General features: G+C 56.5%; 1 protein-coding gene across 1 annotated transcript; it reads left to right on the top strand.

Moving 5' to 3' along the window:
• The first annotated feature begins 4,249 nt into the window (after window positions 1–4,249).
• CDH22 (cadherin 22) lies at window positions 4,250–84,213 on the top strand. The gene is made up of 12 exons (XM_088154457.1): window positions 4,250–5,080; window positions 24,806–25,625; window positions 34,830–35,124; window positions 40,899–41,018; window positions 48,657–48,824; window positions 49,205–49,392; window positions 49,631–49,884; window positions 53,587–53,723; window positions 74,058–74,179; window positions 74,447–74,564; window positions 81,243–81,494; window positions 82,284–84,213. The coding sequence occupies exons 2-12, from the start codon at window positions 25,389–25,391 to the stop codon at window positions 82,796–82,798; spliced, it is 2,406 nt and encodes an 801-aa protein (XP_088010583.1). The 5' UTR covers window positions 4,250–5,080; window positions 24,806–25,388; the 3' UTR covers window positions 82,799–84,213.
• Window positions 84,214–124,462: the final 40,249 nt, after the last annotated feature.

Genomic DNA, 124,462 nt, shown 5'->3' with positions numbered 1-124,462 from the left:
ATACAGATATAATAAGTGCACTAAAAGAACATGAAACTACATACTACTAAAACTCTTGTTGTGTTTATCTGTTTGTCCCTTCAAGTTAACCCAAACGGTGCTTTATACCGCAACAGTTTTTGAATCAAGGTACCTAAAATCCGCTAATCCGCTAACCAAAATCTGCTAACTTAAAGAATGCGTAAAAAATCTGGGACCCATTATTCTTGTGGAATTGAAATTTCCATGATGTTCAGACCAGATTTGTTTGCAAAGCTGTGGCTGTTGCAACGTCCCCGCGGTCACGTGATTGTGATTTCCGACACTCCCTGCCAGCTTCTCACAAGCGAAGTCAGTGGGGAAGCCAGCAGGAAGTCGGAAATCGCTCCCGCTCCCCCTGCTTTTTCGCCCGCCTGTGGTCATTCTGCTTATCTGGTTAGGTAAGTAAATATTGACTTATTACTGAAGTTTGTTTGCCACTGCAATTATTTTTCTGTTTATGATATATACTCTTCTTAGATGACCACAGGACCGTCCAGCATTGGGGTAAAAAAACCGGGTCAGCCTGAAATTTAATGCTCATTCTGGTCCCATCAGACTGTGCTACCTTCCTCTCGAAGGATGACCACAGGGTTGTCTAGTATTCAATAAAATAAAAATAAAACATAAAAGGTGGGAAGGGCATTATCCCAACATCAGGCCTGCCAGAAGTCTCCAAAGTGCCCTCCAATTGCCATGGGCAATACAGTTTCATGGTATTTTGAGACAAGAAACTCAAAACCCAAGTCCTAAAATCGGCTTAATGTATTTTTAAAAGAACAGCAGGAAAAAGGACCCCAAAGATTCCAGCGGTGCCTCTCTTGCAGTATTGTCACAGCTGGAAGAGCTTCCTACAGATGTTCCACCCACACACACCCCCGGCCACGGAGTCCAATGAGCTGGGCCGGAGGAGGCAGCCACGGGCCCAGCCCTGGAAGGAAGAGGAGGAACTTCCTGCAGGTCCCAACCCCCAGGGAGAAAGGCAGTGAGCTCCCTGGGGCTTGGCTGGATGGCCCCTCACGGCCCTTCTCCCATCTCGTTCAGATGAGACACCCCAGGAAACTCCTCTGGACCCCTCCAAGCCTGAACGTGGCCTCCTCAAAAGGTGCCTGCTGGGCAGCCCCAGACCGAGAGTTCACAAACCCAGCCCACTGCCCCACAGAGCTGCACCCTGGCTCCTGAGCCGGCCAGATGTGCCAGACGCCTCAGGACGTGAATGAAGGCAAGGGCGAGGGCTTCCTGCCAAGTGCTGAGAGTCACTGGAGTATCACTAATTCTTCCCCTGTAAGCAGCGGCCGTAGATCAACAGATGACAGCATTACAGACTCGGCTGCCGGGGCAGGGGGCTGCTTCTGGCAGAGGGAGCTGCTGCACAGGCCCAGCTCAGGAGGGGGGCAGGGGGCAGTGCAGGAATCCCCTAGGCCGAGCAGGACCCCTGCAACGTGCCCAGCCACCCTCTGTCCTCAAGACAAGGGCAGGATGGGGTGCCAGACACCCCCTTCTGGCTGGCTGAGCTCCCTTCAGGGGAGTACCAAGCAGAAGGAGGGGCACTCTGATGGGCATCTCCTACTGCAGCCTCAGGCTCGGCTTGGCTCGGCTCTGGGAGCAAGGCAGCCACCTTGGAACCAGCTGCGTCTGGGCAATCTCATGGGCACCTCCACCACAGCCTTCATCCAGCTGCCTTTCAGGCCAAGACTGCACGGCCCTCGGGCCCACCCACCCACCCACCCAAGGGGGGAGGCAGAGGCAGCTATGGGGCACGAGGGATCCGTGCCAGATTCCCCAGGATCTGCCTGGCACGGCTCCCTTTCTGAAGATGCAAGACTGCAGCAGCAGAGGCGGCGGCGGCAGCACATTTTGCATAAAGTTCAATTAAATATTTGCTTTATAACTGCGCAACAAATTATTCATAAAGGCCCCAGAATCTAAGCACACATCTGCTCCAGAGAGTCAGGAAACTGCTTGGCCCTCCAAGGGAATAAAGGGGCACAGGGGAGTCCTCTGTGCAGAGCCCTGGGGATCTGCTGGCGGCCGGGCGTGGTCAGTCTTGGCATGGAGCAGGGGCAAAGCCCACTAGCACGAAGAGAATCTGCGCTGTTCTGGACAAGGCTGGAAATGGCCTGGCATCCATGGGATTATGATGCTTTTGCTGCGCCGCCTCCCCCTCACCCCACGCCCACCCCCTGCACAGAGTGCTTCATGGCCTAAGAGGCGGCCTGACTCCTTCCAGCTGCCACAGGGACCGTGGAACAAGAGTCCCTCAGGACCCACGGCTGGCTTGGCCGCTTAGCCACCCCGGCAAGCCTGTCAGGGCTCCCCCCAGGAGGGCTAGGGCGGGGCCGGGGGCTTGCATCTGCTCCTGGGCCTCCCCCACTGCAGTTCTGTGCTCTCCCACGGCTCGGCAGCCCTTCTCCAGCCAGGATACTGCCAGCCCTTTGACCTCTCATTCCAGGAGGCCGTAGCCGCGGCCACGACCATGGCAGGAAGCCAGCCCAGGGGGCGAGGCAGGGGAGGAGATGAGGAACAAGGGGATGCCTTGAAGCACCAAGGATCCTCTCCAGATCCCGGGGTCCCGCTCAGGGCCCCCTCCCCTCGTCAGCAGCCCAGCTGGTGTGGGGGTCACGCCAGGCCTGCAGGAGAGCTGGAAGCAGCCTGAGCCAAGTTGGAGGAGGCGTCTGGCTTTCAACTCTGGGGGGCAAAGAAAGGTGGGGGAGAGGGCAGGAAGAACCCAGCAGCCTAGCAAGTGTCCCCCAGGAGACTGGACCCCTGTTGCCAGGAAGCAACATGGGGGTTGGGTTGCCAAGAGCAAATGGCACCATCAGTGGAGGAAGAAAGGCAGGCGGAGGCCCCTCCAATGGGGACAGGCCCCTCAGGAAGCAGGGAGGGGCGGAAGGCCAGCCTGGCTGGAGGGCTCCAGCCAGGCAGGGGAGGGCACGCCAGCCAAGAAGGAGCCCCCTCCCCGGCCCCCATGGTACCCAGCAGTACCCTGGATCAAAGAGGGCTGCTTTTCCAGCGGGAGTCCTTCCCCCCAGGGGTCATCCCTGGAGATGGTTTCCAGACAAACCTCCCCTCCACCTTGCAGGGCCCGAACCTCGGCTTGCTCCTTCCCATCAAGTCAGCGGCTGCCTGGATGACCTTTCAACCCCCACGTGGGTCGACGTATCAGAATCTGCGGAGGCCTGAAAAAACCAGCAGAGACACCCCCCAGGCCCTGATGGCAGCCATCCAGCAGTGGGGCCCGGGTATTCTCCATCCCGCCCCAGGCCTGAATCCAGATGGACGAGCGTTCCTGCTTCCCAGTTATAGAGCCCCCCGATGATGCCCCTCTCTGGCGCAGAGCAGGGAAGGCTTCTGCCCGCCACCGAAGCCAGGCCAAGTGATGCTCTGGGTCCGGCTGGACGGGCAGCTTCCTGCACTGGTCTGCCCGGCTTTCTGGATGGAGCCGAGGGTGGGAAGTTGGGGAGGGTCCAGTTTCCACGGGTAGAGCCAGGATGAGGGCCTAGGCCACGGCTCCTCACAAGAGCCCCCCCAGTGCACATTCCTACCTTCTCCCAGCCCCACTCGGCAGAACCACTGCCCGACCCCACCGCTGCCCCTTTCCTTCATCCTGTCCCTCTCCTCCTCCGCCCCCCCTAACTGGGAAGGGCTGCCCGTGCTCCGACTCAGGCAAGGGCCCGCTTGGGCTTCTGTCGGCGGGTCCAGCTCTCGGCGGGCTCTGCTTCCTTTCACGCTGTCCAGAGCTGGCGGCTGCCTTGCACCAGGGCCGCACTGCCCTCCCCTCCGCCCTGTCTCCCGCGGCCGCGGCCTCCCCTTGCCCCCCGCCGCCCGCAGCAAGAGCCGTCGGCCGAACGGGCGGCGGGTCCTCCGCCTCCGAGGCTTTGGCCAGCGCTGGGAAGCCTCCCGACGGGGTCCCGCGACGGTTGCGGACAAGGCGTCAAGAGCCGTCGGACCGCGCGGAGGAGGCGGGTCGCTCCCCGCCGGCCCGTTCGCAGAAGCCCGCGAGGCTACCCGCGAGGCGCGACCCCAGAGCCCCGCAGCCCCCGGGAAGCGTCGGGCGGCGACCCGGCCCACGGTCGCCCCTCCTCGCGAGGCCTGCAGGGGGCGCTGCGACACTGGAAGCGAGTTGACCGCTCGCCAGATTTCCGACCTCGCGCTACCCCTGCCGGGAGTCGAGTCGAGCGATCCGGCCCGCTCACACGTTACGCAGACTAACTCCGCCGCCCAGCCCAGCGCGCCTCGCCTGCCCGAGAGCCCCGGCTTCCGCGCTTCCCGCTGCCAGAGGCGCCCTCTCACGACACGTGCCGCGCCCGAGGAGACCCGGCCCAGCGGAGCCCGTCCTCGCGGAGAGCTACTGGCGAGCGTCGCTCCTCGGGGGCTCCAGTAGCCTCGGAGCACAGAGGCCGTTTCGGGGGCGGCCCCTCCGGCTGAAGCAGCCCCGTTCCCCGCCAGCCTCCGTGGACGAAGCAGCGGGCCGGAGCCGCGGCGCCCGCGCGCTCCGCTGAGCCTCAGCGGCCGTCGGCTGCCGCCAGACGGGCGGACCCGAAGGGAGCTTTCCCGGGCACGGCCAGCGCCGGCCACCGCCCGAGGGAGACAAAGCGCCGCGGCTGGAACGTCGCCGCGGCCGCCAGAGGGGGGCAGCGAGCGCCCGGGAGCCCTCGGGGTGGGAGGCCCTCCGGCGGCGGCGGCGGGGAAAGCCCGGGCCGGGCTCGCGCACGTGAGCAGGCGAGGAGGACCCTGGCCGCGCCGGCCCATCCCCGTGGCTGTCGGCCGGGGCCGCTGAGCGCGCGCGCTGCCCGCGAGACTTCCTCCGCCGCCGCCGCCGCCGGGGCCGCGGGCGAGGCTGGGCTCTGCCGGCTCGCTCACCGCTTCGGCCGGGCGCCCGGCGCGCTCCAGCCGCGGCCGTCCTCACGCCGGCTAGGGAGCGCGCGCCCCCCGCCCACCTGCCCGCTCAGGCGCCGCCGCCTCGCCGCCGGGGCTCGGTCGGAAGCTCTGAACCGCCGGGAGATGCGCTTTTCGGGCGGTCGGAGCACCGCCGGCTGCCGCTCGCTCGCTTCCGTCTCAGGTAAGAGGCTCTGCGTCGCGCCAGACGGGAGGTGGGCGCCCGCCCCGTCGGACCGCCGACGAGCGGCTCAACTTCGCAAACTTTGTCGCCGGCTTCCTCGCCGGGGCCGCCGCGGGCCAGCTGCTCCTCTGGAGCGTCGCTCGCCCGCCGCGCCGCGCCGCGCTGGGAAGGGGCGGCCGGCGTCTCACCGGCCCGGGCGGAGTCCTGGCGAGGCCCCCGCTGGGTCGGCCGGGCGGGTCCTTCGGCTTCGGCGCCCTGGGGCTTCGGGGTCAGCCCGGGCCGGGTCCGTCCCTTGCCGGCGCTGCTTGGCTGGAGCGAGGCCCCGCGGCTGAGCCCCGGCTTCAGAAGCTCCTCGGTGGGCGCACAGGACTGTGGAGCCGAGAGCGCTTTCAGATCCGGCGAGGCCGGGCCACGAATCTCGTGTAAAGGGAGCTCCTCTCCAGATCTTGGATCGAGGGGCGTCTCTTCTGAGCCTCCTCGCGTCCTCCTGCCCAAGGCCAGTCCGCGGGGGAAGGCGGGGAGCCAGTTATTCAGCTGGGTGGCCAAGACGGCCAAGGTCTGAGAGGCGGGCAGTGGAGTGGCACCGCCACTCCAGAGGCCCCCTTGCCCCTTCCTTGCCGCCAGACCGCCCCTGAAGCAGCCTCAGCCTGTAGAGTCCAGCAGTGGACACCCCCTCCCCCCCGCCACACACCTTACAGGGCATTCTCCGGCTTTTGATGCTGGCCCTGCTCCCCAGTGCCTTTCTGAAGCGTGGGAACTGCACCTCTGTCGCCCTGGTGACTCCAATATCTGGGAAGGGGGCTTGAGGGGAGTGGGACGGGGCACCCATGTATGCAGCAGTGCAGTGCCCTTCCAGTGGCTGCCTGGGAGCAGATCTGCATGGCTCAAGGAAAGGGGAGCCCAAGGTGGGGCAGCCTTCCTGGCCGAAGGCTCATCCCCCGCCTGCCTGGCCGAGGTTGGCGTCCCTCCAAAGTCCTTTCTGTTCTGGATAGAAGACTGCGTGCATGCATGTGTGTGTGTGTGTGTGCGCGTGTTTGAGCCCTGCCATTCTTTCTGCTGCCTGCAGCAGCCTGAAAACAGCACCTTGGGGTCACAAAAGTCACTGGGCATCTCCTTTCTTTACTGGCAGCAATGGCAGGGCACGGCTTTGGCACACAAGCAGTTGAGGGGGCTTTTTACATGGCAGATCCAAAGCCCCCCAATGTGGAAAGAGCCCCCTTGGGTTCCTGAGGCTTGACCAAGGCTGCCCCAGACAGGTTTCTGCAGGCTGGTGGGCAAGTCTCCCAGGCTGTGCTGCAGGGTTGGAACTGGCCCCCGGGGCTCCAACTCTGCCGCCCTGGAGTCGGGTGGCCGAGGGATGGCCAAAGGGCACAAGCAGAGGCCAAGACTCCCCTTTCTACCTCCTGGGGAGGTCTGGCCTTGACCTTCTGGTAAGGATTCGTGGGGGGGGGGTTCCCTGTCTCCTGAGCTGAGAGGACCCCCGAGCTAGAATGGGGGAGGGCTGTGTGGACCAGGCTGCTCCTTCCAGAAACCACTGGTGATTCAGGAACCCCAAGGTGGCTGGGGGACCAGAGGCTTCTGGTTCCTCTCGCTGCCGTTGGTGCACCTGGGGGGCAACTCCTTGCTGCCTGGGCTGCTTCCCTGGGGAGAGTGAGTTGGCGCTGCAGGCTGGAGCTCTGCGTGCAGCTCCTCTCCTTGGGAGCACCGCGCCAGTGCCACCTTGGCTCATCTGGGCGGCAAGAGCGCCAGGGAGCCCTCCAGACCAGCCCCTCCTTTGGGATGATTTCAGTGCAGGAGGACCAGGGACGGGGCAGAAGCTGCAGGGGCAAAGGGTACCTCTGGGGTCGCATTCTGCTTTGGGGGGTGGAAGTGTAGGTCACAGGTTGAAGCGGGGGGGTCTCCTGGTTTGGGCTCTTTGGCGTGTCCGGAGAAGGCCTTTGGCTGCCCAGGACTAATTTTGGTCCCCAGAATGAAGCTGAACTCCTGCCCCATTTGAGGTGGCTGGTGGTGCCCTCCCGCCCCAGGGGCTGCTGCAGAGAATCTTTTCGGGACTGTGTGTGCGTGTGTGCATGCGAGCAAGCCCTTCATCCTCTTCGCAAGTGGGAAGAAGCAATAAGGGAGTCTACCTCTCCTTTGGCTGAGGGACTTCTGGGGGGGCGGGTGGGAGGGAGAATTAGATGCCAGGCTTGTCTGGCTTGCAAGCTTGTTCTTTGGCCTTGGCTGCTGGCATTTTGGCCCACTGTGGCACAGCATTTCGTTTTCCCTCCCCAGAGAAACCGCCTGGTGCCTTGAGAGCCAAGCCCATGCTGGCAGCGATGCTGCAGGTGAAGCAGGCATGGTGCTGGCATTGGAAGGGTTCTTGGGTCTGCCACTTCGCCCTGGGGCACCCCAGAAGTGCAGTTCCTAGGACTGGCATGAGTCTGGCCTGCCTGGTGGCTGCATGGTTTTGCTCACTCATGGCATTTCCTTCCTTGCAACTGGGCTTAGCAGTGCCCTCAGGGGTTGGCACTGCAAGAGCCTCTTGGGAGTAGCACGGGTGACAGATACCCAGGGAAGTAATGCTTTCTGGGGACTCGGACTGGGCCGATGCGGCCCTGGGAGAATCTCAGGAGCTTCCCTAAAGGAGAAGTTGATGGCTAGACACAGGGGCTGTATTTCTAGATCTGGGTGGCCAGGTGGAAGCCAGGGTGGCTCAGGAATTGGGGGGCTCCTTGTAGTCTAGATCAGTTGTCCGTCAAGGCAGGCTTCTCCTTTCTGGGGCCATCGGGCTTCCTGGATGCTGGGAAACTTGTAAGGCACTTGGTGCTGTTCCGGTTTAAATGCTGTGTGCTCTGGGGGTCTCTTGACCTCTGTCACGCAACAGAGTCACCAGCCTTATTTCCCAAGAGAAAAAGGCAGCTGAGCCAAAGATCACCAGAGCTCCTTTCCCAGCTGGACATCCATGTCACCAGGCTCCCTTTTCCCCCAGAAAGCAGCCATGGGAGGATTTGGGTGCCCAAGACAGACGCCTCCCTCTTTACCTACCTGGATCAGGAAGAGAGCCTGCAGGCCCCCAGTCCACCCTCACTGGGTTGGGGAGTGAGGATCCTACAGATCCACCAAAGGACAGCAGTGGGTTTTGGAGAGCTTGTCATGCCTGAATCACTTGTACTGGATGGAAAATGAGACCCCCAGAGCAGGGTTCTGGGTCTGAATTCTTTAATCCAAAAATGGGAGCAGGTCCGGGGAAGGGAAGGCTCGTTTAGTCACTTCTGGTGCTGCCAGAGGGAGCAAATAAGCTCCGCGACTGTCCTTGGTTGCGTGCAACAGCTGTGCTCCGCAAAGCCGTGCTTCCTTCGCTCATCCTTCAGCTATTCCGGAGAACCCGGTCCAGGCTCTGGCCTTGTTTTGTGCTTTCCGGATTCCTCCACTGCCTGCTCTAAGAAACCCAAAACGCTGCAACTTTCCCTCATTGCTGAAGAATCGTCCTTGTTTTATTAGTTGGCCCTTTGCTACCACTTTAGGCTTGGTTAGAGTGCTGTTCTAGTGCCCATTTCTCACTTCAGAGGGTTCTTTTTGGCGTTCTTCTGCCACCTTGTTTTTTTTAAATCACACTGAATGCAGTAATGGGATGTCATTAGCAAACTTGGCCATAGTCTCATTGATGAGCATCATAACAAGGAGTAATTTCAATTCTGAGGGGGTGGGGTGGGGGTGGTTATGCATTCTTCAGTGGTCCCCCCCCCCCCCATCTGACCTGTACTTGGTTAGGAGCTAATCTTTTATCCAAGGACTGCAAAGTTTGCTAGAAGTTTTAAAAAAGAATCTTCAAAAGCCTTTGGAAAGAATTCTATCACAGTAGTTGTTAACAATCTCAGAAGCTCTCAAATGCAGAGGGGCAAGGTTTATTTTTTTGAAAACCCCTCTGGTTATCCTTCCAGATTGCCAGACAAAGTCCCAGTGCCCTCTAATTGGCCAGGGCTAATGGCAATCCGCCTGTGGAAACTCACTCCCAGTTCTAGGGTTGAGCTCTTAATTCTCCCCTCCACCAAGAACTAACTGCCCTGTGGAACCTTTCTGAAAATTAGCATTTTATTGGCCGCTTTCCAGTTTTCTGGGAGGGAAGTTGATTTTGGGGACACATTTTTCTTAGCAGCCCAGCAACTTCTGAGTTCTTTCTGAACTCCTGGATGCATCCGCATCAGAATTTGGGTTTGGGTGGGTTTTTCTGCCTGAACTGCTGGATTTGGCTGGGGGGTGGGGGGGGGATGTAATGAGACCCAACCCAGTCTTTCAAGCACTCCTCAGTCACAAACTGAGCCTTGAGCCTTGAGTGCATTCAGTGTGAGCAGGCAGGAGAGCTGAACTGTGGGATTTCCTGCCAGCTGAGGAGTGGGGTGCCCAGGGAAGCCAGCTCCACAGGGCTTCCCAGCCTGTCTCTGGCCCCCCAGGCCTGGCTGCTGAGCTTCCAGCGAAACAGGAGCCAGAGAGCCTTGGGACTCTTTTTATGGTGTTGTATTGTTGCTCCAGGAACTCTGTGGAAGCTTTTGTTGCATGCAGTAATTAAAGGGGTCGTCTGATCTTTTTCCATGTAGAAGCAGCTTCTGTGGGCGATCCTGGGCCTTTGTGGCCATGGCATTTGCTTCAGGGGCCCTTGCTGGACGGTGCTTGCCCGTGCTGCTTCCTCTGGGCCAAAATGGCACTGTTGGCTCCAGGCCAGTCTCCCAGGAGATCCTGTGCATACGCACACGTCAGGCCACAGCTCTGTGTGCCTGTGTCCCGGGGAGCTGTGCCCGCCAGGTGCACAGAGCACCTGGGCTGCAGGCTCCCTGCCTTCTTCCATGGAGGCAACAGTTAGCGGTGGTCCAGAATTCAGTTTCTGGAGACCCTCCGCTGGGAGGAGCCCCGGGGCCATAGAATCCAATGCCCTGCTCTGCGCAGGCATCCCCACTGAAGTGTGGGGGGGCTGGACGATGCGCCTTCTCAAGGCTAAAGGTCAGACTCAACACATGTGGTGATTACATGCATGCATCCATGTACTTTTCTTGGCTGTCATCCAGAATGGGCTTACCCGTGCCCAGCTCCTCCAGATTCTTTAACTTGGGTACTAGTCCTTGGAAGATCCGTGTTACCCAGAACTGGACACAGGGCCAGTTCTGGCCAAAGCAGAATAAGCTGTTAGTTCCTGAAAGCTGGAAACTGTACTACTGGGGTAATTGGCATGTTTGTCCAGGGGTAGGACCCACATCAGAGAGCTGAGGCCTGCGTAAGGTGTAAGGCTTAAGGTCCCCCGCCACCCCGGGCATCAGAGGGGTGTGGCCAAGGGGCAGCTCCTCTTGGGTAGCTGTGGTAGCCAAACTTTGTGGAATAGGCTGGCTGCCACGGACCTGTCTGGCCCTCCAGGTTTTCAGAAATCACTCAGACCTGGTTGAAGGCGAGTTTGATGCCTCGCTGTGGAGTCCTTAACTGGTTGATTCTATTGATGGCCTTCGTTGGGGCTTTGAGTTACCGTTTCTTGTCGATCCGGCCAGAGGGGTGGCATCTACGTGCTGTTAGCCACCCGCCAGGCTTCTCCAGTGAGCTCTGGCCGGGTTGGACTGGATGGCCTCCGAGGTACCTCCGAGGTCGCCGGGACGTCTGCTGTGCTGCAGGTCGGTTGCGGAGCAGGGCAAGGCGGCGGCGGAGTCCCCGATGCTCGGGCAGCCGAGGACTGCGGTCTGCTGCCTCCGGCGCTGCGGGTCGCCCCTCGGTGGTGGGGCTTGCGTGGAGGGAGCGGGCAGGGCCGCGCCGACGAGGCGGCCTGCGGAGTGAAGGCGAGCGGCAGCGACCCGGCGCGAGGACGGAGGGCAGGGCGGCGGCGTCCCCCCCACGTAGTTGCCCCGGCCGGGCCTTTTCGGGCACGAGCGCTCCTCCCCCGCTGCCTGTCCGCGTCTGCGGGCTGCTCGGCGCAAGCCTCCTCCGCCGGCACCTGCCAGGCCCGGCCTTCGGGGCTCGTGGGCAGCTGGGCCGGGCAGCTCTTCTGGCGGAGGGAGGCGTCCCCACGCGGGCCTGAAGCAGCTGCCGCTCCGGCCGTCCCGTCCGATCAGGCCGGTGCTTCAGCGGAGCGCCTGTCCTCGAAGACGGCTGTGAGGCTGGGCCGGCCCTCGGAGGCGGTCGGTCTGCGTGGGGCTGCCCGGAGGCCTTCCTGCCCTTTCTCCTCCATACCGCGCGAGAATCGCCCCCGCCGCTCCCCCCCGCCGGTGGAAGGCCCCGGGGGCGTCTCCCCCCGGAGCTCAGTGCCCGCCCGCCCCGCCGCTGCCTTGTCTGCTGCTTCTCCGGGCGCTGTTTGCAGGCGGGCTTTTAAGCTGCTCCGGAGCGTCTCCTGCCAGGAAACCCTGCTTGCGGGCTATCTTCAGGCGCCAGCATGCCTGTGGCTCTTGGGAGGAAGGCAGGGGGCGAAGGTGCCCTATGTGTGGGGCAAGGGATTTTCTGCCACTCCCCCAAAGAGCAGTCCAGGACTGCCTGGTGCTGGAACGCCTCCATCCTCCCCCTCCCCCCTCCCCCTTTCTGAGCGCAGCACCCACCTTGGGCGACAGGCTCCCTGTCCTGCGCTTGGCCGGCAAATCCCTGCTGGTGACTTCCCGGGGAACCTGCTCATTACTGAGGAAGGGTGGGGGAGCCACTCCTTCTCTGCCTTGGGGGGCTGGAGAAATATCACAGAATCCTAGGGGTGGAATCCTTGTATCATCCTGGAGAAATGGCAGTCCAATCTTTTCTTGAAAGCCTCCAGTAATAAATGAATCGGGTCCGGTTGGGAAATCCTCCATTGCTCCCCCCCACCCGCCCAGCTGGAGCCCTCCTGCTCTCAAGGGAAAGGCTGCTCCAGGGCTCTTGGGGCCCTTGCTGTGCGCCATCTTCAGCGCGCCCTCCCTTTGGGGCCTTGGTTCTGTTCTGAGAGGCGGGGACGGGGCAGTGTGCGTCCTTGCAAGCAGTCCGCCGGCTCCTGCTCCACAGGCCTTTCTCCTTTTGCTAGTTGATAGGAGGGTTCGGTTTGTGGAACAGGCTGCACAGTTAATGCGAGGCTACAGTCATTCATTCTGACTGCAGCACTCGGGGGTTCTACCATTCTGGGGACTGGAAGCGGAGGTTTTCTGCTGGGAATGAATGTCACAGCACAGTGGACACAGAAATGAAAAGCTATTAATAATGATCCTGGGACTTCACTTCCATCAGCTGTTTATTTAAAGGTGCTCCGTATTCAAAGCCACCTGATTTATGTGGGCAATAACAGGCGTAGGCCTGGGATCGCTTTTTTAAGCAAGGCTAATGGGGTGAAACCATCACACTGCGACAGCAGAGATCAAGCTGGGAAAATGATACTGGAGAGAGAAATAAGCGATTGCTTGTATTATCCAGGATCTGTGCTGGAGAAGGAGCTGCGTGCGCGTGGGCAGGCGTATGTGCGGGCACCTCCGCTTGGCTGCTGGCAGCATTTACGAGGGCTTTTATGCCCCTTCTGCCTCTTCTCTCCCAGCTGGATTTATTGGCTGTGAAAGGATATAAAAATTTGATTCTACTAGACAGCACGCTAAAAGCCTGTTTCTTGCATCATGCGTGAGCAGGACTTCTCTAGTGAGTGGGAAGAGGGAGGGCACTTGTGCTGGGGGGGGGGAGGCGGCGTGGCTGTTCTGCTCCAGAAGAAGGGGGGATCCTTGCTTGCCCCATCAGATCATCGGCGCGTCCACAGTCTACAAATGAGGCTGACGCCCAACCAGGGAACTTGCCTGTTCCGCTCCAGTTCTCTGCTCTGACTGACCTGCTCCAAACAGGGTCTCGGACAGGGCTTCTTCCCATCAGCTGCTGAGATCTCTCTAGAGAGCCCAGGCACTAGAGCCAGCACTGCCCCCCTGCCCCCCCCCCCCCGTTATTTGCAGCACCCTGGCTTTGCTTTTCTCCTGCCCCATCATTTCCTCCAGGGCATTCCACATTCCCCTTCCAGAAGCCCACTGCACTGGTCCTGCTTGGCCCTGGGGCAATGACCAGAATCCTAAAGACGTCTGTCCAAGGACTGGATCTGACTTTGGAATGCTTCAGTGCTTTTATTGTACACTGTGTCATGTTAATGATTTTGCGCACTGCCCTGGTATCTGTAAGGACAAGGAGTGATTAACCGTGCTTTAATAAAGAAGAAAGAGAAAACCGTGCCATTCCCATGCAGCTGTCCTGATTTCTCAAGCTGACACACACCCACACCCACACACTTCTTCCCCAGTTTGCAGTTGTACCTTTGGGGTTTGGGTTTTGAGGACCTCCCACTCATCTGGAATGGACAGTGTGAAGCCACAGTTGGAGGCCAGTGTCCAGTTCTGGGTGCTGCATTTAAGGAGCTGATCACACGGTGTCTGTCCAGAGAAGAGCAACCAGGGGCTGAGTATACTGCAAAATGTCCCTTGCGGGAAGGATGAAAAGGCAGAGGGCGTTTCGCCCACAGAAAAAATGGCCAAGGAGTGGCCTAATCATGTTCTTTGCATATCAGGAAGGGAGAAAAGCGGTTTCTTTGCTGCGGGGAGCAGGATTGGAGACCCTCGGGGTGGAAATTGCAGCTGAGCTGATTTTAGCAAATCCTAGGGAAAGGGGCCGAGGCCAAGAGCTGCGTGTCACAGGGTTGGTCTGCCCCAAGGGAGGGGTCTCTGTGGCCGGAGGGCTTCAGCAGAAGCTGTGGGGCCACTTGTGTGGGAAGCCAGAGCCTCATCCTGCCTGGAGGTCTTGGGGCTGAGCAGGGAACAAGCCGCCAGGGAGAGTAAAAGAAGCTTATAGAATTACTCTAAACCACTTTTCAGTCTTGGAAGTGGGTGGCATGCAAACTCTTCTATAATAAAGTGTATATAAATAAAATTGTGGGTAGTGCAGAGAAAATGCACATCCTCCTCCTCCTCCTCCTCCTCTTTGAGGAAAGGAGAAGGACCAGAGGAAAGTTCCCAAGGTTTCGGATGGTGCAGAATTCGTAGGAGTGTTGCCAGTGGCCGAGGCCCCTTGAGTTCTGTGCAAATGCTGAAAAGCAGGCAATTGAGGCAATTGAGCTCCTTCTGTTGCTGCAGAAGGCAGTGTTTAATCGTACCATGGACAGAGCCCTGGGGTGGCTCCTCTTGATGAGCAGCTGAGTGGGGAGGAGATGACAGAGAACTGGGGGACCAGAGGGGGTTCAGCTGTGTCCTTGGAGGGGCTTTGAAGGGACCAAAGAGGGAACAGGCAGCCTCCTAAAGGCTCTGAAAGTGGCAGCCGGTGTGTAAAGCACCAGGAAGACTCCAGGGAGTCACAGTGGGGCAGCGGCAATCCTCACGTGGCGACTGAGCCCTCTCTTAGCTGACCAGGAAGACAGAGATGCCACGAATCCGTCCTGGACTGGCCGGGCTGGCCCAGCATCTGGCGGGTGCTGCAGGGAGACAGGCAAAGAGGACTGTCCCTTGGGGGCTGCAGGGGGGTTGGATCTCATCCCACTGAGATTTCTCTCCTGAATGCAGGCGGAGGACAAGGCAAGGTGGGCTGAGGAATGGGGAGCGGGCAGAGGCTGCCCCAGCTGGCACAGAGGCGCTGTCTCTACTCTGGAAGCTTTGGGACAAGGGCTGAAGAGGCCTGTGCAAGAGCACTCTGCACATGCTCATTGTCCTCTTGGGGGCCCTGCCTCTGACTTCCAGGTCCACAGCTGCCGCCTCCTTCCTCCTGATGGAAGCACCAGCCCGTGGGCAAAGCCGAGACTTGCTCAGCTGCCAAAGTGTGTGAAGGGGAGGGGCCTGGTGGCCGAACTAGTTTCCTTATCTCCTATTCTATCTGGTTTCTAATTCTTATTTAATGAGTTCCCCTGAAAATAAGAAAATCATTGGAACAATTTTCTTAAGTGTGAAAGATTAGTCTGCAATTGGCATTAAAGGGGCTAATTACCTCCATTCTTCCACAACCCTGACGGGCAGGCAGGCAGGCAGGCAGGCGGAGGGGATCCTCTGTTATTCCATCTGCTGCCTGGGCGGGTGGGTGGGAGAGCAGTGGGCTGGCTGCTGCCCTTCCCCCTCTGGGGAGGGAGGGGCTCCCTTGCCTGCCCTGCCCACCCAGATGGGGCGAAGCAGAGGCGCCACCAAGCATCATCCCTGTAGCCTGGCTGCTGAGGACCCCAGGTTGTGAGCTGGGAGGCAGGGCCAGCCTTGGCCCCAAAGGGTGGTGGGGAAGCACCACGTGTACCCCAAGAGACCTGCCTGCACCCCACTGGTGGGGCCTCACTTCTAGAAGGTGAAACCATGCAGAAGACCCTTGGGAAACCAGTCCAAGGAGGACTAGCCTGGGCCCTGCCCTCTGTCAGATTGACAGGTGGGGCCTGAAACAGGGCGACCTCCTCGTGCCCCTGCAGCCACTGCTGGGTGGGGGGGCCGAGCCACGGGCCCTCCCAGGTGGGGGCTGAGCAAGGCGAGGCCCCCGCAGCCACCACCAAGCCGTCCTGCTGCACTGCTGACTGTCCCTGGCTTTCGGCCTCTGTGGTGCTAGTAGGAGGGGGACTGTCACCTTCATGAGGCAGTGGGGAGCAAAAAGGGGGGAGGGTTGTTTTTTAGCCAAGGGCTGTTCTCAAAAGGGTCCGTGTGGGAAAGGCAGAGAGGGCTGAGGGTGTCCAGATGACCATCTTTCAAAGCAATAATGCTAATGGCGGATTTCAAGTGTCTGGACATCAGCTGGGAATCTGTCTACCAAGAGTCTGAGGACCAGCCAATTCCTGGGCTCCTTTATTGACAACTTCATTTGTTAGTATGTGAAAAAAGGGACGAGGGATCTGCTACCCCGGACCTGATCCTCACCAACAAGAATGACCTGGTTCAAGAAGCGAAGATGATTGCCACCTTGGGGGAAAGTGATCAGGTTATCCTTGAATCTGTGATATCTAGAGGAGGAGGAGATGCACGTGTCAGAACAATTTTGATGGAAGATGCCAGTCTTGGAAGGGGGAGACCTGGTTTGGCAGTAGTGCCTATGAAAGGGGTTTGGATGTCTGGTGTGGGTCTTCTGGGCTGTGTGGCCGTGTTCTGGAAGTTTTGTTTCCTAATGTTTCGCCAGCATCTGTGACCGGCATCTTCAGAGAGCAGGAGCAGAGACAGGAGCAGTTCTCTCTGTGCTCAGGATGAGGTGACCCTTTTGTGGGTATTTATAGAGATCTGAGGGGGGGGGGATTGGGGGTGTGTGGTGGGGGGGTTAGGGGTGTGGGGGGGGTGTGGGGTTAACAAGTGGCTGCTTGTTTTGGTGTCAGAATACGTGTGTATCTTCCTGGGGATTAGGCAGGGTTTTTGGATGTCTTTGTCAACCGCAGTTGAACATGAGCCAGCAGTGAGATGCAGTCGCTAAACAGAAAAATGTTATCTTGAGAAGAGTAAGAAGGAGCACCCAGTCCACATCACGGTCAGAATTGTCCCCCTTGACTTGGATCCCACTTCGAATACTCTACCCAGTTGTGGGCACCACAGTTCAAAAAGGACAGTGACAAGTTGGGGCAAGGTCACAAGAGGGCTACTAACATGGCGAAGGGTCTGGAAACCAAACCTTGTGAAGGCCTCATCCTACAGAAGAGATGGCTGAGGGGAAATCGCGATAACCAACTTCAAACTTCTGAAAGGTTGCCACGCAGAAGGGGGAGTGGGCTCTCTTTCTTGCCCCAGAGGGCAAGGCCAGAGCCCAGGAAGGACTACAGGGGAGGAGGTTCAGGCAGGATGCCAGGAGGACCTTCCTGCGTGCTTGAGCCATCAGTCAGTGGAACAGGCTGCCACGTGAAGTGGTGAGCTCTCCTTCACCGGAGATCTCCAAACAGAGGCTAGAAGGTCATCTGTCATAAGTGCGTTAGTGGATCCTACATGCAGCTAGGTCTTCTTCGAGGATCCTTCCAACATACGCTGTTGTGAACTGTCTGGATGCTCCGGTGTTACATTTGCCCCCAGCAGCTAATATTTTTTTCCTAACGTTCGAGCGAGCTGCCACCTCTATTGTCCTGATGGAGGCAGAGAGGCCGAGCTGTGACAGCAACTGCACCACAGCCCACAGCTCGCATTGCGGAAGAAGTTGGGCAGGAGGGTCCAAAGTAGAACCATTCAAGAAATCATCCTGAAGAAGGAGGAGATGGGGCCACCCTTTCCCAGCCCCCTCCAGCCCCAGCCTGGACCTTTCAGGCCTTTTAGGGTTCAGCGGCGACTCCACCTTTTGGGCTGGGCCAGAAATCCAGCCCCTGATCCAGAAGATGACCTCCCCACCACTTCCAGGCAGGCACAGAACGCAGCCCATCCTATCCGGGGCAGAAGTGGGAGTGAAGGAAAAAGGGCATTTTTTAAAATGCAGCGCCGTGGAGCCGTTGAAGTCCCCCCTCCAGTTGAGTGTGTCCAGGGAAGGGGAGCCCGGTGCCCCTCTTCCTTGGGCCCTCCTTTTCCTAGCCGTCGGCCAGAGTCTGCCTCCCTGGAGCTCCAGCCCTTCATCCCGTTGCGGTGTTGGAGCAAGAGGCGCCTGGGCCCTCTCAAGCATCTCCAGGTTCCTGCTCAGTCTTCCTTTTTCAAAGCTGAACGCGCCCACTCCTTTCGTCTTCCTTGGTGGAGCTGGTCTTCAGGTCTCTTGCCTTCTCCAGTCTCTCTTAAGCGTGATGCCCAGACCTATAAGGGATGTGCCAACCATGCTGTTGCTTCCTGTGGTTGGGCAGCTGTGCCGATACAGCCTGAAGTGACATTTGCCCCCTTGTTACCCACATCCCACTGCTGGCTCAGTTAGGGCAACAGCTTCGATTCCAAGGTCCCTCCTCCTACTGCACGCTGGTGCATTTTCCTACAGGAAGAACTTTGCATACCCTTAATTTTATGATTCATTAGATGCTGTACATTTTCCAAAATCCCCGGAAAGTTGGGCTTTCAGCAACTTTTTAATATTTAAAATGTCTTTCATTCCAGGAGGCTTGGGGTCTCCTCTTCCTCGGCCCAGAAGCCAGTCCTGTTCTGGCTTTCCCCGTAGCGCAGCAGACTGGATGGCTGGCCCTCGGAGGCCACTCTCTCGGAGCAGGGCGGCAGGGCTGCAGCGGTCTTCCCCGCCACCAGCCTCAGCCCGAGCCTCGGTTTGGCCTGCTTCGGCCGTTCCCTCCCTTCCATGCTCTGGGTGGAAATCTGAGGCTGTGGGAAAGGGGAGGAGGCAGGTGGGTGGGGGGAATTGTGCTCGTGGTCCATTTTCCATTTAACCAGCCATATTGAGTGATAAATAATTCATATTTCTGCCAAACATTTGATTAAAAGAAGCCAATTCCTTCTCTGTTTGTCAGGGGGCAGAAAATCCATTTGATGTTTTCATTTTAATCGGTCCTGTTCACTCTGAATGCTTTAGTGTCCTTGCGGTCCCGGTCCCGCTGCAGCAGGAGCCACGGCTGCCATCTCCCGTTTCTGTGGGGCTAGCCGCGGGTGCTGAGCTTGGCTGCAGAAGCCCACCCCGCCCTTTTGGGGAAGGGGATGGTTGGCTGCAGGCCAGGGAGTCTTGGCGTTCTGTTCTCCTACTCGTTCAGCAGTCCTGCTCCCCTAGGAGCAAGGGCGAGGCCGCGCAGCCTAGCACTTATCCTGGGGGGGGGGGGGGCGTGGCATGTGGGTAGATGGGGGCGTAGTGTGCTTGCCATTGTCCTGGAGAAGGAAGCTTTGCAGGACAAAGTCACTAATTTCTGCCTGTGGCGGGTTGCAAGGGGTGGGCGTGTCAGCCCCCAGCCCTTCAGCTTTGGGAAATGGAGGACTTTGTGGGAAGATCATGCTGGCTTTCACACTGACCAGCACCCACCAGTTTCTCCCAGCTGACCCTCACCCTGATCAGGGGGCGGTGCGTGTGTGTGCATGCACACGCACCCAGTGGCTGGCTGGCTGGCTGTTTATTCCCTGGGGAAATCTCGCCTGTGTTGAGCTGCCTGCCCTGGAGGCAAACTTTCCTCCACCCGAACTTGGTGGCCCAGGTTGGCTTCAGGCTTCCCTCCAAAACCCGGCTCCCCCAGGAAGGTGGGGTCCTCACCCTCTTCCTTGGAGGCTTTCCCAGCTTCTGGACAGGTGACATTTCTAGGAGGTGCTTTGCTAGCATTTTCCCTTTCTTCTTCTGTCCATCTTGAAAGGCCAATTAATGCTTTGTATCCGTGGAGCTGAAGCATGAAACTTCCCTGTTTGGTGAAGAATTATTGCAGAGCGAGACGGTTCTGGTTGTAAAAGCCCTCTTCCCCGAGGGAGACACTGAGATGTTCTTTGCAATTAAAATTTCTTTCAAACTCGGACCAAAGAAGATTTGGAAAAGAAATATTTTGAGTTGCAAAGACCTTTCCCAAACAGGGACTGTGTGTGAGTTTTAACAACACCCCTTCCTTCTTCCCCATCTCCAAAGGCATTGGCCAAATGTTGGTGGAAACCATCAACCTGCTGATAATTAAAATTTCAGTGTGAGGAGGGGAGAGGGAAGTTCTGCCCCCTGCAGGCTTCAGCAGCCAGTATTTGGGAGGGGGGAGAGGTATCCTTATTTCCTCCTCCCCCCCAACTTTGGTGTGTTACAGCCCAACTGAGAAGAAAAGCTGTGAAGAAGGTCCCCCACCAGGAAAGTAATTCCAAGAAGCCAGAAAGAGGAAGCTGGCGATTTACTTCAAGGACAGAAAGATTACACTTTTAATAAGTATAATGGCTTTCTGGTCCCTTTATTATTAAAACTGGAGTGTGGTTGGGATTATTAAAGGGGTCTTTTGCTTCTTGTGTTGCCTGCGGATCCAGCCCACTCCTGGGCAGGACACAAGAGCTCTCAGACCTCCGTCTCCTGCCCACCTGGGATGGGGTGCATCTCGAAGGGGTGTGGATGCTCCACCCGGGGAGGAGTGGGCTGGATTGACCTGGGAGCCCCTTCTGGAGACGGGGGTGTGGCCATATTTTCCTGGGCAGCCATCTCTAGCCAGTAGTTTGGCTGCCTGGCACAGCCACCTTACCAAGAAGGATCAAGACAGGGGCTTTATTTTGAAGCCACTGGTGGGAGCAGGTGCCCACTACTTCAGGCCCATGAGGGATTAGTCAGTCATGGGGAGGCACCACCTGCTTGCTCATCATCTCTTGGAAGAGTTGGGAATTGGCCCCTATTCCTACAAGAGAGAGGAGATGGGGGGCAACAGCAGCAGACTTCCAGCTGGCCAGGTGCTTGGAGGAGCAAGTGGTATTCAAATTTCCCAAGGTGCTTACTCCGGTTGCACGCTGACTCCTGCTGACTCCTGCATAGCAGATCCTGGGAAATGAAATGGTGGTGGTGCTCCTTCTCCTCCTCTTCCTCCTCCTCCTCCTCCTCCTGCTGTCTCCCACCCCCGCCCGAAAAGGAGAGTTAAGTGGAATTGAATCTTGTTTAAGGAGAGAAGAGCCGTTCCATAGCTCTGTAATTTTCTGCGCTGGGAGAACCTGGAAAGGAATTTGCGGGGGGAGTAATCACAGGCTCACTGGCCCATTGCAGCAGGATCTGTCCAGGGCTGCCTCTCCGTGCCAGGCCCAGATGAGATGCCCGGCAGGCAGTCTGATCCTGGGCCAGTGCTCGCCACGCTTCTGGGGGGTTGCTGAGCCCAGCCGGGAAGGGGTCTCTCTCTAGGGCATCCCTCCTGGGGGTTGGTGCGGGGGCATGGATTATCCGTAGCCTTTCCTGGCCGAACTGGGCCGTGTCCTGCCTGGAGGGTGCAAAGCGGGCGGTGGCTGCTCCTCGGGTCAGGGACCGCCCCTGCGTTGCTGCTACTGGCCCTGGCTGGGGGGGAGGGGGCCGAGCCCCGGCCAGCTGTGGCTCCCGTGGGGGGGGTCTGGCTGCCCACCCCCTCCCTGCTGGACAGCCCCCTCCTCCCTCCGCCACAGCCCCAGGAAGAGGCCCCATGCCGCGCTCGCGAGGGCTGCCGGCGGCTCCCCTTCTGCATCGGTAAAACGAAATAAATATCGACACGGACGGGATGCTATTCAATTTGTCCTGATCACTGGGCTGCGGTGAGTTCTGACAGGGCAGAGTGTAAAACATAAGCTCAGGATGTAATTTCTACTGTCAACATGATGTACAGTACAGTTCTGCCAAACACACACTGACAAAGCGGAGGGAGGGAGGGAGGGAGGGAGACACGTGCCGCCGCCGCCGCTACCACCAAGCCCGGGGAAATGTGGGGGCGTGCTGGGGGGGCTGGGTGCCAGGCTCCAGCCCTGACGGGCCGGCCAAAGGGGTCCCGCGAGGTCGGGAGGGGAGCGGCCCCCCTCAGAGGAGGCAGTGGCACGGAGACAAAGGCCACGCTGGGGGGAGATTCCCCAGGCAAGTTCTGGTTCCCACAGCAACCGTTGCCCAGGCCTGGCACGTGTAGGGGGGGACACACTTGCTTGAGTGGTCTGGATGTACACGTGCGTTGGCTGCACCCAGAAGGGCCTGCCCAGCCTCCCGGGAGCAAGTGGCCCTGAGACAACCCTGGAGGTTGTCTGCAGACTTCTGAGGGGCCCCTCAGCCCCAGGCCAGGCGCCCGTGAGGAAGCTGCCTGGCTTAGCCGCCTGCTCCGTCCTCCAGCGGCCTGGTGCCCCCTTGGCTCCGTCGGAGCCGAATGCCACCACTGTCCTCTCGGCCTGCTCCCCATCTCAACTCCCAGGGAGAGGCGGGGATCCTCTCTGCCGCCCTGGCCCGAAGGAGGCAGAAGCGCGGAGGGGCACCCCCTGACCCCATCAGCTTCTACCGCCTAGAAGAGCCATCTTCCCTCTCCCTGGGGACGCAGGCAGCCCTCCCCACTGCCAGGTACCAGTCCCCTCTTGGCAGCCAGCAGTCAGCCAGGCACCTGCCCCCTCCCCGCCGCATGAGGTGCCACTTCCCCAGCCTCCAGCAAACCCTCCCCTCCCGTGGTAGAGACCACATCAGGAGGCTTACGGACAGCAGGGGCCCCTTGTTCCTTGGGAGCGGGCGTCTTCTGGTAGGAGAGGCAGGACGGCTGCTGACGGGCGTGTCTTGGAAGATGGCACCGGAACCGTTCTTGAAGGAGGGGGCAGCAGCGGCCCTCCAGGCTGCCTCTGGAATTGGAGGGCAGGCTGCCTCCCCAGGCTTTGGAAGGTAGGACAAGGGACTCTGGTGGCACTCCTGGCTGCCCTGCCCTGCCCTGCCCTGCCCTGCCCTGCCCTGCCCTGCCCTGCCCTGCCCTGCCCTGCAAGTCCATCTGTCTGTCCAGCGTCCGGACTTCCATCCTCCCCACCACCCCCTTGCTGAGCACCTCAGAGCGGCTGGGTTCACCCAGTCTGCATGACTGGGCTAAAATGGGGCTGTGTGGGTCGTGGCTCGGCACATGGCAAGTAGCCGTTGTCTTCGTGTTTGGTGTGATCCAGGCCTTAGCTTTAAGCCCAGGTCATGCAAATGCAACCATTGTATTCTCTTAACCCAGGTTTAGGGTTCAGCACGTGGTTTAAGCAAGCCTCTTTAGTGCGGATGACGACAACAACTCTGGGCCGAACACTGCGCTTGATGTGGCCAGGTGGGAGGTGGGCTGGTGGAGTTGCTCCTGCCGTTTCCTGGGTCATAAATCCTGACTGCCCTGCCGTGCCCTGCCGTGCCAAGCTTGCCAAGACAAGGACTGGCCTCTGCGCTGTCCAAGCTCACTTGCCCTGAGGTGCTGGGTTCCCAGCTGCGGGTTTGAAGGTCGGTCCTCTCGTGCCTTGGGACGCATTTGTCTTTCCTGGAGCACATCTTCGATGAGGCGTGGCTGAAGAGGAGAGGGGAGCAGCCTGGCATTGGCTCAGAGGCCTAGAAGTCGAGGCGGCTGTTTTTTGAAAGCCACCATGCTTCTCTAAGGGAACAAACCTTACAAGGAACGAACCATTCCTTCTTGGCTTCTTGGAAACCATGCCAGCGCTGCCATCAGCATGAGGAAGGAAGCCTCCAAGTCGTGGCGGCCAGATTAACCATCTCGCCTCCTCTCCAGCCTGGAGGAGCAGCTACGCCTGGCATGACTCGCTCGCCTGGAAGCGCCGGCTCCCTATGTGCCAGGCCTGCCCCCTGCTCCCCCCCGGCCTGCCTCGGGTCTGCCTTACCAGGCCTCGCCCGAGAGCTGTGGCCGTGTCCTGCACGTGGCCCTCTGGAATGCCCCGCTCGGGGGCTTGCAGTTCAGCAGCTACGCCCAGCTCTAGTCAGGCTGGCGCGGGTGCCGCTGCCGTGCTTGCCAGAATTAGCACAGCAGGAACTCCCCAGAAAAGGGGGCTAAAAGTATAATGGAATAAAGAACAAGCGGTCGATAACTCCCGTTCCCTTAGGATATGGGCCAGGAAGGGAGGCTGCAAGGCAGCACCCGGGCATGGAGTCGCACGGGCCGAGCGGCTGAGGCAACACTGGTTCGGTCTGCTGGGCTGAGTCTGGGGTCAGCCACACTCTCTGGACCCGGCCACTGTTGGGATCTGAAGCAGGGGATACCGTGCAAGAGAGAGACCTGAGGAGAGAACGTCCTGAACCTAGTGCCTGGGCTTCTTGGACAGCCCTGCTTTGGGACACGGGCCGGAGGCCCGTCAGAACCAGGAGCCGAGAGGAGGCGTCCAATCCGCCCCAGCCCGGCCCTCCTTCCACAGGAAAGGGCTGGAGGGGTGGGTTTCACGCCAGTCCAAGTAGGCGTTTGACTGGATCGCTGAGAGGAGACCGTGGGATGGAGAAGGGGCGGAGGAGGAATGCAGCGTGCGAATCGCATGAGGGTGGGGGGAGCGTGCAAAAGCCTCGCACGGAGAGGACAGCGGGGAGGGTGGGGACCACCAAGGGCAGCCTGCCGGGTGCCGCTGTCTTCCTGGAGATCTTCGCGGGCTTAAAGCGGGCTGAACAAGTTAATCTGGGGCGCTGTTTATTTCACGTGCCGACTTTCCAGCAAGGGGCAGGAACAACTTTTTTCTTGGGCTCCATTTGTAAATCTCCAACAGTTCAATAAAGCTAAGAAATTATCTTCAAATGTATGCCTGGAAATGAAAGAAATGTGTTTGATAGTGTTTTCATTTTAAAAAGGATTATTTATTTTCAACAGCACAGAAAGCTACCCGTTGCATCCCTGGGCAACAGGCGCGTGCAGAAGATGTGCTTTCTCTCTCTCTGGCATCTGGTGAAACGGCCGGAGAAAACGTGTTTCTCCGATGCAGGGACAGGGAGGGCCCTCGGGGTCTGCCCTCCGACGCTGCCGCGGGTTGGCTGGCCTTACAGTGCGCGTGCGTGCGTGCGGGTCTCCCAGCCCTCCCCTTCAGGAGGGGGCAGGACACCCCTGCTGCTCATCAGCTCTGAAGCAGCCCCTTGGTGGGCGCAGGAGTGTAGCCGGTCAGCCGCTGCCTTCCCTCCCCCTCCCCCTCTCCCCTGCCCCCCCCCCGCCTCCAGTCGCGGCTTCAGCAGAACTCCATCCGGTTGCCGACACAAGCGCGCACTGCTGCCTCCCTCCCCGCCGCCTCTGGTGACCGGTTACGAAAGTTTATGCGCTGGACGCTTTATTCTGTGAATAGTTCCCAGGCTTTGCCGGATCCTCTGTCTGTGGGGGAGTGCCAGGAGGAGGGGGGCGGGGGGCCCTGGGAGGGTCCCTCCGGGTTTCCGGTTGTGTTTGAAGAAGCAAATCTGCAGGTGGGGCCCTCCCTGGCACGGGAAGCGGGGCTCTGGGGGGCCTCCAGTAAGGGGGCGGTAGGAGGACAGGGTGCCTGCTTGAGTCCTCAGGAGGAGGCGCTGGCCCGGGCCTGGCATGCCTCCGCAGACGGTGCTCTGTCTCTTCCCCAGGTGCCGGGGGAGGATGCTGCTGCCCTGTGCCCCCGTGACCCAAGGAGAACGGGGGCTGGAGTGGCCCGGCCAGCGGAAGCCATGAAGCCTCAGCGGTCCCCCTGCAATCAGCAGCTGTAGCCTGGCCGTGGCCTGACTCTGCTCGGCGCTCCAGACAATTGCTCTGATGGGGCTCTGTGCCCACCGGCTGCCTGCGAGGAGTCAACTGCGGCTGGAGCCCAGAGGCTGGCGCGCACGTCCACCCCCCTTTTGGGGCAACGCTGGGCCGGTTTGGAAGTAGCCGCCCGGTGGCCGGTCCCAGGCGATCTTTCGGCGTGGAGAAAGAAGGGAGTCTCCTCTGCACCGTGCGGAGCACGTGGCAGGCTTCCTTCTGCCCTATGCCCGCCTGCTTGCCTCTGCCCGGAAGAAGGGATTGGGGCCAGCCTGTGATCCTCCCCATTTGTCAGCCTGAGAAGCGGAGCTGCCCCCAAGACTGCAGGCCCTGCCTCCTGCGGATGACTGACCCACGGCGCTGGCTGGGGGCTCCCCTTTCTTCCCCGAGGATGCCCGCGGGCCCCCTCCCTGCTCCCGGGACTCTGCAGTGATGGTGCCCCTTCGCCCCTCCAGAAGTGGCCTCTTGCTGCTGCTGCTGTGCCTTCTCTGTGCCCCAGACCGTCCGCCCACAGCCCAGTCCCTGCTGGGGGCATCTGGGGGGTCCGGCCTGGGGACATCTGGGGACGGTGGTCTGCCAGGCACTGGGCGTGTGAAACGTGGCTGGGTCTGGAACCAGTTCTTCGTGGTGGAGGAGTACACGGGCACAGAGCCACTGTACGTGGGGAAGGTAAAGGCAGCGGGGGGGCGGGGAGGGGGAGAGAGCCACCGCACTGGATTCAGATCAGGTGGCGGGGAGGGGCGTGGGCCCCACGTTACTGGGCTCGGCTTCCTCCTGTGCAGCCGGGCAAGGTAGTTCCAGCTAGCGCCCAGCTCCCCGGGGGGTGACTCGAAGTGTCTGGCCTCAGCAACTTCCAGAGGTAGCTTAGCAACCACCTCATTTCCTAAATGAACCCGGGGACCCAAAACTCACCCATTTTGCAGCCCTCTCCACGTCATTTGCCGCAGCAGCTGCAGCCCCCAGAAAACACCCAAGCTGTGCAGAAGACGGGGGGCAGCGGAGCACGGGGAGCGCTCCCCCGCTTCTGCTGGCAGGACCAGGAACAGCCTTCCCCTCCACTCCCCCCCCACTGATCAGCACGCCCCCTGCTGGAGGAGCCTGTCACCCGCCCCCCTCCCACGCACAGGCTCAGCAAAGAGGGCCGGTAACATTTTCATAAAATCTGGATATTCACGCTAATCCTTTTTCTGAAACAGAATTTCCCTGGAGGGCCCCTGTCAGTTGGATGCGGATTTTTGTGTTTTTAAAATAGAATTATGGGGTCAGCATGAGTTACAAAGTTGTGCTTGTTGGACAGATCTATTTTAGATAGAGGAGGGGATTAAAGGGGAAAAACAGATTTAATTAAGTTGCTACTATTTAAAAGAAATTGATGAACTTGGGCTTTATGAGTTGGAGCAAACACCAAAGTGCCTTCATTAAGGACGAGCTTTTATATGATTGCTTTTCTCTCTTCATCCCAAGGTTGTTCTGTATTTGTGAATCTCTGCATTCTGTTTAATCATCTTAAGGAAAGCACACCTCTGCTCAAATTTAATTTTGATTTAATTAGCAGGAGATAATTAATGGCCTCACAAAATCCCAGGTAGCTGGTCCTTTAGGGTAAGAACCAATTTCACTTGGCTGGAAGAGTGGAGGCCCGCGGGGACGGCGGGCCCTGGAGGGCGGCGGCAGCAGCAGCCCCGGGAGGAGCTGGTCCTGGTCTGCTCCGGCGCTGACCCGACCTCCCTTGGTCCTGGCGGAGAGCTGCGGGCGGGTGAGCGGGCGGGGGGCATCCCTGTGCGGTCAGTGCTGGCTGAACCGGGGCGTCTTTCAGCCCAAAGGGGAGAGGGCCAAGGGGCAGCTGTGCTGGGCCCTCCTTGGGGTGGCTGGTCGCACACGCCCACCTCTGCTGGTGGCAAGGAACCAGCCTGCTGAAAAAGAAGCAAAAACTAGCGAAGCATTTGGATTCCATAAGGAGAAGAGGAACAATCTTTGCCATTCCCACAGGGAAGGTGTGGATGTAAAGATGGATTGCTACCGCGAGCTCCTCAAATTTTGAGAGGGACGGCTTCCGGAACAATACATAGCACCACCAAAATTTCTGTCCAGAAGTAACCTCCCAATAATAATACTTAATAAAAATCTATTGGGTTTAAAAGGTTGCCAAATCAAGGGACGAAGCAGCACATCATGGAAATGCAAGTACATGTGGCAATCCACTGTTGGTAGTCCCCGCTGGGGGGGCCTCCCTGGCTGGTCTTAGTGATCGTGCGGGGGGGGGAGAAAATGGGGTGGGACCCTGGCTGGGGTCTCAGTTTGGCTTTTCAGGCTTTATATGCCAGTAATAAAACCTGGAAACTGGCTGCGGTGTGCATAGGCATGTGCCAGACCAGGTGCTGCATTCTGGACAAGCCCCACATAGGCCACATTTCAGAAATCTAAATACGAGGGGATGAGCGCCCATAAGGCCGACATCTTCTCAGGCTTCATCTTAGCTTATTGGCCCCCCTCCAACCCATCATTAAATCTAGGCGCTGGTTCAGGTCGTGCACACCCTTTCCTGACTGAGATGTTCTGGAGGAGCTGGGCTCATCAGCATATTGGTGGTACGTTATTGCCCTTCTCCTGAGATCAATTTCCAGTGGCTTCATAAAGAGTATCATGGAGAAGGAAGCATGCAGATCTTCAAGGAAACTCTCGCGGAGTTCTGTGCTCCCCAAAACTGTTTTGCAATGCAACCTAGCCTCTTCTCTTCAAAGATCAAATTGAAACGCCACGATGCTTCACTTTGCTCTGCTCTGCAGGCCCTTCTGTAACTTCTTGCGCTGGAAAACCTGAGAGGTTTCTGCACTGAACAGTGGTTGCACCAAGGTCTCTTCCAGCTTCTGTGTGGTAGTAGCCGAGAGGGAAGAGAGGTGTGCGAAGTGTGAGAGTATCATCAGGGCTGATTGTGCTTCCTCTTTCCTTCCATGAAGAGATTCACCTGGCTTCTGCAGTGTGAAGCTTTTCCGTTAAGGCAAATCTAAATTTCTTTGTAGAGGCCTACAGTAATTCCCTATGGCATCCCATAATATTACTACCAGGGTGAGGAGGCTCAGTCATCCCATGCTTCTCTCTGAGACCATCCCTGACATGAGAGTGGAGTGTGCTGATCCTCCATCCCACGAAGGCATTTTAGAAGAGCACCTTGTCCCGTAATATCAAGGATGCAGGGAGAGACGTCCAAGCCAAAAGGGTTGTCCTCCACTGTCTCTTCCCTGCAGGAGGGCATCCATCAGCATAACCAGAGAAGGTCAGGTCCCTAAACTAGGCCTGAACCTTGATGGAAATGGGCTGAAATGAGCCCAGGCAGTGCTCTTTCTCACATCTGGCTCCCAGAAGTGGTACTGTGAGTGGATGGCATTTGATATGATGCTCTGGATCCAAGGAGGCTTCTTAGGACTAGACACGTGATTGACGAGATGGGTTTCCTCATCCCTGTGTCCACCGAGTCATTCCCTGAATAAGCCAAGACTGGAAAGGGTCAAGTAAACATGTTGTAGGCCAGGTAGCTGTAAGAATCTTGTCTACATCCCCAGGCCTCAAAAATGGAAAGTGAGATCCCACATAACTGGACAACACTGGACATGTTACTTGATACTGTGTCAAAAGTGTACAAGTCAGCCTGAATCTGAGTAGTTTTATCCTCAAAGAGCTTTGTGTATTTTTAGCATGATCCCACTTACCTACAGAAGTTTCTGGGGGAAATGTCCCTGCTGTGGCAAAGTTTCTCTTCTCAGGAGCCCAACAGGCCAGGGAGGTCTTTCACAACGAGCAGTGGTAGCCTCGTAACTTGGTTCTGCTGTGGTTTCTCTCTTAAGCTGTTGTTTGAGTGAGCTCGCTGGTGACCCTTTGAGCTGCAACAATATAAGCACGGACATTTGGACAAAATGCAAGTGCAGCAGGTACATCTTGCCATGGCACTTCTGCTTGCTACATCTGAGCTGTTCAGGCCAAAAATAGCCCTCTCGGAATCCTCAGAAGCTGGAATTGGATCATCCTTGGTGGACACCATTCTGCATGTTGCAAGAGGGCCATTCCAAGAGGCTGCTTTCCACCCACAGTCTGAAGGCCGCCAGGGAGGAAGAGTGAACACCGCCATTAGTCTTATCATCAGAACATTATCCTACCACAACTGAAATCCGTCTTCCTGTAGCCTTTATCTAAGTTCTACCTCTGTGGAAGCCTGCACGAATGCTTTGCCCTTTCAGGAGCTGAAGAAAGCTCTCGGGCTTCCTTACAGTCTTCCTCCCTATGCTAAAGCAGACCCTGTTCCTTCAACCTTTCTCTGCCAGGTTCTCTGGCCATCTTCACTATCTTCTCTGAGGGGGAGTGGATTCTGGAACCCTGGCCCTTTACAGCCTCCTTAAGGTGCAAACCCAGAACTGGGTCCTGAGTTCCAGTTGAAGTCTAGGAGGAACAGGACAAAATGGAACATTTGTTTCTTATGACACAGCTTAGGCGATGCCACCTCTCAACATAGTGTTCCTAATCCCTTTCCCCTCCATTTATGGATTTTCTGTTACACAAGAAAACACAGAAGGGTTCATGGTGGAAAAGTGACCTTGGTACCCCCCCTTCTGGGGAAGTTTGGTCAGTGAGGTCTGGTAATGTGACTGTGGAGGCCCCCTTAATTTTGCCCCCGGATCTACATTCCTCCCCACTTGGTAGCCTTCTGGCCAGTGAGCCGATTCAGTGTCTGCTCTAACCAGAACCCCCTCTTGCCTACTGCAGGAACCCTCATGCTATTCTGGACGAAGGCTGTCCAATCTTTTTTGAAAGCCTCCAGTTGTGGAGCACCCCCAACTTCAGAAGGCAGGCTGTTCTACTCACAGTCTCATAGACAGGAAATTCGTCCTGATTTGGAGCCTGGATCTCCCTCTGTAACCATCCACCTGTTGGTTCTTGTTCTGCTCTCAGGCACTGCAGAGAATAAATCCACAATGTCTGCCCTGTGACTTCCCTTCAGGTAGTGGAAGAGTGCTATAATGTCTCAGCTTTCTCTTCTTTAGGCTAAACACACCACGTTCCTTGCTCTTCGGGGGATTTAGCCTCAAACCCCCTCATCATCCTTGTTGCTCTTCTCTGCACTCTTTCCAGTTCCTCTGCATCCCTTTTGTAGTGTGGTGACCACAACTGGACACAGTCTTCCGGGTGTGGTCTGACCAGTGCAGCAGATAGTGGTACGATCACTTCCTGTGATGTCGACACCATGCCTCTGTTGATACACAGGCTCTTTTGGTAGACACTGCTGGCTCACGCTTGATCTGTGTCACCCGGATTCTTCTCACAGGTACCTTTGCTGAGCCAAGAACCCCCGTCTTGTACTGCTGCATCTGTTTCTTCCTGCCTAAGTGTAGAACCTTACATTTCTCACCGATGAACAACATTTGATGGGTAGGGACCAGCATTCAAGTCTGTAAGGATCTTTTTGAATCTTGAGCTTGTCTCCTAGGGTGTTAGCGATCCCACCCGGTTTTGTGTCACCCACAAATTCTATGAGCATCTCTTCTACTCCCCCATCTAAGTCATTTATGAAAGCTACTGGGCACGGGAAATGGGACTGTCCATCTCACACCGTTCCAGTTTATCAGGGAGGGGGCTGTAGTCTACTTTATCAAATGCCTTACTGAATTCTAAGTGCAGGGCCTCTACCTCGTTCCCTTGCCCTCAGGCACTGTAGAGAATAAATCCAATAGTACCTATAAAACTAAAATTAGGTCCACCAATTGGTCCACCAATCAAACCACACTGTCAAAGAAAGCAATAAGGTTTGTCTGGCATGACCTGTTTTTAACATAGTAATCGTCTTTGTCCCTTTCTAAGTGCTAAGTGCACCTTCTAGTAATCACCTTGTCCCTAAGCTCTTGCAAACCCACTGCTTTCTTATATTTTCTAGGATTTTCCCAGGTATTGATATCAAGCTGACTGGTCTTCGCTTCCTGGGTCCACTTTTTTCCCTTTTTAAAACATTGGAACAAGACTGGCTTGTCTCCAGTCTTCTGGCACTTCCCCCTGCTCCAGAATTTCTCAAATATTTCAGTCAGTTGCTCTGAGATGACATCCCTCAGTTCCTGTAATGCCCTGGGGTATAATCCATCCAGTCCAGGAGACTTGAATTCATTCAAAGCCTTGATGGCCTTCGCTCCTCATCATTCTGGATCTCTGATGTGTGGGAAGAAGCTGGCATCCACGCTGCTGGGAAGTTCATTGGCAGGGCAGGGGGCTGCTTGGTGTACTGGGTCTCAAGGGAATCCCGCCTTGGGGACAGGGCAGCAGTGGCAATTCACCGCAACGGGTCAAGGAAAGGGAACTGCAGCTTTGTGTGGGTTGGTGGTCGAAAATCAGTTGGGTGGGGATCGTATGCCTTCCAAGGGCTGTCGCCAGGGATGCTGGTGGGTGGTGTGTGTGTGTGTGTGTGTGTGTGTTGAGCCGAGCTTCCTCTCTAGGTCCCAGCAGTGCGGGATCCAAGCGGGAGGGGAGTCTCCTTGCTGGCCGGCTGGGCAGCAGCTGCTTTGGGCTTTGGGTTGCTGGGTGGGTGGGCATTTGGGCTCAGGCGGCACTCATCCTACCTCGGGGGCTTCTTTCCTCTCCTGAGCAAGGTAAATAGAAGCATAAATTGTCCCTAACAAGACAAATAGAGCAGGGGCCTCATAAAAGTGGCAGGTGGGCATAAATTCTGGCCGCTGCAGCCGTGTCTGAATCCAGAGGTAGGCTCTGGAATGGCTGTTGGGAAGATTGAATGGCCCATAAACATTTTCATATTTCATTAGCCGATTAATGGAAGACTCGTGTTTTTTTTGGCAACTTTGCTGATTCTCAGCAAAAATGGTGGGGAGCGAATGAGGGTGCCTGGTGAAGCCTTTCTGGGAGCTTGTCCCGTTATGGATCGTCCCAATTAATGCCTGCGTTGCCTCTTGCTGAGCATCCCCATTCAACCTGTCCATCTCCTCTTAATAGATTTCTCACAAGTGGCTGGATTGTAAAAGCCTCATGACTCAGTTTAATGCCACCAGCGAACTATATCCAGAGATTTGGCCTGGTGTCTGGGCACTCAGGGGTCAAGGGAGTTAACCTTTGCCTTTCCTTCCCTGCAAGGACTCACAACACTCACACAGAGGGCAAGGAGACCACAGGAGCTGCAGTCTGTGGCAGCAGCATGATTGGGGTGGCCCTTGGGCACAAGTCCCAGGAGTTGTGCGCTCAGTGGCTACTGCAACTGAGGTGTGCCCCCTCTGACCCTTCCCCTTCCTCACCTCTCTAGTGCAGAAGTCGCAGGCTTGGGGGACGGTCAGAATGCAGGGGCCGGTCCTCAGGCCTTCACCAGCTTCTGCCTGCCCAAGAGGCACGGCCTGGGAGAAGTCATCTGGCCTCTGGGGAACGAGAAGCGCCCAGCCAACGCTTCCTGGAGTGCCTTGTGAATGGTCCTGGGAAACCCAGGACATCGTAGACTTTTACGTAATTAAAGACTCAGAACTTAAGGATGGGCCTGGATTAGGTTTAGGAGAAGGATCCCATTTCCAGAAGGATATTGGTGTGTCAGAACAGATTTAGGCCCTGAATCAGGGTCTTGAGGAGACACGGTGGCCCTGCCAGGAGACACGATAGCTGCATTCAGGTCCATAAAGGAAAGATGGCCAGGAGCTGTTCTCCATGGCCACGGAAACTAGGACTAGACATAATTGGAACAAGCTGCAGCCACTTAGAGTTGGCTTAAACATAAGGAGAAACTTCCTGACTGTAAGATACGGCAGAGTCTCCCTATGGGCTCCCCATCTGGAGCCTTTGAAGAAGAGGCTGGACGGCCACCTCTCATGGGTCGCTTGCGTAGAATTGGACCAGATGAGGCTTGTCGTCTTTTTCAGCTCCACATTCTGTGATCCAGTGGTTCTGCAAAGAAGGCTTGAGGAGAAAAGCTAACCCATACCAAATCTGCAGATAATTGGGTGGGAGAACAGCAGTAAGCTTCAAAACAGTCATGATTAGAGAAATGGACTGAAAATTATAAGAGGAAATTTATAGAGACAAATGCAGTCTTTTTCATCCAGGAACAAATACAGGTGTGGTGTACAGTGTCTGGCTCAAGGTTGAAATAGTAATTGATTGCAAATTGAATGTGAGTGAGAAGTGTGATGTGATGGCAGAAAAGATAAATGCAGTTTTAGGCTGCAATCACAGAAGTATAGTATCCAAATCACAGGAAATAATTGTTCCACCCTGTTCTGCATCGGTCAGGACTCACCTCAAGTACTGGGTCCTGTTCTGGGTGCTTTAAAAGCAATTCATAGAAACTGGAGCAGGGTCAGAGAAGGGCAGCAAGGGCGATCAGGGGACAAGAAAATACATCTTAGTAAGTTCCAGAGTGCAAGATGCAAATAACAGGGCCAAGTCACAAAGGCAGATTCCAGCTGGGTTAGAGTGGAGGCTGGGGGGCTTTGATCTGGGCTTCTCTACTGAGCAGGTGTGGACCGATGGCCTCAAGGACCCCTTCCAACCCTAAGGTCTTATGAACTGAGAGCTTCCCGCCGTCCTTGGCTTGTCTCACAAAGCTTTTAGTGGGAGAGCTTTGCCCAGGACAACCACCTGGCTGGTTCCCTCTTCCCTCTCATGGACATCAGGCCCCATGAGTGGCCTAGGACTTCCCCAGAGGCCGCCCTGGTGTCTGGGACCAGGCTGTCTGATGGGCTGGAGATGTGCTTTGGAGGGTTCAGGCAGGGCTGAGAGTCTCCCTTGTCTGTAGAGAAGACCTAAGTCCCCTTTCTGCAAAAGGTGATCTGGGACGTGTGTGCTTTGCCTCTGGGCCACAGGGAAGAGGCATGTGCTGTGCACTTCCGAGACCCCTTAGGCTTAGCCCTGAAGCCTCTGGCCTCAGTCTGTGGCCAGAAGCCTTTTCCATGAAGAGGAAGCAGCAGTCCACCTGCGGGACAGCTGTGCCCTTCTTCCCTTCATCCAGAACGTCCCTTCCAGGGGTGGTAGCCTCAGACCTCCTCCCTCCCCATGGTCATTTGTGGGGAGGCCTACAGGCGGCCCCTGAAGCTTCTCAGGGGAGGTCCCAGACAGGCCACCCCCACACTGAACTAATGGGAAGCAGCCCGTGGCAAGAGAGGGCTGGGCTGGGCTGGGCTGGGCTGGGCTGGGCTGGGCTGGGCTGGGCTGGGCTGGGCTGGGCTGGGCTGGGCTGGGCTAGTGGGAAGCCTCCCTGAATGGCTTTCTGCAGCATAAATCTGCTCTGCCACCTGGCACCCAGGCGACCTAGACTTGCCTTTGGTGGCCTGGAAGGAGGCGGCCCTCTTGGGTCACCCTGACTGGTCTTTGTTTCCTGGGTCCACCCACTGCCCCAGGAAGGAGTGGGCAGGGTAAGGGGTGAGATCCTGCCTTCAAGAGAAGGCCCCAAGAAGAAGGCAAGTTCTAGCTGGCCAAGGAGACCAAAAGAGGCGGAACTCCAAGGTTAGGTTCTTAGGTAATTAAAGACTCAGAACTTAAGGATGGGCCTGGATTAGGTTTAGGAGAAGGATCCCATTTCCAGAAGGATATTGGTGTGTCAGAACAGATTTAGGCTGTTTCTGCTTCCTCAGAAGCAGCCCCCTGCCCGTCCAGCCCCTCTTTTAAGCATTAGAGTGGTCCTGAGAGTCCTTCCAATTGGGAAGCCCTGATGGCCAAACCAGTGGTGCAGGATGAGGGGTGAGATGGGGCTGCGTGACCCCATCTTCTCTGAGGCCTCCTTGCTGCACAAGGAGAAGGCGTTGTGGTCAGTCGCCCCCCCTGGCCATGGCTTTCCCTCAAGTGCTGGAGCCAGACCACAATCGTAGCTCTACCCCGTGCTCCTGACCTCCATCTGTCTGTCTTCTCCAGATTCACTCAGACTCAGACGAGGGGGACGGCTCCATCAAGTACACTATCTCTGGAGAGGGTGCCGGCACCATCTTCCTGATTGATGAGCTGACGGGGGACATTCACGCCACAGAACGTCTCGATCGCGAGCGGAAAACCTTCTACACCCTGCAAGCTCAGGCACGGGACCGCCAGACCAACCAGCTGCTGGAGCCCGAGTCGGAGTTTGTCATCAAGGTGCAGGACATCAATGACAGCGAGCCCCGGTTCCTGGGGGGCCCCTACATCGGGAGCGTGGCCGAGCTCTCCCCCGTTGGTGAGTCCCTGTGGCATGAGGCTGGGTCTCCATCCTGCCCCCAAGCTGGGCCAGGGGCCATAGAACCCCCTCCTGCTGAGTGGTCTCCCGGTAAAGCTGAGTGCTGCCCCACCTGCCGCTTCCCAGGGCTTGTCCTCCCGGTCTTCTCTTCCGGATCCCGGGAAGAGATGGGTCTCTGTGTGGCGCTGGCTTCTGTCGGGGCTCCGGGCCTTCCTAAGGCAGGCTGCAGGCTCCTCTGCCTGGCTTCTGCTCCTGCGGCGTTGGCTGCCCTAGTCTCCGCTCCTGCAGCTTCCTTTAGCCCACTTTTGCTGAGGCCTCCATAAAGGGCATGAGACGGGACTAACAAGATGCCCGAAGGGGAGTGTATGAGCCGGCCCCTCCCCCTGATTCCTTTAAAGTGGTCTGCACCCATCTTGGATCTGGCATAACATTTGCCACCTCCACTGCCAACCCCCATCCTGCCTTCAGCCTCTGTGCTGGGCTGCATCCTGAACATGGGAGAGGGGAGGGGAGGGGGAGTGCCTGCACAGGCCTGAAGTGTCCACTAGGCACCAGGCTCTCTTCAGCCCCTTTGCCACCAAGACAGCTGGCGAAGCATGTTGGATTTCGTGCACATTGCGCTGCCTCAGATAGGTGCAGCTTGAGGGCAAAGCCTTTCTTTAAAACCAGAAGAGCTCAGGAGGACCTCTTAAGGGCTGGAGATGCGATGAAGTGCTCCAGGACACGGCAGACCGGGTGTGCAGGTGGCGGCTGGTGGGGCAGTGTCAGTCTTTTCTCCAGGCCCACAGCCCCCCACAGCCCCCCTCCAGCGGCCGCAGCGGTTGCTGCTATCTTGGCCGGTCTGAGTCACTGGCAAGCAGCAGCGTCTGGGGGCAAAGGAGGGCGGGGGAGGGGCTTACAGGGGGAAGCAAAGGAGGACGCAGTGGTCCTGCTTCTTCTCCCCCAAGCAAATCCTCCGGGGTCCCGGTGCAAAAGCACCGGTCCGCTGCCCCCTTACGTGCAAGTTATGGGTTGATATATTCCCAGGGAATACGAGCCCAACCCCATTGCTGGTCTGCCAAGATTGGCATGATCCAGTTTCAGAGCCATCGCTCAGCATGCCCTGTCGAACCCAGGGATGGGGCCTTGCCAAGCCTCAACCGGATTCTGGAGACAAATGCCAGGGCACTGCTAGGAAAGGGAGCCGGTCGCTGAGGAAGCAGAGGAGGCGTTTTCCAGAAGAGTCCCAAGTCTGACAGCCCTGTAAATGCAATCAGTTAGTCAGTCAATCAATCAGTCTTACATGCCTGCACTGTACTGGGATAATGGCTTTTAGGACTATTTATCAATTGACTTGTATTGTTTTTCTGTGAGGAAACATTTAGTAACTAGTTGCTGCTGCTGTTGTTACGATTCCTCTTTGAGCAGGAACGGCTGCTCTTCAGGCGCCCCTGGGGCTCAGGCTCCTGCCCCAGACGCGGAGTCTTTTGGCACATATTCCTGAATCCTGGAGCTCCCTTGGCCCCCTCCTTGGCGGGGAACACAGGGCAGCTTGTTCTGGCGGTTTTCTGGGCAGCTGCTTGGCCCCTCTGGGGCTCTGGGGGGGTCTGAGCTGAGACTCTGAAAATGGCATGGATTCGGGAAGCGCTGGATCGGAGGATTCCAGGAACGTTGCCCATCAGAGGAAGCAGCGGCTGCGCCAAATAGGAGACCACGGGCAGGAGGGAGTGTGCTTCGCCAGCACGAAGCACGGTGATCTCTGCAAAGTAACAGGCTATTGCGTCATGCCATCTTTGAGGGACTCAGGAAGCGCAAAGCTGAGCTTGCAGGCCAACCTCGAGTAGTGTGTGTGGGGCATCTCTGGGGGCATCTTGCTGTGGGTTTCTTGCCTTCGTCTGTCTTGCTGACTGCAGCGGCACACGGAAGGGATGTGGGCCCAGCACGATGTCCTTGTAAGGTCTCTTCCTTCAGCGCTCACAACTTCTTTTGAGCAAGTCACAGCCGTGAGTGCTGTAGCCACGCCTGCGTGTGAAGGTGCTTAGCAGCAGGACCCCCCCACCCACCAGGCAGTTGGAGCCACCAGGAGCATCTTCCGTGGCGTCCCTTGTGTGTCTGGGTGGGGGCCACTTGCCAGGGACGGGGCTGCTGCCACTGGCCTGACCTAAACACAAACCCACGCTGGCAAAGCAGCACCATGGCTGGCAGGGAGCAGGATCCAGGCTGCCCAGAAGCTAGCCTAGAATGGAGGAGCCCTTCTGGGTCACCTAGTCCAGCCCTGCTCCATGCAGGAATCTACTCAACCATCCAGCCACTGCTGCACTGCTTAACAGCTCTTGCCAGCAATTTCTTGCGGGGGGAGGAACAATGGGGGGAAATAATGAAAGCGCAATTGGGGTGCAAGATCCACCCCTTTTGTATGTGTATCCTGATGTTGCACACAGGTTCGAAAGGGACAGAACTTATGTCTCCCCCTACTCCTCTCATTTGCAAGCTGACCGTGCCGCTCCTTGAACCATTCCTTGCAGGACTGGCCCTCCCTCGCCATGTTGGTAGCTCTCCGGCTTCTCCACGTCCCTTTGAGAGTGCGGTGCCCAGAACTGGACTCAGGACTCCCGGGCAGCCGAACCAGTGCAGAGTGCAATGGAAGGGTCTTCTGCAGATCTGACTGCATCTCTTCCCTCCCCTCTTGGGGGCCTTTTCAAAGCACCGGGGAGGGTGGGGCCCTGGGGGAGTCCACTCATGCCTCTTCGGGGGGTGGGGAGGAAGCCTCCTGGCATGACGCTTCGCCGGTTGCAGACCCATCCAGGCGCCGTTATCCACCTTGCCCCCAGGATGTCAGGAGAGACTCCGTCAGGTGGTTTGCTGAGATCAAGGTTCGCATGTGCACAGCTTTCCCCCAACTACCAAACTGGCCCTCAGCCATGGAAAAGAATACAGTAAGCTTTGCCCAAAGCAACTTCTTCTTGACCATCTCTGCTGGGTCCTGGGAATGGTAGCATTCACACAGGTCTCTTGGGTCCATCTTGTTAGAGTTTCATCCAGAACCATGGTTGGAAGAAGGTGCAGAGGAGTTCAAGATGGTGCCAAGAAATGGCTCTTCAGGAGAAGGAGATTTTGTAAGAAATAAACTAGATCAAAACAAGGAAATTAAAAAGTAGATCTCTGAATCGTTAGGACACACAGTTCAATCTTCCGAAATGGAGAACCAGCTCCTTGGATGCTGCACGAAAATGATGCTGTGAGGGAGGAAAGGAGAGCGGTGTGAGTCCTTCACCCAGGAGATGTTGGCAAGGGTACGTGCCTTTGTGGGGCAAAAAGGCCAAGTTGGGTTCTCAACTGGGCTGCAGGAATAGCCGAGATGGGGCACGGTGGCTCGCGCTCTCCCTAGAGCAAGGAGCTGGCTGCTGGGGCAGAAGTGCCAGGCCTCCTGGTTCTAAATCAGGGCTGGCCTAATCTTGGCTTAGACCAAGCTGGCTGCTTGTTCCCTCCATTACAGCTATGGCCAGCCAAGGCAGGACCTGCTCTGCTTCTCGGCTCCCAGCAGGCCCACTTGAGGGTTTCTGACAAGCCCTTCGTGGCTGGGGGGCAACCCAGGCCCATCTGGCCATGTTGCCAAATTTGGGATTCAGCCATCTGGAGAAAACGCAAAGCCATCATGCTAGTTTAAAGCTGGCTTAACACAGCTTCGGAAAGCAGAGAAACCCTAGCCCGTCCTAGAAAGGTCTGTCATGATTGGAGTGGCCTATAAGCCCTGGAAAATAAAATAAACTAGAAAAAAAGAGAAACATGGAAGATGTGGTCCACCCGTGCTGACCCAAGGAATCCTTAGAGGCTGCCCCAAGCACCAAAAGCACGGCGCATCCCCCGCACAGGCTGCAGGTCTTCCCCTGCGCGGGCACCGCAGCTCACGGTGCTGTTTGCGCTCAGTGGCTCCGTAGCAGAAGCTGCTCTGGGGGCCAGAAGGCGGGTTGAAATTGGACTGGAGTGGAAGGCCAGTTTGCAAGTCCTGGGTCCGGAGGGCATTCGCTGAAACTTCGTGAAGTCGATCCAGTGCCAACCCCCAGCCTCCTTCCAACCCTCGTGTTCCGCAGTCTGCTCTGATCCTTAGTGGTCGGCACGCCTGGCTCCCAGTTTCTCCTCGTCGCTCCCAGCTCTTTTCCAGGCTCCTTCTCCCTCCCTCTCTGGCCCTTCCTTGGAGCAATGCCCTCTGAAGCTGCCTTGCCCCAAACTGGACACTGGACTGCGCCAGAGCCACGGCCAAGTTGGCACCATGCAGTCACGGTTTCTTGCCCGCGCCAGACATCGCAGAATTGCACTGCCATTCAGTGCAGACCACGAAGAAACGGCCCTTCCCCTCGCTCGCCAGCTGGGACCTCCCCAAGGTTAGGAGTGGCTAGAGCAGGGTCGGATGGCTGGGAGCCCAGCATGTTGTGGGACCGGGCCATCCCCTCGAGCCGTAGTGGGTCTATTTCCTTGCGCATGTGGGCTTGGGGTTAAGCGTGTGATGCGACTGTCAGCTTGTGGAATTCATTCTCACGGGGAGATGGCTTCAAAAAAGGGAGGTGGAGCATCTGGATGGCGTCAGACCAGTTTGTGAGGAAGGGCAGAGCTTGGTGGGGCCTCTGCTCCAAGGCATCTAGCCCGCAAGGCAGGCAGCTGCCGGGCAGGTGCAGCAGGGAAACAGAGCTTGCTGGAGGGAGCTGGCCAGCCCTTATGGAGAAAGCTTCTTCTCAGAGCCACCTGCCTGGCAGGTTGGCCCAAAGTCTGTGGGTGGGGGGTGATGGCAGGTACCCCCCCTTCCAGCAAGGAGAATCTCGTCCTTGCCTGGCCGAGGAAGGTGGTGCGGGGCTGGGCCCAGAGGCTGGGGGTTTGTGTGGCTGCAGTCGCTGGGCCAGCCTCTCTGCCCGGAGGAGGGACAGCAGCTCAGGGTGGCGGAGGGTTATCCCAGGCCTGGTCGGTGCTGAGAGGAGGCCCATCCAATGGCTGCAGGGAGGCGGGCAGAGCGCCCGCTGCCCTGAGGGCTGGAGAAAAGCTCTCCTCTGCCAGGACTGCCCAGCACAGGGGTAGCATCTCTGTGCCCAAGCCTGCCAGCCGCCCTCGGCTCTCCCACACCCCACAGCTGGGGCTCTTCTGGCAGGCGGCCCGCTGGGCTCTGCCACGTTGGCCCCTCAGAAAGACTTCTCTCAGTGGAATTAAGGGGGCAGCTCGGAGCTGCCATCTCCCGTGGGATCGGCCTCAGTTCGGGGCAGCGTGGCAGGTGACTGAGGCGCCCTTGGAACTCCCAGCCGCGTGCCCGCCCCTGCGGCCCCTCCCCAGGACGCACCGAGGGGATCCTTCGTCCTGCCTGCTTTGGAGAGGCCTTGAAGTTCCTGCCGGCGATGAGCGGCGCGCTTGGCGCACTTCTTCACCCTGTGCTACTTAGAAATGCTCCGGGTAACGTGCTGGAGCTTTCCCAAGCGCCCGGCGGCTCCCCTCCAGCCCCTCGGCTTGGTCAGGCACTAAGAGGCCTCCTCCGACGCTCGTCACCATCGTCTCGGGTGCCCCCTTTGTCGGAAAGGCAGGATGCAGATCTCAGCGGCAGCCAGATGAAGCGCCCCTTTCAGGCCAGGGCCGGAGGGCATCACTTAATTGCAGCAACTGGATGGACCTTGGTCCTGTTTGTCCCCTTTCTAGGGGGGCCTTCACTGGAGGAGGTGCTGGGCTTGTGAGGGGGGAGGGGGCCGCAGCCGAGCCCTTGCAGTCGCTCACCTGGCCTTCCCCTCCCTTCCCTTCCCCTCCCCTCCCCTCCCCTTCAGGGACCTCGGTGATGCAGGTCCTGGCCTCTGATGCGGACGACCCCACCTACGGGAGCAGCGCCCGCGTGGTCTACAGCGTCCTGGAGGGGGAGCAGCACTTCACCGTGGACAGCAAGACAGGTAAGGGCCAGCACATCCGTGGCGCTGGGGCGGGGGGCTCAGCCACCAGGCCCCCAAGAGAAAAGGCAGGAGGTCGCAACGGCTTTGGGCGTGCTGGCTTGGAGAGGCAGAGGGTGCAGCCGGACTGCCTGGTCCTCAGCTGAGCCTCGGCCTCCTAGGCTGAGCCGGGCCCAGGGCTGGCCTTGTGCAAGTGCGTGTGTGGGGGGGGCGTGTGGCGTGTGCAATTGATGCAAATCCCTGGCCAGCTCCGCAGCCAGCCCCCCCAGGAGCGGGCTGGTTCTGGCTCTGGGAATCCTCCGGAGCAGTTCCCCCGGCCCCTTCTGGGGTGGGGGGCTAGGTGTGGGAGGAAGAAGGGAAGGAGCAGCCGCTTTCCTGAAGCTGGCTGGTTAGCATCAGGCCTTTGATTAAAGGTAACACTTTAAATTAAGGATTGCTTTATAAATGCTCTATTAATATTTAATGAACGAACAGTGGAAGCCGCTCCGTCCTTTAATAACTCCTAATAAAGCTGCTGTAAAATGTGTCTGTGATGAATCCCGAGCAGATGATGTCACCGCAGCAGCAGCAGCAGCAGCAGCGATTCCAAGGCGAGGGGGCTGGCCCAGGCTGCGGAGGGGGGAGCAGCCAGGGCGGGGCACTTCCCTCCCCTTGGCCCCTCAGGAGGACAGCAGGCCCCACCTCAGAATAGGCCCCCACCAGGAGGCCTCCCAGTTGTGAAGGTGAAGGGAGTGCCCCAGGCTGGAGAGGTTCCCGCAGGCGGGTGGTGGCTGGCCTGGCAAGGAGGGGGCAGCGACCTGCGTCAGCGAGGCACGTGTGGGGCAAACGGGGAGCCAGGTGGGTTCTCCCTCTGCAAAGACTAACCGGAACAACCCAGCCAGAGATCCAGAAGGACCAGAGACCCGGTCAGGTCCCGCGGTGCCAACCATTGTCAGGAGGCATCAGTTGGCTGTCAAGGGGAGCATGGGGCAGACAGGGGGGCTGAGGCCTTTGGCCTGCCCCGAAGGGCTGCGAGGGGAGGAAGCGGGGCTGGGGAAGATGGAAAGGCGGCGTCTGCCGCCCGCCCTTTCCCTGAAGGCTATTCCCCCTTCCATCGGGTGCGTTTCTTCTCCCTCGGGGCAAAGGCCAGTGCGGTCTTGGGGCTCTTCAGCTGCTGCTGGAAATGAAGCCGGCTTAAGAGGCTGTCCTCCGGGAGTCCGCCTGGTCTCCAGCTGGCCGGATGTTCTGCCCCGATGTCCCGTTGCTCTCCTTTCGGGGCGGGTCTTTGGTTTCCACCTTGGAGGGAGCCCCCTTGGCCTGCTCCAGGGAGACCCAGCCCAGCAGGCCGCCCACACAGCCCCACTCGAGCTGGGCCCGGCCAGAAAGCGGCTGCAGAGCTAGAAAGGGCGGGGGCTGCTTTGTGGGGCGCCTGGAGTGGGCCTGGAAGGAGGCGGAGGGTCTTCTCCAGAAGCGGCTAGAGGGCCGTCCTTGTGCCAGGCGAGCGGGCTGTGTGGACAAGCTCTCCAGACGACCGAGTGGGGCTGCTCAGCCAGCCTCCCCCCAACTGCCTGAGCCAGTCCAGAGAAGCAGGATGCAGCCACCTCCAAAATGGTCTGGGGCTGTGGGGGTGCTCCAGCCCCTCTCCTCCCAAAGCCTTCCTGAGATGTTGGCCTTCACCTCCCAGAACTGCCAGGCCGCAGGGAACCTCTGGGTATCCCTGACCTGCACAGCTGGAGAGCAGAGGATTGGGAAAGGTGGTTCTGGGATCAGGCATCCCCAGGCTGGCACTTTCTGCTGATCAGGATGGGAGGCCATAGGGAGAGTGCAGGTGCAACTGGCTGGGTTGGAGACCCCCTCTTCCTCCCTCCCTCTCAGGTTGGGGTCTTGGGCTCTGGCGAGTGGGGCTGCTTCCTCCTGGCTGGGTCCTTCCCTTCCTACCTGCAGGCTCCTCCCCTCTGGGGGGGAGGGGTGAAGGAGAGCATCTCCTCCTCCTCCTCCTCCTTTTCTGACCCAACAGCCAAGCAGGAGGCTGTGCCTGAGCGAGCTCGGCCCCCCGGGGCCCTCCGGCCCCCGTGACACCACTGAGAGCATATCCCGCCATGCACCAGGCAGTGCCTTCCTAGGCTGGGAGCTTAAGGTTTAATTGCCCAGATCGGCAGCTTAACTTGCAGAGCCATCGTGATCATTAATGCTGTAAAAGGAGCCATAAAATCTGGCACATTCATTTTTTGTAATATATGATAATGAGAGCTGTTTGCGTTTCCTTTTTGACTTTGACCTGATTTCTCTTCTCTTGCGCATCCAGGGAGGCCCAAGGGGGCCTCAGCTGCAGCCTTGGCTGCAGAGCGCTCTCAGGGCCAGGATAGGGGGCAGGGGCACATTTGCAGAAGGCAGGAAAGTGGGGGTGTTGGGAGGGGGTCTGTGCACGTACGAGATCTGGGCAGTGTGCCTGAGGCTTCCTCCATCGCTGGCCATCCTTCCAGAGGTGTTCCTGACAAGGCCGGAGAGTGCTGGTCGTGGGCAGTGGTGGAGAGCTGCATCCCCCAGTCCAGTCTTTGGACCGATACAGGGTGGCCATGTTCTGAAGGGCCCTTGGAGGGGAGTCCTGCAAGACCTGGGCAGTGGGCGCACTAGTGGCCAGTCTTGTCTTGAAAAGAAGGGAGGGAGGGAGGGAGGGAGGGAGGGAGAGGCCACCTGCCTCTGGACAAAGCCTGCCTCATTCCAAGTTCCCAATTTGCTGACACAAATTGGAAACAGGTATCTAATGACCAGACCACTTGGGGTTTAGCGTCAGGCCACCCCAGACATGCAAAGGAGGTTGCCCCCACCCCAGTCTGGCTCTGGAACAGCCACGGAGTAGGTAGCGTCTCCTGGATGTACCTACGGATGGGACCGAGGAGAGAATACACCCGGTGCTCCAAGCCTTCTGGTCTCAGGCAGCCTCATGGGTTATGTGGCCAGTGCTTCCTGGACTTCAGAAGGTGGGAAGCAGTTGCCTTCGCCTGGTCGGGTCCCTTGTCCACATAGGCCAGGGCAACTGCTCTGGCTGGAAGAGCAGCTCTCAGCTGCAGGAGGAGCAGATCACCTTGTTGTTCTTGGCCTTTCTCAGGCCAGTGACACTGCGGGGAAGCAGCGTTGGTCCCTCCCTTCCTGAAAGAAAGACTCCAGCCAGCAGCAGTCCTAGAAGAAGCTGCCCTCCCCACTTTTCCTCCTCCACATCTTACTTAATTTAAACATTTCTACCCGCCACCCACCCACTAACCAGAGGGTTTTGAGGCGGTTGAAATTCATGTTGACTGTGGCTGCCTGGGGAGGAGACCAACCCCAGGTTTTGCAGGGCCTTGGTGAAAGAACACGATGCCAAGGTGGCCCCGGGGTCGCCGCCCGCGCTGCCCGGCGTTCACAGGCTCCCGAGGCTGCCCTTCTTTTGGCAGAGCGACTGGGACTGCCTGCCCCCGTCAGTTGCGGGAGATCCAGGCGAGTGTCAAAACGTGGCCATCTTTATTTCTATTTATTCTATTTGTACTTTATGGTGTATATTGTACGGTTTTTATTTTTATTGTGTTTAGAGTTCTTTTATTCCTACCATGGATGTTTTAGCCCATATCTGTTCTATGCAAGCTGCCAAGAGTATTTTTGGATTGCGGTGGCATAGAAATATGTTTAATAAATGAGTAAATCAATAAAAGGAAAATACCCCAGGGTCTGGGCATGCACATCTGCCTGTGCCAAGGACAGGAGGAAGATGCCAGGCTGGCTCTGAGGGAGAAAGGCGCGGCCAGGAGTCAGCGGGGAGGAGCATCCTCAGCAGGAGGGGCCTGCTGGAGTCTGGGCTTCCTTGTGCCCTGGAGCTGGTGGAGGACCGTCCCACCCCTCTGCCTGCTCCCTCTTCTTGACACGGCCGGGTCTGGGCACCGCAGTCTCCCTGGCCAAGCTCTGACGGTGGTGCCAAGGGTGCCCCTCTGGACCCGTCAGAGCTCGGATGCCCTGCTGTGCGTCTCTGGCCAAGGCATCCAGCCGCTCCCCCCGACCGCACTTCAACTTGCCGGCGACCATGAGGCAAAGCCGGCTTCCTGGCCAGCTCCTGCATGTCTGTCAAGCCTTCTGTTGTGGCCGCCTTCGGAACCGATGGGCTCCAGCGAGGGAGGCTGGTTCCTCGGGTCCTCTGCCTCCTGGGGCCTGTGAGGCCCAGCGGGTAGGCTGCCTGGCTGGCCAGGTGAGGCCTTCTTCATTGAGCGGCCGGCATTGACGGACTGATTTCAACTTACCTGGCCACAGCTCGGATCCTTTTCCCTTGCTTTTACTGAACATCCCTGAAGTGCCTCTTTTTGTTATTCTTAGCATCCTGCGCTGGGATCCTTTGCCTTCCCGACTGCAGCTCCACCTGTCTGCGTTCTTCTAGGCAACCTGGCCCTCCCGCCCCCTCCTCTGCACGTCCTTTCCCCAAACTCTCCCCATTTCTCTGGGGCGGCAGCTATTTATAGCCAGAGTTCATCAGGCGGATCTTCGTTTTGATCTCACGAGTTAGCAAGCAGCTGGTGCTTCTCTTAGCTGATAAAGGAACCGGCAGCAGAAGTATCGCCCAGGACAGACAGGCTTCCTCAGGGGTCCAGGCTACAGCCCAGAGAGAGGCAGAGCCCACTCCTCCTCCCTTCCCGAGGCTCAGCAAAGTGACCCTGAAGCATGCCCCCTCCCGTGCCTGGCACCCAGGGGCTGCCAGAGGGGTTCAGCATGTTGTGAGGACCCAGCCGCTGCCTCAGCAGTGGTGTGACAGGCCATCCCTTTAAATCGTGACAGGGTTTATTTGGACGTAGCATGTCATAGGAGCACCTCGGTTGTGTCTCGTGTGTCTGGGCTTTGGTCTCCGCCCTTTGTGAGGATCCAGCCATTGGGTGGGACTGTTGGCCTCCCTGTAGTCGTCCCTCAGCAAATCTAGCTGGTTGAAGTGTCCTGTTTCCCAAGGGTCAGTGCTGAAGAGGCCTGAGAAGAGGGAGTGGGAGCAAGGCTGGGCTGCTTCCATCCTGGCCAAGTGGCAGGGCTGGGGCACGGGGACCAGCTACTGGTGTTTAATACCCAGCAGTGGCACGGGTCTTAGTCCTGGGAAAGTCTGTGATTATTCTTAACAAAATCACAAAGTCTTTGAAAAGCGTAAAGATCCAAACAACAAAAGTTGAAAGATCTTCAGCATCAACGTTCTCCCTACCAAACAGTGGGAAGGAGACATATCAGAGGGAACCAGAAGCTTGGAAAAAGCAGGTGAGTCTTTAGCAACCAGCAGAAGTAAAACACTATAGATGACAGATGCCTCTCTGCTGGGAGAGAGTCCCTTGTTTGATAGCATTATCGTCTGTAAATGTGTCCGATCCCTTTGTAAGACCATACAACTTGCTGGATATCACTGCATCTTGTAGCAGCAAATTCCACAGTTCAGCTGCCTTGTGAAGAAAGGTTTCTTTCACCCACCTGGAATCTCCCAGCATCCAGGTTAAGAGAATCCTTGCATGGAGACCATCAGTGGGTTTATTTTCTTCTGAGTTTGTCAGGAAGGTTTAGAAGTTCGTCTCTTGTCACCACCATCTGCCACATCCTTGGATCCTCTTCCTTGGGGGAAGAAGAGCTCTGGCACCTTCTGCCACTGGCTGGCTGGAGTGCCTTGTCGCCGTCTTCCATTAGCAGGCCATTAACCCCTTCTGATCCAGTGCTCCAACCACCATCCTAGCACTTTTCCACTTCCTTTTATAGTTGGTTGTAATGTGCCAGTGAGATGCTTCTCAGTTGCTTTATTCCATTACTTTGCTGTGAAGCTGTGTTCACTGGGATCTCTGTGCTTCACAAACCTGGGGACTGCACCTGTGCAGAACACCTTGGGAACCTCCTAGGCTGGCAACACGGTTTGGTGGCAGCCCCACCTCAGTCGCAGCTAAACTGGCTCTGATCGAACCCATCCATACTTCTTGCTTTATCCACATTCCTTATTTTGCCAGGCCACTTCCAACTCTTCCCCCAAACCTCTTAGAGTGGCCCATCAGGACATCTCCTCCTGTCACAGGGATCCACCCGTCAGCCTGCCTATCCTGCTTGGTCTTAGGCGACCTCATGGTTCCTTTGCTCTGCTGAAGGACGGATGGATTCACTGAGGAGGTGCCATCCGGTCATTTTCGACTCCTGGTGACCACAGAGACAGATCTTCTCATGACTATCTGTCCCTAACCTCTTCTTCCAAGTCTCCCAGCAGCTGCTCTGCTAGGTCTGTCTTAGGGCCCGAAGGGTGTGGCCGAAGCTGTGCCGTGTCGCGTGCTTTGCCCATTTTGTGGGGGGTGCTGCGTTCTGGCTGGCTCTGGGACCCAGGGTGGAAGGACGGGAGCCTGAGGGGCGCACCCAGTTCTCCCTTTCTTTGGCCGAGACGCCTTTCCCTAGCAGCTTGCCCTCAGTCCTCCTGGTTTTTTGCCAGCTCCATGGCCCACTGTTCTCAAGTACAGTAACTTAGAGTGTCTGAAAGATGTTCCCGTTTGTTGTGACCAGAAATCATATTTCTCTGGTCCACGTGGGAGTTTTAAACTTGCCTGCAAGAGCAGCGTTTGGGCTCCTTGATTTGTTAGCCCAACATTTTGCTGCAGGAGGGGGAGCGTTTCTCCTGGAACAGCCGACTTGGCAATGGCCCCGTTTTAGGGCGTCTTAAAGGGACCCTGCTGCTCAGTTGCAGGAGTGCAGACTGGCCTCCTCGAGGCACCGAGCAGCATCTCCCCTTATTCCCCATGCAGCTTGTGCAGGCCCGTATCCCACAGCTGGTCTCCGTCCCACGCAAACCACACAAGGAGGGAGCAGAAACACTCACGTGCCACCCGTTATTTCGTTAAGCGCAGGCGAAAAGGCAGGGGCACCTATGGCTGCTGCGGGTAAAGCACTGGCAAGAATCCCTGATGCCCGGCTCTGGAGGCCTCCCTGCCTTTTTCCTGTCTTTTCTTTCTTCCCTAAGCCTTTGCTGTGGCCAGCGTCTCTCAGAAGAGAGCACGGGCTTATGTTCTCTCGCCCCGAGCTGGAACTACGAGGAGCGGGTTCAAGCTGGACGTCAGGAGGGGCTTCCCGGCTATATGATCTGTCGGCCATGAAGCAGCGGGCTTTCCTCTGCTACGGATCTGTCCTCGTTGGGATTGGGCATGTCTGTGCACGCTGCGTACTCCGTTCCCATGCGGACTTCCTGGCTCCCAGAAGGAGGGGCATCGCCCTATGGGGAGGTTCCCCCCCTTCCATTTGGGTCCAGGCTCCTTTGCAGGTGTCTTCCCTCCAAAGGAGCCCAGGAACTCAGTCCCCATTTGCTGCTTGGTTGGAAGCTCCCCCTGGACAGAGCTTAAGATGCCCTGAGCCCTCTGGCCAGCTGAGGAGCCCCGCAGGGTCCCCTGAGCAGAAGCTGCCAAACGAAGTGGCCCCAAGCCACCGTCCCAGAGCTCCCTGCCTCTTGCCCTCCTCCAGGGGTCCTGTCGCCCCCTCTCTGATCCTCCCGTCTTACGAGGGAAGCCGCCCGCCGTGGCTGCGTGGAGCTTCTGGGCAGGGGTGGGATTGCTTGGAAGGGGAGGGAGACCAGCAAGGAAGATGGTGGTGCAATGGGGGGGCGTCCATTTGCACAGGGCCCTCCTCTCAGAGACCCCCAATGGCCTCTTCCAGGGGTGATTCGGACGGCCGTGGCCAACCTGGACCGGGAGACCCAGGACCGCTATGAGGTGGTGGTCCGGGCCACAGATATGGCTGGGCAGCTGGGGGGCCTCTCTGGCTCCACAACCGTCACCATTGTCATCACTGATGTCAACGACAACCCTCCTCGCTTTCCACAGAGTAAGGGCTCTTGCCTGGGGCTTTGGGGGGTGGGGGTCGCGGTGGAGTGAGAATGATCACAGCAGGGCTGGGCTTGGGGACTGGAAATGGGCTGCTGGCCTGGATTGGGGGCCACAGGTCCAGAGGAGCCTCGCCGCCACAGGGCCTGGTCACTGTCACCCATGCAAAGCTTGGTGGGGGCTGGAGAGACTGAGCCATCGAGTGGTTCTGGGAGCTTAAACGGGGGAGGGGGCCTTTGAAGGCTGCAGGATGCCCCGTGCCATTCGCCCCTGATCTCCTTCCAAGAAAGGGCAAGGCGGGCTGCTTTTAGAGGCAGGAACAGCCCCCTTTTGTCTGTCGGAATTCAGCTCTTCCATCCTCTTGACCCCCCCACCCGCCAGAGATGTACCAGTTCAGCCTGGTGGAAACGGCCCCGGTGGGCACGCTGGTCGGGCGAGTGAAGGCAGAGGATGCAGATGTGGGTGAGAACACAGACATGGCCTATCAGATCAAGGACGAGGGGGCCCTGGGACCCTTCCAGGTGGCCACAGACAGCCGCACACAGGAAGCGCTGATCTCCTTGCAGAAGGTGAGTCCTGGACATCTTCCCTCCCCGGGAGGCCCACGGGACTGCTGCAGCGGAGTTTCCCTTGCCTTCTGTGGTGGACTGAATCCTTTGGGGAGGGGGCTACAGGGAAGGTTTTGGCTGGGGACGGATTTTCCCCTGCCCTGTGTATGCCCACTTTCTCAACGCAAGGCATCAGTCACGGGGGGGGGGGATAATAGGGGAGTGCAACCCCCGCCCATCCACTCGTTTCTTGTTTCAGCCTCTGAACTTCGAGGCCCAGGCTGTCCACACCGTGGTCTTGGAGGCCCTGAATAAGTTTGCTGACCCCCACTTTATGGACTTGGGCGCCTTCCGGGATCAGACCGTAGTGCTGGTCTCTGTGCTGGATGTGGATGAACCCCCCGAGTTCCAGGCCCCCAGTGGCCTGCTGGAGGTACAGGAAGATGCGCTGGTGGGCTCCCTGGTGGGCGTGGTCACCGCGATGGACCCCGATGCGGCCAGCAGACCTGTTCGGTAAATCAGACCATTCCTCCCTCTTGGAGAAGGGTACCTTGTGCAGGGAGGGAGGGATGTCCCACGTGCAGGACACGGGTCGGAGGACACACGATGTGGGCTTGAAAAGCTAGAGGCTTCAGGGCAGAGCAAAGCTGGCAAGATGGCCGGATATCATCCGCTGCAGGACTTGCTCCTTGTGGAGAACTCGGTGGGCGCACCCTTCGCCCGGGTGGCCTTTGGTTTATGTTCCTGTACCAACCTGGCTCCTTTGCTTACTTCGAGGTTCAGGGATGGGACACACCCAGAGAACCCGGGAGTCCAGTCGCCAGCCCTCCATGTCTTCCAGAACAACAGCCACCCCCAGGACCCTCTGGGCCAAAGTGGGAAACTGAGGCAGTTGGTCACAGATCCAGGGCCATGATAGACTCCCAAGGGTGGGGGGGGACTTCCTGTGGGATTCAGGCTCCATGGAAAGGGTGCCTTGTGGGGGTGTGTCAAGGACAACACAAGGCCAGACAAAGGGAAAGCTCTCTGGGGTGACTCTGCACAAGAGCTTCAAGACTTCAGATGTGCTCACCCAACATGCCGCCACTGACATCTCGGAGCCCAAAAGCTCAGGAAGCCCCAAGCTGGAGAAGCCTCTCTTAGGGTGATCTTGAGGGGGAGAGTAAAATCCCAGGGAGCCCCCCCCCCCGCTTCCCATACTGAAAAGACAGGACGTGTGGAAGGAAGTGGGAGCCTCTCCAAAGTCTTTGCTGCGGCTGCAGGAGAGCACGACCAGCGCTGTGTGGCCTCCGTGGCCATCCGGATCATCGGGACTGGGGCTCACAAAAGGAGTCTGTTGATAGAGAGGGACAGTCGTGCGAATAGAGCCGGGGCTGGAAAAATGGGCCTCCTGGTGTCAGGAGGTAGGAAGACAGGAAACACGGCCAGATGAGCGAATTCCACCTTATTGTAAGGTTACATTAACAGAGTCTTGCAAGCCTGAAAGTACCTCTCTCCCCACATCCCCTTTACAACCTAAGAAGATAGGGAGGGTCCCTTCTGAGCCGCTTGCCCCACCCAGGTCCTGCTGCGGGCTCAGCTGCCTCTTATCTGACCGTTCCCTTGGCTGCGTCCCTTTGCCCTGTCTCCCACGGACTGTTACACCTGGCCACAAAGAGAGCCCGACCTGCGGATCCTTGTCTCTGCAGGACTTAGCCCAGAAGCCAGTTGTGGGGGGGTCTTCTGAGCAGATTAAAATCAGGGAGCCCAGGGCCATCACCCCAAAAGACTGCCAAGGAAGCCCAGGGTTGCCACATTTCATCTTACGTCTCGAAATAAGGAGGTCGGTGAAACGGAGTCTCAAAGCGCAGAGCAAGGGTGGGGGGAGCTCGCAGACCCCTTGGCGGATGTTCAGTCTCCAGATGGTAAAAGCTCAGCTGAAACGTTTACTGCAGGTCAGGAAAGGTCTTATGGAGTGAAAAGTCGGCAGCCTGGTTAAAAAGCCATTTCAGGAAGAGGACAAGACAGGCGTCCCCAGGACAGGAAGGCAAGCCAGCCGCAAGGGTATCTGGCCTCCGCTGGGTGCTGGGGCCGTGGGGGAGTGGCCATTGCTGTCATGATGTCACGAGGGGCGGAGCTGAAATGAGTTTAGCATTTGTTTCTGGGAAGCGTTGTTGGGCATGGAATTAATCAAGAGCATTGGGACTTTTATTTATTTATTTTTGATGTGTATAGCCACCCATCTCGCATGTGTGACTCTGGGCAGTTCAAGTAATTAAACAACCAAGCAACGAAACTACTAAACAAAACACACATATCAGTAAAAACAATAACCCCATTAAAGCCAGATTCAAACCAAATTGAAACCATAGTACATAATAAGCAGGCAAGCCGTGCATCGGTCGGGGCAACCCTCTAGCGGGCTCCGAACCACAACCGGATCTGCAGAGCCGTGTCGTGAGAGCCTTTCGGGTGGGGGGTGATGTTCCCAAGCGGAAAAGGCCCCTCCTGGCTCCAGTCAGATGAAGCTCCGTAACAGGCGGGACCCCCAACGTGCCTCTCCTGCCAGACCTGAGGGGACCGTGAACGGAGAGCGGACGCGGCTGCTGCAGCGGGCGGCGTCTGGCCTCGCAAGCCTTTCGAGTTCCTTAAATACGACAACAGACAACGTGGGGATGGCGAGGGGCCAGGTGAGGAACTGGGGACAGATCAGAGCGTCTTGGGCTGTAGGCGTGAGGCGAGGCACAGCCCCTGCTGTGGGTCTTCCCTGGGTGTCTCCACTACTTGAGGGGTTCCTCTTTCTGCCAGTTGTCCGTCTCCTGACTGCCACAGCCTTTTTGTGGAATGGGGGGGATGCCAAAGGGAGAACGGCCTGGGGCCGCGGCTGGGAGGACCTCTGGGGAGCCCTGCCTCTCCCTCTGCGGCAGCCCCTCGCCCGCCCGCTGTGGCATGCAGGCGAGGAGGCTGGGACTGCAGGCCTCCAAGTGACTTTTCTGCCTCAGGAATGCATGGCTTCCGGCCATTCCTCCACCGGTCAGTGGCCCTGGGAGCCCTCGTGCCAAGGACGCAGACAGGCTGGGGGGTCCCAGAGGGCCCGCCCGGCCCAGCTCAGCCCAGCTGGCCTGTGGCCACTGCTCTGGAGGCTGCGTGAGCTTGACTTGCGTGGTGTCCCCCGCAAGCGCCTCGTGGCCGTGGCCAGGGACAGCGCTGGCTCTGGCCCTCTGGGCGGCTGGCAGGGCGCTCCGGCTGCCCTCTGGTATCTTCTGCTACTGCTGCCTGCTGCTTCTCTATTTCAAGGTCATTTGAATGCGCATCCCAGCCTGGGCCTTATTTCCGATGCCTTGGTTTGTAATGTCTGCAGATTTGACGAGTGCCCTCGCCACTCCTTCCTCCAAGTCATTAACTTTATTGCAGTGGCACTTTGGCAGCGCAGGAGGTACACAGACGCAGCCTCCCTGCCCGCTGGGTGCTACCAGGCTGGGGTAGGCATCCAAAGAGCCAGCAGTGCCAGCTGGAGCTCGGTGTGTGTATGTGGGGGGCAGCTCTTCCCCACATGCTGACCTTCAGCTGATGAAGTCTTGGCAGGCCAAGCATTGGCTGTTGCTCAGCAGAGAGCAGTGAAGCCAAGAAGACCCCCCCGCCCCAATTTGTGGGCTGCCTGCTTATCTTACCTCCCTTGTCAATGCCTGGGCTGAGACCCCCCCCTGCCTGTCCCTGGGACTCCGGCAGCCGCTGCTCTTTTGAGATGAACCTGTTCTCTCTGGGGCCACGGGAGGGGGGCGGGAGGGGAGACCTGTGGCCTGGGGGCCGGGCCTCTATCCCCTTCTGTGGCTTTCGCCTGGCCAGGCTGGAAAGGAGCATTCCTTCCAACTTGTCCTACCGCCTGGGACACTTTGCTGGGGCATGACCCTGGCCCCCCCGGCTTGTGCCTTCTCAAGGTGAGGAAGGCACTCAGGTGCATCCTGCTTTGGGCAGGGCAGCAGCCATGAGGCACACTGATGTGCAGGGTTGTGGGAAGGAGCCCGGGGATCCCCTGTGCCAGGCTGTTGGGCATGTCCTGGGTGCCAGGCATCTCGTGCAAAGTGCAGGTCTCTCTCAGACATGGCTTTCCTTTGGTCCTGCATCTGACACCCAGAGCGGCTGCCAAGCCTGGTGCTGCCCGGCCCTTCCTGCCTGGGAAGTTCTGCCCAGTCCTGGCAGCGCCTCTCATAGCCGCTCTTTCCTCTTGGTGCCCAGGTATGCCCTCGAACACCCCAGCGACACGGAGCAGATTTTTGATGTCGACCCCCAGACCGGGGCCATCCTGACCAGCCAGGCCTTGGACCGAGAGACTGCGGGCTGGCACAACATCACCGTCTTGGCCATGGAGGCTGGTGAGTTGGGCTGGAGGCGCCTGGGGGCAGGGTTGCATGGAGGGCCTCGGCAGGGGAGGTCTTGCTGGAGCCCCGCCTGGGGCCTGCGGAGCCCCGGTGTCACCCCCCGAGAGGGTAAACCGAGCACAACTGCCACTCAGGGCTCCTGTCAGTTGCCCGGCAGAAGGGCTATGGAGTGACTTTAGGAGCCCAGAAACCAAAGGGAGGGCTGGTCCCCACGAGCCTCCCTCCCCAGCTTCCAGGATGAGCAGCGCTGTCCTGATTTTGGGAGGGAGCAAGGAGGGGCTGCCTTTGAAAGGACCGGTGCTGAGGGACAAGCTGCAATAGATGCCAATGCCGTTCAGTAGGCCTTGCTTTCAGAATTAGCCCCCGCTGCGGCTCTACGTGGGATGCGTGCGCTTTGCCCTTTCCTCCCAAATTCCACCCCCTTGCTTCTGCTTTGCCTTCTTGTGCTTTCCAGAAAAGGCGCCTCAATGCTGCGGGAAAAGCAGCTGGGAGAATGGGTGTGCCCAGGGGTGGGGGGAGAGCCGAGCAGGAAAACTGGTGGAGGGAGGGGCCCACCACTCGCCTCCTGCCACTGCTCCCCCAAGGCGGCTGTCCAGTTTCTGTTTCTGGGTCTTGCGGAGGCACGGGGACTGCCCACCGCAAGGGCAGCTCTGGGGCGGCAGGGGATTCTCGTGGCCGCCCATTTTGGTGGCTTCCTGACGTGTTTGTCTGGCTTGGATAAAGGCTTTGCAGCTGCAGCACAAGCCAGCCTGGGTTAGTGCGTTGTTGTGTAGCCTGTTGTGTAGCCTGTTGTTGTGTAGCCTGTTGTGTTGGCTCAGTGTATTAACTCAGAAAGCACGTCGTATTGGTGCAGTCATTGTGATCAGTTGATCACCATGGCTAAACTCAGAGTGCAGAGCCCTTGAGAGCCTGTGCTAACTCCCAGGTTGGTCCTTGATCATTGTGTGAAGACCACCGTGGTTCAGCAATCCTTGCTCTTTTTGACGAGTGGGACTGGGTGGCTGTCATTCCCGAGGGCTTTTTGTCTTGCTTTCATTGATGTGAGTCGAGAGGAAACATTGATGCGTTCTGTTTGACTAGGGTTTTTGAGCCAGCTATGCATCCACCGAATTGTCATGCCATCTAGCTTCCACTTAATTAGCTTAGTAATCAATATGTCGTGGAGTACTCTGTCAAATGGTTACTGTTGAAATAAAGATATATTATGCCTGTAGCATTCCAGCAATCTATTTAGACAATCCATTCAAAAAATTAGGCAAGGTTAGTTTGGTAAGACTTGTTCCTGACAAAGCTACGCTGACTTTGGTGATTATCACATTGTCCTCAGGATAAATGTATTTTGGTGATTTTTAGAATTTTTATGAATGTTATGGTCTGAAGCTCCCTGGATCCTCCTTTATCTTCTCCTTCATCAAAGATAAAGAGATAATTTGCTCTCCTCCACTTATCTACCACTTAGTTCTTCTGAAATAGACCTTCAGCTTTCTTCAGTCCCATAGGATGCAGTTTATCTGGTTCTGGAGATTTGAACTTATTCACAGTAAATGGATATTCCCAGGCCGTCTTTCTGTCAGTCTTGAAAGTCAGTCCTGCCTCTCTCCACTCTGCTCTTCACAATTTCTTGCTGAAAAACTCTCCCTCATGTCAGAGAAGAGTGAGGCAAAACAGCAGCTCAGCATTTTCTTTATTACCTGTTAGCCTGTTGCCACCCTTGTAAAGCAGCTGATATACTGATTCTTTTCTTTTACCTTTATTTTGAAAAGACCTTTTTGTTATTCTTAGCATCTTCTGCCAACCTCGGCTCATTCTGAGCTTTCCTTCCCTCTGCAGTTCCAGGCTCCCTCGCTGTATTTCTCCTTTGTGATCTGCCCCTCTCTCCTTCTCCTGTCTGCGTCCTTTCTGGTCTTTTTATGCAGGCACAATGCCTTTTTCTACTCCACTTTTTAATTTCTCATTGGAATTATTTGCTATTGTCCTTTTAGTATCTCCTTGTTTAAGAACTTCCACCCATCTTGAGCCCCCTTTCCCCTTAGCTCCTCCTGCCATAGAGCTCCATTTATCTGAGTCTATTTAAAAATTATATTCTGAAATCCACATTAATTTCCCTTAAAATCAAGGATTCTAGCATTACATGATCAGCTTTCCTCAATGTTCCTTCAACTTCCCTTCCTTAATTAAGTCTTCCCGTTGATTGGTATCGAATCAGGACAGCTGGTCTTCTTGTGGCTTCTTCCACCTTCTGAAAGGGAAGGGAGTCAGCCAGATGTCAGGCATTTCCTGAAATGAAAGGACTGTTTGGTGGATTTTATCTCCCAGTAGATGTCAAGAAAATTAAGGTTCCCTACCACTCCTACTTCATGTCTCTTTGAAAGCTTCATCCACATCTTCTCCTTGGTCAGGTGGGCAGTAGTAGATGCTAATATTGCTTCTGTTTGTTCTTCACTTACTTTAACCTAGATAGATGACAAGACTGTGAACTTCATGAGCCAGTGCTTTTGTTAAATGTGTCATGTGGATAATAGGTCACATTTCAGCCACACCAGGATTCTTCTACAATGCACATTCTTATGTGAAGTCCTTTCTTCAGGGTTTTCATCCCAAAGCTTCATAGAACTCAGTTTCAAGTTCCCCGATCCAGTTTACCATGCTTCAGTGAAACCCATTTTTACCAGACCTTGTGGTAATAGCCCATCACCCCAATAATCCAGTCCATGGTTCCTGCAGCCCCATTTGCCTAGTGGACATTCTCTCATCGAAGTCTTTCTCTTCCGTGGATTGGGAGGACGGGTGAGAACTCCCCAGGAGCTTGACTTCCATTACTCAATCACCAAAGTCCATGGTTATATGGTGGTAGCTCTTCTTGGCGGTATCACTTGTCCCCATATGAATTAGTGAGAAGGTATCATGGTAAGTCCCAGGAGTTGCCCCAAGCCTTGCTCCTGGCACGCACCACCCTGCACATGCTGATGGATCCGGTTGCAGAAATGAATTGCCAGCTCGCAGGACTCTTCCGTTTATCTCCATGCAGGGGGCAGCCGCATCCTGCTGCTTCTGAAGGAGCCGCACTCGGGCCCCTCTTCTGCAGTGTCTCTTTTCCTCCTCTGAAGGCTCGGAGCCTGTTTCTTCTGAGTCTGAGGGGTACAAAACTTCTTGGACATAACTTGTTTAGTGTTGCCGTTCTCATCCACCGGGTTGCTCCTGTGACCCCAGTCTTTGCCGTCACCCACTCTCTTTCGTCCGGCTCCTTCTTTCAGCCACTGTGGTGGTGCTTTTTTCTTTGATTTGACAAATCTTCATCTTCTTGCATCACCTGAAGCATGAAGTCCAGTCCCTTAACTTTATTTTTCAAGGGTGGCTACAAATTTAATTTGCTATTGGTATATACCAGACTGATCTGAGGCACAAATATGCCACAAACATTATGGGTCATAACTGCAGGTCCTGTCCGTATGTGGAATCACGAAGGTGCCTTCAAGGTCATCCAGTCCAACCCTGTAGAGATGGCCTTGGAAAAACTAGACAGAGATGAAGGCTGGGAAGAGTTGAGTTAAACCCAGGAAACAGGGAAAGGCTGAGAAACTGACTTCACTCCTCCCTAGTTAGAGTATTTGGCGGTGGGGGGGCATTCAGTCAGGCCTTCAAGATTCTGTTACTATTGCCTGTATCAGTAAAATATACAAAACAAAAATATTTTGTTTCCTGGCCTGGCCTACCTCGAAGGGCTGACAAACCACCTGATCAATGATCCTTGTGGGGGAGTTGGGCGGTGATATAAATTTGATATATAAATAAATTAATGCAGATCTGCTAAAGCATTTGAAACAGTGGCTGACCAGCTTCTCTACGAAGACCTCCAGCAAAGGGGAACGTATGACTTTGCAGGCAGCCTGTTCCATTGACTGGCAACTAATACAGTTAGGAAATTCCTGCTGATGTCAAACTGAATCTGCTTCCTTACAGTGTCATCCCATCGATTTTGGTCCTGCTGTCCCAAGGACAGAAAATGAGTCTGCCCCCTCCCCTCTGTGGCAGTCCTTTAGCTGCTGGAGGCCTGCCCGCGTCTCCCTGGGTTCTTTAGTTGCTTCTCACAGGCCTTGCTTTCCAGACCATCTTCGCCATCTTGGCAGCCCTCCTTTGAAGTGGCCCTTTTTAGACTGCAGGGCCCAGGGCCACACGTGGCATTGCAGGGGGCCTGACCGAGGTAGAGCCGGGCAATTACTTCCCGTGATCTGGACTCCTTGCTCCTGTTAATGCATCCCAAGTAGGAGCTGCCTTCTCAGCAGCTGCATCTGCTGCTGGTCCCCGTTTGCCGTGTCCTCTGCTAGGACGCCCGGGCCCCTTTCTCCCGCCAGGCCAGGTCTCCCCCATCCCGTATTTTTGTCTTTCATTCCTTCCTTTCCAGATGTGGGACTGTGTGTTTCCCCCTTCTAAAGTCCATCCTCTGAAGTCCATCCTCTTCCTTTGACCCCACCAGTCGAGATCTTTCTGAATCTTCCCTAACCCGCCGGTCACTCCTATTACTTTTGTGCCATCTGCCGATTGACCCTCGCCCCCTCCACCCCTTTCTCGGCCTTAGTGAAAGAGGCTGACCAGCGCAGGGCCCAGGACAGACCCCTGTGGCACTACTCTCCAAGCGGATGGGCAACCATTTAGGGGTGCTCCCGGGGTGCAGCCATTCAGCCAGTTAGGAATCCATCTAATGGCTGCATCGTTAGCCCATTTTGGTAAGGAGGAGATGATAAGAGACCTTGTTGAATGCTTTGCTGAAGTCAAGGAACTGTCAGCCATTTCAGGCAGGCTGAATAAGAAACAGCCACCGCACAATTTCCAGGAATGCTGTTTTGTTGTTGTATATTAGCATAATCTTGAAACCCTGCCCGAGTTTCTCTCTCCCCATCTTATACTACACAAAGTCAAGGTGGGGTAATTCTGAGTTTCTTCCTCATGCTTGCTTCTGTCTCTGGACTGTGTCATCTCTTGTCCAGGCCCCTCCTTAAAAGCTCTTATCCCTTCCCCGAGAGGAGGTCTGGAGTCCGCTACAGGAACGCTCTACACGCAGCGTGCCCCTGATCTATTAAGCTGGTAACTCTTCTCCAAAAAGGAGGTAAGGCTAATGCGGCAGTTTGTCTGGGGCAAACCAAAACCCTTGCTGACTCTTGTTAATTGTTGCCTTCGACACCAAGTGCTCATAAAGATAATGTTTCATAATCTTCTTGAAGAGCTTGCCTGTGGATGCATGACGATTATGTTCATGCTTGTTTCTTAAGATGTCAGCCATAGAAAGCATTTATTTCTTTGTATTTCAGGCTCTCAGGTACACTACTGATTTAGAGGGAAAAACTGGTAAGGAGTGCCCCTTAAACTCCGCTGGCAGACCTGTTTACTGGCTCTGTGAACCCACTCGCTGGAACGAGGCGCCTTATATCCTTCCTACAGTGGAGGCCTTGGTGCTCTCCAAGCTTGGTGGTCCGTTTGCAGATGTTTCATTATCCAACGAGGTAGCATTATCAGTGCACCGGTGTGGTAAAGAAATGTCTGCGAGCAACCCACCAAGCTCAGAGAGCACCAAGAACTCCGCAGTTCAACCCTGAGCTACAGAGATGCTCTTCTGTTGAAACCTTCCTCTAGTCTCTGCTTACTCGGCAGGAAGCACGAGGGGCCTTCAGCAATTCTCACAAAACTCGCCCCTCCTTGCAATCAGCAATTGCTCTCACCCCTCTCGGCTGAGTTCACAGTTCTGCCGGACACAGGCTTCTCCTCTCTTCCTGGTCCCTTCCTCCGGGTGAGATCCACCCTGTTCTGGGCTAAAGACTCCAGTGCCGAAGCATTGCTATAAAGCCTCAGATGTAATTTCAGAATGGGTTACTCTCAGCCAGAGGGACACAAAACTGGAGTCCGCATCTAAAGATCACAAGCCAAACCAGGCTTAGACAGGCTTCAGGCAGGTTCAGGAGAAAAGGGTCATCCACGGTGGAGCCAGAGGGGGTCCTTGGGCTTCTTCAGCTGGGGCTCCTGGGCTGCAGTGTCTCCCCTTTGTCCCCAAAGCATCCTCCCCAAGAGCAGATACTTGCTGCTTCTCCACCTCCCGACATTCAGCCTGAGGCTGCTCAGAGTTCAGGACCGCAGAGAGCTCCTCCGGTCGCAGGTCTGTGCAGGGGCTCTGGAAGAGTCGCCCTTTGCTGACCCGGGGACAATGCATCCCTCTTCTGCCAGCCAAGACTCCCTCCTTGCAGCCTTTCCGAGCGTGCTCCCTTGCCCGTCTCTGCACCTCCAGGGCCCAGGGCAGCCACGGACGTGTTTGCATGAGCAACAACCCCCCCTCTTCCCCCCCTCTCCAGCAGAGGCTGAGCGGTGCCACCCCTGCCGGATCCCTCCCCCTCACTGCCTCCCCAAAGAGGAAGCCCACCGGCTTTGCTCTTCCCAACTTCAAACAAAGGCAGAGGAAACAAAGGCCGCCCGGTTGGTGGTTGGTCCGCGGTGGCTGCTGCCACTGCCTTTGAAGCCGCCGCCTCTGCCTCCTTCAGCTGGCTGGCACGCGGATTCCTGGCAGGCGCTTCCTCTCCTTCGGGGCTCAGCTGTGCCAGCGGAAGGGGCAGGTGCGGGCGCAGGATTTTGCTGAATACGTAAGTGCAGCCAAAGCAGGTAAAAGGAGGATGCTCATCTGCGTGGGGCAGCCACGGGGATGGCAGAGATGGGAAGGGGGGAGGGGCAGCCCCACACCGGCTGGAGGGGAGGGGGGGAGGCGCTGCACCCCACCCTCAGGCCTTGACCCAGCGCACTGTGGTTGGCCGTTGCTCCTTGCCTGGGCTCTGGTGAAAGTGGTCCAGATCCCCAGCAAAGCCTCCACACCTCCTGGCCCCTCCCCCCCCGCCAACCCTGCTGCGCCTGGCCTCCATGCTTCCTCAAGAGCTTTCCACAGCCGCCTGTGCATTGGCAGAACACCTGGCCTGCCTGCCATTGCTCCTCTGGGCAGTACCCCTCCTGTGCCTCGATTGCCCCCATGCTCCCCTCCAGCAAAAGGGTGCAAAGGAGTTTACTCGCCCGGGTGCTGTCCAGACAGGGGGAAAAGGCTGCCTCAAGGCTGCCTCCCTCCTGGGCACTGGCCTTGGCAGGTCCCTGGAGGCCGTCCAGTCCTCCCCCTGCCCCCATAGCAGACCAGTGTCCACATGAGCATGGCTGGGGAGGGGAGCCCCGCCTCTCTCTGGGTCGCAGGTTCCGCTCTCAAACTACTCCCACCATTGGGAAGCTTTTCCGCTGGGATCTGCCTTCCTGCGAGATCCACCCTGCGCTCAGGATGGCTAGAGTAGCTCTTGAGCTTCTTCTGGCAAAGCTCTCGCGGGTCTTCAAAGAGGGCTTCTGCGTCCCCTTGGCCATCTTTTCTTGGGGACATGCCCGGCTCCTCCGGTCTCTCCTCCGAAGGCACCGCTTTCGCCGTCTCTGCCTTTCTGTCCCACTTTCTCCTCAGTCAAGAGGAGTGGTCTGACCAATGCAGAATAGAGTGATTATCACCTGTGACTTAGAAATTACGCTTCCATGGATGCCAGCTAAAATTGCATTTGCCTTTTTTGAAGCTGCATCACACCACTGGCCCATATTCATTTTGCTTTGCACTCTTTCAAGATTATTTCATTTGCTTTTTGTTTCCATCCTAAGTTAAGAACTTCTCTTGTCTCTGTGAAACTCCTCTGGGTTAATTTCTGCCCATTTCTGGCAGAAAGAGATGAAGGCAACCTCAGGGGGGACTCTTGCCAAAACATTTTGTGCTGTGCTGAGGTGCAAGTGGGAAAGGGTTTAAATTCTGCCGGAAGCATTTTTGTCCTTGCTGCTCGGAGAAGGCTCTGCTCATTGTTGGGAATGAAAAGAAGCAGCCCAGCTGTTCTGGAAGGAGGAGGGGAGACTCTGGGTCTGCCTTGCAGAAGCAGAAAATGTGCCCCCTCTGCTCCAAAACCCTCTGGGTCTTGCCCTGATCTGAGGCCAGAGCATCTTCCTTCGCCACAGCTCTCCCTGCTTAGAAATAACTTAAGGCGGAAGTGGGTGATTGTAGAGGCCGCCGAGCCGGGTCACGCGGGCGACTGCCATGAGGTCTAGGAGCATGCCTTGTCAAGTCTGGGAAGCGGTGTGCTGGGTGCAAGTGACTGAAATGCAGGCTCGTCATCAGTGGCAATTGCTTGTGCAAGTTATCACTGGCAAAAAAGTCAACGGGATGCATTAAAGCTGTTGGGGGAGGGGCAGCAGGCATGGGGGCCCCTGCTTGTCACGGCGTGTCTGGTGGGCACACAGCCCCTCTCCTTCAAGCTTCAGCTGGCCAGCAGGTCCGAGCCAAGCAAGCAGTCGGGCTTCCAGGCGGGCAGCTGCTGAGCAGCCTGTCAAGCAGCGTTAGTGCCCGGGCAGGCAGCTCGCGGCTCTCCTGTGTCAGGAAGATCTGACTCATCCATTTTAACTGTCCAGACGCTCCTGCCACTGACATTATCCTTAACGTTTTGTAATCATGAAATATTAATGGCGGATATTGAATTTAAAGTGCAATTTATGTCTGAATCCTCGGCTGGAAAGGGCAGCTGCAAAGGTAAATCTGCAGAGTGGATTGCCTGGTGGGGGCAGGGGGGTTCGGCCCCCGGTAGCTGGCAAGGAGGACTGGGGAGAGGGGCCGGTTCCTGCATCGAGGCAGGATCTGTCTGCTGCCGCACACCAAAGCCCTGCGTGTCTGCCCAGGTCGGGAGCTTCCCTGCGCCCCCTCCGGGGGGGACGTGCTTCGGCCCCTTTTAAGGCCCCAGGCAGGAGCAGCCGCTGACAGGCAGGAACCAGGAGCCACCCGACTGACGGCCACAGGGAGCCCCATCCTCCCCCCATTCTGGTGGCGGCAAATGCCGTGGCTTCGCTTTGGGCGGGGGCCATGCCCGGCCCCTGCCTTTCTCCCCAGCCCAATTTTGGAGCGGGGGCTGAACCTGCTCAGGGATTGGGCGCCCCAGCGTGGGGGCAGCTGCTGGGCTGCCGTGGGTCCTGTCCGCCCCGCCATGGTGATTTTTGGCACCGGGATGTGGCCGTGGCCGTGGCCGTGGCCAGCCAGCAGGACATGGGCCCGCTCAGCAGATCCCAGCTGAGGCTTGCGCAGATCCATCTTCATCTCGCACACAAGCTGTTTGCCTTCCTCGGCTGAGGGCTGAGACCCCTTCCTGTTTCCTTCAGCGCTCACGGAGAGCGACGGGCCTCGGCCGCTGGGAACGGAGATGATGAATCTGCTGCCAGGGACCGGCTTTAATCAGAGCTGCGCGTTTGGACCGCTGTCTAATTACCCTCTGGCCCGCCCCCCCCCAGAAGGCTTGGGGCCTGGAGAGGGAAGGGGGAGCAGACGTGCCCGCGGGATGGTCCCGCAGCCACGGCACCTGCGAAGATGAGCACCAGGGAGGGCCACAGGGCACCTGGGCAGGGTCTCCCTCCCTGAGCCCTCCTCGCCCGACCCAGCCGGAAGCACCCGCGGCTTTGGGGAAGCAGGCAGGGGTCTCGGCTGCCTTGCCCGCCTTCTTTTTCTCACAGCCATGCGCACATTAGCTGGTCCTGGTCGGCTGGTTTCGGGGCTGTCTGCCTCGTGAGACTCGCTGAGCCTCTTAGTTGGCCATCTGGGCAGAGGTCTTCCTGCGCTGGGGGCTCGGCACTTGGGGCAGGACACTGCTCTGTGCCTGCTGCAGCCCCCTCCTACCTAGCTGGGCTTCTGGAAATGGCCCCATGGCTCCCCTTGGTGGGACCTCCCGAGTTCAGATGCACCTGCTGCCTCCAAATGGATACCCCCCCCCAATTTGTGGGAGCAGCTCAGCTTGTGGGAGAGCCTGCTGCTCCTTGGCTTCCAGGGCAAGGGCCCATCTCCCCAGGTGCCCTCAGCCCCTGCCCAAGGAGGGAGCCCACCAGGCTGGGCCCTGTATCTGGCGGGGAGGAGAGCCCTTGTCCCTCTTCCCCCCTTGTGTTTCCACCAACTTGCTCCCCCCCAGGCCAGCATCCCTCTCTTAGACAGCTGGTCCTCCCACCACCAGTCCAGATCTGCCCCCCCCAGCCAGGCTGGCTGCTGAGGAGCAACACCCTGGATTTCCGGAGGTGGCTGATCAGGGCTGGGGTGTGCCTGCTCTGCGAAGCACGGTTGCTCTGCACAGCAGCCAGGTGAAAAGGGGCGCTGTGGGGCAGGCCTTTCATGCCCTGTCCCACCTGAGGGCATCTCCCTTTCCTCCCCCTCTGACATCTGCAAAAGAGCCCCCCTTCTGTGGGGAGCAACTTCCTGGCTCAGCGCCTGCAAGGCCAGAAACGGAGGAGGCCTCTCCTCTCCATGGGGCCCTTCTGGAGGGACCGGCAGGTGCTGAGCCCCCCCCCCCCCACTCCCCAATGGCATCCTCAGATTAATGGATTCGAACTCCAGGAGGAAATGCAGAAAAACGGCGTGTTTAATTTTAATTTAGGAAACTATTTAGGTAGCAGCCTCGTTTCCTTGCTACTGTCAATCACGTTTTCTCAAGGCTGACATCAATTAGTTTAAAAATATTGAATGTAATTTTGCCTGACACAACATATTGCAGCCTCTGCAAAATATAATTTATTTTAGAAGAAGAAATAATTAAACTAATTTGCATGTCAGTCAGCCAAGCTGGGACGCTAGGGAGGGGAGCTGCTGGCAGAGGTGATGGATCCGCTCCCCCGCCCCCCAGCCACTGCGGGGCAGAGCCCTTCAGTGGCGTCACACCTGGGCACCCACCCAGCGGCAGCAGCTCGGCCAGAGTCGAGAACCCAGCAGGAGTTGGGTCCAGTTGTGGAAGATGAAGCTGAGCAGGGCAGCGTGCCGGAGGTGGCCAGAGAGCACCGGGGGGGGGCGGGGGGAGCAGGGGTGGTTGAGAATGGAAGTGCAAGTCTCCCTATACAGTAAAACATTTAAGCCAGCAATCCAAACATTTTTAAAACCATGTTATTTTTATTTATTTATTTATAAATTTGTGGGGCTGCCCATCTCGCACAAGGTGACTCTGGGCGGCATACAATAAAACCATTTTTCTGGTGCCAAGTTAAATTCTGCCCCTCCTCCTTAGCTAAGGCAGTTTAAAATCAGAAAGTGGTTAAAGTCGTAGGATGAAGTAAGAAGTCTCCCTCTTCCTTGCCAAAGGCCTGGGCGAGGGACCAGGCCTTCCCAGCTCTTCTAAACAACACTGGCGGGGGGGGCATCTGGATCTCGGGGGGGGGCTCCTTCCAGAGGGCAGGCGCTGTGACAGAGAAGGCACACTTCTGAGGTCCCAATAGATGACATTGTTTAATCGAAGGAATCCAGAGCGCGCCAATCCCGCAAGATCAAAACAGCTGGGCAGATACAATGGGAGACAGGCAGTCCTTCAGAAAACCGGGCCCTGTGCCGTGCAGCGCTTTGTAGGTAGTGGCCAGCATGCTAAATAGCGCCCCGAAGCAAACTGTCAACCAGTGCCGCTCGCAAAGCAGAGGTGTTACATGGGCATACCGAGGCGTGCCCATCACTGTCTACACCACTGCATTCTAGACTAGTTGAAGCTTCCAGGTGGTCTTCAAGGGCAGCCCCACGTAGAGCATATTGCAGTAGTCAAGCTGTGTGGTGTCTAGGGCACAAGCGATTGTCTGAAAGGCCCCCCAGTCTAGGAGAGGGTGCAACCGGTGCACCAGCTGAAGTTGTGCAAAGGCCTTCCTGGCCACAGCTGACACCTGCTCTTCAAGCAGGAACTGCGAGTCCAGGAAGATTGCACACCAATCTTGAAGGGGAAGTGCTACTCCTTCTGGGCAGCCTCTCGGTCTTAGGATTGAGTTGGAGATGGTTCTTCCCCATCCAAACCCACACAGCCTCCAGGCACTGGCGCAGAACTTCAGCTGCCTCGCTTGGCTGGCCCAGGGCTGAGAGATGTAACTGAAGGGACCTCCTCGCCCAGCAGCTTCATGCAGATGTTAGACAGGAGGGGAGAAAGTACCGAGCCCCGCAGCACCCCACAAAGTGGACCTCTCCCCTCCCCGTTAACACCGACTGGGGGAGGGAGGATAATTAGCACAGCACTCTGCCACCCACTCCCAACTCCCGGAGCCGGCTCAGAAGGATACCCTGGTCAGCGCTATCAAAAGCTTCTGAGCGACCAAGGAGCACAAGGATGGGTGCACCACCACCACCCCAGCTCCACCACAGGTCGCCCACAAGTGCAACCGAGGCTGTCTAAACTACTAAATCCCAGCCTGAAAGCCGACTGAAGCAGGTCTAGATCACCTGTTTAACCATCTCCGGGGTTTTCCTCAGCTGCAGACCAACCACCTTCTCAACAACCTTCCCCAGAAAGGGGAGGTTGGAGACAGGTCGATGGTTACCCAAGACCGTTGGGTCCAGGGACAGCCTCTTGAGGAGGGGGCCTACCACAGCCTCTTTCAAGCCTGGGGGCACCACCCCTCCTTCAGAGAGGCTGGCAGCACGGCCTGCACACAGCCGCGGATCGCCTCCCTGGCCAATTTTCCCACCCAGGAGGGGCCCGGATCCAGTAACCAGGTCCTCCCACCTCAAATGGTTAACAGGTCTTCCCAAGTTGTTCTCCCCAATGGGCAGGTTCGCTCTTGGCTATTTTCTTTGGCTTCTGTACTGCTGACTTCAGCTTTAAAGCTGCAATGCTCGTGGTTGCATTTGAGGAACCCCCTGGGCAGGTTGCTTTCTTTGCTAAGCGGCTTCTCGGTAGACATTGAGAAATAGACCAACTCAATCCCATTATCTGGCAAGCGCTAGTTGGGAGTTCTCTTTGGAAAAAGCCTGTCTCAATGGCTCAGGAGCAAGATTGGCTCAAACTAAGCTTCTTTGCCGTTGGGGGAATGCAGCAAAATGCCACCCTGCATGGTCACCCAGCACCTGGGATGGGTGCGCCCTTGAGGGCAAGACCCTCAAAGCGTGCCAAGTGCCTCCTGAGCTCCGTGTGCCCTTTGGAGAACCCCATCTCCCCATGGTGCCTGTGCTGGTCACCCCCAGCCCTCCTTGTCCATTGTGAGATGAGGGGATAAAATGGGGGGTGGGATGCCAAAGGGGCACGGTGTGCAGTTTGTCTTTTCCTACTCTGACTTGCTGCTTGCAGAGAGCCAAGGTTTCTTAGCTGAGGCCTTCCATGTTAGATATGGAAGGGGAGCATGTTTTCCAAGGGGTGGGGGTTGCAACCTGCCATTGCCAAAGTCTCGTCAGGAGGAAGAGGGAGGGTTTGGTCCCACTTGAAAAGACTGTTGGGGTGGAGAAGGGAATGCACAACCTTTCAGGGGCAAACTGCTCCCATTATTTCCATCCTTAAAAAGCCTTCAGATCAGCTGCTGAAATACAGCGGTAAAATAGCCATATTTTGGCAGCATCATTTTGGCCTATTCTAGGGAGAGCGTTGGAACTTTTAGGGCTGGGAATAGAAGCTTCCCAGAGCCAGCCAGCCAGCCTGCCTGCCTGCCTGCCTGCCTTCCTCTCTAAGTGTTTTGCCAGCAAAACTGGCCCTTCTTGGTACTGAATTTCAGCAGTGGATTCTTGGGGGGCACCTTGAGCCTCGTTTTCCAGGGGAGCTTAGTGACCTGGCTGCGGAGGACGGGGCATGGCTCAACCGAAGACAGAGAGCTCAGTTCCAGCTGCAAGCGCTGGAGGAGGGGGCGGGGGGTGGCCTGTTAGAAGCCACCTTTTGCTCATTAGCTCCCAAGTCGGATGACCCAGATATAAAGCCAATTAAGTGAACATCAGCTGAAAACAGGAAGAGATGTTAACACTGAAGGAACCTCTGGAAAGTCAACCCCTTTCCTCCCGCCTGGGGAGTTTACGAGATCTGAGCCATTGGCCAAACATAATAATAATTGGAGGCAAAGAAGAGCCTTTCCTTGGGGGTGCCTTGTGGCCAAGATTGGGGGGCTCAGAAAGGAAGCCTAGATGTGTGGGAGGTGTGGAAGTCATGGCAGGACAAGGCTGGCATTTCTGGATAGTTCCTGGCGACCCCTTGATCCCAGGGAGAATTGAGGTGGATCTCCCTAGATCCCGCCGTCTTGCAGAAACAGCAGCAATCAAGAACCTGGTGGTGCCTTTAAGGGCCCCCTAGCTTGGAGCAGCTGAAGGTGCCGTGATGCAGATCAGACTGTGTGGAGGGTCCACACGTGTGCCGAAACCCAGGTTAGTGTCACATGCCATGGCCAAAGAAATGAAGTGTATTTCAGCTCAGAGGGATACCTTGGTTTGCGCCACATGAAAGGTAATGGCAGAGACCCTGGACAGGTTGAACCACAAAGTACTCAATTATTACCCAGCGTATAGTTAATCTGTGGAATTTATTACCCCAGGACTTGGTGATGGATGCCAGCTTGGATGGCTTTGAAAGGGGAGGAGAGATCTGTCAAGGGTCGTTAGTCTTAAAGCCCCTGGGTTGCTGAGACTGGGCACAGTCTCCTTCAGGGAGGGGTCTCTGTCCCCTGCTGGCAGTTGCTTTCCAGGGGAGAGAAGGAATGCCAACTAGGAGGGGCACTGGCCTGCCCCCCTGGGCTCATTTTAGCCTAGTGTATTTCTGCAAACCAAGGCACTGTGCTTGATAGACGTTCCCTGATCAAGGGGAGGATTGTAAACATTGAGATTCAACGAAGATGATGACTTTGAGTAAACTTTCTCCAACCAGCTCAGTCAAGGCTCCGCCATTTTTTAAAAGAGGCATTTGTTTAAAGCCAGGGTCCTGCCCTCTCTGGATCTCCAGGTCTTCTGCACAGAGGCCCTAGGGGCCTCCTGAGAAAAGGGGGCTGTTCTAGCCCAGCGGCTGCTTCAGGAGCGGCCCAGAAAAATAGGTCAGTGAGCTGGGGCAGTTGGGAGTGCACCACCCTCCTCCTGGAACCTTGGTCTTTGGGATGGGCCATGCCCTTCATGAATGCGCCCGCAACCTGCCCTCTGCATGTTCTCACTAGCCACCAAGGTTGACTGACAGCTTGATTGAGCAGATTTTCATACTGCCGCAACCGGACGATGGTACAGAGAAGTATAGAATGTGCACGGTGTAATTCAGAACAGCATACAGTTCAAATCAGCAGGCAGCCTTAACCTAGCCCAGGAGCAACAGCCACAGATCTCCTGTGGCATCTCCTTGATTAAGTCCCAAATCCCTGACCATCTGCTTCTGGAGGGCCAACAGCGTTGGGGCAACTCTGACTTCTGGGAGAAGGCTGCTCTCTTGGCTGCGCCCCCCAAATGTACAGTAGTGGGGGATTTCTTCCAGTTTTCCTGGGGTATTCATATCAGAGAGATTGATTCTGGTTGAAGGAGGCGGTCCTGAAGGCACAGAGGGCTTCCTGGGCCAGAATGAGCCTGTCAATGGCAGCCCGCTGCTCCTGGCAGCCAATGCAGGGCCTGTGGCAGAGCCATAACATGTTGGTCTTCTTTAGAACGGGCCACACCCCCATGCAAAGTAATCAGAAGTCCCCCCCATAATGTAGTTTTGAATGGAATGGAGCCCGCCTGCTCTTCACTGGGAGGGCTGTTCCGCTCGGGGTGCTGTTTTGTGGACGAGCCACCTAATGGGGGTGGGGGTGGGGGTGGGGAGTGGGCTCCATCTGTTCTGCTCTGCCCTAGTCCCTCTTGGCACCCTTTGGGGAAGATCCCAGGGTGACAGTGGTACTTTCTCTCCATTTACAATGTCTGTACTGTACCCTGCTGTATTCCTGATATGGCTTTTGGTGGCTTACAGAAAAACAATGAACTATGAAATCAATAAAACAGCTAAAATTAGTAACCCTCCATTGGTGCTCCTGGGACAACGGCAACAACTGCAACTGCTATGGAATGATACCTTCTTCACGGACTCCCTGGGGCACCCACCAAGTCCCTCAGTGTTGCAAAGGGAAGGGGTGCAGTGGAGAGGAATTGCCCCCAGCAGCCCCTGGACACCTTCACTAATCAGCAGGACCTCAAGCCTTCCTTCCTGAGAGGAGCACGCGGGACGGGTCAGGCCTACTCAAAGGGGATGCATGGGAGCCAAATACTTTGAAATGTGCCTGGAAACCGTTGGAAGCCAACGCAGCATCCTAAATTTGGTGTTATGTGGCTGTAACAGCTCTCCACCAGCGTATGGGTCATTGTGTTTTGCACCAGCAATGGCCTCTGAGTTGCCTTCAGAGGCAGCAATCTAGTTTCGAGGTGATAAGGCTGTGAGTTACTGCTGCGAAGGCCTCCTGCTCCAGGGAAACCAAACAAGGCTTCATCCACAGATCCATCAGTAGCGGTGAATCTAGGAGACCCCCATATTGTGGACTTGCTGCTGCAGAGGACGTGCAATCCATTCAGAGTCAAACAGGTGCCAACAGGAAGCCAGGTGTTTGGACGAAAAGCACCCCCATCTTCAGACACTCAATCAAGACTTCGACCACATCTCTGGTGTGACCCAGGGTAGAGTTGTACAGTCAGATAATTTTAGAATATTAATGATGTGACAGATGATCTGTCCCAGTGCTTTCACGTAGATGTTAAAAAGCAGGGGAGAGAGAAACCGTCTCTGTGGTACTCCCTAAGGGAGCATCCCCTAGCCTGACCTGCTTCCCCACTGCTGCTGATGGGAACTGCCCGCTCAGGAAGGAGCAGAACCACTGCAGAACAGTACCCCACACTGAGCCCTCGCTGGCATATTCCAGAAGAACACCATGTTCAGTGGCCATTGAATCTTCTAAAACGATTACATAGTTCTGTAGAACATCATCCACCGCACAGGTCAAAGGGAATTCTGTCTCATTTCCAGGAGTGAGTCCCACCAAAAAAGATCCAGCCCAGATGACTTCACTTCATCTCGGGCACCCTGTAACAGGTGCTTTGTTGTTTTTCCTCCAAAAAAGGAGGTAGAAATGGGGCAGAAGTTGTTCCAGATGGATGGGCACCACCAGTTCCTACAAGATAGCTGATAGCACACCTTCTCCTGAAGAATGTTGACTCACTCCCAGATTCAGCCATTCAGCACCCCTGCCCCACCAGCTGCCCAAAAGAGCAAAGCGCGTCATGGGCCCAGCCCACACGTGGCAACCCTCATGTTGGAGAGCATCCAATCCACTTCCTTGGAATTCAAAAACTAAATCAAATCCCAGATAACGTTATAAGGCCTTGCCCTGGTCACTTCTTCCAACGCCACCTATGTGGAGCCCAAGCTTCAGCAAAATGTGCAAATTACTCACTGTAGCCTGTAGCTGGATCTTCGTGCCTGCACTTTCCCAACCTAGAGAGGCCTACTTTAAACAGTGCTCTGGGCAATATCCCAACAAAATAAGGGGATCCATATTGACTCCATGAAGGCTTGAACTGTGGACCTCCGTCTGATCAGATTCACTTCCAGTCTTCGTCTACTGATGCTCCAGGTGTCTTCTGTCGCTTCATCTCCTGGAGCTCTTCAGTAAACCAAGGAACTCCAAGGGAATGCTGAACAGAGAGGCTGCTCCAGAGCAGTTGCTTCTAGTTGACTTCCAGAGTTCTACTAAGCATTCAATAGAACCACTTACCAGAATCCATCTGGATCCACAAGGGACCTGGGACGAACCATCTTAATCAATCCCCTCACCCTGTGGAGGTTCCAGAAGGTGATGAGTCTCATCTGACCAAAGAGGTGAAGGACCAAGAATAAGTTCCTCCCTCTTCAGATCAAAAGCTCATTGCTGTGAAGTGAAAATGAGATCTGGTAGATGACTATAACTTGGGCCCAAAGTTAGCTGGGATGAGCTCATGGCTGCCACTGAGTTCCCCTGGATCCCTCTGCCCAGCACGTGGAGACTGAAATCGCCTAACATCATGGCATACAACTCCCCAAATACATAATTTGGAGTTAAAGGCAAACGAGAACGTGATCCCATTCAAAAACACACCTATATTGCGGTTGCATATAAAATTAAGAATCCGATTCAGTACAGTAAAAATCAATTCACCATCTGCAGGATAGTCATAACAACCCAATGGGAGTGTTGAGTGGGGAAAAATGCTCCTTCTCTTAGCTTGGAAGGGGATTTCCATGAATTCTGGTCCCCTGACCACCTTATGGGCTTAAAGGCAGGTTATAAATCATAAAAGGAAATCCATCATTGTTGATGGATTTCTTTTGCTCACTCTTCTATTTTTATTGTACTGTAATATTCTTAATGATTCACATGGGGCAGTTAAAAGGTCCTGTGATCTGAAGAACAGGATGCAAATAAATTCAGAGGGTTAGAATAATTTTAAACGAATAGCTGCAGCGGGACAGGAGAGGAGAGTCTGCCAATGGGAGGCTGCATTTAAAAGCCCTGGTGGAAGTAGCGGGTGCATCCCTGTGCCAGTTGTGCCCATGACCAGACACCCCCCGCCCCGCTGCAGGGCTTCATCCCTGAGCGGCCCAGCAGGAAGGGGGTCTAGAGGGCATGGCTCGGACGCAAGTTTAAGGACAGCTCAGCCCAGGACCACCACAGCCAGATTGGGCCCAGGGGGAAAAACAGGCTTGGGGTGGGGGGGAGCTTTCCTCAGGAATCCCATAGGAAGGGGAAAGTGAGCCCCCCCAGCCTGAGGAACCTCCTGAAGTTGGAGCACACGTGGCGGTTGGTGAGGGTGCTGTCTTCCAAGGCCTGCAGGCAGCCAGGATGTCTCTTCCCTCGCCTCCCCATTGTGGAGCAGGCGCTGCCAGAAGGCAAGGGCAGCACCCCTCCCCGCTCCTCTGACCCACAACCACACTTGTGGCCACAACTACTCCCAGCAGCAGTGCTGTCCTGCTACAGGGCCTCCGTTGCACTCAAGCTGTCGCGCCTGCCTTTTCTCCATGCCCGCTGGCAGTGGCTTGCCTGGCGGGTCCTGGGCTGCCCTCCCTGTTGGGTTGCACTCCTGCAGGCTCCTTTGTTTGTGGGATGGTGCAGACCCCTGGGTCTCAGTGGTCAGCAGAGGCCAATCGGGTGGGGGTGGAGAGTGAGCAACGAAGTGGCAAGAGGGGCCCTGCGAGGACCAGGCTGTAGCAGGAGCCCTGCCAGGGGCACCTGTCCTCTCATGGTGGGGGCATCATTCAGAGGCAGCTGCTTCAGGGCTGAGAGCAGCATTTATCAGCCTTGGCAACTTGAAGATGTGTGGACTTCAACTCCCAGAATTGCTGCCATGCTGGCTGGGGAGTTCCAGGAGTTGAAGTCCACATATTTTTTTTATTTGATTGATTGATTGATTGATTGATTGATTGATTGGATTTATCTCCGCCCATCTCCCCCTGATGGGGGACTCTTACATCTGAATATATCTTAAGTCTTAAATATCTTAAAGTTGCCATGGTTGAGAAACACTGGCTGAGAGGATGGGTTGAGGGCAGTCTGGCACCCAGCTACGGGGCACAGGAAGGGGATGTCAGCTATTACACCAGTATTGATTGCTAAATTGGCACTTCATTTTCTAAAATTGTTGGAAATGTAACAATGTTCCATATTTGGTGGCAATGCTGTAAAAGTCAACAATTTTGGAAACAATTTATAACAGAATGAAACAAATTCTTAACGCTGAATTTCCTTTCCAACCTGCCATCTTCCAATGAAATATCGCTAAGCCTTTCACTGCCCGCAGTGTACGGAAAGGGCCTTTTATGGCAGGACACTTTACGTTTCTCACCAGAAACTATGTGCAAATCCCTCCATAACAGAACTGGCAACTCAGCAGCTAAAATAACCTCATATCCGAAAAGCCCAACTGACCCAAAATTACGTAAACGTGGAAACCATTTGGGGGCTATAGTTTCCTACATTGGTGTGTACCACATTCGAAACTTGGGTGCTGCTGAACACAAAGTCTTGATATTTAAGAGCAGATCCCCAGTGAGCTGCTAAGTAAGGATGGATCTTTCGCTGACTGGTCAGGAATCACCGCACTTCCGGTTCTGCTTCCCGGGCTCGCAGGCTGAGTTGGACTCGGCGGGCCTTTCTCGCAGCTGGCCTCCCCCGTGGTCCTGCTGGGCTTCCAGCAGCTTCTTTCGAAGCCTGAAGCCCCAGCTGGGGGGCTGAACCCTGCTTTGCCAGGGGTCCGTGGCTAATTGGGCAGCGCTCCGTGCCTGGTGGGCTGGGGAGCTGGGCACAGGCACGAAAGGCCTTGCGGTGGCCGCAAAACGCCCACTAGCCTTCCCGCCAGCCAGTGCAAGAGTGCAGATTGGGCCGTGACGGGTCGCGGCCGGGGGTCCACAGTCCTTCCCTCCTTACGTAGGGCTGGGGAGCTTCCCTTGGGGCTGCAATGGCTGTGCTTGTGGTGGCAGTGGCAGCCTGGCATCCGGATGGGGGCTGCTGCTGAGGCCCAGCACTCATCTGCTGCCTCGGGTGTGTGTGTGTGTGTGTGTGTGTGTGTGTGTGTTCCAGACAATCCTACTCAAGTGTCCAGGACAGTGCTCAGAATTCGCATCCTGGACGTGAACGACAACCCACCCGAACTGGCCACGCCCTACGAAGCCGCGGTCTGTGAGGACGCCAAGCCAGGAGAGGTGCGGAGGGTCAGCCCCCCCGCGGCCCCTTGCAGGTGGCGTTTGGGGCTGGGGCAGGGGTGCCGGGGGAGCTCTCTCAGGCCCTTCCCGGGCCCTCAGCTGCGGGCCTCTTTGCCCCTGTGGAGCTCGCGAAGCCGAGGGACCGGCTGGGGGCTGCGCTTGGGGGCAGAGCGTCCCTGCTTCCTCTGCTCATGCCGGAGGAGGTTGTGGGCCGGGCAAGGCGCTTTCTGTGCCCCCTCCTGACCGCTGGCTGCGCTTCTTCCGCAGCTGATCCAGACCATTAGTGTGGTGGACCGGGACGAGCCGCAGAGTGGCCACCGCTTCTATTTCACGCTAGCCCCCGAGGCCTCCGGTAGCCGCCATTTCTCCTTGCTGGACATCACGGGTAAGCCTCGCCTGGGCCCTCCACGGCTCCCCTCTGGTGGCTCACGCCTGTCCGAGGGGCAGCTGCCCGGGCCCAGGCCCTCCCACGCCTCCTCTGCCCACCTGCCGTGGCTCCCTCAGACTTGCCCGGGGCCTGGTCCCCAGGGCCGGGCCCTCTGCCGCTCTCCCCCTGCCACGAGTGCCTTTCCCCACGACCCCTTCCCCCTCCTGGCTCCCCTCGCTTGCTGTTGCCGGCACTGCGTAAATATCAGTGGTGACAAACTGCCGCCAACAGCCCATCTGTTTCTTTGTACAAATTTGTAGCTAGTTTTGAGATGTGATTTATAAATATTGCTGTAGGAGCCAAGATGAGACAGTGATGGATGCCAGCCCAGATGGAGGCTCTCCCTTAAATCTTGTCCTTCCACATCCTGCACAGCAGCAGAGAGTGGCAACCAGAATGCCCCTTGGCACCTGGTCCGTGCCCTACCCACCACAGGCCTGGTTCCAGGAGCCAACTGGACACCCCTTGCAGAAGACAGCAGTGGCCCTGCCCAGCTTCCCTCCCCTTAAATGGCCTGGACCGGGGTTGGGGGTGGAACGGGCAGGCAGAACCACATGTTTAATTTAAATTCCTGGGTGGGTGGCTAATTTAGAATTTGCAGGACAGATTCGGAAGCAGGAGGACATTAAAGGAGGTACCAGGACCAAAACAAACAGCATAATACTTATTTAAATTGTCCCCGTTAATTACTTACAGCACCAGAGGTCCTTCTGTAATCTGCCACAGTGGGCCCAAATGGCAGGGAGGGTCTCCAGAATTTGACTCACAATGGCGTTGCTTTCCTTGGGCAAGGTTTATAGCCCAGCAACCCGTCCACCTCAGAGTTGCTTAGTTTCGGCATCAGCAAGGGAAGGTTACCTGTTAATGAGGATTAAGGATCTAGCAGGCCCTGGGCCCCTGCTACGCCTGCTACATAGGACAAAAGAGGAAAATAATTATCTGATCAGGGTTAGAGCAAAAAGTTTGTTATCTCACAACTTGCAAGAGTAAATAGGAAGATCTAGCAGCCTGCCTTCCAGGCGTTAACTGAAAAATGTGGTCAGTCACAGAACCTGCTCTTGATGGGAGTTGACTCCAAGGGGCTCTGTCCTCCAAGCTTTTTATTGCCCTGGAGGTTTCTGTACCACCTCTGAGCAAAAATTCCAATGACAACTTAAAATAAGAAGAGCCATTAATACACAAAATTGATTGACTGATTAGGTGCCATCAGGTTTGTGTCAACATTTAGCAACCGTGCAGATGGACCTTCTCTAGGAGGATCTGTCCCCAGCTTGGCCCTTCAGGCCTTCCAAAGGCACTCCCAGCACTGCTGTAACTGAGCCCATCTTCTGCTGGTGGTCGTTCTCTTCTTTTTCCTTCCAGAAAGCTAAGCCTAAAGTGTCCAAAATACGATCATTTGAGCCTGGTTATTTGTGACTTGAATGAAAACTCTGGGCTGATTTGTTTTCATCGTATTTTCATGAGTCTTCTCCAACGCTAACATTCAAAAATGTCAATATTCTTTCTAATCCTGCTTCTTCAAAATCCAACTTTTGCTTCCATGGAGAGTTGCAGGGAAATCATTGCTTGCACAGTTTTGATCTTTGTAGGTATAGACATATAATGGTATCGGAATATTTTTCCAAGGCTCCATGCATTCGTCTGCAGTGTAACTTTTGACTGCTGGTCCTTTTCTGCTAATAGTCGGTTCTAAAATCAGAAGCTCTCCACCACTTAGTATCTTCATTGTCAGTTCTGAGGCTGGTGTCATACCTGTTGTCATTAGTTTGGTCCTCCTTATACTTAATCGTAGTCCTATTTTTTCACTGTGCTCCTTGACTTTCATTTCATGAGCTTGCAGTTCATTTGCATTTTCAGCTACCAGAGCAGTGTCACCAGCATAGTGCAGGTTATTGATGTTTCTTCCTCCAGCGTTAAAACCTCACTCATCTTCTTTCAATCCAGCCTCTCTCAATATGTATTAAAGCATATCGGTTGAATAAATAAGGGGAGAGTATACAGCCTCGTTGCGCTCCTCGGCCAACCTGGAGCCATTCTCTTTCACCGTGCTTCACCTGAGTGTGGCGTCTTGTCCTGTGTACAGGTTTCATATGAGGACAATGGGATCCCCAGTTTCCTAAGGACATTCCACGGCTTGACATGATCGACACAATCAAAGGCCATGCTATAATCGATGAAGCACAATCTGACTTCTTTGGGGTATTCTTTGGCTTTCTCAGTTATACAGCAGGCATCAGCTATAATGTCTCTTGTTCCTTGGTATTTTCTAAAATCAGCTTCAACACCTGGCATCTCCTTTTTCATGTAGGGCTTTAATCCGTGTAGAATGATCCCAAACATCATCTTACCAACATGTGAAATTAAGGATATTGTATCATAGTTTGCGTACTCTGTTAAGTCTCCTTTGGAGTCCTGAGCTTGGCTGTTTGTTTGCAGGCATTTCATTACCCAACTAGGGAACATCATAAGTGTGAGTGACGGAGTGAGTGAGTGAGTGAGTGAGTGAGTGTGGGGTTTGCTTCCTGTTTATATATAGTAGCTTGCCCTGCCAGTGTTGGTGGGGCCCTCTTGCTCTGAAATCCTTCGTTAAGCTCCTTAACGAGATCGTTGTGTTGCGCTGGCTTCCCTTCCCTTCTCTTCTCGGCAACGTCCACCGTCTGCTTCGACATCTAGTTGCTTCTCCTGTGTCTTGGTCTTTGGCCGTCTCTTTTCACCTTCACCCGCAACAACGTCTTTGGTTTCATTCCACAGTTCCTCTGGTTCCCTGTCCACGAGGCTCAGGACTTTAGAGCAGTTCCTCGAAAACGGGGTCTGTGCTCGGGATCCTATCGTGGAACCTGCTGCTGCTGGGCTTGGCTTGGGACTTGCCCAAGAGCAGCCTGTGAATTGTTGCACAGCCAGCCCCTGGCCACGTCTTTGCCAATATAACTGAGTTCCATCTCCTTGTAGCCGTAATATAGTCAATTTGATTTCTGTTTACTCCGTCTGGTGATGTCCATGTATACAGGCATCGTTTGGGTTGTTGGAAGACTGTATTAGCAATGAAGAAATAATTAGATTGGCAGAAACTGATAAGTCATTCTCCTGCTTCATTTAAGTTTCCTACTTTGGGTTCCAACTACATTTTCCTCCCTACTATTTCCAACTTTGGCATTTCATTCCCAACCAGAAGCAGCACATCCTCCTTGCATTTCTGTCGATTTCAGACTGAACTTACCATAAAACTCATCACCTTCCTCTTCTTCTGCATCGGTGGTTGGAGCATAAACTTGAATGAATGTCATTTTAAAGGCTTGTCCACAGTCTAATCAACATTATTCAGTCATTGATTGCATTGTAGCCAAGTACTGTTCTTGCTGTGCCCTCCCCAGCTCTAAAAGCAACTCTGTTCCTTCTTTGTTTTTCATGTCCCGAGTAATAAACAATGTGATCTTCTGACTGAAAGTGTCCAGTCTCAGTCCATCTCCATTCGCTGATGCCTAAGACGTCAATTTGTAGTCGTTTCATTTCATCTTTCACTGTTTTGAGCTTTCCCGTGTTCACCCTTCTTACGTTCCCTGTTCCTACTGTAATTCTGTCTTTGCAGCTTCGGATTTTCTCTTCCTGTGCGGCAACATCCGCAGCTAGACCTGCGGAAGGCTTTAATCTAGCCACACCTTAAACACCACTAGGACTCCGAAAGATGCTCAGCAGTTCCTCAGTAATGTCGTGAGTGCCATCTGACCTGGGGCCCATCATCCGGCACTATATCGCCAATCGTTTTATATTTTCTATCCATCGTCCATGGGGTTTTCTTGGTACAGATGCAGGCGTGGTCTGCCATTGCCTTCTCCTGCACGGTGGGAACGGATCCCTTTGCATTGTCACAGCAGGGTCGTCTGCCCCGCTCCTCCCTCTATCGCTGCTGCCCAACGTTGTGCCTGCTGGGTTTGGCTGGGCGGCAGGGATGGCCCTCGTGCCGTGGGTGACCCTGCTGGGGATAGATGTACTCTGGGCACCCCCTCCCGGCCTTCTTCGCTCATCCCTCCCCCCATCCTGAGGGGCAGCACAGCAGGAGTTGCGAGGAATATAGACGTGGGAAGCAGCATAGGACCCTAGTGCTGAGGGGGTCTTGAGCCCATCCGGTCCAACCCCCTGCTCGGACCGGGAATCCAAACGAAAGCATCTCATTGCCAAACGGCTGTCCGGCCTCCACTTGAACCCAGCCAGTGGAGGGGAACCCCCCACCTCTTTGGGTCATTGGTTCCGCTGTCAAACGGCTCGTTTGGCTAGAAAGTCGGCTTCTCCGATAGAAGAGAATCTCCGTAGTTGCTGCTCCCTGGGCGTGGTGGTTGCTGGCGGACGCTTCATGCGCTGGTGATGTTCCCTGGCTGGGTGATGAAACGTCTGCAAGCAAACCGCCAAGCTCAGGGGGCAGCAAGGCCTCCACAACCAGAACCTGCCAGCTGATTATTCTGCATCCTGCACGCTGAACAAGAGGGGGCAGGTCCCGATGGCTCTGGTGTGGCCCCTGTTCGGGTGTTTGGAGAGCCCCTCCTGGCTCTCCTCTCAAGGCCAAGCCTCCCGGGCTTTGCTTCTGGGCCCCCTCTCACTCACGGCCCTTCTCTCCGGACCCTTCTTAGAGGGTAGTGCCAAAGCCGGACGCAGGTGGGGGGATCTGAGCAAAGCAGAGGAAGGTAGAATGACTCCTTCCGTTATGCTGTTTGGGGGACCTCTTTTGCGATTACGCATCCTGAAATTATGTTTGCGCAGGGAGTTCCAGGGCTGCAGGCTAGGCTGGAAAGCTGAAAAGCATTCCCCGGAAAACAGCACCGACTTTATTTTTTTATCATCATCATCATCATCATCATCATCATCATCATCAGGAATCAAGTGCACCTGGAGAGGCAGCTCTTCCCTAATCTGCGTTTGCCTTTTTTGCAGCCATACCACAGACTCAGGTTCTATTCTGTTTCCAATCAGCTGCAGCGCCAAGATCCCTTTCATAACATTATTGCCAAACCAGGTATCCCCCATCCTCTATCTAGGTTTCCCAGGCTAAGATTTTTGCATCGACCCCTCCTACATTTAATTTGCAAGCTATTTCCCCAAATTATCAAGATGGTTTTGAACCCAGGCAAGAGTAAGCAAAGCAGAGCGTGAGGGAGCCAATGTTGGTTGGCTGGCTGGCTGGTCTGAGCCTTTAAATAAGTAGGCAAATCTGTCACGACTGCTGCCCCCCGACAGCTCCGCTGATCTGATTCCTGGGGACCCTTTTGCGCCTCAGGAGCATTCCTGGAAAATTAGACTCTGGAGCAGCCAGGCCGGTGCTTTCTGCCTGGAAAAAAGGCGTAGGCAGACTTGGGGGATAGCGGGCACCTGGGGGGCCAGAGGGACGGGTGGGAGCAGATTTCCAGGAAACTCAGAAACACGCCCAATCCCAGCACCGCACTGGCCACCCCCAGGAGCAAGGGAGTCCCGGGCGGGGGACGGCACTGCAGAGAGGCGGAAGCGGCCTGGACTTACCCCGGGCTGGCTTCGTGGGCCTTGGCGGCCAGCAGCCCCCTGCAGTGTCTGGGCATGCCGACAGGTTTGCCCGCTCCCAAGAGGGCGGCATCAGTCCCTTCCCTGGAAAAGGTTCTCGGAGGCTCCGACCTGCGCTGGCCAGCTCTGCCACTCTTCTCCAAATCAGGAGCCGAGAAGGACCTGCCTGCGCCCCGTCTTTTCTGGTCCACGCACATCCCCGGCACGTGCCCAGAAAGGCCACCTTCCCCAAGGGGCCTTGCCAAAGGGCCCTTGCGCGGAGCCCCTCTTCCTTGCCTCCCCATTGGTATGTCCGTGCTTGGCAGAAGGCTGTGCCCCCCGGGCCACAAGGAGCCCAGACTGGGGGTGGAGCCGGGCTGTCTGGGCTGGGGGGGTGTTCTCCTACCAACTGTGCCAGTGGGGGGCCCTGACAGATGGGGGAGGCTAGCTGTGGTCCCAAACGTTCTTCTCCAGGCAGGTGGGCCGTCTCGCGTGGGAAGCATCTTGGGTCTCGAGGAGTCGCACAGCCAGGCTATTGACTCTGAGCCGCAGGCGAGATGGTGGAAGGCCTCATTAAGAGGAAGGGGTTGGGGAGGAAGGGGGTTGCTTTCAGGATCCGGGCAGTGGGTTTCCAAGCCCAGCAAGCAGCCCTCTGCGTGGCAGCTGCAGTGCCAGGGATTGTCCCCTGAGGGCAGCTGGCTGCCGCTTTGACTGGCCGCGGAGCAGCCTGACTCATGGCTCTTCCTTGGGGAGTGAGTGGCCGTGCCCAGCCTTGCCAGGTTCCCAGCCCAAGGGGAACCCCCCCCCCAACCTGCTGCAGAATGGGCCCAGTGCATCCCAGGGCCCATGGGGGCCGTGCCTCTGCCCTTCCTTCCACCCCCTCTTCTCCGGCTGGGGGAGCAGCAGGAGCACCAGCTGGCCTCCCCCTGCAGAGGGGGGGGGCATTGTATTATGGTGGCTCCCTAATGGACTGTCTCACCTGTTCCAACCACAGCCAGCTCCTGGGGAAGGTGTGGAGGTGCCCGAGTGGGGTGGCGTCTCCTGGGGGCTGAGGGAACCCTTCTTGGGGTCTGCCAGGAGGGTGCTTCTTGCCAGCAGCCCCCCGCTTCCTCCTGGTCTTGGCTCTCTCCCCAGACAGCACAGCTGCCCTGCACACTCAGCACCCGGGCTTCAATCGGCAGGAGCAGGATATTTTCTTGCTGCCCATCCTGGTGGTGGATAGCGGCCCACCCACCCTCAGCAGCACCGGCACGCTCACTGTCCGTATCTGCGGCTGCGACAACGCTGGCACCATCCAGTCGTGCAACACCACCGCCTTTGTGGTAGCCCCTTCGCTCAGCCCCGGCGCCCTCATTGCCCTGCTGGTCTGCGTTCTCATCCTTGTGGGTGAGTGTCTCCCCCATGCACGCCTTGCTCTTCTTCTTGCGCTGCTCTGCCCTCTGCAAACAGAGCCACACGTGCCTCCCTCCTGCCCCCACTGCCCCAGGAGTTACTGGGCTGAGGAGCTGCTGCCATGAGGGCTCGCAGCTGCCATGGCAGTGTCCTGCCCCACCGCCCTTGGCACACTAGCATCTTGGGGGAGGTGGAGAGCAGGACGTGGTCCTGCTGGAACAGGGGAGAGGCGCCAGCGCCCGTCTCCTCTTCCTTGGGCAGGCACAGCCTCGGCTGGGTGCCTGCTTGTGTCCTCGTGCTCATCCTTTGCCGTGCCTGGTCCCCCGCCCCCAGTCAGACCAGCCCTCCCTGAATTAGATGCAGGGGGGCTTTCTGCCCTCAGTTCCTGGGGCATGAAATTAACAAGATCAAAGGGCCTGGTTTGTCTGCAGGGGCCTCCTTCTCCCCAGCATTGCCTCCTCTGAGGATTTCAGGCTGGTGCTCCTCTGGGGTCAGCCGGGGAGGAGCGCCTGCTCCCTCGCCCGAGCCCCTTCAGGGGGACACAGCTGCAGCTCCCACAGAAAGGCCTCACAGCCAGAGGGAGGTTTGGCAGTCTGGATCCCTGGTGGGGTGTGCAGGCTGTCCCACGGCCAGGGCAGCAGCCTCTCCGACAGCCGGGCCAGGCGGGCTGGCCTGGACGGCTGTGGGCCCTCTTCAAAGCCCCTGGCTGCAGGGGGTCAGCACCCTGCACAGGAGGCTCTTCCACTGCCTGCCTCTCTCCCCACATGCCCCGGATGGCTGCAGTGCTGGTCCTCTTGATCCTGGCCCTGAAGCGCCACCAGAAGGGGCACCTGGCCTCAGAGGAAGACGAGGACATGCGGGACAACGTCATCAAGTACAACGATGAGGGTGGTGGCGAGCAGGACACCCAGGCCTATGACATGTCGGCGCTGCGCAGCCTCTACGAGTTCAGCGAGACCAAGGGGGACGAGAAGGGGGCGCCCCCCCTGCCCTCGGAGCTCCACACCCTGCCCCAGTGGCGCCAGGCGCCAGACCTCGACTTCTCCCTCTTCAGAGACTACATCGGCCGCAAAGTGGGGCAGGCGGATGCGGACCCATCCGTGCCCCCCTACGACTCCTTCCAGACCTACGCCTTTGAGGGGGCCGACTCCCCTCCGGCCTCCCTGAGCTCCATCGCTTCCCGCTCGACTGGCTCTGAGCAGGACTTCTCCTATCTCAGCGGCTGGGGCCCCCGCTTCCGGCAGCTGGCCGTGCTCTACGCCGGGCCCCGAGGCCAGGAGAGCAGCCGGGAGACCTAGCCCCCGGCCAGAGGCCCGGAGTGCCAGCTGGAGCAGGGCTCCTCAGGGCCCCCATGAATCCCACCGCACGCCCTCGCCCTCTTCCAGGGCCCCCGCAGGAGCTTGGCGTGAGGGAGGTGGCCTGGCCACCGGTGCAGCCTCCTTGGACTCCCCCTCCTCTTCCTCCTCCATTAAAGCATTCCACCTCCCTGGAAGAAGGAGCCAGGGCCAGGCAGCTCCTCTGGCAAATTATCATTTCAGTATATCTGTGTAAGGAGAGGGAACTGCCGGTGGGGGGCAGGGGCAGGGAGGCCACCTTTGGTTGCCAAATTGATTTTGCCCCTCGATTCTCAGCGTCTGACGAGCTTTGATCTGTTGAGCAGCGCCTCTGCCGAGGGCCCGGCTGCTCCCTCTCTGGAGGGCTCCCTGGTCTTGGGGGCGGCTGGCCCTGGGCTCCCATCCAGACAGATGGGGCCCTCTTGTACTTCGGCTCAGGCGCTCTGGCCAGTCCGCGGCTCCCGAGGGAGGTCCAGGCAGACCCTTTCCCCAGCCTCCCACCGTGCCGCCCTCCCTTCGCCCCTCCTTGCTGTGCCTCATCCTTCCTGGCTCTGCAGCAGAAGCGTGGCTGCCCAGAGGTGCCACTGATCCCCAGGGTCTCCTCCCCACCTTCCTCGGCATACTGGGGGCTTGGGGAGCCAAAGGTCTGCAGCCAGCCTCCTTTTGTACCTGCAGCCTGCCCTGGAGATCCTCAGCCCACAACTCCAATTGGAAAGGGCCCGTGGGGGAGCTCAGCAAGGGGGATTCCTGGGGCAAAGCTGGCGCAGGAGGGAGCCCAGGGTTCCGGTACCAGGTGGACCTCCCTTCCATTCTGGGGCGCCTGCCCTGAACCCGGGGCATTTTATGGGCTGCTGTCCCCTCCACTTAAGCCTGGTCTGACCTCCCGCTTGACCGAGAGGCCTTGTCTCAGGGTTTCTGCCGACCACCCTCAGCTCCTCGCCGCCCCCGTGGCACCGCTGGCCCTCACTGTGACTTCCCCTCTGGCTCCTTTCTGCCAGGGGCGGAGTTGAGGCTCTTCCCCCTCCTGCTCAGGAACTTTTATGGGCTTCTTTTCCGGCCCCTGGTGGGGAACCAGCCCCCTCCCCTTGTTTAACTGGAGCAGCCAGCCTCCCAGGCAAGGGGTCAAACAGGGTATCTGACATTTTCCATCCGGATTCCTTCCACCACTGCTGCACGCAGAACAGCCATGGGGGGGGGGTCCATGTGCACCCCTCCACGCCCCAGACACTGCAGTGCTCCCTCTTCTGCACCATCACTGAGCCCTCCCTTCCCCTGCCCCAAGTGGGGAGGAGCTGGCAGCCCCCACCCCCCACCCCTGAAGCTCTGGATGGCCGGAGCACATGCCTGGGATCCTCCCAAGGTCCTTCTGGGACTTGAAATAAATCATTTCCTTCTCGTCCCCTGGGTGTCTGTTCTGATTTTTTCTTGGGGGAGTGGGGAGTCACGAAGCCCTCAATGGCTCGTTGGGACACCTGGCAAGAGGGAGCCAGTTTGCCCAACCAGGCGCGTCGCTCCCCCCTCTTCCTGGGAATGCTTTTGTGGCCCCGGTCCCTCAGGGCCAACAGCAGCTCCCTGCACGTGCTGCACTCTGTCAGCCACTACAGGCTCTTCCCCTGCCCGGTTGCAGTGCCCAAGCCTCCCCTTCTCTTCCACCGAATGCCAGGGCCTCCTCCTTTTGCTCTCGTCCCCGGAAGGGGGACCCCCAGGAGCCCCAAGGGGAGCACGCTCTGGAGAGGATCTGGAGGAGAAGGACCTGGCAGACTGCCCTGCCCGAGGCTCACGTCCTGGCACAGGCAGAGCGACGCCACCCAGCGCACCGTCCTCTTCCTGAACCAGCACACAAGCTCAGCGTCCCCCATTGTCTCGGTGTGTGGCCCATGTGCAGGGGGACCGCCCCTCTTTGCTATGGGTCACAAACTTAAGACTCTGTGGATGGACAGACAGGTGGGCTGGCGAGGCCAAGGGGGTTGGTGAAGAGCTGCACTGCTGGGCATGGCTGGGCGGTCGCCCAGTCCTTTGGCACAGAAGGCTGATGCTGGACCGCTGCAGCGGGCAGGAGCGAAGGTCTGCTACCCAGGTCCCCACGGATTCTCCTGCTGCAAAGCATGGCCAGCCAGCAAAAGGGCCCCACTGTGTCCCGGGGAGAGGCTGGCCAGAGTGGGGGCTTGGTGAGCAGCCTGTGCACAAGGCACCGGGAGCGGCCAGCCCTCCTCCTCCGCCTCCGTGCCTCCAAACAGCGAGGGAGGTTGCATGTGCGCCGCTCTTCAGCCACTTTGCGAGATGCTTGGCCCAGAGCGAGGCCTCTGCTGCTCTCGTTTGCACCTGCCTCCCCCCGATGCCCACCTGGCAGCCTCACAGGCAGGAGCAAAGGGCCTGGCTGGCCGTCTCTGCAATCTCCACAGGTGACCAAGACAGGGACCACAGCCTGGAGGGATTGGTGGGTGCCTCTGCCCTTGCCGCCTGGCAGGAGCAGCCCAGGGCAGTCCAGCCCCTCCTCTCCCCAGGTGTCCCCCAGGAGCAGCAGGAGCAGGGCTGGCAGACCTGCTTGGCACGCTGCCCGACTTCCGGACCACTCGTCCGGGAGCCTGAAGGTGTGGTCAGTGGCCGCAATCCCTCCAGGCCACCTGTCTGTGGCTGCCCCTCCCCGCTTGGGCGGGCTGTCCAACCCGTCTGCCTTCTTCCCCTACACAACCAAGAGCCCAGCTGGCCCCTCTGCTCTCGTCACCATTGGCCTGAAGAAGTCGAGTGAGCCCCGCATGGTGGAAATGGCCCACAGGTCATGTTGGCACTTGGAAGATTACATTTTCTTTGTTCCTCCCTGGAAGGAAGGAAGTGAAATGGCCCCTTGGTAAGAGAGAGCCTCCGGGAGGGGGTAGGCACAGGACCCTGGCTGCGGTTATGCCCTTTGTGGTCTCTGCCACAGAAGTGAACCTGCTGTGGGTCTGGAGCAGCCTTTAAAGTGCAGGCCGTACGGCCTCAGGCAAACCCAGGTGCCCCCTTTGAACGTGCTCAGGGTTTGGGCATACTGCTGGCACCTTCCTTCAGGCCCTGAGCAGCAAAGCCTCCCCGGGGAGGAGGCGGCGGCCAGCCGGCCGGCCGCCTCTCTCCCTGCTGGAGCTCTGAGTCCTTCCAGGTGCGCCATTCAGGGAGAGCGAGCTTGTCCGGAAGCCCTGGTGGGAAGCAAGCGGCCCTCAAACAGCCTCATCCCCTGGGGTGTGGGATCTCCGCAGGCCTCCCGCACGCAGCAGCAGGCCCAGGGCAGTTGGCGGCTTTGCGAAGCTCCACTCAGCCTTTGCGGCAACCGCAGTCCAGCGGCAGAGCGCTTGTTTTGCACGCTCCGGATTCGGCTGACTTGGGGTGGGGGGCTCTCTTCCGCCTGAAGCCCGGAGGGCCCTTAAAGAGCAGAGAGACCAGGAAGAAGCAGCATGGGGTCCCTGCTCAGGCCAGAGGTTCCCAGCAGCTCTGCAACTCCTCAGTTTAGGTTTCTTCCTGCAATCATGTCTCCCTCCTCCAGCGGCGGAGATGGGGCAGGGATCAGAAAGAAAGGAAAGGAAAAACCTCGTTCCGCCCACCTTTATTTATTTTCTGCCGGCCTCGACTCCAACAGATTTGCCCAAGGGAACGTTGTCCTTGAGAAAGCTTGGCTCCCAGGGCCAAGAGACTGCTGGGTGTAAGGCAGCTTCCTTCACGGTCCTGTTGGGGAGGCACCAGGGGTTGGAATTGCAGGGAGGGGTGGATTAAGCGGAGGACATGGGCTTCTCTGGTTAAATGTATGGCTTGGAAGAGACAGGTGTGTGCTTGTGCATAGGTGTGCATAAAAACAAGTCCATAAGTTTCACCTACAAAACAAAAATCAAATGCATGGATATAGGATTTATTTATTTATACTTTATAGGGCCACCCAATTCGCGGTGGCTCTGGGCAGCTTACAAATTAAAAATAGGGCCTCAGTACGTTGAGCCCAACTAGCTAAATAAATAAATGTTGTGACCAGCGGAAATAAACATAGGCGACACACAGCAAACATGGTCCAGTCCAGATGCGCACCCACCCTGACCTCAACCCATTGCCTGTCTTCGAGGCTCATCTAAAGGACAGCAGAGCTGGGGCTGGCAAACCTCGGGGAGGGCAGTGGGAACATACAATCACAGAGGGCCAGTGCTGCGGCAGAGAAGGATGGGGGCTTCTTGGACTGGTGGTGGGATGGGAGCTGATTGCAGACCGAATATGAACCAGCCGTGTGATGCATTGGCAAAGGAGGCAAACACAGTTGCAGCCGCCAATGGCTGCATCCACAGAAGTAACATTTCCCAGTCATGGAAAATATTCAGTCCACTCCATTTTGCATTGGTCAGATCCCATTTAAAGTGGACGCCACACTTTAAGAAGGATTCAGAGCAACTGGAACAGGTCCAAAGAAGGTCAGTGGTGATAGTCAGGGGGTACAAATGAAGCCTTACGGAGAGAAATGGAAGGAGCTGGGCACATTTAGCCTGGAGCAGAGTCGTAGTTCAGACCTGGTGTCTCTTGCTCCGGCAGGCAGGATGTGGAATTGCAGGAGGGCCGAACGCTCTCTCAAGGAAAGAGCTGTCTTACCCTTACCCCAGAGAGGCAGGTGGGCTCTCCTCCACTGGGTCCACCTGAGCTCTGTCGGGGACGCTTCAGTCTGGATTCGTGCCCTGAGCTAGGGATTGGACTAAGTGACCTCGGTGTCCTTTTCCACGGTCCGTGGAAGGTATGATTCTAGGAGCAGATCAACAGTGGAACCGACAATGGGCACTTTCTAGCAGAGGCCGGGCCCCCATCCGCTGCAGATGCTTGAGCTGGGATTCCTCCACTGAGAGGGGGTTGCACTCCACGGCCTTGAGCCCCTCCCGATGCTCAGGGGCTCCGATTCTGTGCTAAGATCACGAAGCGTCAGCTGGAAGGCCCCGTTACAGGACCCAAGATCAGGAGATGGGAATGCCTTAACCTCCTGAGGAGCCAAGGGACCCTTGAACCAGCCAGAGTGGGTCCCTCCACAGAGCCCATCACAGCAGGCTGGAGAAGGATGAAGCCCCCCGCTGCTCTCTGCATCATCCCCTCTTCAGCTTTATTAACCACGTGGCACCCAGCCAGCGCCCCAGTCAGGCCTGCAGGGCACTTGGCGGCTGCTTCGTATACCCCTGGGAGGAGGCATGAGATTGGGCTTGGGGAAAGGCTGCCCAGAGGGAGGGAGTGCAAGAGGCAGCTGGGGCAGGGGGGAGAGGAGAAGAGCACGGGTTGGGTGCGAGGCCGCCTAGGTGCCTCGAGGTTGCAGACCCCGCTGCCCCAGAGGCGCTCCTGGCATTCCGGCAAGCAGGGAGGACCTTCCTCTTTAGGCAGGCACCCGACACCTCATCTGGGCAGGACCAGCCAGCTGCGCCAGCTGCGCCAGCTGCGCCTGTTACGCCCGGCTCCTGCTCGGATGCTGCGGCTGGCTAGGCGAAATGGGGTAGAAACCCTGGGGCCTCCGCCCTTGTGAGTAGGGCAAGGTTGGCAGGCTTTGAGGATCTGAGGTGGGAATCCGGCCGCATTAGCGGAGCTTGTTCCCCCCAGCTGCACCCCCCAGTGCCTCCCCTCCCCTACGCTGGGTAGGGGAGACGCCGGGCATGGTCCGTGTCTGACTGGGACCCAATTGGCCCCAACGCTGGGGTGGGAGGGGAGCTTTCAGCCAGCCCACTCTGGAGGAACCTGGAGGGAGGGGAGGGTGGCTTCCTTGCTGCCCCCTCCCCCTCCCCCTCCCCCGCACAGCCCGGCGGGCCAGGAGCGATCTTCCCTCCGTGGTCAAAGCTCTCCGTCCGCGGGGAGCTCCCCGACCCTCCCATTCTGCTGCCCAGCCAACCTCTGCTGCCAGCTGTGTTCTGGTGCTCCGCAGCTGCGGGGCAGGGAGCAGACCGAGGCAGGCGGGGGGAATTGCCTGAAATGAACTGATTTATCTCTGTGGATAACGCGAGCCCTTCCCCCACCCCCAAACTTAATCTCCTCTAAACGGTTGGAGTGCTTTTCCCGCGCTCCAATCAGTGGGCGGCTGCTCGCTCTTCGCGTGTAATTCAGGTAATTGCATGAGCGGTTTGGGGAAAATGACTTCGGAGCAGCGGCTGGAAGGCTCCGCCAAGGGCCGGATCCAGCGGGGGGCTGGAGGCAGGACCCCGGGGCCGCCGTCTCCTCTGCCTACGCTCCTCCTCCCAGCAGAGGCCCAGCTGCACCGGGGGGGGGCTGCTCTCCCCCGGCTTTGCGAAAAGCAAGTTATGCCTGCGCGAGGGACAGCAGTGCCGGGGGAAGCAGCCCCCCTCCCGTGCAGCTGCCCTTCCAGCTGTGGCTTTGACCCTTTGTCCCAAAGCCACGCGTCCAGCGGTCTTCCAGAAGAGCAACGGATGCTGGTGCCGTGGAGGGCGGGCGGGCGGGCGGGCGGGCAGCAGTCCCGGTCAGTTCGGAGCGACGCCCAAGGGAGGCCATAGAAGCCCTCCCCTCCCCCTCCCCGCCGTGGGTCCTCAGCGGGGAGAGCTGATCTTGGGCACCAGCAACTAGAGAGGGCCATCATGGGGGGGGGGCACTTATGGAGGGAGCTGAGAACCAGATGACTGGGTCCAGACATGGAGGGACCAGTGCTGCCCCCCCCTTTCAGGTCTTCCTGAAGGAACTGAGAAGTGCTCCCAGCCTGTCCACAAACCCTCCACCTCATGGGGGGAGCCAGAGACTTTTAGAGGAGAAAGAGAAGGGCCTCTTGGGATAACAGGAGCAGGTTTTGAGGAAGAAGACAAAACACTCCCACCACCACCAAAAAAACAAAGGGTAGAAGAATGGGAAGAAGTGGCCCAATTCCTGGCTCTTCCCATGGAGGGTGCCTGGAGCGCCTTGTGCTCCGCAGGACGCCACGGGAGGTATGTTGATGGTGGAAGGCAGGCGAGGCCTTTGAGGGACAGCGTGAGTCGTAAGCGACAGAGGCGGCCATCCACCGGCAGACCCAGGATCATCGCCAGAGGTGGTCTTCTGGAAGGTGAATTCCAGGTAGGACCGAGAACCTCCCAACCAGCGTTGTCATCTCCTGCTGGTCTCTGTGGGGAAAAGGCGGAAGAAACGCCGGATGGGTCTCCGAGGTGTGGGAAGCTCGCAGTGGGAAGACAAAGGCACTGGGGCAGAAGTGCTGTTTTTATCGTTCAGAAGGAGGAACGGAAGCTTGCCGGAGATGTTAAAAACAATAAAGATATCTTTTGCTATGCAGGAACAAGACGATGATCAGGGAGGGAAGTTCACTGCTTGGGGAATAGACAGAAATGGCAAGATCTGCCTTGGTATTTTGCCCCAAACTGTTCTCATCCAGGGAGCGGTGGATTAAAAGGAGAGCAGAAGGACCTTGCTGAAAAGGGTGAGCAGGATCACAAAGGGACTTGACAGGCCTTTGAGGCTCTGAAATTGGGGGATGGCCCCTTAGGAATCACAGGCGTTATTCCAGAATCTCTCCTTAAATGTAGGTGAACAGTCAGAAGGTAGGAGATCAGTAAATGCTGAAGCAGCAGGTCCGCAACTTGTTCGGATCGGCAAGCGGAAACCGTGGCCAGGGGCGTCTTTGCCCAACTGCGCCTTATCTGGGGCAGGAGGAGCTGAATACAGGGGCTCATGCCCTCATCCCTACTCACCCAGACTACGCAACACGCTCTACATGGGTCTGTCTTTAAAGGCTACCAGGAAGCTTCAGTGGGTGCAAAATGCAGTGGCCTGGGTGCTCACAGGTGCTGGCCGGCGGGCACATCTTACACCTATTTTGCAGGCCCTGCGTTGGCTTCCTATTAGCTTCCAAATGCAATTTAAAGTGCTGTTTTAAAAGCCCTTTATCGCGTGGGGTCAGCTTACCTGCTAGGCTGCATCTCTCTGCTGGATTCACCCTGACCACGCCGGAGGTGGGGGGGGCGAGGCCCAGAGTCACTGTTTTCCTTCATCAGACCAGCCCACTGGAATGACCTCCTGCGGGAAGCGCGTTTGGCCCAATGTCAGTCACCCCCCCGGAAGCCTCTTAAAGCGGAACTTTTCTGGGGGGCACTTGGGGGCTGGTACAGATGCCGCCTGGGATTTTAGTTTCTGCATTTTTTATTGTAAATTTTTGTATCTTTGATTTTTATTGTTATTTATTTTTTTTCATAATGTGGGGCACCAAGAGTTTGCTTGGTGATATAAAGGTGACCAATAAATAAAGTAAACGTCCCAACTTTTTAGGAGGAGAGGGATTGGATCAGAAAACTGCAGACTATAGGTCTGTCGGGATGATGAAAATAATGCACTGACTACTTGGAGTCAATATGGGTTACTAGTTGACCGCCTCTTTTAGATCCTTATTTCCTATTTTGCATCTCTCTTCTGGCGGGAGAAAAATGGAGCCCCAGCTGGACATGATTATGCTACCGGGGAAGGAAGGAGGGAGCTGTAACACAGGGCAGGCAAGCTAGGAGAGAGCTGAGCTAATTTAAACAAATTCACGTCCTGAGGACCCGGTGGATGACATCCCAGGGCACCGAAGGAGCTCTCTGTAACACCGGAGAACCTCTGGAGGACTGGCGAGGTCTCAGAAGACCTCACCAAGAGAGCAGCTGCCACCCCATCTTTAAAAGGGAAAGGAGGAGGGCCCAGAAAGCTGCAGTACCGCTTGACAACCTGCCCTGGGTAGGGTAAGGCCTTCGAGCAGCACATTGGCGGCTGCTTGGACAGGCAAGCTACAGCCAAGAGGAGCCAGCAGGGGAACACCACAAAGAAACTGGGCCAACGATCACATTCCCTCTTCTTCGATGGCTTGCAGCTTAGGCCACGGGAGCGCTGTGGTCACAGTGCACCAGGACCTCGGTAAAGCCGTCAGCAGGGTGCCTCACAGCGTTGTCCTTAACAGAGGGCCAAAGGAGGGGTTAGAGGATGCCACTTTTGGAAAGAAGGGCCAGATCCAGGGAGCGCTTCTTAACCACTCCGCTTCACGTGGAGCTGTCCTGGAGCTTGGGCTGTCCGATGTGCTTATGAAGGACTTGGAGAAGGGGCTTGAGCGGATGCTGCAACCGTCTGCAGATGACACAAGCCGGCAGGAATCCCTGTCCCTTCAGAAGATTCAAAAGATCTCAATGGGCTTGAGCAGTGGGCGGAAAAAAGGAAAACAGGATGGCGCTGGGCAGGGAGAAATGTGAAGTTCTGCATCTGGGTAGGAGAAATGAAAGGCGCAAGCATAAAATGGTGGAAATCTGGCCTGGCAGCAGGTCCGGATGTCTTTGTCAGCTGAAATCTAAATGCGAGCCAGCCATATTCAAGGATGCAAGCCATTGTTATCATGAAGTGTGCTAACAGGAGCACAGTCCAGACCATGGGGAAGTAACAGAAGAAGCAGTGGCCTGTTGCCTCGGGGGCAGGATCAGGTCCGGGGGGTTAAAACTGCAAGAAAGGACATCCCAGTTAGTCACTAGGAAGTGCTTTCTGACCATTTGAGCTGTCTGCCAGTGGAACAGGTAAGTTCTCCTTCACTACAAGTCTTCACACAGAGCCAGGTGGTGATACGTCAGAAAGCCTTGGCAGATCCTGCACTAAGCAGGCCAGACTAGAGGATCTTGAACGTCCCTTCCAATTCTCTGATTCTATGGTCCTTTGATTCTAATAATGGAGGGACTATAATGGACGCGGTGCATCTACTTTTAGCAAAGTGTTTGAAAAAATCATCCTTGCTGGGAAGGAGGGTCAAATCTGGTTCGTATGCTACCACCTGTAGGGAGATCAAGACCTAATGCAGATAGCATAGAGTCATAGAATTCTACAGTCGAAAGGGATCACAAGGATCATCCAGACCAACCTTCTTCCATGTGCAGAAAAGCCGTATTGAGAGAAATCTGATGCATGCTTCTTTCCTAGCTCAAACAATATCTTCGTAGAAAACCTGGCTGAGGATGTAGAGGGACGCCTATCAGAATCCAGTCCCTAGAAGATGGAACTGAGGCTCAGAAGGTTCTTGGCGGCTGGCACAACCCAACGGGCTAAGGTGAAATTTAGCAGAGATCAGGGTAGAGTTTTGTGTTTGGCACAAGAAGTCCAGGACACAGATGTAACATGGGGAAGCCCCATGTGCAGACAAGCTCCAGGAGCATGTGGATGGCAAGAAGCACATGATCTGCAGCAGAAGCAAAACAAGAGCTGAGACTGATGTCCAGAAACAAGAATGCCCTCTTGTCTGCATCACTCACACCCCACTTGCCGTTGGGTTAGAGATGCCGCCGACACTTTAAAGACCTTGCCAAGCTGGAACACATCCAGAAAAGAACTGCCAGCGTGGGAGGGAGCTGCTGTGGAGCAATGGGTGTACGTGGCCTGGAGAAAAGAAGATACGGGGGCGGGGGGAGGTCAGGGCAGTGCTCCTCACATATTCAATAGTTTGTCCTGAAGAAGCTGCAGCATGGTGAGTTCAGAGGCGTCACAGCTCCTTGGAGAAGGCTGGTCTGCAATGGGGCAGAGCCCCTAATAATGCAGAATCTAGTGGGCTGGCGGAGCTGGAAGTGACTTGGGCTGCTTGGAGGCCCTGGGGGTCAGATCTAACCCTGGGGCAGAGACTTGGCCACCAAGCCCAAAGGAGCATTAGTGGCCTGGAGTCGTGAGCTGATACCTGAAAGCAAGAAGTGCTCCCTTCTTATCAGGAGAGGCTCTTCAAGAATGAAATGTCTGCTTGATTCCAAGTAGACCAGCTCAGTCCGGGTGGAGGCACAGACAGAAACCTTCCTGGGACGCTCCAGGCTTGGCAACCAGCTCCAGCCTTGGGCTTTCCCTGGGCCCTTTCGCAACTACCTGGCTGCCTTCTCAGCTCGTCCGCTTTTCCCCGGCTGAAGCCTGCAATGAGGCACCAGCCCCCGGACGGCCCTCGCCACGGGCCTTTCTCTTGGCTCTGACCTGCCAGGATGCCCCTCAGGCTCCTGGGGGTCTTGGCTTCTCTGCCTGATGGCGCCTTGTTTGAGCTGGGGGTCGGGTCCCAAGGGCCCTGCATGGCCAGCTCCCAGAAGAGGAAGGGGATGGGCTGCCTGTTCTGGAAGCAGAATGCTGGTATGGCCTGAAGACCCTGCCCGGAGCAAGGCCTTGGAGGGGTCCCGGCTGATTCCAGCATCCCAGAACCACGCATGGAAGACCCAGACTGGGCAGCCAGAGGCTACTGGGCAGAGTGGCTTCTCCAGCCTGTCTGTCCACTGCTCTGGTCATCCCCAGCCAGCCTTGATGGGCTGCAGTGCCCCGGCCACAGTCCTTGTGCTCCTCTGAGTGCCAGGACTGCAACTGGGACCCACCCAGGGTCCTCCCCCAGGCCAAGGACTTTCAGCGGGGCACCTGGAAGAACTGCCAGTAGGAGCCTGTAGTTTGGGCTGGCTGCACTGGGACCCATGGCAGGCGGGCAGTGGAAGGTTGCCCTCATGGGGGAAGGAGAATGCCCTTTGTGACAGCCCATGGGGTCTCCCTTTTTGCCCTGCTGTGCTAGCCGCACTGCACCCCCATCAGCCCCTTCAGCCAGGAGGGGCAGCCAAGGGAGGCCCTGGCATGGCTGGCACACAGCTGGTTGCCCTGCCACAGCTCCGTGGCTGGGCTGCCCAGAGAGGGAGCCCTTTCCATTTCCATCGGCCATTGTTCAGCCTGACTGTAATTTTCCAGGATGTCATTCTGATTCTGGTGGGGAAGCTCACGCCTTGTGATCTCCCCGTCAAGGGGCTGGATGACTTATGAGGGCAGGATGGGTGGGCCTCTCAATCCATCACCTGCAACCGCGGGCAATCTCTCCGGAGGAACAGAACAGAGCAGGGGGAGGACGCAGTGGGGGGCGGCATCTGCAAAGCTTCGCCCTCAAATCTTCTGGCTCCGCTGCAGCATGGTGGTCCTTGTGCACCTTGCGAGAGTTGGGGGAGGCTGGTGCTCTTGCCTCTCTCGGGCCAGGCCGCAGCCATGGGGCCCCTGAGCACAGTTTGGCTGCAGAACAGCTGATGGGGGCACAGCTGAGCCTCTGCTGATGGACGGGAGGGGGGTCACCACTGCCCCCAGGACCACACCCCTTCCCAGAAGCGGGACTCCTCTGTTTGCGTTAACGCTGGGCCCCCCGGCCCCCAACTTCAGGAATCCCTGAATGCTCCTTGCCTCTTGGCCCTTGGCTGCAGGAGCAGGCAGGGGCAGGGAGGCCCAGATCAGCTGCCAGTTGTCCCACCCAAGGGCATCATGGGGCCAGCTTGGATCTCAGTCCGTGGCATCTGCTTTGCCTGTGTGCTGGCTCTCTTTGCAACTGTCGGCTCCTTGGGGCTGATGGAGGGCCCTTGTGGGAGGGACGTTTCAAGGGCCCACCTGGAGTCACCATTCTTGGCTAAGGTTGCTCTTCGACCAGCACACGGACAGCCCCCACGTCAGACCCCTTTTTGCTGCATGCACAACTGTGCAGAAAGCAGCCAGTGTGTTCCTTCAGCAAATATACACGTGAACCTGGCACGGAGCTACCAGTTGCCCAACCTCTTCTGACCCCATTGGAAATGCCGAGGTCCTTGGAAGCCTCAGAAGGAGGCAGCTCCACAGAAACCAGCAGCTGATGACTTCTGCCCTCTGAAATGGAGGGGAGGGGGATCTTCTAATCCCCTCCAAACACCAGCTTCAGCACCTGGACCCAGTTCCGCTGTGGGCAGAAAGCTGGTCTTCCTTAGAGATGTTGCTCAGGTTGGACCAAGGCAGCCTCCACAGTAACAGGACGCTGTGGTTGGGAAGAATTCCAGGGGCATGGAGGGAGGCGGGCGGGGTGGGGGGAGGCAAGCGTCCCCTCTTGCGGTTTGGACAGGTGAGATGGGGAGCTTGGCTTGGTGAAATCACCACCTTTTTTGCTGTTTCCAAATTCCTCCCAGTGGAGTTGGGAGAGCTTGACGTTTTCCTGTTCCCCCATCTCAGAACTCCAGTCTTCTGGAAATGCCTGCAAATGCCCCACTGGAACAGGGGGAAGGGGGAAGAGGTCCCAGGAACGCAGAGGAAAAAGGCGTCACAAAAGGGGCCACTCTGGGCCCGGGCATGGAGGCAGCCAGCAGTCCTTGCCATCCAGCGATGGGCATTTGGTGGCCTCCTACTTTCTCCCCAGGGCCTCAGAGTGACCTTGTGAGAAAGGGGAGGCTGCCCAGGTGGGCCACTGGCCCGTAGCCCCATTTGGGCCCCCGTCCCCCGCCGGGATGTGGAGAGCAAGAGGCGCTCTCTAGGTGGGAACGAGGGAAGCGCTCTGCTGGGAGCAAAGGCTTTGGGGGCCGGACTGCAGCTGGGGAGGGCTAGCCTCGGAGAGACAAGATGGGGAGGCACTCAAATGTGGCAGAGAAGGTCCAGGCCTCTCCTTCACCCCCCCAGAGGGCAGAACTCAAAGCAACCCAAGTGAGCTCCAGGAAGGCAGATTCCAAGGAGAGGTTAGGAAAAAGCCCTTCCTATCAGTTAAGGGAAGCACCCCAAGAGGGGCGAGGCCCTCCTTCACTGAGCGTGTTCAAGTGGAGGCTGGACAGCTACCTCACGGGGGTGCTTTGTTTTGGGTTCCCACACTGAGTGGGGGTGGTCTGGATGGCCTCAGGCGGACCTTCCAAGGCTACCTTTCTAGGAGGCGGCTCAGGCGCCCCGGCCTGCAGGGCCTGGAGCCATCCCTCCTCCTGGTGTACTTCCTGGAGTCCCCACCCCAGCCTCTTCAGCTCCTGTGGCAAGGAAGGGCACCGGCCACCTTGGCAGAAGGACGCAGGCGAGGTGGGGCTCCTGAGCGACCCTGCCTGGCCCCTGCTTGGGCAAAGGCAGGTGCCTCCATTGTGGTCCAAGGCACCCCACCCTCCCACCCAAACACTAACGTAACCACCTATGCCACATTTGCATATTTGGATAATAAAAAATTATGGCTGTTCGAAGGCTGATAATTAATTGCCCAGCACCTCTGTCCCCCTCCTCTCCCCAGCCCTTTTCCTGCTGACTCAGCACAGAAGCGCTCTCGCACTCTCTCTCTCTCCCTGGCACGCGTGCACGCGCGCACACACACACACACGCACCCCACACCCCGTCAGGCTGCGCAGGGTAGTAAATACGGGCTGGTTATGTGCCTGTGGCAGCCACAGGCGCTGGGAGACATCGCCTCCCTTCCCCGCGATCAGCAAGCCGACACATTTATGCCTGGACATGCCTGGGCATCGGGTGGTGAGGAGGGCCAGGAGAAACGTACTCTCCCTGAAGGGTACCCCGGTGGGCCTGGCTTGCCACGCCAAGGGAGCCGGCGTCTTTCACGGGAGACAAACGACCGGGAGTCTGGACGTCCAACAGGCCCTCCCTGTTCGGAGCAGATGGCGCTGGAAGCGAGCCGCCGGGGAAGGGCACGTGCCCCTTCACCCCGCTCCAAAGCTTCTGGAGGCGCCTGACTGCTGGCACCACAGCCCTGTGAGGCGTCCAATCCCGGCCCAAGCTCTGCTGCTCCTCTGCCCCTTGAGCGGGGGGCTTTCTTTCCCAGAACCCCGCTCAGGAAGACGCCTCCTGGGCTTCCGCAGAGCCCCTCTCCCTTTCTTTCCCGGTGGAGTCCCTCGAGAAGGGGGACCAGGGCTCTCCAGCCCTCCTTGCGGGGTGATTCCTCAGCTGATTAGCTGACTCCCAGCAGCCACACAAGGAGGGCGACAAGGTGAGGCCCGGCGGGGAAGAGGCTCTGCCTGCCAAGCTCTCTGGAGCTGGAATCGGGCGGAGCCTCCTGGAGCCTGGTGACTGGCCCTCTCCCGCAGGCCTGGGCGTTGGGCCCCAGATCTGCTGAGCGGCAGAGCGCAGGGCAGGAAGTTGGTGCGGGGGGGCGGGTTGCATGCCCCCCCTCAAATGCAGAGTGAGCACACCTGCAGGGATGGAGGGAAGCCGAAGCCCTGAGCTTCACCCGGGTACGCCAGATCCATCAGGTGACCAGCAGCAGATTCCTCTCCAGGTCCGCCTTCCGTCACGTTAATTGCGCTGGTGTAGGGGCTCTCGGTGTCCCCCAGGCTCCGCTGCCCCCTTGTTCTTAGCAGAGGGTTCTCTCCATGCACCGCGGGAGTACAGGACCCCAGGGCTGGAAGCAGAAAGGCGGAACCCACAGCCGGCTTTGGCGGCGGCTCCGCGCTCTCTCAGAGGTCAGGGCAGCCCGTGGCCCTCCCATCTTAGAGACCGCCCGGATCGCCCAGCCCCGAAGGGAGCCTCCCGCTGGATATTTAAGGCCCCTCTCCTGCTCCAAAACGCCGTGCCACTTGAGCCGGTTTTGCTGCTCTGTTTTGGTTTAATTGGATGCTTTTCATGGTGAGTCATTTCGGATATTTCAATCCAAAATTAACAGCCTAGGAATTGTTGACACAAAATAGAAAACGGTGGAGGCCCCCCAAGCGCTCTTGGCCGCTCGCGCCCCCTCCCAGCTAAGCAATTGCTCCTGAGTAAAAGTTCCCTCCAGCTGCAGGTCTGAATATTGGGAAAGCAGCGAGTGGCACCATTAACCGCGGCGCTCGAGCTTTTGCAATTTTATTCCTGGGGGGAGAATCTGACCTTCCTTGGCTGCCTGGAAACCTCTCCCCCCCCACCACCAGAGGCTCCGCGGTCCTGCCGCATCTCCTCTCCCGGGGAAGGCAGGAGGCAGCTTTAATAGAGACGAATGGGGCGATTTCTGCGGCGTCAGCAGCCTGGAGTGACAGCGCGCTGTCTCGGAGCCAGGCCGGCCTCTGCTCGCTAACGCACTGCCTTTAATTAAAATTGATAATTGTCGTCGTCTCGCCTCCTCCGGGCAGCCAGATCAGAGCAGGAACGAGGCCACCGCGGGCTGGGCTGGGCTGGGCTGCGCTGCCCAGACGGGAGTTGGCAGACCGCGCGCAGCTTTAGTGCCATTAAATCCTCCTAGGCAGGTGGCGGGCGGGCGGGCGGGGGGGGCGTCGCGCCTTCCAAAGGCTCCGGGGCCGAGAGAACCCCTGTGCCCAATAAGCAGGAGGAGGAGGACGGAGCCCTCTTTTCATTGGCTAGTTAGCATCCCCCTCTCCTCCAACGAGGATAGTGGATTTCGTTAAGCAGGGGGGAGGGGGAGGGGGAAAACCTGTTGCTCTCCCAGCCTTGTAGAGCAGCCGCCGTGGGGAGGTGGGCGCGGCTCGCGGCTTTTTCTCACCTGCCCGGAATGCCCCCAGCCCGCTCCCACCATAGTCCGGATGTCTAGATGGGAGTGGGGGATCACTGACCTCCTCCTTCTGGGCGGGGGGTGACCGATATCTTTCCAGTCCCTGGCCACTGGCATGGCTGATCACCCCTGCGGGAGGGGACAAGCGTGCCTTCTCCGTAGCCCCAGGCGTCCTTTTGGTCGCCTCCCCCAAATGGGCTAAACGCTGGGCTTAGCGTAAGATCCTCTCCTGGGGCTCCAGCGGTCGCCAGCGCGGGGTGATGTAAAGCCGGATCCCCGGGCCCTTCGTTCTGCTCCCGCTTGGGGAGGCTCAGGTCCCCTGCCAGTTTCTCCACCTCCCCTTCCTGTCCCACATGGCTTCCCAGAGGAGGAGCGGGGTGGGTGGGGCTGGGAAGAGGAGCCAAGGACTACGGGAAGCAGGGCTTGCTTCCTTTCCCCTCAGAAGGGGGGCATCCTCAATTCTCTCCCCCAAAGCGTTGCCCAAAGTCAGGACAAGATTGAATCTGGGAGCCCACCTTCCCCCAGTCCGAGGAAGGCACCTGCTCATAAGGAAGTGGCTTTCCACCTGCACGGGGGGGGAGGGGGGGCCTTGTTCTTCGCTCGCCTTCTCCACCCCGAATGGCTGCTGCCCTCCCGCTCCAGGCCCAGAGGAACACAGGCAGCCACGCCGGCGGGAGGGGGGCATGGACGCCATTTATGGGCCGGGCAGCTGGCACCAAGCCATCCTCTGTGCCGGTTGTGTGAACACAGCCTGCGGGCCTTTGGGAACGTCGGAGCGCCACTTCTGCGGAGGAAGGTTTCGCGGCCGGGCCGTGGCCGGAGGCTCCAGGGCACAGCCGAACCGGGGGTGGGGGAGCCCAGCTGGCGCCTTCCCACCAGCCAGGCACGGAGCCCGGGCTGGCCAGCCGCTTCTCCGGGGGTGGGGAGCAGTGCGAGGACGCCGAGGATTGACGGATGGGCAGCTCAGGGCAGAGCGAGGGCTGAAGCGGACCCCCTCTGGCGCCGGGGGAAGCCGAGCACCTTCCGATCGGACGGAAGCCGGCTCCCGGCGCTCCCGGCTCCGAACCGCGGAGCCGGGGCTTTGCAGGCCCAGCGGCGACGTTTCTAAAGCGGAGCGGCTCTGGAAGCACCGCCTGGAGCGGCTGCTGCGCGGGTCGCCGGCTCGGACCAGCGCCGAGCGGAAATGACCGGCCCGGCTGCCGCGGTCGGAGCGCGCCGAGCAGCGGCTGGTCGGGGAGGGGTCGTCCGCCGCCTCCTTCCCGGCCGCGGGCGAGGTGTCCGGGAACGTCTCTTGCCCAGCGGCAGCACCGCCTGGTCCCGGGCGCCTCTGTCCCGGTCTCCGAGGCGGGACGTGCCCCTCTGTTCCCTAACCGCCGTCTGGCGCCCCCTCACCGCGGCGCTCAGCTGCGGCGGCCGCTCGCGGTCGCTGCTGCTGGCAGCGTGCCCGGAGACGCCGCGCCTTGGCAGGTGGGCAGGCCCCCCTTGGAAGAGCCTTGGAAGAGCTGGCCGGCCAGGCCCAAGACCAGGCTGGAGCTCCAGCTGGAGAGGGGGCCCCCAGCAGCCAGCCCAGAGTTCAGGGCCAAGTTCCAAGAGCTGGGCTCCACGCCGAGCTGGTGCAGAGCTGGCTGGAAGGCGGTGGCTAGATCTCCTTCCCATTGCTGGCTGCGCTGCGCCCTGGAGGCTCCAGCCATGCATCGGCCAGAAATAGGGCCCTGGCCTCCCCACAGCAGGCTGGCTGCGTTTATGCCACCTCTGTCACCGGCCAAAAAAGCCGCAGCTGCTTTTGTACCACCAGCTAAGCTTGGTGGATTTTCTCATGTTTTGTGGGCCTCAACGTGGGTTGGCAGGCTATCCGCTGCGCAGCTGAAGGGGCTCAGTTAATAACTAACTTGGTTTAGTGTGCTGTGTGAATGCTGCTAAAGGGAGCAGGCCTGCCTCCACTTGCCTTTGGCATGCAAGAGAGCAGCTGCCAGGGTGCTAGACGTAGCTGGCACAGCCCCCCAGACTGAGTATAAGCAGCCTCTGCCTCCTGGCCCTGATCCGAGGGAAGCAACAGTAGGAGCGGGCTGCCCCACAGACCTCCGGGGACCTGAATGGAGGCTGGCTGCCTGCCCAGCGAAGGGGCGGGCCAGCTGCTGGCCTTCTGAAGGACCTCTCCTGCTGCAAGCGGTGGGAGGGGGTGGCTGGTCAGGCCTGGGAGAAACGCTGCTTCGTCTGCAGCACAGGTTGGCTGGTGCACGCTCAGAAGGGGGGCAGGGGGCAGTTTGGGTTGCAGAGGGTTTTTGCAACCCTGTACGAGGGTCTCTCCTGGGTGGGAGACAGAAGCTCCAAGATGGAGCCAGCCAGGCCAAGCTGTATTCTGGGCATGTCCCACTGTCTGCTTCCCACTCCTGCCAGCCCAGCCACCTCCTCTGCACTGGCCTTTGATTGGATCTGGTCGCTCCTTGTCAGGTACAAGCTTGGTGACGCTGCTGCTGCTGCTGCTGCCGCCGAGCATGTTACGAGCAGCGCAGCAGCCGCAGCATCCAAGGAAACTGGGGGCCCGGGCTCGCCCTGCCCCCCCCAGCCCTTAGGCCGCCTGGAAGCAGGCAGGGCTGCTCAGGCCAGGTGCCCCGCCCTGACCAGCTCAGAAGGCCACACCAAGAAGGGCCCTTGATCCTTGGGGGGTGGGCGGGCAAAGTGCAGCGTTTGCATTCGGAGCCAGCTCGGCTCCCCATGGGCGCCAGTGCGGCCGAAGCCGCCCCTCTGCTGCTGCCCCTCCAGAGCACCGCTGGCCAGTGCAGCAGATTGAGCATCAGCCCTCCCGGCAGCCTGCTCTTTCTGCCTGCCAGGGCTCAGCGGCTCTCCAGGAGACCCCAGGAAAATCCAGCTTTGCCCAGCTTAGAGACTTGAAGGTGCTCACTAGTTGAGCGGCTCCCAGGGCCCAGCCAGAGCCCACCAGGAGCAGCTGCCCCGATTGCTGGCAAAGCCGTGGCGATGGCCCTCTCACATCAGCACAAGCAGCTTTCTTGGCAAGATCTGAGGCGGACATTTGCCAGGGCCAGGGCTGTGGCTGGCTTCTTGTTCCATTTCAATCCATTTATGAGAATTTGTACAGAAAAAAGAACCTGGAAAATGTGCGTGGTTTGTGCTGAAGGTTAGTGTAAATAGGCATTTATGAAGAAGTGGGAGTTTGTACACATCATAGCTCCAAAGTGCTACTTTCATAACGTCTGACGTGGCTTAGCTAGTCCCAGTCTGGGCCTCTCGATGGCCATGGCCGCCTCCAGTCCACCTCCAAAGCATCTCTCCGTTGGAGGGCGCCCCTTGCTGAGGTCCCCTTTCTGGTCCTGGTTCTGGTTCTGCGTGGCAGGAACTGGATCCCACCTTCTGCCTGCCCTGATGGCCGAGTGGGACTGCTGGCATCCGCTTTCGTCCCTGCCCGTTTTGTCTTCCTGCAGACCTAAGAGGAGAGAGAAGGAGAGAGGCGATCACAAGGTATGATCATCACACCACAACGCTAGTAATCACATGGCCACAGGCTGGAGGGATAGATCCAAGGAGCTGGTGGTGCATCCAAGGGGCATCCTGCCGGCAAGGGGTAGGGGGCAGCTTGGGGCCAGCAGTAAAAGAGCATGCAGCCACTGGGGGCCAGCTGAAAAGTGACTCGTCCACCCCACCCCCCCGAGCTGAGTCATAGAATCCCCTCTTCGAAGGTGCCGCTATTCCACCACCTGAGAGGCAGGGCCAGGAGGAGGACGAGGAGGAATCATCTCCCCTTCAGAGCAGGCGGTCTCACCTCCTGTCCAGAGAACGTGCTCCAGAAACGGTCGTCTCCTCTTCTTAGCCACCCCCTTGGAACTCCAGGAGAATCAACTTTCAGTGATGCAGCCACACTTTATTGACTTTATATTCTTTGGCGGATGTTTCCTCACCCTTTGTAATGGATGGCACGGGCAGGGAGGAGTCTGGAATGGAACCTCGAGGTTGCCAGGAGCAGGAGAGGCACTCCCGGGCAAGCCGCCTCAGCCCCGGCAGGAGTGTGGGAAGCCGAAGAGGACGAGGCTGGCCCCTCCCTGGAGTCTCCCGGGTACAGCCACTCGTTGCTTTAGCAAAGGTTGAGTCCGGCGAGAGCAACGTCAGGTCCAGCCCAAGAGCAGCAACGAGGCGATCCAGTGCAGTTCAGTTCCTTTATTAGCTCGCACCTAATAGACAGAACCTCGCCAGACTCAACCTTTGCTAAAGCAACAAGTGGCTGTACCCGGGAGACTCCAGGGAGGGGCCAGCCTCGTCCTCTTCGGCTTCCCACACTCCTGCCCGGGAGTGCCTCTCCCCCTCCTGGCAACCTCGAGGTTCCATTCCAGACTCCTCCCCGCTCATGCCATCCATTACACCCTTCAAGCGAAAAATTGGGGAATTCAGTACAGTACAAAGATTGGCAAGTTTTCAGCAGTCAGTCACAAGGCAGTTCCCGCCACTGGAGGATCTTTGCAGGAAGGCGCTGGATGGAGGCTGGATAAAACAGTAGCCCCCCCGTGCTGGGTCCACAGCAGGCTGCTGAGCTTGCCAAAAGGGCCACTGTTGCGCCCAGTCCTGGGCATCACGTTTTAGGAAGGACATCCCAAAACTGAAGCGTATCCACCAAGATGACACAGAGCTGGAGGAAAAATCTAATTGTTGCAGCCATTGTGTGTGGTTTATTATTGTTTGTTATTTATTTTATTTTTATGCCACTACAATCAGATTATTGGCAGTGCACGAAGCCATAAAATGTTGGATTAATTTATTTGTTTGCTTGTTTGTTTATTTATTAAATTGATATAGCTGCCCATCTCACATATGTGGCTCTGGGCAGTGCCCATGATTAAAATAATAAAAACAATTAAAAAACAAAAACTGTTAAAATATAATTAGAAACAGTTAAAAAAAACTATAAATGGAACAAAAGACATGGGAGGGTGCATTCCAAAACTTACAAACAGTGCAACCGTGTCGCTCTATATTTCCATGGGATCGCCAGGTTCTACGGTCCTTCCGGAAGGCTGATGAGGTCGGGCCGATCGCGGCTCAGGGGAAATGGTGTTCCAGAGGGCAGCTGCCGTGGCAGAGAAGGCTCTCCTCCTGGGTCCCGCCAGGTGAAGCTCCCTAGCAGCCAGGACCGCAACGTGGCCCTCCTGCCGGACCGGATGGGGCAGCAGGTGGAGCTGGGGAGCGGCGATGCCCCAGACAGCCTGGCCTTGTGGCACGGAGGGCTCCAGAGGTCACCACCAGCACCTTGAACTGAACCAGAAGCAGGCTGGCGACCAGTGCAGCTCCTGCAGCAGCAGCGTGACATGTGCAGTCCTAAGCGGACCCGTAACTGCCCGTGTCATCACATTTCATTTATTTATGTATTTATTTATTTAAAAGATTTATATGGTTGCCCATCTTAAACACAACTCTGGGTGGCTCACAACAGTAAAACCCGATAACGATAAATTCATAAACCATAACGCCATAAAATAAACCAAATCCCCGGTGCCTCAGTCATCCCCTTAGGGTGCTCCCAAACCAGCTCCAGGTATCCTCATTCTGCCCCAGCACCTGGTCCAAAGCCGGTCTTGATGGCTTTCCAAAAGGCTAAAGGGGCGGGGGTTGCCGAGTCACCAGGGAAGGGTGTTCAGTAAGGTGGGGCAGCCACGGAAAAGGTCCCACTAGGTGGCAGGATTTCAGGGAAGGGTCCTGCAGCATCCTATCCTGTCCAATCTGGTAGGACAGGCAGATACTCTCAGGGAGAGGCGGTCCTGCATTTTGCACCAGGTGGAGCTTCCAGATACCCTTCAAGGGCAGACCCACGTAAAATGCATTACAGTAATCCATTTGGGAGGTGACCAGGGCGTGAGTGACTGAGAGTAGAGCCTCCCGGCCCAGGAACAGTGACCACATTGCACACAACGCAGAGTTGCACAGAGGCCCTCCTAACCACGACTGCCACCTGCTCGGCCTGCTTTAGAGTCGCGAATCCAGAAGAACCCCCAAGTTGTGCACGGGGCCTGTTTGGGGCAGCGCCACACCCCATCCGGTACCAAAGACGGTAAATTCCTGGATCCCGAAGGCCCCCAAACCCAAAGCCACTCAGTCTTGTCAGGGTTGAGCCGAGGCCCCTGATAATGAAATATGATAGCTCTTAATAACCTGAAACCGTTACTAAAATGTTTAAACCAGATCAGTAAACACAATTTGAGAATTGAATGGTATTGAACTGAAAGATGGGGCTCTCTCATTCAAGTTAGGTTAAAACCTTCTGGGAAAGTTCATTAAACTTGACCCTCCTTCAGGGCCAAGACACGCCTCTATTTTGTGGATCTGTCTCCCCCCCGCACCCCCCGCAGCAGCTGAGCGTGGCCCAGGGCAGCCGGTGGGGACCGTGGGCCTGTCCCTGTCCTGACGAGTTGTGCATCCTCTCTCTGGGGGCGCCCAGACTCGGCAGGGCCCCAGTGGAGTCCAGCATGGGGGGAGACACACATCTCAAGTCAGCGTCTGTTGGCACTGAAATACCCCCACTGAGGCCACACCCCACCCATGCCCGTGGTGAAAGTTACCCCTCGTGTCCAAAAAGTCCCTGGAAAATATTTAGTTATATTTTATATTTATTTATATTTCAAATTTGTTACCGCCCATCTCACTGTGGGGTGACTCTGGGCGCTGGCTGGGGCCACAGAGAGGGGGACATTCCCAGAGTGCACCCTCCCACTGTTACGGCACATGTTCAGGAGAGTGGCTGGCGGTGGTTTCTCCCTCCAGTCGGGGATGCCCGGTGGGGCTGGGGGAAAGACAGTTGGCAGGGAAGCCACCAATCATTGCCCACAAACTGTCCCACCTCAAAAAGAGGAAGCTGAGCGGCACTGCCAGTCGCACAGTGAGGCACAGTCAAACTCTGCCCGATGGGCGGTGCAATCCACATGGACGTACTTCGCCCCTCCAAGCGTGGGAGGCCGGAGGGGGAGTGGCAAAGGGTAGAGCTGGCTACAGATCCAGGGCTGCCTTGAACCCAAGGCCAGCCACAGGCCCCCTGCAGCAGGGCCAGCCGCCTTGCAGTCTGCAGTGAGGTCCAGGTCGTGGTGCTGCGCAGCCCGTCTGGACTCACCGCAGCCCTGGCAGCTGCCTGGTGTGGGGCAGGACACAGTTCCACCAGACCTCCTGTTGGTGCGAAGTTCAGCTCTCCGCCTGACCGGGTTCTTCTTCTCAGCAAATGGGAGAAGCGCCCGGTGGGGCTTTGCTGGAGACCGCGAAAGATTTGAGGCTGGCCCTGCACTGCCAGCACCTGCCCTTCGCTGCCCTGCCGGCGCTGAAGGACTGCAGGGCCCAGTCATGTGGGGTGCCACTAGGCTGGACTTGGGAACGTGAGCCATGGTGAAGCCATCGAAGCAGCCCACAAGCAATCCACTGCATGAATAAAAGAGAAAGACAACAGTGCCCACCGAATGCCCACCAGCAGGGCCAATGCTCTGGGAATTTGGGATCCACAAGGAAGGGTCTTCTGCATTTCCGTCCACTAGGCAGCAGCCGGTCACGAGGCAAAAGATTCATTCAGCCAGCCCAGGTGTCCGGAGCAGTGAAGTTGGTTTGGCCGGAAACCCTCTCTGGAGAGAGACTATGGGCTTGGTGGGAAAGGGGTTCTCCCGGGCAGAGACGCTGCTGGACCAGGTGAAGAGGCTCCCCTGAGGCAGCTGCGCCTCCAGCCACCCTCCGGCCACAGAAGCTCTCCTCCGGCCAAGAGGGAGAGCTGCCTCCCCCGTGCTGGGCCTTGCAGAAAAGGTTTCTCGGCCGGACAGACGATGCAAAAACGATTGAGCGGAGGAAGCTAACCATGGACACCACAGCACCACAGCACCAGTGCGAGATTCAGTTAAAATGCAGCAGCCTTCGCGGACCTCGCCATTTAAATGTTCTACAAATTAGCTTTAAAAAGGTATGGAAATTAAGATATTACTCTTTTGTAAAGTCAGAAAGAAAACCCCTCCGAGGATTATATTAACAGTACCCTCTGACAAGGAATGCAGAGCCCTTCCTTCCTGCGTGCAGGGCTGCTCCCCCGCCCGCCCTTTCGGGGTGCTGTATCAGACCCCTCAGACTGCTTCCCCATAGCCGGAGGGGGAGTTGGGACTGAGAGATCTGGGGCGTCTGCAGGGAATTGGCCCTCGGCTTCCGCTTCTGGCTTTTTTGCCCTGTGGCTGAACCTGGTGGTAGAGCACAGAGTCTGTGTGCTCTACCAGTTGGATAGAGTGGGCACACTGCAGGTCCCTTCCCTTAAATGTTGCCATCTGGCTGGCCTTTTCCCCCTTTCAGCCTCCCAGAAGTCCACCAAGAGCCAGCTCTTCCCTGGGCGCTGGGACAGGCTAAGATGGGGGCCTGTGGATGGTTGTGGAGGCATCCCGGGGGGTGCCGGGGGGGTGGTTTTTACAGCTCAGGGGGTTTTATTGCTGTTGCAAGCCACCCGGAGCTGCTTTCTAAGGTGGGCGGCCATACAAATCTTTTAAATAAAGAAAGAAAAGCGGTGTGGTGACGTCGCCTCCCCAGCTGGGTCTTCCCTCGTGGTCTCCTGGCAGGAAAACGGGCTGGTCTTCGGCCTGCTTCGAGGGAAGGTCTCGCCTTCAATGCGGGGTGAGACCAAAAGGGTTTGCAGCTGAAGGGCATTGTTTTGATACCCAATTTTACAATCTCTCATAATGTGTGGGCATGCATGTGATAGTGCACTCTATCTTATTTATAAAGGATCAACTTGCTTTGTAAAGAGCACAGCGTTTCTTTTCCCCACCTTTGTTGAATGCCTGATTGCCTTCTAAGAGAGCACAGCATTCCCCCACCCCATTTCCTTTAGAAGCAATTAGCCAGATGCCTGTAGCCATAAATTAATTCCGTACCAGGCTGGTGTTAGGCTGGTGTCCGGAGAAAGAAGTTTGAAATTCCAAAGAAGTTAGGTATTTCCTTGATAACCAGAAGAAAAAAGTTAAACTTAGATTCACCTCTTTAGGCCCACCTTTACTTTTCCCTGGGTCATCCCAAAATTCCCTTGTATGGATATGAGGGGATGTACTATCTGAATATGCCTATGAAAATATAAAATCTTTGTTGCTCACTTTGCAAGGTGTGGTTCTGGGCAACACTCCTTGAGCCATCCAGAAGGTTTCCTTGGCCAATAAAACCTCTGTTAATTAAAAGCCTCATCTCAAGTCTTCTTATTTGGCTTTATTGAAACTTGGGAAATAAAAGGTGCCATACATTTTTGGCAAGCCAGCCAGGAGTCCCGAAGGCAGGGATTCCTTGGGGAGGCTGCTTTTAGCCCCCCTCTAAATTGCCTTCACTACAGCGGACGGAGGAAATCGGCGGGGACCTTTAACAACATCAAGCGCGCGCCTGGAAAGTTTTCCAGTGACCTTGTGCTGGGCACTGTTGACAGACTCCACTCTGAACCTGAACGCTCAAAATTGAGGCTTTTTCTTTTATATCTGTTGTATAAAGTGGATTTGGGGAAACTGGAAAAGGGTGAGTATGCTTTTATTAGGTGGGGAGAGCTGCCTTGAGAGTGCGTGAGTGAGACGTGGGAAATTCCACTAGGGGCTTGCCTACGAAGTGAGTGCGGTATGTGTGCTTGTTGGAATATATTGTCTTAGAGGAGGATTTTGTATTAGGTGAACCCACCATTTCATGGAGAAGGATTTCACATTAGGGAGGGTACACTGGCCAGACCCCGAGCTGATTAAAGGAAAAATCGGCCCGAGAAATCCCTAGAAATTCCGAGCTGAACCCCTGCGTCGAGGGAAAGACGGACAGGGAGGGAAGATAAAGAGCCCGAGAAATTCTCCAGGTGCAGTTCACAGAAATCCCGAGTTGAAGGAAAAACCCGAGAAATCCTCTTGGTGCCAAAACCCAAGCCGAGGGAAAGGCTTAGGAGAAAAAAGAAAAGAAAAAAAAAATAGAAAAAGAAAAAGAAAAGAAAAGAAAAAGTGGCAAGATTTTGTATTCTTTTATTTTGCTATCAATCTTCTTATCATCAGAAGAAAAATGCCAAGTGCTTAAAGCAGCTACTGATGCTTACACAGCTGCAAAAGAAACTTGGATGCACAGGCTGGCCACCCACTGGGTGCCTGACCAGCCGTCCAGTTATGAGGCTAACCCCAATACCCCAGATAGAGCACTTGTTTTGGAAAGGGTTAGAACTGCTTTCCTTCAGAGACTGCGATTGGGTGTGCTAAAGACAGTGAATTTTCATCGTGTCCATCAAAGTGTTCAGGAACCTAAAGAATCCCCTATGGAATTCCTGACACGCCTTAAAGATGGCCACCGCCGCTTCACTGATCTTGACCCAGAGGCCCCTGCCAATGAAGTTATGATCAAAGCTGCTTTTGTTGGCCAAAGTGCTCCAGATATTAGGAAAAAGCTCCAGAAGTTACCTGCCCCATCAACCCAAAATTTTGAAACTCTTATCCAGATGGCTTTCACTGTTTATTTTCAGAGAAAGCCCGAAGATAAAAAGAAGATAAGAGAATGCATAAACAAGCATCTCTTCTTGCACTGGTCATTTGCCCACAAAGCAAAGGGAGGCAAAAATCCTCCCCCTCAGAGACTCCAATGTGCTAAATGTGAGCAAATTGGCCACTGGAGAAATGAATGTTTGTGGAATGCCAGGCCTGATGCCCAACCTTCAAGGGCCAACAGAGGCTGAAAAAGACCAACACTGCAAGACCAAAAACCACAGAGAGGCAGACCTCAAAACTCCCAGCAGAGGTCTGGACCCCTTTTTCTTTTTTAAGTGCTCAAGCCTCTGAATTTTACCCTGAGAACAGTTCATATTGAGAGGATTCCAGAGGACTTTTGTTTCCCCTGATCCTCTGGCTGAGTTAAATGCCAACCCTATCATTTTCTCATTGATACGGGTGCAACTTATAGTGTTTTAAATGACAAAAATATTCCTTGCCTGACTATTTCCTCTGCTCCTGTAATTGGTGCAATAGGAGTTATGGAAATGGCACCAATCAGCTAACTTTTTTCAGTTGTTGCTCCCAGGGACCTCAACTGGATCATTCTTTTTTGTTTTTGCCACATTGTCCCATCAATCTTCTTGGTTGGGACCTTTTAGGAAAATTAAAATCATTTAATTCAATGATCAAGGCTTGAGTCTTCACATTCCCCCAGAACAGGCTTATTTTTGTTTTTATCCAAGCCAACTGAAGCCAGCCCACTTAATAACACCCAGATTGACCCACAGGTCTGGTATCAAGGGAAACCAGGGCTTGCTCGGTTTGCCAAGTCCCACATGGCTCAGTTGCTCCCTGAGGCACAACTCGATCAAGCAATGTCCAATCAGATGGGAAGCACGCCTGGGAATTAAAATATTAATTGACCACCTTGTCTAGTGACCAAGTATGGTATACAGTTATTGAAAAACAAGGATGCATATTAGGAGTCCTTACCCAGAAATTAAGACCTGAAAAGGATTCCTATTGCTTATCTATCCAAAAGTCATGGATGCTGTGGTAAAAGGCTGCCTTCGTTCAATTGCAGCTACCGCGCTTTTAATTCAAAAGATGTCTGCACCCCCCACTCTGTTCAAACATTGCTGGAACAAAAACTTCCTGCATGGGCTACTTCAGCCCGATTGACTAAATATGCCAGCTTAATTTTGGAAAATGATTCAGTTAAACTGTTTCGCTGTGAACAGCTCAACCCAGCCACCCTCCTGCCTCGACCATCAGAGGGGGCTGGCCCATCAGAAGGCCCCCATGACTGCCATCAGGTTTTAGAGACTATTGTTGGAATTCGCCCTGACCTCCAAGCTAAACCTTTTAACTTGGCAGAATGTCAGTTTTGGACTGATGGTTCTTCTTTTGTTGAAAATGGGGTCCGCCAGACAGGTTTGGCTGTGGTCACCACTGATAAACCTATTTTACTATGTAAATTGCCCTCCCACTGGTCAGCCCAAGCAGCTGAACTGTTAGCCCTCATAGAAGCTTGCTATCTTGCCAACATTTTTACTGACAGCCGCTCACACACATGCTGCTTTTTGGAAGGCCCGAGGATATGTGGAATGGAAAAGCCCTGAAAATGAAACCTCTTCTTGATCTACCCAATTAGCAATAGTTCATTATAGAGGCCACCAGACTGATCGAGGTGAAATCTCCCAAGGCAATCGTGCTACCGATTATTGGGCAAAACAAGCTGCTCGTGGGAGTGATGTCATGCCTGCAGAACCTCACCAACTTTTGCCTCTCATTCCTGTAGAGTCTGATCGCCCATTTCCCCTCTCTATGATTAGAGAGATCATCTTGATTCACAAGGAAAGTGGAAGGATGGGTGGTGGATTGTTGACAACCGTGTTTAACTGCCTCTTCAAATCCTGTGGATGATTGTCAAAAGCCATGGCCCACTGTGGCCCCAAATCTTTTAAGTGGCTTTCTCAAAGATACAGCAACAAGAAGTTGAGGCACCTTTGCCAATCAGCTGTGGCTCAATGCACCATCTGCCACAGAAATAACCCAAAGAGTGGTAAACCTACCCCTCCAGGCCACCTCCGTACTGCTCAATACCCAGGAGAAGCCTGGCAAGTGGACTTTACTGAACTTCCCAAAAAGGGACCCAAAAATCATCTTTTGGTCTTTGTGGATTTGTTCTCCGGATGGCCTGAAGCCTTCCCTGCTTCATTTCAGCTTGGGGGGAAAATGGTTAGGGCCCTAGTGGAGTACATCATTCCAAGATTTTCGGTCCCTAAAAGGTTAAATCAGATAACAGCCGGCACTTCACCTTTGAAGTCATTCAACAAGTCAGTAAATTCCTGGACATTCCTTGGTATTCACATTCTAATTACAAGCCTCAGGTTTCAGCCAGGGCCGAAGACATGAAAGGGGGCTGAAGATCGTACTTTAAAAGCTCAGCTTGCAAAGCGACTTAGTTGCCGTGGCCCAAAAATACTGCCCCTTGCTTTAACATGTATCAGGGCTATGCCCAGAGGGCCACTATTGCTGTCCCCCTTCGAAATGCTTTAGGGGAGACCGTTGTACCCCATGAAGTGCAAACTGCATGGACAGGTGAAGTTGGCGCACGTTCCATATTTCCCTGCAGGTCCGAGATGCCTTGCCAATTGCTCCTGATGTACCACCCATCGCCCAGCCAGGCCAGTGGGTCAGAGTGAAGGAGCTGTTCCCATCCTGCACTGATCTGAAGTGGTGTGAGCCGAAGCAAGTCCTACTGAGCATGCCAACTGCTGTAAAAATCGAGGGCATCAAAGCTTGGGTGCACAGATCCAGGATCGAGCAGGTGAAGGAACCCCCAGACATTTGGCAAGTTTCCTCGGTCGATGGACTCAAATTAAAATTGCAGCGCTCTCTAGCTTCTCCAACAGATCTTTTCAAAGACTGATTAGGTCCACTGGTAGCGACCTAATTCAAAAACAACCAGAAGATTTGGCATCATGGATTCTACCAGCCACACGACCCCTAGACGTGCTGGCTTTGTCACAAACTAAGTTGTGAAACTGATGTTGTTTTTATTGTGTTGATTGTTTGTTCTGAAATACTTTTCCTTTGTTGTTGGCTTCCTCACGCCTTTTGGGGAAGAAAATTACTATTTATTGAAGGGAAGATGTCTTAATGCCCTGGATGCCCAGGGACAGATCAAAGAGTGTTTGTTTGAAAATTTGATCATAAGCCTATTGATAATTGAAATGTTCCTCTTGGTTGAGAATATTGATGCTTATATCCAAAGGTATGGAGTTTGGAAATCACCCCGCCTGCACTGACTTATAAGGTAATACATAGAAAAGATAAAGAGGAGTTTGTGTCCCGTTTATGGCTTAATAAGACATATAATGCATACTGTGATTTTGTCCCAAACTCTGCTGCAGGAAGGCAACCCCAAAATAGTAAAGGATTGTTGGATATGTTTACCTATAGCCCCAGAGGTTCAGTAAGCCCTTCCTGTCCCAGCAGAATGATGGTACAAAATCAGGACTAAGTTGGTTTTCACTGGGAAAAGACCCCAGAGTGGAATGGCTCAAGCTTATTTTGATACACTTAAGAGGATGATATTGGGAATGGGACTGAAACAGCCCCCCCCCCAGATGGGCCTGTTGTTATTGGAGTAGAAATGTTGGATAAAACCACCAATATGTGTTCAGCAACATGATCCTCATGAACTTAAGAAAGGAGTAGAAGTGGGAAGAATTGATGTGAATGTTTGTTCTATGGTGATTTCAATGGTTTGTAATCACACCCTCACGATGATGAAAGCTATGTAGGCACCTACAAAACAGATCAAAAATGTGTATTTAACCAAAGGATCCAGAATAACTATTCTGCAAGGAAAAGTGAGAGAGAACTGGTGTCTGGATAAACCTGCCTGCGCCCAGTTCGATCTCCCCGCTTGGCTCTTAAAGAACAAGAAGGGACAAAATTGTTTTCCCTATTCCCCAAAGGTCCCAAGAGGGACAATGGGAAGACTCCTCATATTTTGTGGACCCTTCCCTGCCAGGGATGGTAGTAAACAAATCAATGGAAGCCCCTGTAAAACCACAAGAAGGGGTGTAACCATTGGTTGGAATGTATGTGACTGAGACTTTCACTGTGAGCCTCGGTGACAGTTCACAGGAAAAAGATTTTGAATTCACTTTGAGACCATGCCTGGAAGAGGGAGGAGTTTTCTTTCTCTGTGGGGACAAGGCATTCCGATGCCTGCCCCTTGACTGGGAAGGAATATGTACTTTAGCCTTCCTGTCTCCTGATATTGGGGTTATTGTAAATAAGCAAGACCCGCCAATCCCTTTGATAGGACGTATTCGGAGGAAGAGAGCCCCACTTCTTCTTCCCTTGTTAATAGCTATAGGAGTAGCCACGGGAACTGGGATTGCCGGAATAACCCACTCAGCTATCACATTTCAACAACTGTCAAAAGATTTCCAAAGTAGCCTGGATCAAATTGCACAAGGAGTACTCGAACTCCAGAACCAACTGGATTCATTAGGAGCTGTAGTTCTCCAAGACAGACGAGGCCTGGATCTTCTCACAGCTGAGAAAGGAGGCCTCTGTCTCTTTTTGGAAGAAGAGTGCTGTTTTTACACCAACAAATCAGGAGTAGTTCGACAGGTTGTTAAAGACCTGCAAGGAAAAGCTTCTGAAATAAGACAAAGACTTACAAATGCAGATCAATGGTTATCCTGGCTACCTGGAAGCGCCTGGATAAGACAAGTATTATTTTTGCTCTTATGTTCATTTGCTGGATTAATATTCATTCCATGTATAGTTCCTTTAGTAAGAAAATTAGTGATGTCTGCAGTAGCTGACATGGCTGTGGTGGCCTCCCCCACCACACAGTTTTCAGCTAACAGACCAGCAGCAATATTGTTCCTTAAACCGATTCCCAAGGACTGTGTCCCACTGATGAAGAACTCATAAACATTAACTGCTTGTTTGCCTTTGTCCCTTTAAGCTCTTGCTGACATACTAACCAATGAAACTGTTAATGATGTATCTTGTCTAATTAACTGACTACATAAGAAGCATCTTATGTTCAAAAGCAAAGGGAGGAAATGAAGGGCATTGTTTTGATACCCAATTTTACAATCTCTCATAATGTGTGGGCATGCATGTGATAGTGCACTCTATCTTATTTATAAAGGATCAACTTGCTTTGTAAAGAGCACAGCGTTTCTTTTCCCCACCTTTGTTGAATGCCTGATTGCCTTCTAAGAGAGCACAGCATTCCCCCACCCCATTTCCTTTAGAAGCAATTAGCCAGATGCCTGTAGCCATAAATTAATTCCGTACCAGGCTGGTGTTAGGCTGGTGTCCGGAGAAAGAAGTTTGAAATTCCAAAGAAGTTAGGTATTTCCTTGATAACCAGAAGAAAAAAGTTAAACTTAGATTCACCTCTTTAGGCCCACCTTTACTTTTCCCTGGGTCATCCCAAAATTCCCTTGTATGGATATGAGGGGATGTACTATCTGAATATGCCTATGAAAATATAAAATCTTTGTTGCTCACTTTGCAAGGTGTGGTTCTGGGCAACACTCCTTGAGCCATCCAGAAGGTTTCCTTGGCCAATAAAACCTCTGTTAATTAAAAGCCTCATCTCAAGTCTTCTTATTTGGCTTTATTGAAACTTGGGAAATAAAAGGTGCCATACACAGCCATTTCAGCCTTTCGAAGGGAGAGTGGAGACGTATTCTACGTCCCACCTGAAATGCTTGCCTTGCAATTAGACGCTGAGGCAATACGCTGAATGCCTTTGGAAGCACAGACTACACCGCACTCCGACAAAAGGGCACAAGCCATCGTGAGCCCAGGGACTTCCCCTTCTGCCCAAGGAAATCTGTCCCTTTCCTTCCTGTCCTCCTCCCGGAAGCCCAGCACCAAGCAGGAAAACGCAGCCGGAGGGTGCGCTGGGTCTTCCTGCCCACGGCTCCCACGTTCAAGCCTCAAAACGTCTTGCTGGGCCCTGAGATTACAAGGAGGTTGCTGAATTCCTGAAAAGAGGAAGGTTTTAAAACCATACAGCCAATGGGTCTAGATATTAACAATTGGGAAAACAGGAAAGGCGAGGGAACCACGCCCTGCCTATGGAATTCCAGATAGTCAGTGAGTCCATCCAACTTAGCTGTTTATGCATGATCTGCTCAAGGAGGAGCTTGCACCTCAGAGCCCCACCGACGATCTAGCAGGGAGCATCTCAGCCTCTTAATTCAACATGGTTAGGAAAACTCCTTCAAGCAACGCTCAGAGCAATCTGAGAGCAATGAATGGTAGTCTTCTAATGTAGACTAACCATTCCCTTGTCCAGTCATACAGCGCTCTCTGTCTGGATACCAAAGCCACTTAGCAGCTGAGTCCACCTCCTTAACCATCCAAGGCTAGAATCTGCAAAGGAGCTGAGCAGCTACAACTAGAGAAACTACTGCATGGAATTAATTGAGATTCATGTTTTCCAGCAAAGAGCCGCCTTATAAGATGTTCTAGGGAAATTAGGGTTTTTCGATCCACCCAGGCTTCTGGAACCCTGGGAAAGAGGCTGTAGGATCTGCCACAAAGAGAATCTGCATTTCAGCTTCTTCCAGGTCTGGCCTTCGGGCCAAAACCGCTCCTAGGATTCCATGCAATTCTTGTGACAGAGAATAACTTCACCCTCAACTCAAAATGATTTAGAAATAGACCCTAAAGGCTTGGCTGCCATGGCAGGAAGGCAGCCCACTAACCATTTTAGGGGACCTATCTCATAACACAGCAGCCTAGTGTTAAAGCAGGGTTTTCTGTGTTCCGCCAACGTATACCACTTCATTCGTGATCCTGGTGACGACATGGCCAGGAGCTGGTATCTGCGGGCATGCCCCCTCCCCTCTGGTCACTGCTCGCTGCCCTTCGTGGCATTTTGGCTCAGCTTCAGGAGGAACCAGGCAGCTGGTTTCCATGGTGGGGGGCATCTCCCCGTGTAGTGCCTGACCGGTCTGTGCAGAGGATCATTCAGGCGTTATGGTCTTCTGGAAGACCGCTAGACTTCTTAATTAACACGTGCTCAGTAGTAGAGCCGTCTGTGTACTCTTGGTCAGCTGAAAGTGGGAAAGAGATGTCCTGCCGGTGCTGCCCCAAATGATTACATTAATCCAGTCTTTCTGCTTCTGCCGACGAGAGATTTGTGCCGCTGTGCTTTCAATTTTCTGTTACTTTGGGAGGAGGAAGGCAATGCTTTCCCCCTCCTCTAATGTCATTTCATGTTCTCCCTCCCAGCACTTGTTCATTGGGAAGAGCTTGGCAAGAATTCTGCCCGTTTCTCCTTTCAGCTCCAGGGACAGCAAGGATGGCAGAACTGTCCACAGGGCAATTGGTCTTCTGGGAGACCGGCAAACCTTTGCCCAACTGCAGCCCAGCTGACAGTCAGTGGGGGAGGAGAAAGCCAGGAGCTTCTCCTGTCTCCCTCCCACCTGCCACTGGGCCGCTTCTGGTCAAAGGGCTACCCAGGAGATGGCAGATGGGTCTCCCTTACTTCCTGTTACTTGGGCTTCAGACAACCAGTGGACTGCGTTCAGAAGTACCCTGGGTCACCTGGCAGCTTGGCAGCTTGGCAGCTTGAAGGGTGGCTGGAACTCTGTCCCAGAGAATGGCAAGTAGTGCTCTTTCCCGTGTGGGAGAAGAAAATCCGCCAACTGCCACTCTTAAGTTGCTCTGCAGTTGAGTGGCAAGAGGCCCCTTGCAGCTGGGCCACCAGATCATGCCAGGATAGTTGTCTGCCAACTCAAGGACCAGAGTCTGGGTGAAGAGTCTGGATGTTCACAAATGCTGTTTTCAGTATATTAGCAGCTAAAGCAACATTAGGGACTAGAACAAATATTTTGCTCTGCTTATTTCTTTGAATGCAATCTTATGTCTTCTCTGTTTTGTTAATAAGCCCAACATTTTTGGTTAATTAAACTAATGTGAAGAGTTGTGGGAAGATTCAGGCTTAATTTAACTTGCCCCATGTTAATGACTTGGTTGCTAAGAGACTTCCAAGCCAAGTAGTCCCTGAGGGTGGGGGCTGGCCCAGAACCCTCCTGCCTTTGGGGATAGAAGATGCAGGAAAGAGGGGCTGTTGGGTAAATTGAGAACTGGAGGTGAAGCTCAAGCAACATTTGGGGTCTCTTGGGCAGCTTCACTTCCAGGCTAACACGATAAACTGAAATGGGAATGGGAAGTTTGGGGTTCAGTACATTGTGTGAAACAAGCTTTCAGATTATGCCATAATGTTATTTATTTACAAATGACTAGGCTCAAATTATCCTACTTTGGACACATGATGCGAAGACCTAGCTCCCTTGAGAAGTCCACAATGCCGGGAGAGGCGGAAGGATGAAGAAGAAGAGGATGACCAGCAACAAGATGGATGGACTCAGTTACAGTACCCCAGTGATGAGTGCACCGTTGGAAGACCTGAAGGACCAGCTTGGGACAGATCATCCTGGAGAAGGTCTGTCTACACGAGGTGGCCGCTAAGCATGGACTTGATGGTACATAATCAATCAATCAATCAATCAATCAATCAATCATGTATTCACTGGGACTTAAGGTTTAGCATGTTGTATGAACATGGTCTCAGTGTGGCTTCTCTTGCAGAGCTTCCTACTCTGGCAAGGGCTCAAGTGATACAGCAACTGCTTTATCTTTTGGGGAGGGGTCACCCCTGTCGTAGCTTTCCTGCTCTTTCCTGGGATGAGGCTGCTTTGGGCTGAAATCAGTTTGGAGCCAGACTGATGGGCTCTGTTTCTGACTAGCAGCAGCACCCCTCTGAGCCCCTAAGCCAGCCCCCTCCTCAGGGGTGGTGGGTCTGCAGCTCCAAGAATCCCCAGCCATGAGGGTGGAAACGGTGGCTGCCAACCCACTCCAGGGGTCAGCCAGGAAAAAACTGTTTTGCCCTTGGCAATGCCAGCAGCTGTGCCCCTCCACTCCTGTGTTATTCCTTTGGGCACGGGTGATAGAAGGAAGTCTGCAGGCTGCCCTCTATTCCCCTGCTCCTCCAAAACTTTCTCTGTCACAGCAGAGAAGGTGCTCAGGGCTCAACTGGCCTTCATCTCCCCCTCCTCCTCCTCCTCCTCCTCCTCCTCCTCCTCCTCCTCCTCGTATGTCAGGTTCGGTCAGCACGGGGCTTCAGGGAAGCACGGGGCTGCAGGGAAGCACGGGGCTGCAGGGAAGCTCGCAGCCAGACCACGCGGAATCCACCGGCGGTAGCTAGTGGGGAAAAGAGGAACCGAAAGCGCCGCTAATTAACGGGCCACCTGCGCCCAGCCAAACAGGAAAACCGCAGCGGAAGCTTTTAACTATGAACTGATAACGGCGCGAGCCAGCAATGAACGGGGCCGCAGGCAGCGAAACAAGATCGCAACGCAGCACAGCACCCGCGGGCTTGCACGTAACGGGGAGGAACCAACCCAGCCGGAGGGGGACTGGCAATCAAGGACAATGGACCCTGACCGATCCTGCCATCATGAACAATCAAGGGGGATTATTGGGGGCCAATAATCCGCAGCTGCAACGTGATCGCGGGGCGGGAAAAAAGCGCGGGAAGGGGGGAATATAACAAGTGATGCAATTGTACCAAGCCAGTCCTGGCTTTGCTTGTGACTACTACGTTACGCATGAGTAAACCTTCTTTGTGAACCACACGTGTCACGAGAGTTTCTCTGTCGAACGGGGCAAACCTTACATAAAGCCAGGACTCACCGTTAGCGCTACCCGGTACCACCGAGGAGCGTTTCCTTTTCCAATACAGGCATGACCAGCGACGAGGAATCCGTGGGTCAGCTGGAGCACGAGGAACCCAGGCTCGAGGAGTGACGGTCAGGGCCACCCGGGAGCGACGGGACAGCGGCCATGACCGGGCGCCCTCCAGCCGAGTGGTGGTCGATGGGCGTGAACCAAGGGCCAGACGGTTCAGGCGTCACGATGACCCGAGGTTCAGGGTCCCGGAACCGCGAGAGGGACGAGAAGTTCGCCCGACTAGAGGAGAGAGTCGAGCGGCGCCTAGACGCCATGGAGGCGATGCTCCAGACCCTGCTACAGAGAGTGGGACCACCAGCGGTGAGCGAGGGGGCGAGCAACAGGGGTGGCGGTCCGGCACCTCAGCCGGCACCGCCCACGATGCCCCGGTCGGTGGACCGACGGGCGGCAGACGCCCTGAGACTTCGAGGTATCACTGGGAAGTTCTCAGGGGACCCTGAACAGCTGCCGCACTTTTTGACGCACGTTAGGGGGTTCATGCAGAGGGGTGGTCACCTATTCGCTAGGGACGAGGATAGAGTATCCTACGTGGCCAAGCTGCTAGATGGTCAAGCAGCTAGCTGGGTGATCGGACTATACGATGCCAACGCGGCGGAACTACGGAGTTTCCCGGACTTCATGCAGGCGCTCCGGGACAGATTCGAGGACACATTGTGCGCCAAGCGGGCGGAGGACGACATCCTGCAGTTCAGACAGCAGGGCAAGTCGGTATCAGAGTACGCCCTGGAGTTCCGGAGGTTGGCAGAGAAGCTCACGGACTGGCCGGAGTCCCTGAGGGTGAAGTATTTTAAGAGGGGGCTCAATCCAGAGATCCTGGAGCGGGCACTGGGGCGGGACGACCCGTCCACAGTGAAAGATTGGATCTGGCTGGCCGGAACGGCGGAATCGGCATGGCGGCAGATCCAACAGACCTCGAGGCGACGGGACCAGACGAGGGACCAGCCGAGGGAGAGAACCCCCGAGGAAAGGCGGAGCAGTCGGCGGCAGTCCACCGGGGTGCGAGAGGCGACCAGAGCCCCGAACCTGTGCTTCCGGTGCGGAGGCAGAGGCCACCGAGCGGCGCGGTGCCCGACGGAGCGGGAAGGAGCCTCTCCACGGCCTGAAGTCAAGCCCCCGCGTGCGACCGGGAAAAGGGCCGGCGACCGACCGCGGAAGGGGGCAGTGGCGGCGGTGACCGAGAAAGGACGCGGGGGGTGGTCGACCCCGGAGACGGCGTCCTCCGGAGAGGACTCGGAGCCGGCGGGAAACGAGGCGCGCTTGCACTGAACGGCGTCCCAGTGCGAGCAGGGGAGTCGAGGCGCACGGACCCAATAGGAGATGAGGACTGCCCTCCGTTCCGGGTGAGAATACACATCCGGGGGGTGAGATCCGGAGGGGAGGCACAGCTGCGGGCGCTACTGGATTCAGGCTGCACCCACTGCTTGATGCACCCAGCTGTGGTCTCGGGGCTCGGACTACAGCTGAGGCGCCTCCGGGAGCCCATTGCATTCAGCCAGCTAGACGGCACGCTGGCAGGGGGGGGCCAGCTCAGTATTACACCGAGCCGGTCCAGATGACGATCGGGAGTCACCGGGAAGAACTGAGATTTGTGGTGGTCCCGGTGGCCGACTACGCGGTGGTACTCAGCTTGGCGTGGCTGCGACGACGGAACCCACGGGTCGACTGGACGGCGGAGGCAGTGCGGTTCGGGGTCGACAGGCCGGCGAAGTGCGAAAGCCGAGGGGACCGAGCCGTGGAGACGGGTGCGACCGCAACCACAGACGGGCAAGTGGAGGGTCCGGGACACCGGGAGACGGGGCGAGAGCAGACGGAGCCTGAGACCCGGCCGGCAACAGCAGCAGCAGCAGCGCCGGGACCCCGGAGACCCGCAACAATCCCGAGGCGTGGGGAGGCAGCGGCGACTGGCGAGACAACTGCAAAGAGAGAGGCCGGGCCCGGGGAACCCACGACGGGCGGCGGAATCCCGAGGCAGTATCGAGACCTGGTGGCAGCGTTCGGGGAGAAGGAGTCCGACCAGCTCCCACCACACCGGCCCAGTGATTGCGCCATCGAGTTAGAGCCAGGGGCGACCCTGCCTAAGCCGAAAATGTACTCCCTGTCAAGGAGAGAGATGGGGGCTCTGCGGGAGTTCATAGACAAGAACCTGGCGCGGGGATTCATCCAACCCGCGAAGTCACCATTAGCGGCCCCGGTACTATTCCGGGAGAAGAAGGATGGCTCGCTTCAAATGTGCGTGGACTACCGGGGGCTGAATGCAATCAGCACGGAGTACAAATACCCCCTCCCCCTGATGAAGGACTTGATGTCGCATCTGTCTAAGGGGAGGGTGTTCACAAAACTGGACTTGCGCGAAGCTTATTTCAGAGTCAGGATCCGCGCAAAAGATGAGTGGAAGACAGCGTTCAACACGCCGCTCGGAAGCTACCAGTTTTCCGTGATGCCGTTCGGATTAAAAGGGGCCCCGGGGGTATTTATGCAGCTAATAAATGAGGTGCTGCACGACCTACTCTATCGGGGCGTCCTGGTCTACCTGGACGACATCCTCATCTACACCGAAACCCTGGCGGAGCACGTGAGCCTGGTGCGCACGGTGCTCCAGAGACTGCTGAAGGCACAGCTGTACGCGAAGCTATCGAAATGCGAGTTCCATCGAGAGCAACTAGACTACCTCAGCTACCGAATATCCAGCCGGGGAATTGAGATGGACCCGGCGAAAGTAAAGGATGTCCTGGGCTGGGAAGCGCCGCGAACCCGGAGGCAACTCCAAAGCTTCCTAGGGTTTGCGAACTTCTATAGACAGTTTATCCTGAACTTCGCCCAAATCGCCCTTCCCCTAACCGACCTGCTGAAGACCAAGGGCACTGGGAAACCCCCCAAGCCCAGCATGGCACTTGCGTGGACTGCAGAATGCCAGGGGGCGTTTGAGGAGCTAAAACGGCGGTTCACAGCGGAGCCGATCCTGCGCCATCCTGACCCAGATCGGCGGTTTATAATCCAAGTAGATGCGTCAGACGTGGCAACGGGGGCAGTCCTGCTCCAGCCCAGCCCGGAGGGGGCCATCCACCCATGCGCCTACGCCTCCCGCAAATTCACCAAGACGGAGAGAAGGTAGATGGTGTGGGAGAAAGAGGCGTACGCAGTCAAGTGGGCACTGGCCACGTGGAGGCATCTACTGGAGGGGGCAGCTGAACCGTTCGAGGTGTGGACGGACCATAAGAACCTCGAGGCCCTGAAGACCCCGCGTAAGCTATCCCCCAAACAGGCGCGGTGGTCCCAGTACTTCGGGAGGTTCAGGTTCACACTAAAACACATCCCCGGGAAGCGCAACTTCCTAGCAGATGGACTGTCTCGCATGCCCCAGCACGCCAGCCTACGGGAGGAGATCGTGGACTCCATCATCCCTGCCAGCAGACTGGCTGCAAAGGTGGTGACCCGAAGCCAGACCAAGGGGGAGCAACGGGACGCGGCGCCTGAAGTAAGGCAAGGGTTCGCGGAGGCGGCGGAGCGGGACGCTTGGCTCAAGCAGAACCGAGAGGCGCTAACCAGCCAAGAGGGGTTGTGGTGGCACGAAGGAAAGCTGTACGTGCCCGAGGGTTGCCGACGGGAGGTCATGGAAAGAGCCCACGACAGCCAGAGCGCGGGGCATTACGGCTTCGTAAAGACACTCCACTTAATCCGGCGGCAGTTTTGGTGGCCCACGCTCCGTAAGGACGTGGAGGCGTACTCGGGGGGCTGCCCGGTGTGTGCGACGGCGAAAGGAGCCAAAGGCAAACCTAGAGGGCTACTCCAGTCGGTAGCGGAACCCGACGGCCCATGGCAAGAGATCGCCATGGACTTCATAGTAGAGCTCCCGGAGAGTAAGGGGAAGACCGCCATTTGGGTGGTTACGGACTTATTCTCTAAACAAGCGCACTTTGTAGCATGCCGGCGAGTCCCCACGGCAGAGGGGTTGGCGAGACTGTTCGTGCAACATGTTTACTGGCTCCACGGCGCGCCCCGACGGGTCGTCAGCGATCGGGGCGGCAACTTCATCGCGCGGTTCTGGAGGGAGTTCCTGAAGCGGGTGGGGACGAAACAAGCCCTTTCTTCCGCGGTGCATCCGCAGACGGACGGAGCCACGGAACGCCTGAACGGGGGGCTCGAACAGTACCTGCGCTGCTACGTGGGGCACCAACAGGACGATTGGGCGGAGCTACTACCATTCGCGGAAGTGGCATACAACAACGCCGTTCACAAGAGTACCGGGTTCTCTCCGTTCAAAGTAGCCACCGGGAGAGACTTCGTCCCCATGCCGGAGTTGCCTCAGCCGGAATCCCAGATCAACTCCCTGGACGCCTGGTTCGCCCAAATCGACGCGACCCGGCGAGCGGCGCACCCGGCATTGCAAAGAGCCAAAGCCGACTACAAGAAACACGCGGACCGCAAGAGGCTCCCCGAGGAGCAGTGGAAAGTGGGGGACCAGGTGTATCTGTCAACCAAAAACCTAAAGACGCACCAGGCATCGAAAAAACTCAGCCCGAGGTTTGTGGGGCCGTTCCCCATTGCAGAGGTCATCAATCCGGTGACCGTCAGGCTGACGCTCCCAAAAAGCCTCGGGAATATCCACCCGGTGTTCCATTGCAGCCTGCTAAAGCTGCACCAGCCGGGGAATGCCTGGCACAAGACAGAGGGAGTGCCACCACCCATCATGGTCGGGGGGGAGCAGCATTTCGAGATCAACCAGATACTGGACGCCCGGAGGCACAAGGGGCAGACCCAGCTCCTAGTGCAATGGAAACATTTTCCCAAGTCCCACAGCGAATGGGTGAGTAAAACCCACATAAGGGCACCGGACCTAGTGCGGGACTTTTACAAAAAATACCCCGGGAAGCCGAAATAGAGCCGGGGGGGGAATTGTCTTCAGGGGGGCGGTATGTCAGGTTCGGTCAGCACGGGGCTTCAGGGAAGCACGGGGCTGCAGGGAAGCACGGGGCTGCAGGGAAGCTCGCAGCCAGACCACGCGGAATCCACCGGCGGTAGCTAGCGGGGAAAAGAGGAACTGAAAGCGCCGCTAATTAACGGGCCACCTGCGCCCAGCCAAACAGGAAAACCGCAGCGGAAGCTTTTAACTATAAACTGATAACGGCGCGAGCCAGCAATGAACGGGGCCGCAGGCAGCGAAACAAGATCGCAACGCAGCACAGAACCCGCGGGCTTGCACGTAACGGGGAGGAACCAACCCAG

The sequence above is a fragment of the Python bivittatus genome, unplaced genomic scaffold (assembly GCF_059951505.1).
Source record: "Python bivittatus isolate LINGU-HERP-01145 unplaced genomic scaffold, Pbiv_v1 ctg000700_np1212, whole genome shotgun sequence".
Taxonomy (NCBI): Eukaryota; Metazoa; Chordata; class Lepidosauria; order Squamata; family Pythonidae; genus Python; species Python bivittatus.
Note: the sequence above shows the minus strand (reverse complement) of the source record. Positions and strands in the feature narration are given on the sequence as shown.

Bases quoted from the DNA above. Each gene is read 5' to 3' on its own strand.
- CDH22 (XM_088154457.1), top strand. From the start codon at position 25,389: ATGGTGCCCCTTCGCCCCTCCAGAAGTGGCCTCTTGCTGCTGCTGCTG. The intron at 49,393-49,630 runs GTGAGTCCTGGA...TTCTTGTTTCAG, and splicing joins CGCTGATCTCCTTGCAGAAG to CCTCTGAACTTCGAGGCCCA. The intron at 53,724-74,057 runs GTGAGTTGGGCT...TGTGTGTTCCAG, and splicing joins CGTCTTGGCCATGGAGGCTG to ACAATCCTACTCAAGTGTCC.